Source organism: Molothrus aeneus, chromosome 2 (genome assembly GCF_037042795.1).
Source record: "Molothrus aeneus isolate 106 chromosome 2, BPBGC_Maene_1.0, whole genome shotgun sequence".
Classification (NCBI taxonomy): domain Eukaryota; kingdom Metazoa; phylum Chordata; class Aves; order Passeriformes; family Icteridae; genus Molothrus; species Molothrus aeneus.
The window spans coordinates 19,282,236-19,426,414 of record NC_089647.1 but is presented as its reverse complement, the minus strand read 5'-3'; the positions used below and the strand labels follow the sequence as shown (position 1 = coordinate 19,426,414).

The window sequence follows — 144,179 nt, the reverse complement described above, 5'->3', positions numbered from 1 at the left end:
ATATAGTAAGCATCCTTCAAATCAGTAATGGTAAACCTAAATCAAAAAAAAAAAAAGCAAAAATCTAGTATCTGTGTTCAGCTACCAAAAGCTCTATTCTGCACACATTATTTCATTTATTTCTTATTTTAATGAAATATGGATTATAAATTGTGTTAGCATTTGTCTACTTTAATTTGTGTATATATTAGGTTCTGATTTCTATCACAAGGATTCCCTTAGTCTCTTAGCTTACCATTAAATGCTTTTTAAAATGCTCAAGTGACCTGGCAGGGAAGCTGTTCAAGATAGTCTCTTGAGGAAGCAAGTAGGTACTCTCTAATCTTCGAGTTGAAAGTGGGGACAAGTCATCAAGACAAGCTAGATGCTGGAGTGTTTTCTGCCAGTTCCCTCTGTTTGACTGTCATCACAAGACACTTAATACCTGGGTATTTGCTAGTTATTGTTTAAAAGTACTGTTTAACTGCAAATATTACTGGGTATGGTGCAGAACTTTCTACTTCTCCTGAGCCATGAGGATTCCAGTAAAAGTGCTTTGAAATTGCCGGACAGTGTTCAGTGAATGAGGTAAAGAAGCAATGAATCCAGGGAAGGGTTCTCCTTTGAGAGACAAGCGTGGGGTGAGACATTTCTCTCTTCAGATACTGGTGCAAAGAAGCATAATTGAGTAGAATATTCCTGGCTGGTACCATATCTTTCCTTAGACATTACAGTACCATACTACTTCAGTCAGATAGTATATTCAACACAAATATAGGAAAATAAACATTCCTAGAAGTCAGGAACTAGTCTTCTGATCTTTTTCCATAATCAGAAATTAATGACAATAAAGAAGTGAACAATCTCAGTAACACAGGAAGGTTTTTTCTAGCCTATAACCACGTCTCAACACAAATGTTAGCTGGGAATTCTCTTACTTGTATCTATGCACTCAGAAAACATTTTCCAGACTTTGAGACAGCTATTCATTAAGCTCAACTTTGAACCATCTTCAAGTGAATTATACATATGTCTGGGGCTATTTGCTCTCTCACAAGGTGCGTGCTCTCAAGTCATGTGACCATTTTTTCAAGCTTTTCCTCTTTAAAGAAATTATGCTGGATCAGAGCAGGCGGATAACAGCAGATCAACAGTCTTTTCTCTCAACAAGGTTGATGAACTAGGAAAGAATTCAGGATGGAGGTGAGGGAGACCATGCTTACCACTGCAAGTTTGACAAAAGGACAAAACCCCTCTTAAAAATGAAATAATCAGTTCCTTAAAACATACTGTGTGTCATTCTTCATAGAGAAACATTTACTTTACTTAGATATGTTAATATTTAAAAAAACCCTTCCCTCCTGCTACCAAAAAAACCCAACACAAGAAGAAGAACAATAACAAAAACCCAAAACTTCATAATCCCATAAAGGATAAGATCATGTGCTCCAAACAGCTGTCTTTATATTGGAATTGCCATGCCATTGAATAATTCTAACATTTTGGAAAGTAAAGCAGCTTTTTTATGTCATGCTTCTGTTTATACATCAAATTTACATCAAATTCTCTTTCTTCCTTAATTCCTCACATACAGCTTTCCACCACCATCAGTAGAAAACCTGATCACCTTCATCTGCTCAAATCCTCTTCTTTCCCTTCTTCCCTCAAAGAAAACCCCTCAAAGTCTGTTCTTCTTGCTGGCAGCTTGCTTGCCAAAAGCAAAAGCATAAGAAATAGCCTAAGTTCTTTCTAGGAGTAAAACAAAGTGGTTGCTGGTCCCTCTTAACTCTTTCAGAATATAATAAATTCCTTGCTGTGGAAGAGGTTAAAAAGGTTTTATTAGTAAAATGGTTAAATATGTGCACATATTTAAATGTTTGAAGCCTTCTACTCTTTGCATTGAATTAGTGTTTCTTTCTCAATTATGATTTTACCTATTAGATAGCACTGATGGTCCATCAGTTCTAATATCTTGTCTCTCACAAGCATCTGATCTTAGTGCTTCAGAGAAAAGTGAAAAGTCTATGTTGGCTTTGAGAGCCTGAGATATACTCCAAGGGAACAGGCATTTGACTCTGGTGTCTACATTCCTCAGCCTTCCTCACTTCCTTGTGAAGTATAAATTGGGATTTCTCTTGCCTTAATAAAACTAAGATGCATTAAGGGTACTGCTGGTAATCCATCATCTTGTAAATTCATAAAAATTGGATGAAAGAAACAAAATATAAGATGACTTTCAAGGGATGAAATTGTAAAATACCTTCGTGTTTCAAATTTGAATTCAATAGAAGCTGGGGTTTGTGGAGTTTCAGAACTTACAGTTGATTTTTGTACTTTATATTATTTGTAAGTGCTCTGAAGTGCTGCAAATCTATAATCTGTTTTCCTTAGTTTACAAAGAACTTGAAACACAACCTTTGCTTTGTGAAGGATTTTCTAAGAACTACATTAAACCTGTACTGTATTCAGAAAATCACCACCACAGATGAGGGAATTACTGCTTGCACAGTTACAAGTATTAACTCTCTCTTTTGGAAAGCAAAAATTCATAGAGTATCCCATACAGAGAGAGTTTTGCAGGTATTTGAATATCAGAGTTTGATGTAGCACAATGTTCAGAAACATAGCATTATTATCTGGATTTTTTTCATAGTAGAATATTATAAATACCATATATTCTGAAATTATTTGGTAAAGTGCAGCCTGGCTACAGCCAAATCCATGGTTAGTACAAAAATTTGCTTATTTTAGGTCTTGTTGCCCAGTGAACCTTTTCATACATAAATGTCTAAATAAATTTGCTAAAAACTTGATCTTGTGGATTTCAGGTTAAGAAAGAAATGCTACCAGATTTATTTTTGTGTGGAGTTGAAACCAGAGGGTTTCAACTCCAGTAGTGCTTACCCAGTATGCTGTACAAAGAAAGTGAAAGTTATATGAATCTCTTTATTTTAGATGAACTCTCTTTCAATATGACACTCCTACATCAGATCAATGACAGGTCAGTGATAATGCTAACACTCTGCACTGCAAACCATCACCTGCTTTAGTATTGATTTTCATTGAATATGTAGCTGGGTGGTCACTTAGAAGTGCTTTTGGAGAACCCTCTAGTGCTGTAACCCTATCAACCACTACACAAACTCTCAGAGATATTTGACCTCAGATAAAACTTTACAGTGTATATTTGTAGCTACCACCAGAGTTAAATGGGTTTTAAAATGGATTCGTGTAGTCATGCTAAGCTGGTTCTGAGGTTATCAGTTTAGCAGCTGAGCTTGTTTGCTTGTTATTCTTGTGAGTAAGAGCTATGAGCTTCAGTTAAAGATAGAGCAAATCCACTCCTGGTCATAAACCAGCATGGATAGGCTCAGGTTTTCAGCAGACCTGCCCTCTCCTTCTGTGCATTAATAACGGTTAATTCAGGTTAAGCAGGCATGCTGTTTCTTAAGACATTTATCAGAAAACAAGGATCTGAAAATCAGAGCTTCTCAAAACAAGAAATTTCCTTCTTGTTGGAACAGACTGCCTTTTAAAAGTACAGCAAATTTGTTGCATGTGTGGTGTCATTTTTAAAGTACTGTTATATATTTTCTTCTTTGAGATGGCATCTACACTGAGAAAAAAAAATCTGTAAATGAAATTGCCTTTTTTGCCACCCTCAATTCAGACACAGAGTAAAAACCTGTTTTATCTCAGTGGCAAAAGCAAAGGTGTGTTTTGCTTTCCTACATTTCCTGCTGGTTAGCCTCAGTCAGGTGTAACAGACATGCTTCCTGATGCCTAATTCTTCTACATCAATTCATCTACATCATTTTCTACATCACCTAGACACTCAATCACTCTTCTTTCATGGTTGCAGAGGTCTCAGAAAGGTGCAGAGCATGTCCAGCATACAGACTGAATCTAAAACTATCACAAAGTCTCTATGGCATATGCAAGTATCTTGAATTGATCTTAATGCAAATGTTCTGCTAGGTTATTCCAGAGATGATGCTGTTTAGCCAAAGAAAGAAGGAATGCCATGCCAGTGTGCTTGACCTGCATTTACCTCTTAGTACACAGCAAATTCAAGTCCTAGATTTCTTTTACAATCCTTCTATTTAATTTCTTGACTGGTTTTACTTTCCAAAATTTATTTTATCAAAATCCACAATACCTTCAACATATCTGTTGGTTATTTATTTCCCTTTGAGTATGTATCACTGAAAACCTCCATTGTGGAGTTTGTGATGCAAGCACATTCACAAAGCCAAGAAAATTGGGGTTGAGAACATCCTGGGAAGAAGAATGTTGATAAGAGATGGCTGCAGTGAAATGCTGATGCATGAAACCTTAATATTACAAGCTCTGGCAAGTGCATTGTGCTTGGCAAATTGTGATCTGCTGACCCAAGGGTCATGCAGACAAAAACTGCTCATTTCAATCAAAGTAATGGGAATAGGCATGTTACAAATAAAAGGATGCCATCAAGCTGCCTTTGTAGCAAAATGTCAAAAAAAAACATGTCAATAAAACAGGTTTACATGAGAGTAACCTTCAGAACATTATTCCTTTCCATTGGTGTGTATATATATATCTTAAAAATAGTTCAACCATAGTATTAGGAATTACTTGGGCTGGCCACAAGATAATTAAATTTATATATGTGGAGATTTCCTTACCAGACTACTCTTTGTAATGCGATAGAGTAGTTAACTCTCAATAGTTTTTTTCCTTCAAAAAAGTGTGAAGTATCACCTAGAATCAGGAATTTCTGCATTAAGACTCACTCCTTGGAGATATGAGAGAAAGATTTATACTCTAGAATTACTCAAATACATGGTGGTGGGAAAACTGGTTCAAATAACTATTCTAACTGTTGGCTGTTTATTTAAGCCTCTCTCCTCTGCACCTCTGAATTTATCTGTGGTGTCTGAAATCATGATAACTTTTACTGGAGCTGATATGTCACTGCTAAAAGAGAAGAGGCTTATTTTTTCTATTTTCAGTATGAAAAAAGTTATGACCAAATCTGTGATATATACATATAAACCTGATCTTTAATGCAACGCTCTGCTTACACTGATTGTGTTCATTTACATTGTTAAAAAGTGACAGAACAACTTACATAAAAAATAGAATAAAATATGTTAAGTCAACCACAGTGCAAATTCATGGTCATCATATTACATGGTTACAGCCCAATATGTCTTGTTTTGTCTAGTGACTTTCAGTAAATGTGGAAAATGTTAGAAATTAAAGCTGCAAAATTCATTGGTTACAAAGCATCCCTGCTACATGTCGATATCAAAATATTTTGTGCCATGGATATGCTAGTGGTCTTCAAAATGCTATAAGGTATTCAATACAAAATTAAGAGTTTGTACAGAGGATGTTCAATATCTTTAAGGAAAATTCTTGGGTCTTTTAGTCAGCAATTGCAATTGCATTAAAATACGTTCTTTGCTAATGCCTTTGTATAATGAAATTAAGTAACTCATCCATTGAGAATCAGAAAGTTAAGGGCTTGATATATAACTACTAATTTAACTTTGTGTCACTGTGTATAGGACAGGACAGCTGTTGTGAAAGAGATTATGTTTATCAGGTAACACCTATTTGTGGAGTGGGGCAGAAGTATTTGCTTGCTTAAACCAGTGAATTGAAATACAATTTAGCTGTCACTCATCTAGAAATGGCACCTCCCCTTTAGCAGTCTCCTCTTCAAATCTTAGAATCATAGAATAATGTGGGTTGTAAAGGACATTTAAAGGCCATATAGTCCAACCCCTGTAATGAGAAAGGACACCTTCCACTAGACTAATTTCCTCAGAGCCCCATCCAACCTGGCCTTGAATGTTTCAGAGGATGGAGCATCTACCACCTTTCTGGGCAATGTGTTATATAACACAAACTTTGTAAATGGGACAATTCAATGCCTATGTACAATGTTGCCAGTCATGGCTTGCCTTTGATATATTCTTATTGAAGTTTCTATATATTGATTGTATGCATATCTAAGTGGAGCATAAAAAAATACTTTGTGCTGTGAAAGAAGGAGTCTGTGAAGGGATTTGGTAATGGGATTAATTTCAGAAAGCAATTGATGCCAAAATTATCAAACTAGATACATGTCTTATGTTCATTATAATATTGCTAGGGGAAGGAGTTTCTGTGAGAGCCAATGGGAAATTCTGCATTAAGGTTGTCCTCTTGCTTATGTACCTTACTATAAACACATGTAAATTGCAAATAATTATGCATGCATGGAAACAATATCATGAAAGAGTACCTAATGATTGGTGTCAACTTCTTCCTCCTCTTCAGTACTTCTTCTCATCTCCCAGCAGGCCCTAACTGACATTTCCAGTTTGGGAGCCACAGTTATTCAATGTCTTCCTGCTAAATTGTGTGAGACATTTCTATGCATAAAGACTTTTGGGGTGAAGACTGTTCTATATAGGTCTGATTGGGCTGATCAACTACTTCTGACCCAGACTGAGTGCCATAAAAGACTTCCAGCTACTATTAATTCAAACTCAGCAGCCCCCAGAATCAGCCACGATGTTTAATGTATGTTTTACAGAAGCACTTGTATAAAGCTATTAATTGAAACTATTTGTAGGATCTATTCAGAGTGAGACTTTGTACTGATGATGAATGGCTTCATTGTGCTAGGTCATTATGGTCCTAAGTAATTTTGTTGGTTAGTACTTTTCCTTTTATACCTAAAAATCAAATAATAATGATGAATTGCAGAGAAATGAAAAAAGGTATAATTGGCAAAATAGATTATTACACCCTGTGACTGGAGGTAATGAATTGCAGCAGGAATTAAAGACAAAGCTTTACCAGTTAAACTGAATTTAATCTAAGTAGTGAAATAGATATTTCTGTAAAGCCATAATCTTTTTGGGTTATCTAAATGTAATACAAAGTCCACAGACCATATATCTTTAAACTAGTAGTGTTCAAGGGGCTTAACACTGGAGGTTTGATTACTAACAAGTATTAGGTCATGACCAAAGTGGTTAAGTGCAAAATCAAACCAGAACCAAAATCAGGCCCTGCCCAAACACGCTAAACAGGCTTTTGTCAATTCTTGTTTGTGCACAGCCTACCTCCAAAGATTCATCTGGCAAAAAAAAAGGCCTATTCAGAATAGAGAAATGGCCAGATGATCAATGCACAGCATCCCTTAGTGGTATGATCAGAAATGCACAAGTTGGAGTTCGTAAACTGGCAGAGATTTGATGTGGTCATGGTTCAGACCAAACTGAATATGCAAGGAATGTGTATACTCTTCCTGCCCTTTAATATTCCTCCCCCCACCCCCACCCCTTTTTCAGTAAAAGCATTGAGATTTAAGCCTGTGCTCTGTAAAATCCAAATAGATATAGCTGGAGAAGAAGAAGGATCCATTTGATATCTTATATCTTTGTGAATTGTTGAATCATTCAATGATACAATTTATCTAAAATGGTTGGTTTGCATCTTTTTAATGTGTTGTTTATCACATTCTTGTCATCATGTGTTAATAAGGAAAATGGCTAAACAATTCTAGAAGTAGATTAGGTAATTAAATTATTTTGAAAATTAGTCACAAAGATAATTGATTTTTTATTTGTTGCCAAGGGAGGTAAACTGTGCTTCCTTCATTATAGTTGGGAGGACTTGCTACACAGGAGATTTCTTAAGTATGGATGCTTTGTTCATTTTGACTTTCCCCTTGCAAATATATTCATCTGCAGGCTAACAAAGATTTAAGAATGATCTTGTAGCTTGAAAATTTTAGTCTTTTAGCTCTCTAAGCAGGCTTTAGAAATAATTCCACGCATTTCTTAGCAAGGAGCCTGTTACCTAGCTTTCATTTAGATTGTGTGTTCTTTGCTTTTCAATTTCTTTTATCCACTAAAAAAAATAAAAATACCCCAACAATAGAGCTCTCTGAATAAAATAATTCTAGGAGGTGTAAAAGTTTGAATTCAGAGTACAAAAGGGAATGTTTCCCATGTAGGGATTGTGGAATGCTAATAAGCCTGGCACATCAACTTGCTGCAGCTCCTTACAAGTCCTATAATTCAAAAAGTTCACCTTGAAGTTTTGCATATAATTTTGCAATTCATTGTACATGTAACTTTCATTGTTAATACTGGCATTTTTTTCATACCAAGAATGAGACAATCAGTTTCAGTAGCAGCCTTGTCAACACATTAATTTCTTTTGGTAATTTTTTTGTCCCCATGTCTCTTTCCCTCCCTCCAACCTCAGTTACTGTGATATAACCTTATTTTATTTTCTTTCTCCTATAACTCCTGCTATTGTCAACACACATTGATTTTCCAGTTAAACACACTGATTTCTGAGCTTTTTGTATTTCAGTCCAATTGGACAAATCTTCTTTATTTTACAGCACTTAAAATACTATAAATTTATTGGTTTGGGTTTGGTGGGATTTTTTTTGTGGGGGGGATGTGGGGGTGCTGGTTAATTTGATTTGGTTTGGTTTGATTTGTTTGTCAGTTAGCCTTTTTTGTGGGCAGCTGGTAAAGGCAGGGGATTCCAGCCCTCTACACTGCTCTCATGAGACTCCAGCTGGAGAACCACATCCATCTGTGGTGTCCCCAGCACAGGAAGGACATCAGTCTGCTGGAGCAATTCCAGAGGAGGGCTGTGAAGATGATCAGAGGGAAGGAAGATTTCTCCTATAAGAAGAGTTTGAGAGAGTTAGGGTTGGAGAAGAGAAGGATCCAGGGACACCTAATAGCACCCTCCAGCAGCTAAAGGAAGCCTACAAGAAAGGTGGAGAAAGAGTTTTGACAAGGGCCAGTAGTGAAAGGACAAGGAGGAATGGCTTCAAATTGAAAGAGGGCAGGTTTAGATTAGGTATATGGAAGAAATTCTTTCCTGTGAGGGGTGGTAAGGCATTGGAATACACTACCCAGAGAAGCTGTGGATGCCCCATCCCTGGAAATATTCAAGGCCAGGTTGGATGTGACTTTGAGTAATCTGATCTCATGGAAGGTGTCCCTGGCCATGACCATGGGGTTACTAACTGGGTGGTCTTTAGGTTCCTCCCAACCCAAATCATTCTATGATTCACTATTTCTATCTACCCACTGTCTCCTCATCTCCTGTGCTGGAACCTGAATGTTTCAGATCAATTACTATGAAGCTGAAAGTTCATTAAATCTTTGGGATATTCTGCGTAGGCACTTGCCATTAAAAACAAGAATAGAAAGAAAATACACAGATAATGCAGCAAACGGTTATAATTAAGCATTAAAATATTTTTGTGCCTCTTTTATTTTGTTGTTCTAGTGGATGAGGAATACATATATTATTTAAGAAAATAAACCAGGAAATCTGGAAAAGTGTTTCCTTGTGAATTTAAATTGAATGTGTGTAATATTTCCAGGGATCCCCAAGGAATATCCATTACATTTCTTTTGTCTTTTCTTGAGCATTTTTACTGTGTGTATGAGGAGATATAGAATGCAAAATCATAGAATCATGTAATATCCTGAGTTGGAAGGGACTCACAAGGATCACTGAGTTCAACTCGTGGCCTTCACAGGACACCCAAGAATTACACCCTGTGCCTGAGAGCATTGTCCAAACACTTCTTGAGCTCTGTCAGGCTTGGTGCTGTGACCACTGCCCTGGGGAGCCTGTTCCAGTGCTCAACCACCCTCTGGGTGATATCAGGAATATCACCTGTTCCTAATATCCAATCCTGGCTCAGCTTCCTGCCAATTCCTCTAGTCCTGTCACTGGTCACAAGGCTAAAGAGATCAGTGTCTGCCCCTCTTCCCCTTGTGAGGATGTTGAAGACCACAATTAGGGTTCCGCTCATTCCCCTCAGTCTCCCCTTCTCTAGACATGCTGAGCAAATGATGAGCAAAAAAATAAATCAAATGTTTAGACAATGAAATATTTATTTAATTAGTATTTAAAGACATATTGTGAGGGAGGCTAAGATATCTTAATCTGACTTGGAAATGAGTATGCATCCAGGTAAGGTGTAATAGTATGCACAAAATAATGTTTCAAGTGTTTTAAAAGACTGGAAAGTAAATAACTGGGGTCTAGCTTCTCTGGAAAGGTAAATAAATTTTATACAATTTTCGTTTCTTTCCTTCTTCTCCCCCCTGCCCCTATCTGTTAGGCTATCTTGAATGTAAATGGTAAAATTTTCACATGACACCTTCAATAACAGTTTTAAATTTTGAAAAATCTGTATATCTCCCTGGAAATATAGTGTGAGATATAAGCATATAAAAATAATTTGAAGAAAAATTAATTCACCTGACTAAATTCAGTCTGAAAAGCATTTAATCTCTATTTGCTCCTCCCCAGAAGACAGCTGGATACATGGAGGGAAGATAAACACCCCTGTCTTTACTTCTCAGCAAACTATCTGAACCATGACCAAGAGGGATTGCCTAGAGGCATGAAAGAAATGGCACAAAACATCTATTCAATCTTTGTCTCTTCTACCATCACCACTTAGTGCAAATGTATAGTATGAAGCATTTCATGAAGATGACTTTTCAGGTGAGGACTGGGCTAAGGCTGATTTGCCTTTCTCAGCCCACTGGACAGGCACCTGTCAGAAGGTAACCATACCTGGAGTTGTTGCTGCAGTGTTGAACTGCACAATCTAACGCTTTGTAACTCTACATGCACTGTAATGAAATTTAAGAACCTTAATATGTAAAAGCCATATTGTATTATGAATTGCTCTCCTGCTTCATCAATGTGTTTTTTTCAACCAGCATCAACCTAGGGGCTAAGAAAAATCTCCTCAGCCCCCACAAGCTGCAGCAGTTCCTCAGCTTTGGATACTTTTGAGCACAGACCTCTTTCTCCCACCAGAGCTGGGCTTTATATTCTGGCTGCAGTTACTTCACACACAGGAGACAGTTACAGTCAGGCTGTGTCCACAGAAAGGATTCACATTTTAGGCAAAACACTTCCAAAAGACTGAGGAAGTTGTTAATGACTTCAAAAATTACCTTTACTTCAAATTGCTTCAAATACCTTTCTGCCAGGCCATGGAGAACACTACATTTGGGACACATTCCAAATGTAGTCCTGATCCTCTGCAATCATGGGAGGTGAACTGTAAAACAAAAGAGGCGCAGAGGTGATTTGGGAGGAGTCTCTCTCTTTAAAAGATGTTGAAAGTCCTCTATTTATATCACTTGAGGAAAGGGAATGAAAGGAGTGAGAACAAAACCAAAGGGCTAAGTGAAATGATTACATACAAGAAACAGATTTTTCAGTGGCTCCAAGTACATTTGGGCTGGAGAGAAGAACATGATGTAAGCTTCAGGTATACCTTTCCATGGCAATGGGGGATTAAAAAAAAAAGAAAATCTATGTAAAATGAAATAGCATATACTTATGAGCAAGATTGTATGTCTTGTTTATAATACCAGATTTAGTATGCCTGAAAATCTCATATTAATCCTATGCTTTTAAGCTACCATTAATATAGCCATCAAAAGTAAAAATTATATTTGGACAAATCTTCAAAAGTGTATTTAACTACTACTCTTGAAATCTCTGTGAATGTAAAAAGCTAGTTTGCTTGTCTGCCCAAAAATTGATACAGTAGAAAAGTGTGTTGGATTATAGAGTATTGCACCACTGTAGATGGGATAACATTGAGCAGCTCCCTCGTTAGAGTGGTGTGTCTGACACAGTCCAGGTACAAACACCTTGATTGCCATTGGAAAGAAAGCTTGCAGGAATGAAGATTTGTGTTCTTGTCTGCAGAAGATAAAGAAGAATAACATACACGTGTTTGATAAAATGGGAACAGTAAAACTGTCTAAAATATTCTCAGAAAGGCTACACTGCAGGAGCTTATTAAAAAGGAGGTAAAATACATAAATCTGTTTTTACAATACCTGCACATTGATGGAGCTAGAGTTCTTGGAAGGAAGCTAGTGGAAAAAAAATAAGAAAACATCAAAAAAGTGAGGTAATTCTGTGGTGCTGATAGCATGATTCCCTTGTGTTAAGGGTATGATAAAGAACCATGTTTAGGGTGGAAAATCCAGTGAAGGACAGCAATACAGAAACTAAGAAAAGGAGAGAGAAACTTGTGTTTTAACTGAAGCTTATCACAAATGCTGATTTTCTCTTTAATTAAATATACCATCTTCTCATTTATTCTTTTTAGATAGGAAGAAGCAACTCAGTTACCACATCAGATCATGAAATTAGGTTTTTTATTCCCTGACTAAATCTTCCATCTGGCAGCAGTGTAAGTACATCATGATAATAAATATATTCTTTCTAAAATGTCTCTGACATCTCTCTACAGGAACTCTCTGTCAGATAAAGTTCAAATTTTGATAATTTAGCTAAGTAAATTTTTCGGGTAGGACTAAGAAGCACAAGTTGTCATTCTTTCTTGCATAAATGCTACCTAACAATTTTTGCAGTTATTTTTAGACTTTGAACAGTTAAAAATATGTCTTGGCAGGACCACCAAGTTGTAACCCGGACCACAAAGCCCAGCTGAAGACTGCTCTCCACTGGAGTACTGCTGAGGGCAGCAATCCAGCAACCCCATTCTTTGGCACTGGAGAGGCTGCATCTGGAGCACTGTGCCCAGTTTGGGGCGCCTCAAAAGCTTGAGAGGCTGAAGTACTGGATGGAGCCCAGCAGGGGGACACAGGTTGGTCAGGTCAGGAGAACAGAATGGAGAAAGAAAGGCTGTGAGAGGTGGGATTGTTCAGCCTGGAGAAAGTGAAGCTGAGAGTAAGAGCCCTGACTGCTGCCTGATGGGAGTGTGTAGGGGAGACAGAGACAGATGGTTTTCCACCGTGTCAGGATAAAAGAATGGATGCAAGCTGCATCCATTCTTCACATCCAAATGTGAAGAAATTCACATTTGTAATTAAAGAAAATAAATGTTCATAAAGAATTAGGTCAGGTTCAAGTGTCACCACTGGAGATAATTGAAGCGTGACTAGGTAAGATCCAGAGCAAACTGATTTAATTCTGAAGTTGGGTCTAGGGTTAGGGTTAGGTTACCAGTTACATAGGCTGCCTAAGGTAACAAAGCTATTTAGTGACATAAGATTTCAGTTAATGTTTGCTTTAAACCTTTCTTATTTCCCATTTGAAATATGCCTTCATATAATTTCTTAGAATCTGTGTTTATCCCAACTTAGCGGGCCAACTCTTTTTTTCACAGACTACTGATCCATGTGGTATTAGCAACATTGAACATACAAGTGCTTATGTACTCTTCCAGGTTGTTTTTTTAATTGGCCCTTGCACATTTTCATTTGTTGCAATGTCAGGAGGGCATAACAGTTTCATTGCATGTGTGAATGAATATACAAAAGTTAACCATTACCTTTAAGTAGACAAAAGAAAGCCATTAGTATGCATTCATTCATTCCAGATGACATCTAATTTTTAAAAATTATTATTGTTCAAATAAATGTGAGGAGAAAACTAAGCTGATCTTATAGACACACAATATATGTATATATAGATACACATACCAGACTGATTTGTCAAAAAAAAAAAGCCACCAGCATATAGGAAATGAAAAATGTTGGCTTTAGGGAGCTCCTGAGGGAATTTTCATTCATCGCTCCTCAGCCAGGCTGCGTGCTGACACTGATTTCCTGACATATCAGTCAGCTCCTGAGAAACAGGTGCCACACACAGCCTGCTTTGTAGGTGCTATTTAGTGCCTTCTACTGCCTTACAAGTGTGTTAAGATCATCTATGCCAATTCAACAAAACGGTAGGTTAGGGCCTTCATGTTTATACTTAAAGGCTTTGTAAAGCCCCTGGTAAAGTAACAGCTTCTAGTAACATGACAGGCATGTTACCTGAATATAAAGTAATGATCTTGTTCCTGTGAGTCTTGAAGATTTTGCTTTGCTTCATGTAGCAGTGCTAAATATTTCCAAATTTAAAGATGTTGAATGTGTATTTGCAAGTCCTACACTCCCTCAAGTCTGTTAAACTGCAGGCCAGGGTCTCTCCATGAAAGTCAGTCAGAATTTGTCTCATCTCACTTCTATTTTTAATTGAAAAATTGTGGCTCAAAGCAGAGATGAAAGGGTCAAATTGCAGCCCATTTACTAGAAAGAAGTTCATCCTAGTTATGACGATAAATTTTTATTTAAAATACAAGAAAAACCTTTTGCTAATTGCTTTCACATAGCGCAGCTGTAAATTCTTTTTTATCTGTCTTGCTGCAGTTTGTGTGTCTGCATTTCTTGTCTTGTTGTGATTATTGAAGAATGTTTTTTCTTTACTTTTTGGAGCTCTACAGTGCTGGCGTTTATCAAGTGAAGACACACAGCACAGCCTTGCATAAATAATGGCACTGGGCCAAGTACAGCTGAGGTGGTTGCCAGCACAACTCCATTGAAGTCAAAGGAATTGCACCACGGGTGGGTTTGGCCCTAGGCTCAGGTCATGGAGGACTTTAACATGACAATTTTCAGTAATGCTTCAGCTGTTTGAGGTAGTTGAGTCTGGGTTTGCTTTTTGGTTGAGTACTGTATTTTGTTTCAAATAAAGGAGCTGAACTTCTGCTCAATGGGGTGAATGGGGCTTTTGTAAGTGGACCACTTCTGCAGTTTCTGTCCTCACTTAATCTGCTGTGAGTGCTAAATACCTCAATTTCATAAGATATCATGACAATAGTATTGGGGTCTAGTGAATTCCTGGGAAGATGCACTGTGCTGAATATTTTGTGGGGTTTGCTCTTATCTTTTGCTTAATATATTGTATTTTAAGTGACAAGATGCTGCCTGTTGCCTGAATGCCAGCTCTCTTTTACACTGGTTAGAAACCCTCAAACAGCACTGATTTTTAATGGTGCCTGGTTTGGTTTCTCTTGTTGGCCATTGTATACATACACTTGTAGTAATCAGCTTCACAAATAAAGAATGAATTAATAAATAACTTCTAGTGTGCAAGGATGGAATAAACTGTGTTAAGCATGTTGTAGTAAGGCAGGTCAGTAAGTTTATAACAGTATTATAAACACACTAAAAAGCCAGAGACTTATTAGAGGAAGCCAAAACAGATTTGGATGTTAAATTTGGGGGTGTATGAAAGAATGGCAAACCGATCCAGATGTCAGATTCACATTGCTAAGCACTTCTGAGTCAGTATCTCAGCATTAAACAGAGGTGCCTGTCACTTGAAATACATTAGAATTCAGGCCTGGATTTAATTGATCATTGTTAGATCATGATAGCATCACATCTTTTTTAATAGTAGGTGTTTTTCTAAGAGTCAGATGTCAGAGAAATGTAGTGAAGTGAGAAACTTTGGCATATGTTTAAATCAAGTAGCCCCAGAGATATGTCTTTGGACTTGAAGAAGTTAAGTGTCCACAAAAAGAAGGTAATGTGAAGTAAATGTGCAAATGTGAAGAATCTCAATGATATTTCAGGGGTTTTTGTTTTTAAATATCAGATTTTATGCCAATATTTTCAAGCTTTGTGGGGGAGTAGAGAAGACAGAACTAAGATCATGACAGTAAAAACAAATTGTAGAAAACATTGCATGAAGAGGAATTTAAAATGCAATCAAATAACAGTTCAAGCTTGTGCAGCTTTGTGTCATATTTTACATTTCATAAAATAATATTTCTTCCTCAGTTGGTGGAAAAAAAACAACCCCTTTGGAAATAAAGTGTCATTTAAAATAATAAATCTGTTTACAAGTTTATTACAGTACACCCAAAATTTGTATTTCAATTATTTTAAATTTTAAATAAAAAATTCTTGCTTGTCAGTAGACAAATGTTATATATTATTCTGAAGAAGAATATCTACATCTAAAGTGCAGATGTAACTAGTTCTTGTAGCCTAGTTAATAATTTGGAATCAATAGATAAGTCTAGAAATACATCTAATCATAACATTGGAGAAAGTGAGATAGAATTTTGTAGAAAAATCCTTGCCTCTTTTACAGAAGCAAAAAAAAATCCAAGAGAACTATGTTTTTTTAAAAGCATGCTGTTAAATAAGAAAGACTTGTTTTATTCATTATTACTCTAATTTTCTCAAACTTTTTCTATGAATATTCTCAATAGAGATTTTTAAGGTCAGGGGAATCCCAACAATAACAAAATACAAACCTGCATCTCCTTTTATGTAAGGAGAAGTAAAAACATTATTAAATCAATGTGTTATTCTATTAAGGGATAATAAAAACATTAAGGATTAGTCCTGGGGAAAACACATACCCACACCTGTTCATTTCCCTGACTCGAATTGCCTTCACTCTGTGTGCTTTCACTCTAAGAGACAGCCCGAGCAGCAAACCCAGGGCTGTTCTGCCGTACAGGCTGTGCACTGTGCAGGGCCTGAGGGTCTCACAGGCACATCTGGCTTCGTTCAGCTTTCCTGTCAGCTACAGCTTGGAACTACTGTTTGCTCCCACCTACGCTTTGTTCCACTGGCTGCTGTTAGCCAAACAGAGGAGATCATGGAGGAAAGGTGAACAGGGGCTCTGACTGTCTCTTCCTTAGAGGCAAAGTTCACTGCAAGCACTTGGGGTGTAAAGCCTTCTTTGCACCGGGCTCCCAGATCCTCAGCAGTGCTAGGGGTAGCAGGGACATCTTTTAAGCTCCATGGCCATGGCCTTGACTCTGTCAGGGTAAAAACCAATGCTAGACAGACGATTAAGCAGAAATGTAGCATGTTCTGCAGTGACAATTTGTAATGAGGTTTACCAATATGAATATTCTGACTAATATGAATATTCCATTGGAAAGTCAACCCTGCTGATATTAACGGACAGATTACAGGAAAAAAAAACAACTATGTGAACAGCATATAATCTGTCTGTGACAAACTGTAGTAGGTAAGACCTCCAAACAAGAGAAGCTAGGTGGTCCTTTCTTTGACTGAAACCACTGTTGCCAATCTACTAAGCTAAACACACATTTCACAGCTTGTTGCTTCTTGAATACATTCAACTGAGTTCACTTTGTGTGCCAAGTACTTGTTCAGAATACACTGAACATAACATCTAGTTTTTCTGCCAAAACTGCCTCTGTCAAACTTCCCTCCTGCATTTAGCCAGCTACAAAAGCTGTTCCTTGCTAGTGAATTCCAGTACCACAAGTGTTTTCCCTGAATAATTATCGTAAGTGCCCTTCTTTCATTGCTTTATAATGTGAATGTTCAGATCCTCAGTTTTCCAGAGGAGACAACAAGGCTATTCCTGCCTTGGCTAACAGAAGGCTTGGAAAGAAGGTACTGGCTAATACTTTGCTTGCCTTCTGTTACCTCTCTTCTTTAATTTACTCAGTTTTGTGTCAAACAATTCATTAAATTATGTCCTTAAAATCTTTCCAAGGAAGTGGGGAGATTCCTTCTGTTTGTGTTACATGTGCAGCCTTAAAGCAGCTTCCTTTTCAGGCAAGTCTGCACCTGCTTGTCTGTCATCTCCCTGGACAGTCTGGAATTATACTTGCAAATATAATCGTCAATTTTTTCAGGGATTTGAACACAGTGGCATGCATGCTAATTCTCCTGTTGCTTCTCAGCCTCAGGATAAATAGCAGTAATTTCTCTTGAATTGTTCAGAGGAACACTCAGTACAGGGCATAAAGTTGGGTTTGGTCACTTAGGGTTAAAAAAAAGTGATGCAGCTTGGTTAAGCCCTGTAAAAAAAGGCTTAGACTAGATAAGGACAACAATTATAGTAACTCTTTCATTGCAAATGTGAGGCAAGTGTATATTTTGGCAGCAAGGAGCAATCTGAAATCATGAGCTCATCCTTGCCAAAGCTGTATTTCTAAGGTCCCTTCGTATCTAGGTGCCTAGCTGCAAAACCATGCCAGCAATGCACTAGCCCTCAAGTCACAAGTAGTTCCCATTAGTAATTTTTTTTTTTTAATTTTGAGTCTTGGTTTGCATTCCAAATATATTCAGTTGCCTGACTTACAGAGAGACAGCAGAGGTTTGGCTCCACAAAACAGCATTGTTACCTTAAAGATGACATCAGCTCCCCTGGATCCAGGGCTATTGTGTGAGGGTGAGTGACACCTGTATTGGGTCTGGTGTGCCTGAGAGGGGTGTGAGGTGCCCTTGCACTGAGGGCCACTGAGTTCTGAAGAACTGTGCTGGTGCCAGTGGTGGGCTGGCCCTTGGAAAGGTAACTCAAGGAGTTAAACCAGCAGAAAATTAACCCTACCAAAAAGAAATTAAGTAGTCATCTGTTTAATAAGTGTTTGAGTCTGCAAGAAGAATGTTGTCACATCTCAAGGACAGCTTGCAGGCAAATCTCCTCAAAAAAGCATTGTTAAGTAATTTGTGATGAAATGATGGGAGTTGCAGTTAGCAAGTTCAAATTTACTAGGGTCCAAGTCTATAATTATCATAAAGAAAACATTAAGAATCACACAGTGGGCTCTGCTTTGGTTTCTAGTATTTACCTCATCTGAGTTTTTGAGTCTGGGTGAGGCAAAGACAGAATTTGTTTATCAGCAATGTATAGATGTCTGGCCATGCTTTAATTGGTTGTCATTCTTCTGCCTCTTTCCTCTGCTTTCTGAGAATGTTTAATTTCTCCAATTATTTATCTTAACCTTTGCTTCCCTGTTGGGGAGGCACACTTGAATAATGACTTCTGGAGCATCTTTTCAGTAATAAGTTTTGGTTAGAACAGGTCTGAAAACTCTCTGACACTTCTGAGAAAGATCACCACATCTTGTCACCTTTGTACTTCTGTTTTGGCTTAGACAGGGCTTAATGGTGAAGCTGTAGTAAGCTAGATACAAGTTCTGGAGGAATGGTACATTTCTAATTCGTTTCTGATGAATGAAAGCATTGTTATAGAAGAATATAAGGCTCCAAGTTTGTCTGGTTTCCCCAGCTGCATCAGTTGTATTAATAGGATTTTACCTTGCCAATGGGACTCCTACAGGTTTTGCAAGCAGTGGCTTCATAACCTAGCTGATGTACTAATAAACAGAGACCTTGGTTATGGTGAATCAGGCCTATTTACTGATGAGCAGTTTAGAAAACAGTTCTGCTTCAAAGAACTTCTTTTCTCTCCATGTTTCAAATCAAGACAAACCTTATTACAAATAAAAAAGTCAACATCTCATTTCACTGTAACTAGTTTAGCCTATTCTGTGAAAATATTATCAGAGGCATTAAATTAAATGGAAGAAGGAGAGGATATTGCATGCTTAGGCATCCAGGTTTGCGTATCCAGAAGGTGGGAGTCATCTCCTCGCTGGCTGAACTGTCTTGAAGGTTGCAGCCTTCTCTGAGCATCAGAGTTATTTATGACCCTGAAATAGAAGAGAGGTTAATCAGATTTTTTGAAATGCATTCCAAAAGGAGTTTTTATCTCACTCAGAAGAAGTTCAATAAATTCATTGGAGAATATCAGAAACAAAAATAGCGCAAGAAACTCTGCTGTTTGCCTACCACAATGAATTCAGTGAAGCAATTATCAAAGAGTTACAAAGATTTGAGGGCCTTTGCCACTCTGGGAATACTGTTGAATTGGCTCAGCCTACAACACAATGAGGCTGTTGCTGGCTCAGCTCCTCTGTCTGCCCCAACCACCATGTACAGAGATTTTGTCCGAGCTGTTTTACATGAGTCACATGTCAGACAGATGCATAGGCCTGGTATCACACAAGTGTTATGCACAGCATACTGATTTCCCCATTCTCTATCTCCTTTTTTCCCCTCTGGATTCCACTCCGCAGGCTGCAAGAAGCTTGTGCTTTTACTTTTGGAAGAGAGCTTTTGTCTACCTCAATTTTATGTTATTTGAGGTATTCATATGTTAATGCATGCATTTAATGCTTACACTCATAATTATATGTATGGACACATGTAAACAGAAGACACATGCAAAACTTGCATGTATAGAAGCTTAAACTCTTTTTTTTTTTATATTTTTTTCCCTTTTCAATATAAAGTTTTTTATGTTGGAAATCATATCACAGTAGTGTGCTTTCCCAGAACACCTGAGTTTTTGGTTGCCCCATATTATTTTCCTTTTTATATTGCATTTCCACCTCTCACATTAACTGTTCCAAGAGACACTGATTGCCACCATCTTTCTGCAGTGCAGCTCTGTTTGACAGCAGGTATTGAGTGTGTGTTCCTTCAAATTCAGGGCTCACTACTGGCTGTTTAGAATGCATGTACATTCACACCAATATGCTCATGCTACCATGTCTTGTTGCCTTCGGCCCCAGGTCGCCCTTTCCCTTCAGGAGTACAAAGGCGGGTGCGTCAAAGAAAAGGGAGCACATAATGACTCCTGCTCTGTCAATAGAGAAGCAAAGAAAGCCACTGTTCTTGCATTGTACACTTTTTCTTTGACAAGTTATCAGATTTTGTTGATGTCATTACTTGTTCCTTGCAGTGGAAATGTCTACTGGCTTCTTAATGATGTTTTGAATTATAGTCTCTGCATCCTAAACAAAGGGTGTAATTATTTACAGTATTTGAATAAATATTCAGCAGATTAGGAAGTAACCAGGGGTGGAGAGAGGTTTTTCTCTCTCACACACATACACAGTTAATCTCATCTTGTCCAGGACCTAGAAATATATTTATGCTTAAATCTTCATGTTTTTCACTCCAAAGCACTTATTTTACCCATCTTAAGAAGAGGTAAGAAAATCTGGTTTGCTGTAACATGACTGTGTAACTCAGCCAGTGGTGACCTTTGAACACAGGAAATGCCATGGTGAATTTTGCTTTGAAAGGTAGCCACGGATAATGGAAATGTGGAGATTTTGCTGTTTGCTACAGCAAGAGTAAGCCTGTGATAAAGTTAAACCTTTTGTTTCTTCATCTTCTCTCCATTTCTTTTGCTTCTTTCCCTCACCCCCCACCCCAGTGAATTTATACATGGCAAGAAACAGTAATCTGAACTGCAAATTTCACACCAGTTATTGAATATAGGCCAATATTGGTGTCATGATTTGTGTCTTCCTTGAGTCAAAGTTCTGATGCCTGAAAACACCTTTCCCCTAACCATATTACCTCTGTCATCTCCCAGCAGCAACAACAAATGGCAGCAAAAAAGAAACTTCAGAGTGTTTTTCACCCACAGATTCCCATTTCCAGGCAGTCAGGTATTGTGAACTTGACTGAAAGCAGTACATTTTTTCATGGTTTTTAGTCTTTTAGCCCCCAACTAATAAGCCTTCTTCATTGTCAAAGGGGAGGGAACTGCTAAGCTTGTTGTGCATTGACCAGTTCTCTTATTTCAAGCCCAAGAAGGTAGGTTTTTCAGCATGGCTATACCAGTGCTTTAGAATGGAACACTGAAGAGTCAATGAGGTCATTGTCATCTTGGGGCAAAGCTAGTGTTTGCAGAAAGCTTGGATAATTTGATTGCTGTTGTGCTGAAAAGGCATTATTTCCCAGGCCATCCAGAATTCAGATGCTATGTGGTCAGGTTAATAAGTGATTATTAATAACTAATAACTCTAATAACTAATAACTCTGCTGGGCTTTCAGACTATTTTAAGAATTATGCTTATTCAGTATTTAAATTGTGGGGTTTTATGATATTATATGGAGGATACAGATTTTGATTTCAAGAAAATTGAACTGGAGCTACACTGAAACTACATTATTCAACATTTTTGAGCATGGAATTTTTAAAGAGTAAATAAGTAAATTTTAAATAGAAAAAGTTGTATTAACTGTCTCCTGAAGCAGTGGCAGCTGCCCTAGAAAGCAGGTTCTAGAGCCAGAGGAGGGTGTAAGCTCACTTATACCCACAAGGCAAATGATTTACCAGTGACATAAATTATGGCAGGGGCAGGCTATCCCTCTAAGAAAAACCCTCTTTTTTTTTTTTTTTTTTTTTTTTCCCAGGAAACAGGGCCAAATGTGGAAAAGAAGGAAATGAACCCATTGTGTCTGAGTTAGCTTCCCAGGATCAAATGTCCCCCTGCATGAACCTTTGAATGTATTTATGAAATGGTATTTTTATTTGACAAGGCACAAATGAACTCAGCAGCTCAGTTATTACTATGCCAGAGCTTTATAACATGCTTTATGTGCTTCCCAATATGATTGTGTATTTCCTGTCTCTATACATACCTCTCTATGTGTAAGTGTCAAAACATTATTCTGCTGCTATTGTGGCCAATATCAGCTGGAATTTTGTCTTTTACTTTGAGGAAGAGGGATCAAATTCATATTTGTTATTGAGAAATGCTTCTTCACATAATGTGAGACCCTGTGTATCACTCAGTGTTCCTGTGAAAAAAGAAGCATCCCCAAAATCACACATAGTCAAAGGCAATAGAAAGACTCACTTTGTAAGGTTATGGTCTTTTCTACATCCCACAGTGGATCTTGATGTCTTTTCTGCTCTAAAATCTTGTTTCTAAAGGACACATATGAGACAGCAGGTCAAATTGGAAGAAATGCACCATTTAGATCTGAAAAGAGCCTTCAGCTACAATGGGGTCAATACCTCAGAATACAAGAAGAAACATTTTTGTCACAACATTCAATAGAATTTATCATTTCTTTGTAATTCAAACCAGAACAAGCCCAAAAGTAAAGGGTGGAAGGGAAGGTAGCATAATAAATGTGAGAGGAAAAGAGACAGCAGGAAAGCTACAGAGGACACAAGCTGAAATAGTGTTGCACAGAAAAAACCCAAATTGGCTTCTCTGCATCAAATACAGCAGGAAGCCTAAGAAAACAAAACAAAAAAAACCCCACAAAAGTTTAAATGAGCGTGGCTGCAGTACAGTGACTGTCCATGATAAAGTGTGATGGGGCAAGCAGAAAAGATACAAAGACTCAAAAGATTACTACATATTCTTAAACTTTCTTGTATTTTTCTTGTTGACATGGTATTGTCAGAATTTTGATCTGAAAAGGCTTATTTTTCCCATTATTTATCTGTTTCATCTTGAGAGAGTTTTGTTTCACCAACTGGAAGAGGTGTAAGTAGCCGTGATCGTTTAGTACCAGCCCAATTTTGGACAGTGGTAATGCCATTAAGAGCATCCCCAGCTTTTTGGGACATATGTGGCTCTTTCCAAGGAACAGAGCGGTGGAGGCTGAAGGAGGTTATATACTGAATCATGCAATACATGGATGTGAAGAAAATAGTCCCATGTATCTTATTCCCTTTCTGCACATCAGAGCCAAACAGGCCAGCTGGAGGGATTTTTTCACCTTTTGTATGCCTTATTTTATCCATCAGCTAAATACTCCCCTTAAAGCCAAAATTATTTTAAAATCCTCAGGTATTAAATGTAACATATTCACTTACATGGTCAAGGCCATTGTCCCTTTGTTCCCTTCAAACATAATTGGAGGCCATAGAAGGCACCACTGTAAAAGCCACAACACTTGATGACCCTTTTTTTTCCAAATGCATAGCCATTCCTACTGGATACACCCCAGCAAGGTGATCTTAGAGTGGTATTTTCCAGCAATCTGTCCAATTGGTTGGTAACTTCCTAGGATGCTGAGTGCTCCCTGCAGCCACTTAGTACTGATGTTAGGGGCAAGATGCTTAAAAATGCATGGCAGATGGCTCACAGCAACAAGGTGAGAGAATTTATCCTCCAGGAGACAACAGTTTATTCCTGTTCTTTTGCTGGTGACTTTTGTCATATTGAGCAAGACAGCAAAAGCTAGGGCAGAATGAAATATGATGTCTTTCCCACGAACATTTCAAAACCCACTTGAAAAGGTTTTTGTTTTGAAAATGAATTATTCAGTTTTGCAATGTAAGATGGAGGTATTTTATTCCTTTGGATTAATAATGAGAAGCATTAATTTTATTATTTTCCTTCCCAAGAGTGGTTTTTGAGTTACTTGAAAAAATTAACTGGGGAGTAGCTGTAGTCTTTCTAGAACCTACTGAATTAAAATGTGCATATATGTATATATGGTGTGTGTAAATATATATGCATAAATTTATACAAATATGTATAGTGTATGTAAATATACATATATAAAAATATAGGAGTATGAATGCACATAGCTATAAGAATTTGCTTGAAAATGGGAATTACCCCAAGTTCAGCTTCTCTCTTCCAAGAGATTCTGAAATGTTAGAGAGAGCCCAGATTTATCAGATGTGATAACCTTGCCTTTCCATATATAAAGTTTACATGCATATCAGTGTCTCCTGTGACCTTTGATTAAGAATGTTACAAGATTTCAAATGGGAAGAAAATATGTGAGAAGTCAAGTGGATAAATTGGAGAGGGCTCCTGTACAGCATGTCATATTACTAGTCTCTCACCCAAGTATCAAGACAGTAACTATTAAAGCAGAACTGTACAAACAGTCTTTCTGGTGGCATGACTCCAGTTCAGCTTAAATTTTTGGCTGAGAGTAATAAATTTTCCTTCTGCTCTCTCTAGTAACAAAGGACAATTGTCCTCTGTGGAGGCTGAACTTTCCACTCACCTTAAAACCTGTCAGTGTTTTAATAGATCATACTTCAAGTCCTTTCTTTCTGCAGACCTAGTGTAGACACCCTGAGTGCAAAGAACTTTGGTTGACTTATATTAAGATTAAGAAAACAGGCACTGTCTCTGCAGTATGGCTTTCCAGGCAAATGCCTGAGTGGTCCCTTCATGCCTTTTCCTGAAGCAGAAGTCCCATGCCATGTGTGCAGCCGCTCCTCTTTCAGAGACATGTAACTAAGGCACTCTGTGATAGAGGCACCAGATTCCACTTTTTCCAGACACCAAATCTGAGACGCTTAGAAAGTGAGTTCTCAGAGTGCCTTAATGTTGGTAAGGCTCAGAGACAATTCATGTCAGCATGACTTTGTCAGCTGGTCTTTGAAGTTCTCATCAGTTTTAAATACCAAACCTTAGGTATACAGACAAGGGATTATTTGAAATTTAATAAGTGTCAATGAAAAGTTGTGCTTTAGGCAAATAATGTGTTGTTATTAAAGTCATGTTAGCAGAGCCAGGGTATTGCAATATGACAGCTTAAGCCACGATGCTGGTCCTTCTGTTACTTTGGAGCACACCCAAGCCAATGTGTCATTCAGGGAAAACTTCTCCTGCTCCTGATGTAATGCTGTATGGAGCCATCTGAGACTGAGCCACCCGTTTGTTGACATCTGCATCTTCCTGTTTCAGTTACAGGCTGAACAAAGTTTAGCTATCTAGGCAATTCCACACAGGATTACAAAAGGCAAATGTCAGTTTAAAATTACTCCTTCAGCTGTGATATAGGATCTCACAGTGAAATAAAAAGTCTGAGTGTGGTTGAAACAAGAAGACAAATCCACTGAGTTTAGAACTGAAAGGTGTAAAACAAGTAAATTCATGTTGAATTAATACAGTTTTTTATATTAAAATACAAATGATCAAACAAATGGAAATTTTGTCACTAAAAAGAATTGGGAGACTGGTATTTGTGAGAAACAACAAAACCCCAAATGCCTAGTGTTTTAGCACAAATGGTGTATGAATAAAAACATCAAAACTAACTGTATCCTTTACCTTTCAACTATACAGTAAGCATTATGAAAGTAAATTTGTAAAGGGTTGCAACTGGATTAGGGAAATGTGAAAAAGGCATGTATTTCTCTTCTCTTTTTGTTTTTTTTTTTACTCGTGGTCTCAAGTTGCTTCACTTCCCTTTGATATAGTCTCAGTGAAATTCAGCCATTCTAAGGTCAAGAACAGGACTCTCCAAATTTAAGGGAACACCTTGTGTTTTCTGGTGTCTTTAGCATGACTTCAGCAGTAAAGGCGCTCCCTAGGCAGGACATTTGTTACTGGGTGATTACACTGGGAATAGATTGCATACTTACGGCAAACAACTAATTAAAACCCCAAAGATAATGTGCAGGGGTCTCTGACAGCTAGCTGGCAATACAGGGGAGCATTTAGATCTTTGCCAAGAGCCAAGGGGAGCTGTGTACAGCCAAAGCATCTGCAGTAGTGGGAAAGATGGGTGTCTGCAGGTGTATGGCACCCTCCTGTGCCAGAGGCTGATGTACCACCACCAGGGTCTGTCAACAGAGCTTGGCAGGTCAGTGTCAAAGGCCTGGTGGCAGAGAAGGAGATGGACTTGGCACCTGGGTGGCTGAGGAATGCTCTGGGTTTTTCTCAGTTCAGTTTTGGTGATGGAATGGTAAAAAATAGCATGAGGTAGGAACAGTAACACTTTAAAAAAGCAGACCTGTGGAGAGGAGCCAGTGAAGATCTCATGGTTTGGCCCATCAGCATCCCCCATCATTTGGGACAAAGGATTTGGCACAAGCCTTTTGTGGCTAACTATGTATAAATGTGGAAAAATGTGGTTTTGTAAAAAAAAATGGAAGAGTTAGAGTTTTTTTAAAAATACATTGTTAATGTTTAAATTATTTTCTATTTTGGGCTAGCAGGTTATTAAACTTCCATTTTCTAATTCTGTCAAAGTCAAAGTCCATTACTCACTATGAAAGTGTACCCCAGAACCAGACTGCAAAGCTCAGTCTCCACATATAAGGTGTCGCTGTCGAGGCGGTCACGACATAAAGCAGAGACTACAAGCAGTCAGTTGGTAACACTTTATTTTTGAACATGGCTGACTTTTATACACTTTCTAATTGTTTATGCTTTTTCTATCTTTACTATTGGCCACAATAAATCAACATAATACTATTGGTGAGAAGTTATAGTGACTTCAACTAACTTTCTAAAAATGCTTCGTCCAGCTGCAAAGTTCTTTTATCTTTCTTCTCTCGGTCTCTAGTTACAGCCTTAGAGAGAGCTCCTTATCAGCTTCTTACTTCTCAGCTTCTTCTCGCTCCTTTAGCTAACAGGCCTGCTGTTAGCCCCTAATTTAAGATGCCAGATTTACATTCCCTTAGCATTTGGGAGCATCAGAACCAGCAGTAGTTTAAAGTGTTATCAATGGATAAAATTAATCTGTACTCAGTTCTGATACTGCCCAAATCTGGAAGCCTGTATGTACAATGTGTGTGAAATCTCTCCATCAGAGCCTAGTGTGAGGAGTTTTGAATGCCACACCTGAAGGACCCCAAAGATTCAGAGGAAGCTGAAGTGTTTGTAGGTTCCCAGTTTGGGAGAAACAGGAAAAAAGAGAAGAGGTTGGTAGTTTTTAATCAATGGTGACTACATATACAGCTTAATAATTCTCAGCCTCCCATAAAATGCCTTATCACCTCTACATAAATTAGAAGTTAACAATTCCTAAAATTAAGTCTCTTTTTATTTCTTTTTCATTTACTTTTGATTTCTACTTCACTAGTAAGGACAGCTACAAAACTTTCCTTGTCTACTTCTTCCCCAGCAAAGCAGGAACTGCTTTTGGGGATCTGAAAGAAAGCATTCTGGTTTTGGCTAGCAAAGCCTTTGTCTCCCTTCACTGCCATGTTTCCATGGGACACCAGTCTGTCTTAAGTCTTTCAGGAAATGAAGCAATTAAGGGACATTATAATAAAGAGATAAAGAAAAGCAAAAACTGAACTGTATTTTAATTCTATGCCCCATTAAACTTCTTCCAATTGCATGTTCATTGTCCCTTTGTTCCCATTTTTCTTCCCATGCACAGCCACATGTGGCTGTAGGCTGCGAAGTGCTGTACTCCACAGCCAGTATCATTTTCACACAATGTTACAGTCTGTGGTTCTTCTGACTGCCCAGAGATGCTTTTGAAAGTTAAAAATACTCTGTTGCAGTGAAAAATAATGATATTCTAAAAAAGGAAGTCTGACCTGTTTGAGTTGAAATTAAATATTAGGAAGGCCAGGATGAAAGGAGTGAAAAGATGAGCTCTAATGATGAACCTATTACTGTGCCCTGGGGCCTATTGACCCACTAGAGCTGTGGGTGAAGGCAGGATGGCTCACTTTTGGCTAGTTAGAAATCATGTTAAAAACATATTTAAAAGCAATACCTTCTGTAAGCCTGGAGACTGTGGGCTATACTGAGCACAAGGGAGTCCAGAGACTGAGAAGGATTTTGGACATCTAATTTAGAGGAAGAGAGAGATATTTTAAATTAAGCATTGAGCAGACCTGAAATACAGTAGTTAGTTTTAATGGTTATTTATGAAAGAAAAAAGCAAGGGGATGAATGGATGAGAGAAATAACTGGCCATATTGGCTAGCAGAGGAAGGAGGAGCAGAGCATGAAGGGCAGCCAGTAGGGGGTAAGCGAAAGAGTGGAAGCAAGGGATAGGGAGTGAGTGGAATGGGCAGGGAGCAGCTTACCTGCAGGGCTAGCAGCACCTGGACCTGCATTAGCAAATCCTGCCGCTTAGCAAATCCTGCCAGCTCTGTCAGAGGGCAGAGCATTACTGTGCCATTCAGTCACTGGGGGAGTCAATGGGCAACCTCCTCCTGCCTCAACACTTGCTTCCCCAGAAAAACAAGTGTCTTCGAAAATTTTGATGATTATGTATTGCAGCTTGATTATATGCCTTGCTTGAGTATTTCTGCTTTTTGTAAAATCCCAGTTCTTGATAGATGTCTCCGTGCAATAAAAATGAGCTGGTGAGGCAGCAGAGAGGTCAGTCTAATTTTCATCTGGGTTTGGGTGAGGCTGTGGCAGGTGTTTTATGGTGAACTCTTTCCTACCAAACCCAGTCCTTGAAACTGCAGTTAATTCTTGACAGAATATCTTCACTCATGTCTTAAAAAGAGTTGGAAAGTTTAAGTTTATGTTGCAAGAGTGACAGGAGTGCTGGACCCTGTGGCTTTGCATTATCACACTTGCACTAAGGAATTTAACAGGTTACAGTTGAAATATCTCACTGAGCCTTCACCAAAAGCTTCTGCAGCCTTCCTGCTGTGACTCTTGCTGAGTGAGTAAGGATCTAAGCTAGTGTCCTTTCTTAGTTTGAACTGTTTTTAGACTTCTGAATATCGGATTTGTCCTACTGGGTAAACTGAGGCATAAGTCTGGGAAAGCCTTTTACACAAAAGGTCATTTTCTCCCTGTTAGAAAAGATTACTGGAGAGTATGTCATGTTCTCCCAGCAGGTTCTATCAAAGGCTGATGTCTGCCTCTTCACAGGAGGCACAAAACAGTGTTAGATCACAGCTGCCTGAAAGCTTATGCTAAGGAAAGGGGAAAAAATCATCAACTACCTTTTTAAATGCTGCATCAACACTTGCTGGAAAGCAAAAACAACCCTGTCCTGCAGAGCTGACATTTGAGGAAATGTTGTGCTATTGGTTTTCAGTGGATTTTATGGTAGGAAAAATGTCTTCCCCTGCCCTGTGTTTTCTACCTACCTGTCAATTGCCAGGTTACCTGCACCCTGCCTGCCTTCTTTTAAGCCTTCTTCTGCTAAGACTTCACATTTTCAAAAACATTTAGGTACCTGGCTTGAAGGATCTTTTAAAGTGGCCTGCAATTTATGATGCTCCTGGAAAGGCAGACCTTTTCAATTTGACAAGACCCATTTGACTATGGGATGCCAGTACCACCTGGAATTAATTTTCTCCTCCCACCTCTACCACCTTGTTTTAAACTTTGCAAGGCAAAGGTCTCTCACCCTTTTCCCTTGAGTCTCCATACTTCAATATGCAGTAGTGCTGTGTAAGCAGTGTATTGGCCTGGTAAAAATTTCAGCCCTGTATTGGGAAGTATAACAGCTTCTCTTGGGAGGGCCCACTTATTTACCTGTTGCCCAAAACAGAGCAATGAATCTGAAGAACTCTGCACCTCAAATGATGCTTCACTTCAAAAGTTAGAGCAACCTGAGCACAAAAGTGACAATGGAAAGAAGGGAGCAGGGAGGTAGTACCCAGCAGTCCATGCTGGTGTTGCCTCCCCTTCCCTTGGGTACTTTCTGCACATCATTAATGCAATATCTGCCTGCTCTGCAAATACAACTGTGATTTCATCAAACACAGAGAATGTTTGGGGCTAAGACCTAGTTTTCCTGCTGGCTCCACAACATGTGAAGGCACTGAGTTCACATCCATTTGTTTGCTTGCACTGAGTGGGTTTGGACATGGGATCACCTTCCTGTACACATCTCCACCGTCCTTGAAATGACAGAGAGAGGGGCTGCACAACAAAGAGCAGGGTGACTTTAATAAGCTAATGCATCACTACTGCAATGCCAATGCCTATACATGTAGAGTTGGTATTCTGATTTCAGAAGTTAAAATTTACATTTTTGCTTTTTAAATTTATGTTTTAATGTTTCATTTATGTTTACATTCTTTGTTTATTTTATTTTGCACTGGGAAATACTAATAAAAATTAGGTGAAAAATATTCATTTCTTCTATGACTTTATTTTCTTTTTATTAGTAATGCTAGGTGAAGTGCAGTCATTAAGATACATATATATGGATTGAATATGAATCAGGTATGGGAGAAAACTTTGGAAAGGACTTGACATTTGTTCAGTTTAATATCAATGGTTAAGCTTTTGACTTTTGTTGGAGCTGAGTTTGGCTGCTGTTAGGTGCTTTTTTTTTTTAATCCTTTAAAAGAAAATGGAACCAATGTCATGCTGACTGTTCTCAAATGCATCAAAATAGGTACTATTTAAGGCCTTTTCACTCGACCTTCTTGCTGAGAACCAATGTCCACCTGTCTATTTGGAACTACTTTGAATTCACCAATGTATCAAGGGAGACTTGAGAAAAATCTTCATTATTTTAGAGAGCCTTACACTTAGTAAGTGTCTGGCTGCCCAGAAAAACAAGTCTCTTATTTCTGAAGAGCTCACAGCCTAAACAGACATGGCTGCAAGTGGAGCTGACAAAGTTAAATGCCAAAGCCAAGTGACAAAGGAGAGAAGTGGTATGGCAGTGATTTACTAAGACAATTGATGAAAATGTGTGCCTGTCAAATTAGTCTTTATATTTTATGGAAAAACCCCTATAGCTGCACACATGATTGATGTCCTGATGGACTGATTTTCTGGTGATTAATAAAGAAAAAGTCACTGCAGCAAGGGACAGCTGAGGAGAGAGGCATGAAGAAGGGTAAATGCATGAGTGTTTGCAGGACAGGTAAGTTAAGCAGCATTAGCAGAGGTGAAGAAAACCAGGAGACAGTGCATGGAAGTGAGAAAAGGATCAGTCATAGAGATCCAGGGTGAAGAGACTGGCAGTGTAAAACCTGGACCACTGGAAATGGCCAGCCTGGTTGGGACCAAATTATCTGCTTTATATACCTTCACTATACGTATTTCTACTGGGGCAGTACTTGTCATCTGTTTTTATGATTCTCCAAAGTGATTGTTAAAGTCACCAAACAAATAATACAGAAAATGTTCCTGGGAAAGCTCTGCATGTGAGTAGGGTATTTACTACTGAAAAATATTCCTAAAATTCCTTTTCTAGTATCTAAGTATTGATGTGGCCCGGTGTGTGACTGCTCTCACAATTGTGTCACGATTATCACTTTTACTAAGGATCACAATAGGCCATGGCTGAGGAGCCTACACTGTCTGGGTAAGCTCCTGTCAACCAGGAAATTCTTTTCCCTTGTCTCAGAAAAACACAAATTAGAAAATGTGGTGCATGGCTCATGGCTTCCACCCCTTGCCTGAATATTAAGCTTGCCATTTATAGATCTGTGATTAATTCCAGATTTGCTTTTTCTTTGTTTTTCTGGCACAATGTTTTCTGCTGGAGTTACATGAACGCTTCATCCTTTAACTTGTATGGTCCCAGGACACATGCACTAAGCAAAAAAAATTCTTGGTCCCATTACACAAATGGGAAATGAACATACAGAAAACCCTCAGCAGTTTGCCCAGATTCACAGAGGAAATCTATGACCAAATATTGCACTGATCAGTGTAAGTGCAGTGACCAGATGTGGAAGGCTGTTTAATGTGAGGAGGTCTATGTCAAGTATGCTCTTGCAAGCTGCTCTGTTAATTGCTACTGGACTCAGCACAGGTGCTTGTAAAGCAGAATTTTGGAATTGGGTAGGCCAGAACACATTCAGATTAGCTTAGACATGGATTAGTTTAGGCTGTTCTTGGGTTTTCACTACATAAGACTATACCGATAGATACGAGAAAATAGATTTTTCTTGTATTTTTATGCATTACACAGAAGAGTCCTTTATATATTTATTTGCCTAAAAAATGTTGAGTTTGCATCACAATTTGTCATGAAAGTCTCCAGTGTCCTATTGAAATCTGACAGATAAATGAAAAATTATTTACATGTCTTACATTTTCTGGTCAAGCACATAGAAATTTTTAATTGGAACAAAAGTATGTTAAACTGAATTTTCAAGGAGATAAAAATTCACAGTTTTTGACTAACATTGTTTCAACTACTTTTTTTTTTAGTTTCTGCTCAGTTGTTCTTTCAGGGATTTTGTCTTTTTTCAGATTCCTGTTTGCCATAAAAGTCTCTCAAGAGCTTTATTTTGTGAACAGAAATTCTATTAAATGTATAATTGGATTCAATGAGATATACTTTCACTTTGAGAAGAGTTTTTCTGTCTTCCCTGTAGTTCTAAACTGTCTCTATTGCAATGATCACTAATAATTGTGGCTGGTGGGGTAGTTCCGGTCAATGTGTAACCAGGAGTTATCTCTTGCCCGTGGCTGAGGCAGGTGAAAAGTCCCCAGGTTGATCACTGAAGTTGAATGATCTTTAGCCTTATGGTGCTTTACTTCAGAACCGGGGCTAATCTGCTTTGCTGAAGAAACGGGTGGATATAGGCACACAGAGTGGCTATTTGACCAGAGGGAAAGACAGACTTCAGATCTTTGACATTATTCCTAAACAGACTCTGTGAATGATGTATTCTGAAGAGAGAAAGGGATGTGACTAGATCAACAAAAAGTTATATTACAATAATCTTTAATACTTTCAGTTATTTTTCCACAATTTACAGATCCTTTTCACTTTTACATTGTTACTGACTTTATCAGTTTTTACTTTAGGAGTGTAAAATCTGGTATATATACCTTCCGTGAAAAAATATGCATGGGCATATGGTCCCTTGGCTATGAAACTTTGCTTTGAAGAAACCTATTTCTGACAAACTTCTTGACCAACTCTACATCCCACTCCTTCCTACATGCATTCAGCTAGCCCAGGATGCTTCTCTGAGACAAGCTATTTTCCTTGCTGCTTCTATTAATATAATGTTGATGTCTTTGGCAAAAGAAACTCCAGCAGAGAGGCAGAAATTGTAGAATGAGATTGGAAATTTCTTGAGTTGGTCGGATGTGAAAGCAGTGTCTCTCTCTGACTCAGAAAAATTTTGTGGAAGTGAATGTGCTCGCTTGTTATGAATTTAACAAAGCCCCTAGCCATGAATGCGCACTGCAAAAACAGTCCAAACACTACCAGAATAACCATCTTGAATGCAAAAGAGGCTGAGCCAGACAGCAATGTACAGCTGCCTGTATCCAGATTTAGAAGGTACCAGAAGTACCTTTTCTACACCCATCACATCTACATTAACCATGGAAAGAGCCATTCCCTTACTAAAACATATCAGCACTGCATAAAATCACTCTGAAAAAAAATGTCCTTCTCAAAATAAAGCCTGCTATTAGAGATTAAATTTTAATGGGACTCTCATTTTTTCAAGCAAACCAGATCAAGCATTTGCCCTTTTATTAAAGCAGTAGCTCCAATTATGAGAGCTATAATTAAAGGCATGTCAGTGGCCCAAAGACTGCTCATCTGGTAGATTATCTAGACCTTTTACTAACAGACTGAGAGTAAAATAACTTCCTAAGGTGTTTCTCCTCTCCCTCCCAACATGAGCCATCTTTCCGCTCAGCCGAGGCGGTGCTTGTGGTGTTTATCGAAGGTTTATTATCATGCTGGAACGGGAAGGTCAATATCCATCTTCAGCTGAGGAGGAGGGTCAGCACAAGACTGTGTGGGTCTTGCCTTTCAAACGCCTTGTGCATTTTCACTTTGACTGAACTATGGCTGCTTCAAAGGTTTCATGCAGTTAAATGTTGCTTGCAAAAGTACCTCTTCTTGGATAAAGGGAGAACCCTGGAACAACATTTAGAGATGAGGCTGGATAGTCCTGATGTGCCTAAAACTCCGTGCAGAGGGTAGGAGCATTAAATTATTCCATTGCTGTGAAAGGAATTCTGCATGAATTGGAATGTGGTGGCCTAATTGTGGCTTATCACTGGTTATTTTTTTTAAATAAATACCTTCACTTATTCTTTTGGCTTCTCCCATTCAGTTACTGATTCAAAATAGCTTTGATTCAAAATTTGGTTCTAACAGACAAACTGGTTTTCTACTATATTATCTTTCCTCAAATGCAGTCTTAAATACTACCATATAGCTATTTAGACCATCTTTTCATGAAAACTAAATTGTGTGATGTCATCTTAGGCTTTCTTACCCAATTCTGTCCCAAAATCATGCCTATTTCCCATGTTCTCTTCTTGGCTTGTAGCAAACTGTCATATTTTGAAAGGAAATCACCAGGAAAATGTCTCAGCAAACAAGATAGACAACTCAGCAGCTGATGTGCTTGAAACAAATATTTCTGCCAAAACTGGCAGGAATTGCATGAGTGCTAAAGCAGCAGGCAAAGAATTTCACAGGAAGTTGAGGAATTCTGCTTCACTCTATAAAGATTTGCTTCTGCCATGATTAATGGTTTTTTTTTTTTTTTCCATGCAGTAATAGTTGAAGTGAGATCTTTGCTGCAAAAAGGTCCCTCATATGCCAGGTCTCAGAGTGTGCAACACTAAAGTGGAAGAATGAAAATTCCTTGAATAAAGATGTCTCCCAAATACCTGTGTCATATCTGTGTGGTAGCTTGTCAGGATCTTTTCAAATATTAATCTTTCCCTAATTCAGAGCAATGCTTAAAAAATTAAGAAGCATCTTCCAGCTACTTAATAGGTTGACTATGATATAGCTGATGGAAAAAATATTTGGCATTTTAAGAACCTTCAAAGACTCAAGAGAGACATAAGTTTAATTCTTCCCAAGCCATATTGATTCTTACCTCACGCTCAGTTTGGATTGACCTGTTTAGAATGAAGGTTTGGCACTAAAGACAATTTTAAACTGTCAAAGACCCAGGGTAAAAAAAGAGTGAGAAAATGCACATAGAGAAAACTGTCATCAGTATTGAAGAACATTTCCTTTCTTTTTTGTGACTAGGCTTTATTTGGTATTTTTAAAAATTGGTTATCCACATTTGTTTGGAAAAATGTCTCATGAGCAGCAGAGGGGAAAGATTCCCAGTTACCACCAAGAAGTGAGGATTTTCTGGCAGCTGCTGAAAGATCACTTTAATGCAGACAAGGAAAAGGGACTTAGTCCCTTTATTAGAGAAATAAACCCTCAATATGTTCAGCTCATGACCTACAGCAATCTGGCAGGGCTGGAATGATGCACTCCACTAGAGAGGGCTACAGTAGTTTCTTATAAAGGTTGTCTCTTTGGCAACATTTGTTTTACACTGCCAAGTTACTGGGATTTGCAGGCTGCAGTGACTGCCTTGGTATTTCTCTATGGCCCTTTAGGACAAAGGGATAAGTTTTAGTCCTATGCAGTGTTTTCTTCTTCTCTTCCTTCTTTCCCAGCAACACAGATTCAAAATATGTGTTGTTTTCTTACACGCTTCCATAAATAGAGCTGATTGCTATTAACCTCCTGACATTTCTGAAATGGTCAGTAATTCTTTCTGTGTATCTGCTTGCAAGATTGTCTAAGTGTGACTGGCCTTTCTCCTGAGGAGACCTCTCTTCAGACTGCTTTGAATTAACAGTGGGATACATATGACATAAGATTAGGAGGGAAGTTCCTTCATGCAAGAGTGCCTGAATACCAGTGCCAGTGAAACAGGTAACAAAAGCAAACAGCCTCTGAAGAATGCAGAGCAAGGGGAGATCAAGAGTAATTTCACCAGGGGGGATTGGAATTGATTGTAATTGCAGAATGGCCTAGAAGGACATTTGCAGTTTTCCTACAAAACTATTTATAAAGGAAAAAACAGGGAGAGTACGAAGAGGTGAAGAGAAGAGGGTAGGAGGAAACCAGAAGCAGAGACTGGAATATGCAACAGTTGTTTCAGGTGCAGACAGGGAAAGCAAAGGATCTATCCAGAGCATCTGGAGCCTGATGGAGAAAATGGAGAGAGTTAATGTGCAAATATGCATTCTGAAAGAATTGATGTGCATCTCACCCTTCAAAGAGCTGTATTTGACCACAGAAAATGACCATCACCATAAAGCTGAGGTGACTTGTGTGGTAACTATGCAAAGTTCATAGCTGAAAAGATATTGACCTGAATACACTAGCTCTTTGGGTTTTAAACAAATCAACAACATATTTGCACCTATCTCTGAAAAAAAACACCTGAAAACCCATCACTGGTTTGTTTTGGAAAGATGGGTACAAGGAACCGCAGAAAATGGCTGTTCCATAGCACAATCTCCTCTTTCGTGACTTTAGCCTGAACTTGCAACTGTTGTTTCCAGAAGAGCTGCTGCTGCTCAACAGAAACTGGCAAAGGTATTGAATCATTTGGCTATGCAATTGTTTACACCAGAAATGCTGAGCAACACAGGATTAGGAAAACACACTCTTGAAAAACAGGGGAGAATCAAATCTTCATTTTACAGTCTGTCAAGATTCCCTTGTTTCTCTTTTTTTCCTCAGATCATATGGTAATGAGATTATTTTATTATCCCAGTGCAAATGTTGAAAATAGAAAGGGTTGGAAAAACTTCCTTTGTGTTTCTGGAAAGCAAAATGGGATTTATTCATTAACAAGTTCATCTTTTTATTAGCATTGTATTTTTCCCATCAGAACAATCAGGCTTGGTTCTAAACCCAAATTTCTTTGAAGGTAAACCCTCCCAAGGAAATTGAAATGGTGATTTTTATGTCTATTCATTAGGATTATTTATTATTTTCATTTTGCTTTCAGCAGTTGAGGACACTTGAAAATCCAAGACGGGCTCCTTGAGCAGGTGGCGGTGCTGGTGCCGGGAGGCAGCAGAGTGTGTGCTCCCTCTAGTAAACCCTGATCCTGAGCATCTGGGATCAGCCTGCCTGCAGCCTCCGGGCAGCTTCCAGGGCTTCAACCACAAAGTGTTTTCTTCCTCAGGTAACATTCATACCAATTCTGCTGTCCTGTCTGTGGAAACTGCTTATGCAGGCTGAGTCACTGCTGGAGCGGGAATGTGGAGGAATCTAGGTTGGCCACAGGTTTGCTGAGAAGGTCATTGTGCTCTGAAAGTTCTACACCTGTGTACAGTGTTTTGGAAAACCCTTTTCATCATACTTAGACAGCTCTTTGAACCTTCTTTCAATGAACAGCAAGTTTAAATTAAGGAGGAAGAGAGCACTGACTGACTTTATCCCTGTGCAACACTTTGAGATGCTCAGGTAGGAAATCTTAGTGGAAGATAGTTTCTGAAAGAAAACAGTCAGTGGTGGAGCACACTGACAATGCAGTGCAACTCCAACCTGATGGTAAATTGCTCACATGTAACCTGCAGCTCTGCCATTTGGTCTTACTGATTCTATAGTAACACTTGCTTTGTATATAAATATAGAAGGGGGAAGGGAAAGTGTGCAAAATCTAGTTTTTACTGGGTATTTCTGTATTTGAGTGGTGTAGAGATAAGCATACCCTCTTAAGGAGAGCCTGGGATATAAATGTAATATATCAAATAAGAATTCACATGAGAAGTAATAAAACCTACATGTTATATTTCAGACATGATTCTCTTTCATTTCATGCTCAGTAGGAAGGATAGAAATGAGAAAAAAGGGAAATACATATTGGTTTTGTCCTTGTTTATCCTCCAGCCTTTAAAACATGAAACATAAAAAACAGAGGATCAAATTATTTAATAGCTGTGTGTAATTATTCACAAAATTATAGATGTCAGGGTCTGGGTTTGTGAAGAAAGATAAGGATTCTACTGAAATGGTTTCTTTTCTTGGACAGAAAGGTACCCTCTGACTGTTGTCATAGCACACATTAGTCTTGAATAAGATGGCATGAGAAATATAGGTGTAAGAGGAAAAGGAGTGAAATATTTGTTTGGAATGTCATATGAAAGCCCCTGCAAAATCTGGGTTTGTATAATCAAGTTATGAGTTAAGTCAGGGAAGTAGAACATGACTTTTATTTAAAACATTTCTGTGACAAAGCTGTTCCATACTGCACACAAATCATTAAACTCCCAATGCATTTTGAGTTTTGACCTGGAGGGTAACCAAGAGATTTCACTGCCTTCCCTTTTGGCTTCTGAAAAGGGCAAAAATTGTGTAGCCCGCAGAGGAAACATCAGTCTTGGCAGCTCTGCATCACCTATTTCTAGTCAAAGTCTAATGAATGGAAAAGATGTTGACTTCTAAGCACAAATTGTCCACTCATCATGATGCAATAGAAATATCTGAAGTTAGGTTAATAGTCACTAGATTGTGATTTCTCCACATATATATATATATATATATATATATATATGTGTGTGTGTGTTTAAATCCTTATTTAAAGTCTATAAAACACTTTGGTTATGGGCATATTTTCAAAACTTTGCACTGGAGACCAGGCAGAACCCTTAACTGTTTATGGATATTGAAGATTATGAAACTGTTGTGACCACTGGACTGGACTTTTTTAAGAGTAAAATACATGTCAAGTTCTTTTACTTTTCTTACACCAGTTGTTTATTTACAAAATTCTTCTGCCATGTAGACCTTTGTACAAAAATCAAGCATTTAATAAACTCTCAAGTTTTCTCCACTATCCTTAGCCAAAAATAATTCACAGAGAAGGAAAGTGTAAAAAGAAAGCCAAAAATCTTACTAGGGAAAACTTTCCCAAATTTCAGTAGACATTTCATTCATGTACAAGAAAACTGGTTCCCCCACCCATCCCCCCATTTTTACTGGCAGGAAGTTTCAGAAAACAAGGTTGAAGATCATTAAGTTTTCCCCTCTCAGAAATCTTTACTAAAAGGCACAAGGTATGTATGAATGGCATTAGAGTATAAAGGCTTCATGATTCCAACTGCTGACAGTACTTCCATAGAAGAAACTAGGCTTATCCATGGAAACCAAGTATTCTCCAGAAGAACTCCCTCCTTCCCCACCCCCTTTTAGCCATACAAGGACTAATTGTGGTGTCAGCTGCCACAGGAATGCAAGGCATGTATCTGGTGAATCCAAAGAATAGCAACTGCTGTCAGCAGCATTCCTGCTCTTCATCCACTATTGATGGCACAGGGAGCAGTTTAAACAATCTTTGTCCTGCTTACAAGTAGGGGAGGGGTGTAACTTTTTTATGTGTCTTTTATAAAGCTTTCTTTCAAATACATATATGTACACATACCTGTGTACGTATGTACACAGTATGGCAACTACACTTATTTTTTGGAAGCAATATTGTATTTGTGTTTGTCTACTGCTGATGACATTCTCTAAGCATGTTAGAAACTTAAGATATTTGGGTATACAATGGTGCCATTTCCTTTTTATTCCTTAGCTGAAGTGCTACTCTTTGAAGTGTAATAAGCTAGGCAGAAGTCCAACATTTTATCTCAATTCTAATATCAAACTTTGCTTTAACTTGTGAGAGAGTTGCATGTCTGGAAGGCCACCAAAATTGGGCCCTAAAGCTTCAAGCCATCTGCAAACCAAGACAGGGGTATAAATTGACTTTTGTAGTTCAGGTACTCTAAACAGAGCCATCTCATATATAGAAAAGAAAGGCTGTGAATAAGTCCAGTCCTGTTGTCTCGACCTCTGTTTCATGAAAGTACGTATATATTGAAATGAGACAAAGTTAGTAAATAATATTAGGCATGAAGAAACATGTCCCTGCTATTCTACATGGCTCATTTTGATGCTGTGGTTAAAAAAAAAAAAAAAACCAAACTAACAAAAAAACAAAAAAAAACAAAACCCAAACCAGCAAACAAACAAAAGCTGTAGTTTTTTCTTATTCAGAATGGTCACAGAGCTGAATTTTAGTGTCTTGTTCAGGTAGATAACCATGAAAGAGCATCCTTGTTGCCTTTTCAGCAGGCTAGAACTGGTTCAAGAAGATGGGAGAAGCAACAACAACAAAACATGTTTTAAGTTGTGATATTAATTTTTATGAGTTTTTTTTTAACTGCCAATTTGTACTCAACTATATGGTATAAGTGAATGCACTCAGAGCTGTAGGCAAGACAAATGAATGCAAATATATCCTCACAGAACAGCTTGTAAGAACATACCTTTTTATTTCTCTTTTCCTGATTTAGGTGACTAAAGATATCTGTTCCTAGAAGCAATTTAAAAGGCCCAACTGTCCTTCAGACAATTGCTGAGACTTTGAAGTTAAGAAAGCTATAATTTTGTTTACCTATATGCAATATGATGGCTTTTATTCTGAAGAGGTGATTCTATGGTAGACAAGACTCCAAGACTCTTCCTACATTGCTTGTGTGTAGGCTGCCTCCATTTCCTCTGTTTGGGGGAGAAAAACCTGTACATGGTGATGGGCTAGTAATCTTTACACACACGTATTTTGACAACTAATACTTGGAAAATATTGAGTTTGTGGACAAAAGTTGCTCTGACAATTTTAAAATGGCAGCCCTGAGATTCAGCATCCTAAATTTCAAACGGTGACCAATGAGTCACACAGGAATGGAATGAATGTCCCTCTAAACAAGTAGCTGTTTTTTTTAAATCCATGTACTTCTGCAGTAGTCATTCTAGGTTCATAGTGACACAAATCAGAACAGCACTTTCCTTCTTTTTTCAGCTGGGACCTGCTTTTACACAAGTTACTACTTGAGCTGAAGATACACATCCATGTGCGATATAAAGCCCTACTGTGCCATATGAGGTCTTACTGTAAAAAAAAACCACAACAAAACATAAGAAAAATCAACAAACACACACCACCACCATTACTCCTCATATCAAAGCCCTGTTCCATTGTGAAGTCTATAAGATTTTTGCTCAGATGACAGGTGCAGGTTACATTCATAACAGTCAAGAAACAAAACAGATAAATAAACACAATCTGGCACCTAAGCTTTGCATAACAGTTAGTACCATGCTGGGGCTACTTAAAAAATTTAGACTAGAAACAGTTGACTCATTTTATCACTTTAATGAAGAAAAAAAAAGCATCAGAAATTGGAGAGCCTAGTAAAAATTTTGAAAAGTAATGGTTAAGTTTAGAGATAAAATTAAGTAAACTTTAAAGATTGCTAAAGGGTACATTCCACAACCTCTATGGTTTTTAGCATAGATTTCAGTTTCTGGAAAACAGATAAAATCTTTATAGCCTACAGATAATATTGAATAGGATGTTTAGAAAATATTATTGAGACTAAAAAACATATTATATCTTTGTTGATTATACTATTTAAGGTATGTTATATGAATTATTTAATCCTGACATAACAATGTGTAGAGAAACATATTTTCATTTGTCTTCAATTCAGATCATATTGCCACAGAACATAGCATGAGGGAAAATATTATCAAGTCATAATTTTACCAGATTTGTGCCAAAATACTGAGGTATGAGCTGTAAGAATGACCTTGATAAGTTTTAAGTTTGGTGTTGTACATAATAAAAGTGATAATTAAATGCATACATCTAAATTAGTATTTAGAATTTACTTCTCTAGGGCAACAGTGAAATAATGTCTGAAGCACTGTGTGCAGTGCTAGTCATCCAGGCCCAAAAAAGCTGAACTCTAATTACAGCAGGAGAGAACAGACTATTGAAAAAGTTATGTGGAAATGCATTTTCTTTTCAAATGAAAAATTAAACAGGTTGACTTTTTTATCTAGCAAAATCATGACTGCAACAAGACATTTCCTAGAATACTTGGTGCAATGTGGGAAAAGAGACATTTTTTTTTTAAAAGGGCAGTGTTGTTATGAGGATAAATCAGTTATGAATTAATTTGAGATGAATATTACAAATTTCCAGCAAGCTGCAGAGCAGTGGGGTCACAAATATTTGACCTTACTTAATGAATGAAACAGGGAATTATGAGACTGCATGAAATGAAAAGAGTTGGCAACAACTTTATCCTTGTCTTGCTGTAAACAGAATGAAAACTACCTGCAGATTTATTCTGAATTCAAGGATTGTTAATTCCATTCACTTTCCCTACTTTCTCTTGGGTTACAGCTGTTTGTCTTCTGAAAGACACTTTTCAAGCGGGAGTTCTAGTGTGGTGAAGCCAAGCCACACCACACTCAATGGTTTCAATGTCTGTTGTTCCTGGTTGCCTTGTGTCAGCAGAGCCAATGGTGTCTGCAGGAACAGCTTGGGAGCTCTCCTCTCGTCCAGACTGTTGCCCTAATAATTCAGTTATGCTGCCATCCTGTAACTACAATTGTCTCCCTTTTTGCTGAGAAAACCTTAAGCTAAATCTCAAACTGAATTGCCTTGAATGTTAAGTTGCAGATTTGTTACGGTTTGAATGCATGATGTCTTTTATTCTGTTTCTGGCAGGGCTTCTGAGTTCTTTAACAAAGGTGGGTGAAGGGTTTCTTCTGTTGGCACACGTTTCTCTATGAGCAGTCACAAGTGTGAGCTCTTGGTGAGGATGGCAAAATCGGTTCAAGTACTTTCTGCCCTCTTCTTTTTAATACTCAGAAAAGCTTTTACAAATTCATAGTTCTTATATTCTGTCTGACCTCCAGACACGTTCTTCCTTCCTGCAGAGGAAGAGACTTGCAATGAAGGAAGTTTTTCTGTTTTGTTTTTTACTTTGGTAACTTCAGCAGTCTCACCAAGAGCGCAGCACCTAGGAGAGTCACACAGATATAGTGAAGAAATGCTGAAGCAAAAGCTGGACCAAGCAGCAGAGGAACTTCTTGATCCAGCTTTGATGCCAGAAGCGTGTTTGTGTAGCTATACCATTAAACATATGTATATATGTATATACCATTGTGTATATATATACCATTAAACACATGTGTAGCTATACCATTAACATGGTGTTTAACCTCATGTTGATAGCTGACAGTTAATAAAGCGAGTGCTTAAAAAACTTGGAACTGAGTATGTTTCCCAAATCCAGAGATAGAGCTATTCTGGGAGCTTGCTAGAACCTCCCTCTCATGGATATATCCATCTATTAAAAAGCAGCTGTGTACACTTACATGAGTTTGGTTTGTTCTTGTAGCTCAGGTGGAGGATTCCTAGGTATGCTTTATGATATCCAAGATTGATGGATTAGGTGTGGCTGTAACTCCATTAATTTTCACTGGCACTAACAGCCCTCTGAGAATGACCTGGGAGCAGGAGGCTGCTGGCAGGAAAGGCATCTGTCCCGTTCCTGGTGTTTGTCATATGCTGGTGACAGGCTGGATGGGATCACTAAGATTTGGCTCTGAAAATTAGGGAGAACCTTTCAACATGTTTGCACTTGATGTTATTGGAAGATCCCAGTGGAAGACAGACCTGAGCCTGGTTTAGGATTACTTTCTCCACAGATGAAGTTGCAACTGATCAGGTTTATTTTCACAGCTGTTCAGCTGTGATTAGGCAGCAATTTTGGCTGTTGGATCCAGCAGGCCTTGGGCACAGTGTGGGTAGATGTTTCCTTTTGTAGTAGAGCTCCGTGGGTGGTGGTTTCATGGCAGTCCACAATGATCCGTGCTAGTGCTGGTGTGGGTCTGCCCTGGGAGGATGTATACACTCTCAGAAAGGCAGAGCATGATTCTGCCTTTGATGACCAGGATGGCCATATGGTCTTCTCATACATCTCCAGTTCTTTCCTCTTCAGCTACACAAACTAGGTAAAGTAAGGACAGTTTCTAGGAATCTGGCTTAGACCACAAAGAAATAACTGAGTGGGACTGTGAAGCCCTGTCATTACACTTGGAGGCAGGTGGACCTTGGACACCCAATGAGATGCCACAAGCCCACGATGCTGCATGGGAGAAGAGAAGGACTGACACTGAGCTTCACCAATATGCCACTTTGGCACAAGAGGAGAGATTTCCTTAGAGGAAAATATCTGGATAGTCCCCAGTAAGAACAGTGTATATAACACCATAAAGGAAGGTAAAGAGAGACAGCTAAAATGGACTCCTCCAGTCTTGCCATGGGAGCAGAAAATGTCCTATTTTCAATGAAGGAAATATTACGTAAAAAATAATTGAATGGTTTTGAAAAATACAATTTTGTGAGAAGTTAGTGAAGGAAGATACTCTTCTGAATTCACTATTTAACATATTCAGCAGTCAATGTTCAATTCCTGCTCCTAACATTTGCAAGTGTATTGGAGATGTGCTCTGCCAAACTGTAGAAGCAGTTCTTCAGAGAGATCAAGAATACTAAACAACAGAGTTCGTTTAAATGAAATGAATTTTAATATGAGAAGAAATCAAATAATGTGTCTAGAAACATAGACCAACATTAAAAAATAGGGGGAAAGAAAAGTAGTGACTCTGAAAAAGAGATTAGAGGGGGCATTGGATCAGTGTGACAGTCCCTACAATGACAGGAAAGGTGGCATGTGCTTTGGAGCAGGAAAAGAATATATGGAAGCAGTAACATAATTTTATGTGTGAGTACAAGTAAGAACCTGGAAATGTTTTTATTTCATACTTTTTAAAAGGATATTAAAAATTGCAGAGTGAAGAAAGCAATTACTAAAGAGGAAGAGAAAAAGCTGTATAATGAGATACTTGCAGATCAAGTTGTTCTTTATACTAGAACAGATGGAGAAATTACTTGATTTGTATATAAATGTTTCATGGGAAGAACAAATGAATACAAAAGTGCTTCTAAATTAGCAGAGAAATACACAACAAGAACTAATAGCTGGAAACTCAATGAGACAAGCTCAAAATTAAGTATTAGGCAGGGAATTTTTATGATTATATTTATTTAGCTGTTATTAACCAGTGGCAAAATGAACACAAATCAACAAAAGCATGGGTGGGATATCTTCAAATTAAGAGCCAGCTTTAAGTTATTCTCCTAAATACAGCTTAAATACAAATGCAGGCTACAGACAGAGATTGTTTTCATTCAAAACTTTGTTTTAAGAATTGTGTTGTATTTAAAATAATGTAAGCATTGAGGAAATATTCTTTCACTCCTTTGGTAATGTCCTGGAACACATTACCTGCACCGTTTTTCAATTGTTGTCCCTGTGTTTAGCAAGGCAACATCTAGTTACAAATTATTTTAATTGGAATGTGGTTTTTTTATTATTATTATTGATGTTAATTGAACTGTTATCAGGCATTCTTCTTACCTCATGTGGTACACTGACTTTCCTTGAGCCAGGTTTCCTAATTCACAGTCCACCTGGTTTTGTGACTATTTTTTACAAGGCAGTGGAAGTAATTGTGAAAGACACCAGAAAAAATAGAAGGGTGTTAAGGTTTTTGTAAAAAATGAGAAAAGAAATTCAGAAGTATTTGTTCCTCAGGATCTGAGAGAGATGCAGAATTGCTAAGAACTCTAGAGCTGCCCAAATGCTGTGCCATCTCTCCATTTCTAAAAAGTAGCATAAGCATCAGTTCTGCTATGTAAAAGACTCAGAGGACTGCAGTTTGTGTAGATTTTGGCTGGGATACAGTTCATTTTCTTCCTGGTAGCTCCTGTGGTTCGGTGCTTTGGATCTGTGCTGATAACAGTGAGAAGTTTTCATGATTTCTGAGAAGCACTTGCACAGCGTCAAGGCCTTTTCTGTTTCTCTCACCTCCCCATCAGCAGCTGGGCTGAGGAGCACAAGGATCTGTGAGGGGACAGAGCCAGGATAGCTGACCTCGGGATGTCACACACCATATGGCATCATGCTCTGCATATAAAGCTGGGGGAAGAAAGAGGAAGGTGGGACGCTGCTGCTTGTTTTCCTAAGTTATCTGATCCATCTTCCTGATGGAGCTCAGCTTTCCTGGAGATGCCTGAACAACTGCCTGCCTATGGAAAGTGGTGAGCAAATTCCTTGGCTTGCTTTCATTGTGTGTAGGGCTTTTGCTTTATCTCCTAAACTCTTTCTCTCAATCCTTTACTTTTTTAACTTTTATTTTTCCCATTCCCTGGACATCCTACTGAGGGAAGTGAGCAAGCAGCTGTGTGAGGCCTAGTTGTTGGCTGGGGTTAAACCACAATCCAGACTTAGTTGTTGAAATGAAACTGTCCAATATTTGTACCATAGGCAAAATTATGTGGTAGTGGATAAGCAGAGTTACATTTGGTCTTAGAGATGGGCAAAATTTAAAGCATGGGCATAATATAATGACAAAAATCTCAGTTACTCAGCCTTCTTCCTCTCCTTTAAGTGCTGTAGTCTGCAATGCATTAATTATTTTTCTGTCTTTACATCAACAGGCCAACTTCTCCATCATGCTCATAATTTGGATTTGAAGAGTCTCTGTGCTTGAAGTATTTCTGTTTTCCTCTGGTTCTAGCTACAGTTTGAGCATCTGTCTGGACAGCTTTGGTTCTGCAGTAGTTAAACATCTTGTGACTTGTCTTCAGTTGTCACATTCCTGGTCCTTCCAAAAGGCACATATGGGCCACTTAAAACTTTCATTTAGCTCATTAGTAATGTAAGTGTAACTTGATGGTATGCCAGATGCTCTCCAGTTCAGAGAAATATGTCTGTCTGAGTGTGACTCTCTCCTATGAAATCTGCTTTCTGCAGCAGATTTCCTCAGACAGATCAAATTTCTTTCATGGCTCTGAAGAACTGATTCAACATCCCCTTTTGTACAGTTTGCAGAGATTAAATGTGGCTTTGTGCTCTGCTCTGCTCAACCCAGGACATGCTGGAGAGTGAGTACTGGGGCACATTGTTGTGGCCACTGAGAACAGGTTGCTACAGAGATCTCTGCAGGGTCCCAGGGAAGATGGATGAAACACAGCTGCAAAGCACCCTCTTGCAAGGGAGAATCTTTTAGGTTTAAAGTGTATGGACAGTATCAGCTGTCTTAGATAGATTTCACTGAACATTCTTTGTCCTTAGCAACATCACCATTGTAATACACCAAGTATGCTATTTGTGAATGGCATATTCAGTGCTATTTTTCCTTCTGCCTTACCCAATAAAGAAGCTTTCTCCATATGCTTTCCCAACCAGAAAAGAAAATCTTTTGTTTATAGATTGATCTACTTAAGGAAATGTTGTACTGCTTCTTGTTTCTTAAGATCCAGAGCTCTTCTAGATGGTTTTTTCTGTGTAAATTTCTAGGGGAATGAGTAAGAAAGGAGGACAGAAGGAATATTTTAGGCAGCTGTTTGGCAATCTGTGAAATAATCTGGGGTCTTAGCCCCACAGGTGTCTGTGTGACACTCCCCACCATTATTTATAACCTTTTTGCTTTTACAAGCAAAGAGGGCAGGAATGTGCAGGGAGATTAGGCCAGCTACTTTCCCATGCCTAGATGTAGTACTCCGGTTAACAGGAAAAGATACTGGGAAAGAATGTTGTGATGGCTATGCATGGGGAGCTGGTGCTCTCATGCCTCCATATGGCATCTAGTTTTTGGAAGAAAGGTGGGGAAAGGGCTTTCAGCTTCCAGATTGGTTTCTACAGAGCCTTTCATGAAAACTATAATCCTGGAGATTCTTCTTTCCAAACACCTTCAGATAGAATTTTTTTTTCATTGTATAGAAAAACAAAATGAATGTACAGAGTTCATATATGGGGTTTCACATTGGCTTTTAAAGCTAAAGCAGTGTCAAGCTTGGTGTGAAAGTAATTTCATTAATTTTATTAAGTAGATGATCAGTTACAGCTTTTATATCTGCATCAAGATTGGTGAACTGTAAACTTATGTGGTAAGTTGGTGAGGTAGTACCTTTTAAACTATGAAAAAACAACATTAGCTGTAATGCTCAGTATGTCTGCTTATTGTAGGCATAGAACTGAATATAATAGAACTGCTACTTTCAAACATAGCTGCCATTTTCAACCAGGTGGCTACGCTGAACAGATGATTGCATTTTGTTCCCATGGAAATTTGCCCATGTGTTTAGCTATTTATAGTATCTATTGCTGATGGAAACCATCATAACCTGGGGTGAGCAAAATTGGGAAGTATAACAGTGATAGTTGGGAAGCATATATTTTTGATAGCTATTTTCTGTTTACTGTACCTTTTTTTTTCTCTCTACATTTTTCACTACATGGATCGTCATTCAAAAACCCAGAGTTCACTGCCCACCCTGAAAATTTGTAATTCCTTGACTTCTTTGGCCTCTATCTCAAAAGGATATAACTAAAACCAGGGTAGACACTTCAGTTAATCCAGACTCAGAGTCTTTAAAAGGAGGTTCATCAGAGTGAAAATTCAGGGAATGCTGTTCCAGGATGAACTTTGTAAGAAGTCTGTGTAAGACTTGTGTGTCTGTGGCATCTGGGTAAGACTTGTGTGTCTGTGGCATCCTATGAGCATGAGAAAAACTCAGAGAGAAAGGTGTGCATAAGAAGGCACTTGTTGCCAATAAAATGGCTTTTAAGCCCTCCTCTCACCTCCTCCTCAGATGAAGGTATGCACAGCAAGGAAAAATGATAATGGATTTTAAATTATTCTGCATTAAATTTTACTTCTCTGTGATTTGTTGCTACCTCCTCATTACTTAAATGCTTTAGAGAAAGTGCTCTGCAGACACCAGCTATACTAACTCAGGTGGTTTTTAATTTAACTTAGATAAATATCATACTTGCTTCAGATTAGCCCAGGTTAAAAAATGTTCCTCTTCTAGGAAAGAAAGTCACCTTGCTCAATAGAAGCCAAATCGTTTTGTATTTTTTTTCTCAGGAAGTATCCGAGTCTTGCTCAGAGAAGACTGAGTGTTCCTAGTGATGGACAGTGCCAGAGCAATCTGCTGTGACAGTGACACAGGCTCCAACACTACAGAGCATCGTGATGCTCTAATGTTCTAATGAGTGTTTTGCTGGGCTAGCTGGGGTCTGGGGGGCCCAAGAAGAGAAAGGATCTTAGTGAGAGGAGGAATCTCTGTTCACTTCTGTAGAAGTTGTTAGAAGCTGGTTAATTTTTTTTCTTGTACCCTTCAAGTATAGGACTTCCTTGCAGATGGCAGCTCCCTTCAAGAGCTTGGCTGGCTCTCCCAGTCACCAGCTGTGCTATGCCTACACAAATCCAGCATGGGCATTTGATAGAAAAGCAGAAAAAAAGGTGAGAATTTGGTGCATCCCCCGCTCCACTTTCTTGGAAGAGAAAGTCTGTGCAGTGCTAATGCCCATGTGCCAGGAGACTGGAAGCAAAGATAAAGCATGCAGGACAGACACTACTGTCACCATCATTGCAGAAATCACGGTCATGATGGACATGGATGACTAAATGCACCATTATCCTTGTTCTGCTACATTGTATGTTGTGTCCCTGTACAGCAACACACTCAACATCCACATTTAGTTTGAATCAGGTGTTCCTGATTACCTCTTTGAGGTGAATGACTTTATCATCCCTCCCTACCAAGCTTTGCTTCCCCTTGCCAAGTGCTGTGACAGCACATGAACTGAACTCCTGTCAGCTGAAACCTAGCTGAGAGATGCTCTCTAGCAGTTAGTGTGTGCTTTCTCCACAGAAGCAAACTAAAGGAAACTAAAATCTCACAAGATATGCAGTATGTGAATTTTGGGTCCTTAACAATAGATATTTTCCCTTTTCTTCTCTCCTATTAGGATGATTTATGTGCAGGTGTTAGGAACATATTTAAGAAATTAACTGTGTTTATCCAGTTTTCCTCAGAGAACTGACTTATGATTTACTGACTAGCTTTCTGTTGTTTCCAACTTGCCTTTTTCCTTCTCATTGTCTTCCACTTACTACTATGACTGACAGAGTCCAGTCAGGATAGGAATTAAAAAATTTTGGGTCATTGTGTGACTATATGCAAGTGAAAGTTGAATCTTATTAGATGGTCAGTCAGTAAAAATAATCAATTTCTTCTTCACAGATAATGTGATTTTCTCTGGCCTTGCAAAATTTGTGCTTACTACTTGACTTGATGCACCTTGTGTTTCATGCCTCAGTATGCAATGATCGTTTGCTTCTAACAATTAAGCTGGGGATAATCTCTATCAATTTCATAATAATTTTCTATTCTATATTAACAAATGAGATCAAAAATTATACACCCTTACTCTTGTATTAGTTCTGTGCAGATGTCTTTTTAAAGTTCTAAATTGCACAATGCAGCCTAATAACTACTAACTGCCTACAAGTGCATGCCAAGGAATAAGTATGTAAAAGCAGAAGCACTTGTTTCAGCTTACAAGCTTTTTAAATAGGAGGGGAAAAAGCCCTTCTGTTAAAGTGTGGAAAACCAGCTTGTTGAAGTGTTATAATCTATCCACGGAAGGATTGGGAAGGATAATTTACTTGAATCCACTATAGAGGCATATTGTAATCCTTACCAACTGTTATCAAATTAACCATTGCAGTGAGAAATGGTTACAGCCCAGGCAGCACAGATAAGGCATGAACACAAAGAGATAGGCTTCCTCTGAAGAGATGATAATGCTATAGCCACAATTACATTGTTCTCTAATTCCTGTCAAGCTGCTTCAAGAGTGGGGGAGTCAATAAAACATGCCTATCATAGACTAGAGGCTCATTTGTATTACCCAACAAAAATCAATCAAAACAAAAATTTCATTTTCTAGTGGCCTTGATGTAGGTTCCTCAATCATTTTCTCATTAAATATTTCTTGGATAACTTGTGATATTCACTGGGGAACGACTAAGACATTTTGCACATGATGGTAAAAGACTTTCTCCTGGTACTATCAGGGAACATTAGAATTTTCTAGGCTCTGAAGCGTGGAAGCTATTAAAGTGTCAGGAATCTGAAGATCCTATCTTTGGCAGTGTAGTAAATATACTGATATCAAAATTCTGTGCCTAATGCTAAAGTCATTAAAAAGCAAGAATGATTTCTTCAGTGAAAGCACACATTCCTAGGTAATAAATTGCCTTTGGAAAAGCAATGCCTGTCAAACTCATAAAAATTTTCCATTACTCTGTGATCTTCCTGAAAGTGATTGATAAATATTTTTAACTTCATTTCCCATTGCACTATTTAATGGACTTGCTTGTGCTTGGTTGCTCCCCATTAAGTTTGGTAGGTGTGCATCACCTGATTAGGTTCTTGTTTTACTTAGATGGTGTCAAAGATGTAGCCAAATTACAAGTTTATGGATGGTTAAATTTAGCCACTTGCCAGTTTTATTTTCTCACTCATAGATCATTTAAAGAAGCCAGTGTATTTTTCCCACATCATGCAAGTATATAAAATAGCTACCTCTTCACACTGCACAAGAGACATGATTCTAATAGGACCTGTAAAATTGACTCAGAAAACCTTAGAGACACTTGAGAATCTGGGAGTTATACTTAGGTCAAAGTTGAAGTAGAAAATTTGTTCTTTTTAGCCCATTACGTCTCTCTGAAGGCTCCATGAAGATGATACTCAGGAAGATTATTTTAGAGGTGAGAAAAAGAACATACCAGGAAGGATTGGGTTTAAGAGCTGTCAGGAGGACCTTTGGTATCAAACCTGGATTTTTGTGCTGGCAGTAGTGTCAGCCCTTAGCTGTTCCATGGGCTTCCAGAGCAAATTGTGGGTGAGGGTGATGCTTCTGCTTTTGGTAGTGGCAGAAAATGGGAAATTATAGCAAAAGGATACCATCTAGGTAGAGGGTCTCTGGGAAATCGGTCTTCACTGAGCACCTTGGTAATGGGAACTGAGACAGTTCTTGAGGCTGCCTTGGCTCTGGGCCAAGAGCAGTGTAAGGGAAGACCTAAAATCCCAGATGAACTATTCGCCTGGATAAACTCCATACTACACGTAGTACTGCCCCTGTCTTTGTGCCCCAAGCCTCAAAAGGCAGCAACAGGAAAATGCTGCAGCTCACGAGCTGCTCATACAAATGTCAGAGGATAGAGCTTGAGCAGCCGATGGGACAACAGAAATCATGACAGTGAGCTCTGATCTGATGCAACTGAAAAGCAGGCACATCTTCAGAAGGATGGGGTAAGGAACAGTCTTGACTATGCTGCAGTTGACTCAGATAGACTTTTGGGGAAGACTCAAGTGTTTATTTGTGACCAGAATAGGATCATTATAGTACCAAGGCTTTAAAAACATTTCTTACCAATTTTCCCCTTTCATCCAGTGAAAGGATTCTGTACTCATCTGCATCCAACTCCTTGTAAAAGGCTGTCTCTGTTTAATGACTATGTTCCACTTCATCCAAAGATTAATAGCAGCACAATTATTAATTGTGAATCTATAACCTTTTGCCAAGGTAGGGAGAGTGTAACTGCTCATAAACATTAGCTCCAGATGAAATGCCACATTCAAGGTCTCAGCTGTGAAGCTGTGCTTTTAATTAATTTTCAGATTTTTCATTTGTTCTCAGAGATATCACAAGAATCTGCAAACACTCATTTAATCTCGATGGGTGGAACCGTTCTTCCATCCTCCTGGTGATGCATAGATGTTTGTTTGCATAGATGACTGCATTCTTGAACCCACTGGCACAACAGCCAGTTTCAAGGGCCTTTGAAAACTCTAGGAGCCTTCTCTACAAAATCAGAGGTCAGAGGTACTTGCCACCTAGCAGCAGGATTTGACTACAAAGACTGCCAGGCTTAGGAGATGCAGTAAGGAACAGAAAAAAATGGCTCAGAAAAAAACCAAACCAACATCTAGACACCTTCATGATGAGAGCATCCTTTAGCCCATGTTGTTAGCTGTTCTATTGTTTTTTTATTCCTGCTAGAAATGGTTACAGAATAAAAATCTGCAGACTGTCAGATAATTTTTGCAGACTGATCAACATTTCTGTGTTGATCTTCAACAAATTGAGATGAATTTTTGACACTGAGTGTTGCAGGGTTTTCCAGCCCCAAAATTTTCTTTTTCTTGGCTGTACTCCCATCTACTGGAATTGTTCCAGTTTTGTATGATTGATTATAATATAAATAATTTATAAATGTTAATGAATTGGAGAACCCTTCAGCTAAGCAATTTTAGGCATTGTGGGGTGCAAGTAAGTTGCCTAGACTTGTTGATTACTTATGCCCATGTTTAATCATGGCAGATCTGGCCTTTTAAACTATTTTACAATGTTTTGTATTACATAAAATAGATGAATTCTCATTTTATAAGTCTCTTTATAGAATGTAAATATCTAGTGAGCATTTTAAATTTTCTCTGGTGTCATTCATCATATCTCTCTATCTTGAAATGTATTTAATCCTTAGTCAGGCGCTTCTTATTAAAAATTCCATTTTATTGTTCTTAATTATTTTGCCTGTTGAGATTTCACTGAGTTTTTAAATTACCATACATTGCTCACATGACTTATCTGCTTCTCCAATTTTTCCTTTCTTTAAATATTCATTTCCTCTATATTCTTGCAACTAGATCTCCTTATCAGTAGGATTTTAATTTATTTTACTGGTAATTTTTTTGGGTCTTTTTTCTTTATATACTAAGTGGTGGGACATGGAGATTTCTAGTAGCCTATCAGTAATTCCAAGTTTATAGCTCTTGAAGTTTTTTAATGGTTCTGGTAACAACTATTCTAAGCAAGGAAATGGCTTTCAAAGTTTTTCCCAGGGTATATATATAGTATGATTGACTGTATATTCTGGATGCACAGTGTAGATATATGTTGATTATGATTTTCTTCCATGGATGAAGACCAATTTTGGTTAATGCTTATTTCCTTTTTGCCCCTTAAGGAGGAATTCAGATTTGAGTCAATTTACATTGAACAAAACAGGTCCCTTTAGTATGAAATTTGTCTGTTCCTTTTTTCTTTTCCTTTTTTTCAAACTCAAATACTGAATTCCAGCTTTCTGAGATGTGTGATACAATCTTTCAGCTTAAAATCAGCTATGACTTGTTCATTCTGCACATCGTAATTGCAAGTTTAAGGAATAGTTTGTTTTGTGGGATTTTTCTCATCTGGGAGAAAGCTCATCCATCTCTTAATTTTCCTTTAATCAGTTACAAATTTAAACCTCAAGTGTTTTAAATTTATTAATCTGATTCAAATTAAACAGATAAGTGCTAAGTCTGGTGGGCCCCAGCTTGCAATGTTGCATTGGAAAATAGAGATACCATGTGCCAACTTAGTAATATGAATTGTTGGTTTATTTTAAAGTGTGTGGTCTTTGTGGAAACCAGTATCTTAATGATAGTGGTTTCCTTGACATATTTATAAATTGTAATCAGGCTATGAAAAATGCAACAATGAAAGTCATGGTGCCAGGGGCAAGGAAAAACAGGCAAATTCCAGCTCAGTTCCCTCTCCATTTTATTGTGAGAAATCAGTGTGTCAAATTTTTGTATAATCCTCAGACATGCCTGAGAACTACTTGTGTTTACATATTCACAGGCTCATCACAATTGGTATTATATTCCCTTAAAATTAAATAGTAAGGGGAATGTGCTTTAAAATTATTTTATATGTGTTGATATTATGGTCATACTCAGATGATGCTGGAGAAAAAGTCCCTTTAGCCTGACTCCAGTCTGATATGGAGGTCTGTATCTCACAGCTGTCTCTGTGGTGCCAGTCTCAGCTGCCTTCAGCATGCCACAGCTCTCTAAGCCTTGGTAGCAGACAGGAGTTAAGGATAGCCTAGTAATTTGTGCTTTCCTGCTTTTTTTTTAGTGTGTAACTGTTTCAGCATAACCCCTTTGTTTTGCTGAGATTAACTTGGTTTGCATTTTTAAGCATCTCAAAATGAAGCCTAATAGGCACTAGGGCCCCCTATTTTCTTCAAAACAATAGATTTAAACAAATTGGAGCTCCAAACAAACCCATCAGGGTGTCAACAGATGAATCTGGGCATCCCAGAAGCTGGAATGTATTTCCTTGACATGTTTCAAGAGCCAGGGGAAGGCTCGTAGCATGACAAATCAAAGGTCTGTGGGGGTGAGGTTGCAGAGCTCATTCGCTGGCACACAACAGAGCAGGGCAACTGCAAAAACAACCTCCTTGTTGTGGCAAGCAGTTAGAAGTAATCAGGATGCTCTTGTTGTGGCAAGCAGTCAGAAGTAATCAGGATGCTCTAACAGGTAGAACACTAAGACTCTTCTTTCTCATTGCATAATATGGACGAGCCATTCATTTTGATCTTCCCATCACTCCAGCAAATTTTTCTTAAATCTGATCATTTTTTCCCCTCAGATTCATATATGAGAATGAACACTGCTAGCCCCTTTTGTTTACTGTCTGGTCTCAAGCCTATGTGTACACTTTTGTGTATATGTGTACGTATATATATATATATATATACACACACAAATACACACAGGCAAGCATACATATGCACACATGCACACACATATTAGAAAAACATGTTCCTTTGTGCTTAAAGTTACTGCATACGTAATGTTGTGAGTCTGACATGTTTTGTGTGGCTGAACCAATGCTGCTACAACTACATCTTTTCCTTTTATTTTAATAAAATTAAACAATTGCTTCTGGGTCTAGGCAGCCATATATCCCTTACAGCCCCCCTAAAAGCTGTGCCACCTTACCACCTCCCTAGATTTGTGTCAATTTTTCTCACAGGCTAGATGAATACTTATACACTATGGCAAAAGTAGGCACAAATATTTCTTTCCTTCTCATTGTAATCAGATCCAAAAAGCCTTCTGAGAGATCAAGGTACATGTGAGGTCATTTTTTTCATTTAATGCCAAGGAACTGAAGCCATTTTCATTAATGCTTTAGGCAAGGGTGACAGTGTCTATCCAAGATTTTTCCACATTTTGCAAGGTCAGAGACAAGGCTGAAATAAAAGCACAGTATGGATATTCCTTTGTTGCTCTCCCAGTCCTAGAAAAGTCACTGGGGAGGGAAAATAGGTTTAAAAGAGATGTCTGTTTCTGAAACCAGATAATGATCTACTGGTTTACTCTTCTGCTTCTGGAAAAAAGAAGCAAACTTTGAGGGTTTAGCAATTATACAGATGATAGCCAAGATCCTGCCCTTGTACCCTCAGTGGCAGACAAGGTCTTGATGTTTGTTTTAGTGCTCATATTGCACCTTGCTCTGGAAGCACAGGGTTCTTTTATTGAAGATGAGAGGTACTAACAAAGGGTTTTCTGAAAGGGCTGACAGCACCTGCTGATGTTAAACTGAATCTCTTCCCTTTTGGACAGAGAGGTTGGGGGTGTGTTAGTGGTGTCAGTTTGACATTGAAACACAGTTGTATGCCTGTGCAATCCCTTTAATGTCCAAGCATGGTATGGCACAGGATCCTGCTTTCTCTCTCTGTGCTGGGGAGGCAGTGAATACCAGCATGGCAGAAAGCAGAACTCTGGGCATTTAAATCTACTCAGCCAGCATATTTGCCTTGCCCTGCATAGAGAAGCTGCTGGTGTACGGTTGGTGAACCACTTTCCAGAGCAGTTCCTCTTCTCTCATCTACACATGCCCTACATGGGCACCCATTAAGCCAGGAGATGAAGGAGGTGTTTGATTTCCTTGTGAGAAGTTAAAGAATACATTCAGCTGAATCTGATCACTCCCCACTGAGGAAGTATTTTTTTCACAGAGCTGTCAGCAGAAAGCAAGAGTGTTATATTCAGTTTATGAGCAGTGAGCCCTGTTGTGTCAATTATCCAATGTTTTTGGTGGTGGTGTTCCAAGATTATGCACCTTTGTTTGCATGGGCTTGACCAGCTTTCCTGTCTGTGTCGCCCTGAGCTTTGGACTCATTTTGCTTAAAAATTTGAGCTTGCTTTAGGCTACGATGACCAAGAAAGATGGCAGCTGCATCAGTGTCTGTCATTAAAATCTGAGAAGTTGAGTAGTGTGTTGATGGCAGCAGGGTTATTTTCTATTTTTCAACAATGTGAAAGAAAAATCAGATCAATTGTACATCTCACTCCTACACTACTAATGGATGGACAGACAAGGAGCTTTTTCAGCTGACACCTAGTGTGCTAAGTAAAGAGATTATTCCCCTCAGTTTGATTCCTTCATGTAATGAATGATAAGTAGATTAATCAGTGGGGTAAAATGTGTGATAGATAAAAAATATATTACACACTGTAATTTTGCATGGATGCCCTGACACACAGAAGTAGGCATGTGCTGGTGTGCAGACTTGTAGTCACTTCTGATTGTGCCTTGATGTTGAAATAGGTTGTGCTTCCAATTGATTTCTCAGATGCTCTTAAAATTTTAGGATCTTTTCAGGGCACAGGAAACCCTTGATAAATCTTCTCAATGAGCCTTAGAACTGAATTTGGTGGGTTGTCATTTTGGGTTTTTTTCCAAGGAATAACATTCTATTACAAACTGTGATATCTGTAGTTTTCTCCTAAACTCCCAAGCACTGCTTTGGCTTGTAGGGAACTGCTCTCAGGTGACACAGAGGACAGGCAGATGTCATGCAAACCATCCTTTTAATCACTGGCTATAACACCAAGGCAACAGTAGAGGCAAGGCTTTCATTGCAAATCAATATTGCACTCATATTAATAAATCACCTGGCTTTTTATTTATATCATGAGTGATGAGGAGGAAAGGTAATAATTTTAATTCTTCTTTTTTCATGGAGTCCATGAGCCAATGGAGTATCAAAACTCTATTTAGTTCTTTGTTTGTAAATGGCCCCTTCTCAAAGCATTGATAGATTGATTCTTACCAGTACAATATCTTTTCTTCCATTTTCTTATTCTCTTAAATTGTTCTCTGATAGGATGGTCAACAACTCTGCTAATTACTCCCTCCACTGACTCTCTTTAGGGGTAGAAAAAGTAACATAATTTTTAAATAATCACTTTATATGTAGTATCTATTTATTTTTCTTACTAATCCAAGAAAGAATAGGTTATAGTCATGGGATATAATACTTTAAGTCTATGGATTTCAAATATTTCTTGAAAAATGTTAATAATGTTTACAAGTAACTGCTCTCTTTAAAAATAAATATTTGTCTGATATCAAAACATGGTGCTAAATACTTTCAAGTTTCCCATTTTGACTGTGCTGGCCAGGTAATCTAAAAGCTGGCTTCCTAAATTCATAAATTTTAATTTATCACATACATAGCTTCTGGTGTTCACTTTCTGTGAATAACTCCTGAAGGATAAAAAAAAAATGGCACAGCAAAAAGAATACTTGCAGCAAAGGATGGACTTAAAACATCTAACAAATTTAAAACAGGAATCATCTTCCACTAGTAACTAATGTTTTGATTTCTGGAAATATTATCAAGGTTGGCTCAAGCTTTATTTTATCATAACCATGTCATAATATATTTTGAGATGTGTGTTATTTTTCATGTAGTAAATTGTAGCATGAATGAAAGGATGAAATGTATGAAAGGATACTGTCCATCAAAGCAAATTTTATGGGATTGTTATGTATTATTCTTTTATTTTCATTTGTGTTATTTTTGCAAATGTTCACTTGTTTTGAAAGATCAAAAATATAACAGAAGTTCATCATGATTGTAGTGAAAGCCATTAGTCCTATTAATGAAGTTATAGGGAATAATTTTTTATTACTGATTAACTGAAACAATTAGTAAGAGGAAAAATAAGTATCAGTGTTCTTAAAAAATAAATGCAAAGATCTCATGAACTCTGAGTTCCACAGGAACTTTTGATATTGGAAAGGATTTTTAGGTCAGATGAGTGTTTGCATTTTGTCCACATTCTAGCAGATAATGTAATTTTCTGAATTGTCTCACTTGCTTTCAGAAGTTTTTTTGATCCTGTTAGCTCAGCAAAGAGGGGAATGTGTACCATAACATCCGGGTCCTACTGGAAGACTCAATCCTTTACACCATGGCTGTGTTTGGAATTGAAAACTGCAGTGGTACTCTCAGTTAGAGAGTACATGCTCCTGTCTTGGGCACTTTGTCCTCTGGTAGCATTTGTTTAGAATGTTTTTTGGCTTTTTTTCTGTGTCCAAGCAAGGAGGAGTCTGACAGAGCCCTTCCCTACATTCAGCTTTCCTAGGTTAGATTGAATTTTCTTAACATTGAGTGCCTTTTAGGTTGTTCCCAGGCTTCCAAGACAACCAAAAAATGTTGTGTGATGTGACACAGAACCTAGAGATGACCCTTAGTTTCCTGAATCAGTGGGTGGAACAGCCATAGGGTTTAGACATAGGCCATTAGTGTTTTCCATATTGATTATATATGATTCCACCACCACATGATGATTCACTTTGCTGTTTACTTGAACAGGGTCTCATCATGTCTCATATTTTACTTAACTTAGTGTGCTTTTTCTACTGTATTCTCTTAACCTGCCAACTTCAGAAATATTTATAAAGGAGATGCGGCTGTGGTTTTTTTAGCAACAATTTCCTAAAGACAGCAGGTAGAACCAGGTGTGCTCATGTGCACATGCATCTTTTATTTAAAGATTTCTTTTCAGGCACAACTGCCTTCCTCAGGTATGAATCAAAGTTAGCAGACTTCAAAGCTAAGCACAAATTGAAAACAATTGCTCAGGTACCTACCAAGGAAAACACCTCTGAAAGAAAATGTCGCTAGTATGTGCAGAGTAGAGACAAGTTGATAAGGCAGTTACCTTGCTAAGGGAAAGAAACAAAATATAATTTCTACTCTGTGGAACATGGAAAGGTTAGTGGAAGAGAAAGGAAATTATACTATGCCATGAAATCAATATCTCTGTTTAATCCCTGTTTCCTGGTGACTAGAAGTTCAAGCTGTTAGTTCCAGGCCCTCCTTTGGAAGGCATTTTGGAGATCTTTAAAGATCAGGACTATGAGATCAAAGGTGGTATGGCTGTGAAAAGTGCTCTTTATATGAAATGGGGATATTAAATCTGTGTCAAGAGTCTTCACACAGCTGAATTTCAGAAATATTTCATTCAGCACTTTAGTCCTTTGAGTGTGTCATGCTGAGTCACAGAGGATGAACTTCTGAGATTGGAAAGGATCTTTTAGGTCAGATGTATGTTTGTTTTTGTCTGCACTCTAGCAGATAGTGTAATGTATCTTATTAAATGGGATTTACACTGGCTAAGTCTATTGACATCTCCCTTTCATCTGCAAGATAGCTGTGCCTAAGTGCTACTGCTGTTGTGCTCAAATCCTCAAGTCTATACTAAGTTTTTATTGACTCATTTCTGAAATTCCATATTGTTCTTAAAACTGAAGTCAATCTCCTTCACCATGACAGTACATCATAAGTGGGCAGGGGAGTCTTAGAGCACACAATGCTGCCCCAGACATGAGATCTGCCCTGGTGTGCTGTCCCCATTCTGGAAATAATATTTTGATTAGAATAAGGACTTTTCAACCCCATGGTCTGATCTTGCAGTTGAAGCCATGCAACTTGGCATTTTCTCATTCTGTGAGGTTCCCCACTCACTCTGCATCTCTTTCACTAACCTTGATTCCTTTGGCCTGGAGAAATGCCATGGTCAGAGACATGCTCTGATTGTTCAGAGTTGCTCAGGTTGCTCACTAGTTTAGGTTGCTCAGAGCCCCATCCAACCTGGCCTTGAACACTTCCAGGGATGGGGTGTCCACATCTGCTCTGGGTCAAGAGCCTCACCACCTGTGCCAGAGTCTCAATCATCCTATGCCAGAGCCTCACCGTCCTCACAGTAAAGAATCTCTTCCCCGCTTGTCCTGTCACAACCTGTCTTAGCAAAATTTCACTCTCCAGCTTTCTTGCAGGCCCCCTTAGGTACTGGAAGATGCTATAAGGTTTCTCTGGACCCTTCCCTTCTCCAGGCTGAAAAACCCTGTCTCTCTCAGTCAGTCCTTGTAAGAGAGGTGCTGCACCTTCTGATCATCTTCACAACCCTCCTCTGAAGTCACTCCAACAGGTACACTTCTTTCTTTTGCTGGGAATCCTGGACCTGGATGCAGCAGTCCAGATGGGTTCTCACAAGAGCAGAGGGTAAGAATCCTTTCCCTTGCCCTGCTGGCCACACTGCTTTGGATGCATGCCAGGATACACTGGCTGGCTCATGCTGAACTTCTTGTCAACCAGCACCTCCAGATTCTTCTCATCAGGGCTGCTCTCAACCAATTCTCCTCCAAGCCTATATCCGAGCTTGATGGGACCTTCTTGTTCCTCAGCTGAGTCTTGGGCTCTTCTCCCTTCCAGAAGCCCCATTGCTCCAGTGGCAGGTCTGTTGTCACCACACCTTTCCTGGCTCCATATATACAATGAATACTGAGAGAAACAGCCATAACATCTGTGTCACCAGATAAATTATTTTAGTTTGTAACTACAATTGGGCGACAGTTAGTGGAAGACCTGGATATCTTTTGTTCACCAACACTCATTCAGGAGTTAGCTGTCAGGAAGGTGGGATGACAATTCATTTATTTCTTATTTCCACCTCCTTAAGAATCTTCCTGGTCTGTGCTATTATTCAAGAAGGTGTGCTCACCTTTAACACCTTCTCTTTGACAGCAGCCACTGTGGGGTATTTCTGAGGGATGCATGGAACTCCAAGGCTTGATATCTCAGTGCAGTTCTGTCTCTGCCATGTGGGACAGGTGTTTTGCTGAGACAAGAGTCAAGGGGCTGTGGCAGGCTGTTTCTCCAAGCAGTGGTGAAATGAGACTACTGAAGTAATTAAGAAGTTGTTTTACCACTCTGATGATCCCTAGAGAATCTATTGCCATTTTCACATTAAATAAAGCACAGATAGATCTGACATATTGTCTTTCTTCAGAGTTCCTACCTGAGATGATGACAGGGAACAAATTAATTCCTGTTTGATCCAGTCTAATTAAACCATCTCAAAGGTGTTGCATTATCTTGGATGTTTGATCTTGTTATTATTTTTATTTATTGCAACAATATACCATTCTTAGTCTGCCTTTTGCTAGAAATACAGTGATTTTGTTAAACTTTATATTCCTAAGTAAGAGTCTGGGATACACTAATTGAATACTATTATTGAGCATAGATGATATAACAAAGGTTGGTAGAGATACTTCCAATATAGGTTGGCAAACATTTTCAATCAGGCTCTTACTGTTCTCTTCCTTGGGAAACTATGATTGTGATAAATGTCACACCTGGAGCATTTCTTGTTCCTTTTTTCCAGATTTTTTGAGCATACCTTATTATTCTTTCATTACTGCATAACTACTGTTATTAACTATTCTTTAATAAGTTAGATTGAAATACAAAATTATTTTATTGAACTATTTTATTAGAGTTTTGCAAAATGGAAACCTTAATAATGAACTAATCACTTTGGCACACTCATGCAGGTTAATAATTCAACAGTGCATTAACTATGCCCATGTTAAAATAATTCCTTTCATTTAGCAGAAAAGGCCTACTCTGGCCAACTTGGTAGCTTTGTATTTATTCATATGGTTTTTATAGAGCCTGTTGTTATTATAGTACCTGAAGATGTTACTATAGTGCCTTTGAGTGCCTTGAAATCAATAATGCATATTCACTTTGATAAAACTCAATTGGTTTTATTTCCATTCTATAGACAGAAAAGTGAAAAATGTCAAACCTGTAATTCTGAGGTGGCCCAGCCTCTGTCCACGGGTTTTTACCAATCTTGATCTGTGACTTTGGACCACTCTTGACGCTAAAGGATAGAGAAATTGAAACAGCTTTTTGTTTTGTTTAGTCCTACTTATGTGTTGGACAAGAATCCTTCCTCCCTGTGTATCAGGTAAGTTACTCATTTGCCGTTGGAGCCAGGGGTGGAACTCAGTCCTCTCTGAACGTCCTGGTTCCTTTAGCATGCTAATGGAGGTGCAGGGAGCAAAGCTGAACACCAAGGGTTATCCCTATACCTCAGTTCTGGACAGGTGGAGAAGCAGTTTCCTTAATCCTGCTTGTAGAGTTTCCCAGGGGCTGCTGGAACTCTGTAGTCTGCCTTTGCTCCCTCAGAGCAACGCAAGAGCTATGACTCTGAAGCTGATTCCAATTAGATTTGTTATTTTAAATCACTGTATTTCACAACTAAATTTGGGTTGCAAGCACAAAAACCAAAAGGTAAGGCTGAACTGATAAATCAACTCCAAATATATTGTTTTACTAGAAACCAAGTATTCTGCTCTGTAGTAAAATTCTATGGTTAATTTTATTTATCCTAATTTTTAATAATATTTGACCTCAGGAACTAAACTGAAAAATCTGATTTCTAAACACAAAATTGCCAATCATAATATTTTATTCAAAATAATAATTTTTAAATAAACATTTTTATTTAAGGTGGGGTTTTTTGCCCCCAAGTTATCTTGTTTCAAAAATATTCCTTGGAATTTAGTTAATCTCATGCAATGTTTTGGTTTGCTCACAAGTGCATATTTCAGAAGACTTTATTTACCAGAAAAACTTTATTCAGCACAAATTATTTGAGTTGAGATATCTTTTTCTTTGGCCCAATCTGAATCCAGTACGTGAATTATTTTGCCTCTTTTGGTAGCAATGATGTAAAAAGTGACAGAAACAATGGATATCTCTGTGGTAAGAGGGCAATGGCTGATTTCTACAGCCAGTGTACCACCTTCTGCTGAAGCTGTCATCTGCAGGCAAGTGATTTCTAGATCCATCTGTGCTATTTGTTTCAAGCTGTTCAGTAGCTTCTTCACAGTCCTGTGCTGGTTTTTTTATGGTACTGTAACAGTAACCTAACAAATCCTTTCCGCCTGCACAAAATCAGAGGATGCTTAAGTTTTAGATGTTGCTATTGACTTACATATTTTCTTACAGCTTTCAACTTTTTTGCTTTTCTGAATTTGACAGGTTTTCAGCTCCAGTAGGACATGAGTACTCACTGAGGGCATTATAGCTCTATCTTGATTTTTTTGCACTTTCCTACTTATCCTCTGTTCTGATTTCTAATTCAAAAATCAAGTCACTTATGCAATTTCTTTGTAATGTATTCTGTGCAACCCTTGTTCTCCAGCATTTTTGGGAATTCATGTTGCCTTCTTAATTGACCTGTCATTTATGGACTGTATCTGTAATTCTTGGGTGATACTTGGTAACCATTCTGAATTCTGATGAACAAAGCAGAAAATTTCAAATCTGCAATACTTTGGAGACAATGAGCTGTTTGCAGGAAGGATTATTCAGACTGGTTACTAAACTATCCTTGCTCACCAAACATGCACAAATAACTATGTATTTTGAGGGTGAGTTTGATTTGGTCAGCTCAATCTATTACATCAATGCTAGAGTTAAATTAATCTTTTGACATAGACAACTGCAATTTGAGATAAAGTACAACAGTGTTAGTCAAAGGCAAAATACTAGTATAAAATCCTGGCTTCCTCATTGCTTAATTAGTTTTATAAATATGTGTTTTTACAATATCAAGACAATGGTTTTGAACATCTTAGTTCTTTTTCACTCTATGAAGTTGTGATCCAAGATTATCTCTCTTTCCCTTCCTTTTTGTCATGCAGAAATTTTATAACCAGATCATTCTAAGTAACTAGACTTTATAACCAGATACGTAGGTGGGAGTAATTGCTTCTCAGAAGCTGAGATGATTTTCTAAAACACGTGGTTTTTAGCTTGCTTTTTTACTGTGCGCGTTCTTGACATGAGCCATTTCTGATTGGTACACAGCGGCTTTTCGGGGCCGGCTAGCTGCCGGGAGCCCCGAATCTGGGCGGGTGCCCGCGGGCCCCCTCCTCGGCGCGTGTGGCCACGGGGGGATCCAGCCGTGGTCATGCGCACGCGCAGTCCCGGATGTTTAAGACGGCACAGCCGGACAGAGGCCTCGGTGACTCCAGTATAATTCCAACAGGCTTTTTAATATCGGGAAGTCCGAGGGTGCAGGCAGGGAGGGAAAGAGGGGTACAGCTCTTGTCGAAGGGTAGCGGAGCCAGGGTGCCGAGCCCCGAAGCCGGGCGAGAATAGGGTTTATAAAGGGGGAAGGACTAGGCGGGCTCGGAGGTGCCCTTTGACCACTAGGAAGGGGTTACAGAGGTGGGCTTTTTGTGGGGTGACTGGAGTACACCAATAGAAAACCGGGAAGGGGGTGGTCTTTAGGGAGAGATCCAATGGAAAGGTGGGGAACAGGGAATTTTCTGGAACAAAAGGTGTATTTTACTTATGATTTATTGTTTTGTCCCAGGGTGTCCCACTTCATAATCTTTGTCCCCTCCCCCCACAGTACACAACTGTGATAAGTATTCTGCCAAACTTTGTATCTTAATGTTGCCTATAGCATGCATAGTTATAGTATTCCTTGCCTGACTGAAGTTTTCAAGAGTAAGCAGGACTGAAAGAGTTAACATGTTAGGTTACAGGCCCAGTTATATTACTAAAAGCAAACTGGATGAAGAATCAACATGTCCCTGACATTCCTTCTCCCTCGTCACTGCACATGATCTGTTAATAATAACCTTTGCTAGATCGATCTCTACCAGAATTCTCATTATTTGTCCTTCTTTCTGCCCTCAAAAAGAATATGGTAATATCTGTGCAAAGAACAGCATATAGAAGGTTATGGCAGGCACAGCTAGGTCTCCCTTGGAGGCTCTCAAGAAAGGGTTTTCTTGCTAGTGTTCAGATATTCCCATTTAAAGGATCATCACAATACTATAAGGAGTCTCTTGCTGTTAAACACAACCCCAGAAACTGTCCTTAAACCAGATCAAGTCCAGATGGATGAGTTTTTTTACAATGTTCAGAAATTTCAAATACTGACAAAAGATGCATATGTAGTAAAAAAGGAAACAGTTCTGTTAATCTGTTAACCAAAAAGAAAACATCCTCTTCTCTATTAGCCAACCTGTTCACATTGGGAGATCTTTGGTTCAAATTCTCAAGAAGGCATTATTTTCCTATGTGCTCATGAGTATCACTAGATGGAGGACCTTCCAAGTCAATTTCATTAGACTTTGAACTGATTTCCTTGGAGTCTCTACATACAGTCAAATGTTGGTTTCCATGTCTATTCAGATCTGCCTCTCCTTTCCTTCCCCATTAAATCTACACTAATGCAATAAAGAAAGAATCCAGCCCTTTTTTCAGGACATGATTACTGAACATTTATCCCCTTTAGAAAGACTAAAGCAACTTCTGACAGATCAGGTGCTATCTTCTGAACATAACTGCCTCTATTAAACTTATTAAGGGCAACATATCTTCCCCTGGCTCCCCAGCTCGCACAGCCTCACAGCAAGCACATTTCACTGTGAAATGCCTCCATCATTTTATCAAATACTAAATGGAGAGATATACTCCAGGCACATAATACCCATTAAATGAGCACATGCCTTCCATTACTGGTTGTTGATTTAGAACAGATACTCTGTAAATCAGCTACTTTAGAATGATACTCAGCATGTTTCTATTGTAGCAGCGGTCCCCGCCAGGGAATAACGAGCATTGACTCAATGATTGCAGAAGGCTGACCAATTGCTTTATTGTTACTACACTATACTATACTATTAAGAAAAACCCATTGCCCTTGCCAGACAGTCAAAACACACGTGTGGATCCAATTGGTCAATGAATCCAAAACACCATCACCGGTGTCCAATTAAGAAATCACTCTTTGGTAAACAAATCTTCATAACACATTCCACATGTGCACAACAACAGGTGCAGCAAGTGAAGATAAGAATTGTTTCTCATTCTTTTCGCTGAGCTTTTTCACAGCTTCTCAGGAAAATCCTGGGAGAGAGCTATGTCTCTCTCTGTTTAGAGGATATGTGATTACCACAGGTTTCAGACGGACAGTCTTACAGCTGAGGGAAGCCATAGCTGAGGTTTTGGGGCAGGAAGAGTTATAGTGCCAAAAGACAGCTATTGAGAGAACTTTGGTGCACTTGAATTGCTCTGTCTTCCCTTAATTTGGAGATTGGTCAACATACAAAATTGGAGCATAGCAGCAAACAATTCATATTTTGCAGTTGCAGAGGCTCTAAGTGTAACACCCCATTTGATGGTTGAGGCAAAAATGCCGGTGATTTTAGATCCCCATTCACTCCACAAAAGTGAAATCATATTCATTCACAGAAACAAAAACAAAAGGATCATTCCAGCGAGTCATACTCTTGAAAAGGTCAACAAAATGAAATAAGTCTCATCTTCATGCTAAACTCTGAAAGATTTCCAGGTTCTCCTGTCTGTGCATTGAAGTCTTGCTTCTGTCTGTGACTCTTCATTTGTAGATAAATGCTCCTAAGAGATGTGTTCACTGTGATTCCTAAATCAAAACAAACTGGGAAATCCACTTCTGTTTGTGTCAATATCTAACACTACACAGCATGTGTTAGTGCATAACATTACTTTGCATGCTGGCATGCGCAATGGATCAGACTACAGAACAATTACCTTTACTCTAAAATTGTGCCTTCTATTATAGTGTCTTCAGTTTTAATGAAGATCAACTGTGACAAAGCTACATGGCATAAGGGAAGTACCAGAGTGAAATTGCATTTTGGAAACAAAAAGCTATTTAAAAAGTCACAAAATGACTAGGGGAGCCATGAGTGAATTTTCTACCCTAACATTTTAGCATTACTTTGTGGAATCTTGTGCTATCAGCGAGGAATGAAAAATTGCAGTTGACATCTGCACCTGGCATTTGTCTCCATTAACAATTAATGCAGGGACTCTGTTCTCTTGGCTTAGTCTCCACCTGTCAGGTACTCTTTAGGAAAAAAGAGATCAGGGAGAAACCAAATAGATTTAGGCTTCCTTATTTTGAACCAGATTTTCCAGTGAAATCTATAGGCAAGTGTTATAAGCGCATTCTTAGGGAAACAATTTCATTGTGGCCCTGCCTGTCTCCTCTCCTTCAAAGCTGCTGTTTTATTCACTTGTCTACTATGGGAATTTTCTGCCTGTCTTTTCATATCAGGAGTTATAAATCAATTGTTGTACTTGGCCCATCATTCAAAGATGATGGAAAGCCTGTGGCATAGCTTTGTTTTGATAGAAAGAGCCCACTTCTGTGTCTCTGACACGGGAGGTAAAATGCTGCTGGAAGACAGAGCCTGAAGAGTCCTTCTATCTGCTGTGGGAACAGCAGCCCCTTGATGGAGATTCAGTGAAGCAGGAAAGCTGGAAGGAGGTTCCTCTGCATGTCTCAAAGGAACATCCCACAGACTGCCAGCAGTGATCCTGGTATGGCTGTAAATGGTTCCATATTCCCCATCTCCTCCTAACTCAGAGGATAATATCTGAGGACTTTGTGCTGAAAGCTGGTTGTTTTTTTCTTGCATTGAGCAGGAATGGCTGCAACTTAAGAAGACAAAGCAGAATTATCACACCCCTAGCTTTTAAACACATTGATTTTAGAGATTATCCATATCTTTCTGGCATGTTAAGTGCATGAACTCAATGTCTACTTGTTGTAGCTCCCAGGAGCGCTCCTCAACTCCTAGAATTGGAGGCACACTACAGCAGTAACCCAGCTCTGTAGTATTTTTGGGCAATTATCTCCACAACGTAAACCTGGGCCAATTTTTTCCAAGGGTGATGGGGTATGCTATGTGTCGCCCTGATTTTTTAAGATTTTCCAAGCCTTCTGATTGTTGACATTCTTGTAGTGAACTTTCTCACACACTTTCTGTAAATAACTCATTGTGTTGCATTCCTTTATGGAAGAGGAGAAAGTTGATGGACTGTTGGTTTGTTCAGTATCATTGGAGAGATGGCACTCTCACCCTCCAATCCACTGTCACTTTTGGAAAACTATAAATGTTGGAGTCAGAAAATAAACTTCCCTTTTTTTCTTCACCTTGAGAAGAGCGGTGTGCGCTTGTGTTATTTGGTGTCCTATAGCGACAGCTATGGTTCTCTTTCATGGCTGAGCTATAATTGTCTAATGAAAGGTGATTTTGCTGTTTTAGTTTGCTGTTTTACCATGGTCATTGGAAATATCTTTGAAAGACAGCATAGAATGCAATAAAGGAAATAACAGGACTTAAGTCAGGGCCAAGGCTGTTGCTGAATAGAAAACCGAGAGTTGTTATAGCAACAGATGAACAAATTCATGTACCTGGACTTTAGAACCCTAACGTAGATGTAACTGAGAAAGTCTAAATGTTACCTCTTAGTCTCGTGTGTGTTTGCTGTACTTGCACCAAAGCTAACCAAAGCTGAGCTCCTTGCTGCCATCATAAGCCCTAGCTTTCAAGACTCATTGAGGATTCAAGCCTTGGATATATCAGCCCAGCCCATCATCTGCTGTAATCGGGACATGGTTTTTGGAACACAGCTATTTGTACCGGAGCCCATGTGGACCAGGCTTCCATCTGTCCATGAAGTACTGTGCAGGCACAGCCTAGCTGAGTTTGCCTTGTTTTGCTGTCAGCAGCGTTCTGAAGATCTCAGAGATTTAAAGCCGACTGCTTTAAATGAGAGATGGCAGCTGCTGTGCCATCTCTCATCTGGTGTGGGGCATGTCTAATCCACTCACTAATAACCAAATGTCACCTGCATGAGCATGGATTTGAACAGCATTCCTGCCCCTTGTAATGCTAAAATAGTAGCTACCACAAGAGTAGGAGTTTTCCTCACACATAAAAGTAGGAGAAGGGATTAGAAACATCCACAAGCAAGGCGTAGATGAATACATGTTCCAATAGAAGCCAACCAGATATTTGACCTCAGGTTCATATTTCTGTAAACACATATCTTGGCAACGTATCATTCAGTTTCTCAATATGATGCAATAAAAGCCATTTCTCATTCATCTCGGCTGTCTTGCTGTGTTATGTTACTGTTAATTCTGTGTTTAATTGTGCTTAGCATAATTTATTTGCTATCCATTGATTTTAACTGTTGGACATAGAAAAATATGGTTGTTTTCTGCTTCCTTCTGCTTCTCATTTGTGGATGCTGAAAGCAGCTGGACCTGTTCCATGTGAATGGAAGTAATTATTGGCATGTACGACAAAATTCATTAATCTCAAGAAGGTAAGTCATGTGCAGCTATGCTTGGAGTACTCTTCATGAATTGTCTTCATCTTTCCTGTCCTTACAAAATTCCTTTATTTTAGTTTTCCATAACAAACCTATTCTCTGAGAACCTACCTCCTTTCACTTTCTGATGGGGCTTGCAAGCAAAATGCATTTCAGCTAAAATCGGCAATGATGACATGGTGTTTCCTTAACCAAAATGCCTGTCCCAGAGATTCTGGAGGAAAGGGAAGTCCTGAATCTTTCAAATGCAATTGGAGCAGTAGGACTATTTTGTACAATGTGAGCCCAAAGGAGCAATTTTGCTTGGTGTCATTGTCCCTTATTTTTAAGTATATTTCTCCTGGGTTCCAAATGCAGAGCACTCAGGACACAAATACTTTATTTTATAAACTTTAATAGTCTGAAAATAATCCATGTATTTCTGCTAGACTCACTTTTATTTTCGTCTTGGTTTTGCCTTTTTAATCCTTGTGTGCCATTTGTCAGTCCTTTATTGGACTAGGAGTAAACCTTGTTCCATTGGTGCCTAGAGGTTCTGCTTGCCCTTGAAGCCACTGCTGGATGATTCTGTTCAAATCTTACCCTCCAAGGCTCCCAAAGTGCATGAGTAGGAATCCACATGAAAAACCAAGCGCAAACCAGGGCGCTGAAGTCAGGCAGCAACTAGGAAGTGCACCATGATGGCTTTCAAAGAGGGTAAGAACCATGCATCCAGAACTGTTCAGATATGTTCAAGTCTCAGTACATACACATTAATGTAAGTATTTCCATGCCCTTTCAAGTATAAGAACAGGGACTTGTGTGCGTAACCCTGTGGTACAGCTAATGAACTTCCTGAGGTACGCAGATGGAAGTTGATCCGCCATCTCAAAATCAAATCTGATAATGCCCTCATCACTGCCTTTTAAATATAGTGGGTTTGATCATATCAGGGAATGTTTCCAGCTTATCCATATTCAATTTATGTTACATTTGTTTCTTATTTATCAAAAATACACTCTGTGTGAAAAAAAATGAGATTTTTCATTTTCCTTAATAGAAGGAGCTTTTGAAGATGTCTCAGCTCTTGTTCACTGTCATCTGCCAAAAAAAAAGGACAAAATACAAGGCAGTGCATACATTGCAACTATTGTGATTAGTCTTCTAATGCAGAGGATGTAAGGAAGAACACTGTCAGCAGGTAAAATGGACCCCATGGTAAATGGGGTCCATTTTACCTACTGACAATGTTCTTCCTTACAGTGTTTAAAGAGTGCAAGGCTACTCTGAAATACGAAAAACCATACAAAATAAGCAATTTATTCACTGTAGATTCTCGTCTTATGTATATATAGTACTTAATTACCTTGAGGAGGAACTACAGTGAGACTGCATGGAGATGGATTGTTGGGAGAAGCAACATAAATTTGGTATGGTAGGTTACGATTAAATCCTTACCCCAATTAGATTTTGAAAAGGTGCACTTCAGGCAGCAATTTGAATTATGGAAGGTGAATGGCAGTAGAAACTTAAGAATCTATTTCTCTTATAATGCACTGTAGACCTCTCTGCACAATTGTCGTGGCTCAAATCCAGCTGGAAATGAAGCACTACACAACTGCTTAACCAGGCAAAAAAATGCAGCCACAATAAAAGTGACCTCAGTTAAGAACTGAGTTGTATCTTCTACCCAGTGTTGAAGCGGGAGGTCTAGTATTTTATCTGATTTCTGAGTTCTTTCCCATTTAACTGTGAAGGGTTTGATGATGGGACAAAGAGCTTTCTGTTTGCTGTTGTGGAATGGGCCTCCAATCTATGTACTGAACCTTATTAGATGGATAGTGCTTTCACAGGCATGCCTGGGAACTTCTGGATTTTTTGATCCAGATGGTCCATCTGAGGTCTATAAAAGCAAAATACCCCAAACCATAATCTACTATTTGCATATGCAGATGAATCTTCCCATCTTCTGTTTCCCAGATAATATTTCTTGTATTTTCAGTTTGTCACAATTAGGACAGGTCAGAAACATCTCAATTTTTAAATTGTTATAAATTGCTGATTTGAGTTGTTTTTAAAACCTCCCTTTTTGTGTGTGTGTGTGAAATACTCCAGCAGTAGTGCTATTGATAATTATCAGCCCATAATGGAATTTTCACTTGAAAGAGAGACAGACAAAATATCAGATGTAGCCTGGAAAATCAGCAGAATTGAAGTGTGGTGGAGAGGGGCCTTACACTGTATGCTATGTATTGCTAGTGATTGGCCCAGGTACCTGCATGCAGACTATTTTGTGCTGTGTGTACATGATAATCCTTATTCCTCCTAGTTCCCCTATCCAACTGAAAAGCTGTGCAGCCTTAGGCTCATATGAATTAAAAACTCTCCCCAGCTTACAAACATTTGAGGATGTAAAAATTCTTGTTTGTTAGCAAACTTTAGCTGCCCTTTCCTGATCTCTAACCATACCACAGCTTACATATCAATCCAACGTTATTTTGATTTGAAAAACCTGTTTAGGAATTGAGGAGTTTTTCTGGTGTCACAGTTCCAAAACTGGGATATTAAAGGACTGTGTCAAAAATACATGGATACAATTCATATACATGGATAAAATTTCATAGTTTTGCTCTCAACATTTTGAACTATTCTGGTGTCTTCTGTGAGGGGAGCTCCCTAGAAGGTCATAAATAAATTTCATAGAAACATTTGAGTTCTTCATTTAGTATTCATTTTTTTCTCAGCTTAATTCAAAGAACAGATTTGATTCACAGAGAAGAGAATTGTTTTGGCATTAATTTCTAAATAAAACCTGATGATGGCAAACTCTGTGTGCATAGATTCACAGTAGGAACTGGGGCATCAGACTATCCTGTAAATGGTCCCTGGTTAAGTATCATCTTCTTTAAAATGTCCCTTTTTCTCTGTAACTGGTATCTTTGGATAGATAATATTTTGCAAGCAAGGAAAAAAATCAGCTGTTTCAGTAGGGACACACATTAATTTAATTGCTATTATTGCATATTTCCATATCAGCAAAGTACAATCTGCATTATTTTTCTAGTGTCATAATATTCTTTCCAGTTCAATAGCATTCTTCAAAGTGAAAATCTCAGCTGTTTTCTGTTAGTCTCCCACCTAGGAAGAAGATTTAAAATCAGTTGTATCAGCAGTTTGTTCTTGCTGGCATTGAGATTATATTTTCTTCCCCCTCCCTAAGTATCCTAATGCCTTTTCTGTTCCCTGCCATGGCTCCACTCATGAAACAGCCATGAAAATTAAAGATTCAAGGCTTTCTTGCAACAGGAGTGTCCTAGAAAAAGAAGAATGGGTATCTAAACAGCTATGTGTTAGCAACAAAAAATATTCCACTCTGATTATGGAGATCTTTGCACAAATTTGGTTATGGCAGGATTTTGCACTAACTGACATGGAGTGAAAAAGTTATGTGGGGACAAAAAAGAGTAAGTAATTGTTGATGTGAATGTAGCAGACTTTGTTCAGTTTCTTCACTGACTTTAGGACTTAAGAGCATAGAACTTCATACTGTCCTAATTAGGATGCCAGGGGAAAGAAATTATTTAGTTCTCTGTTTAGTATTCTGTAGAAGTGGTAAGTCCTACAAGAGTGCCAGTTAGATCCATGGACCTCTCCAGGGAAGGAGGAGAGCTAGGGAAGCATGATGATTATTTAATGCATACAAATGCTGGATAAGAATAGTTATATTTAATGAAAATGCTGCGGGGCTGATAGCCACTGTTTTCATTTGTCTACAACTGCAGATGATATGTCCTGTATTTTTCCTCTTTGTGCATGTCTTCTTTGGAGCTGTAAATGTACAATTAATGCAGCATAGAAATGTGCACTAGCCATATTATTGAAAGTTATCATCGCATTAACTTTCAAAAATTAGTAGCAACTTAAAGTTGAAGCTGTATAAAAGACTTTCCTGTGAGGAATTCCATCATAAAAAGCATTGAAATTTATTTCAATATTATTTTATTAGAGCTTTTTAATTACTACGGACAGATAAGCAGGTCTGTCCATTATCTTGGCAGAACATTTGTATTAATAATGTCACTCAATTTCCAGTGATTGTCACAGAATATTCTGTCCCTTTTAGGAGCTTAGTTTAAGCTGATATGCAAAAGCCAATCTTCTACGGGGGCCATTCTCTTCCACTGGGCTCCCAAGTCACAGCTGTTTTGCTCAGCTGGCTAACAGCCCTCCCTTAAGTAATACAGCCAAAGAAAATAGAAGACATTCCTCCTGGAGCACATCCATAATACCAAGTTCTGAATGCATGCATGGTAGACAGAATAATAGTCACCTTTTTTGTTTTAAGATAATTCTGCTGTTTATAAAATGTGACACAAGGTCATTTTGTAATGCAAAACTGTACCTTCAATTATTTACAGGTACTTCTGTGGGTTTTCTTTTTTTTTTTTTAAGATTCATAACCTGAAGCCCAGCAATTTATTTCAAAGCATAACTTTGCCTCTAAGTGGGATATTTGTAGCCATGATAAGGGATGAAAGAAGAAGATATATTCTAGTTTACCCTCCTCCTCAAAAAAATTAAGTACCAAGCTCTAACACTGAATTTGAAGTAGCGGCAGCTTTCTTGTAATGCTGCAGAACTCACTAAAGCTTTACGTGTAATGTTCCTGGTTTGGAGTTATATCCAGATTTATGTATTTCAAGCAGGAGTGATATTTTTAGTGGATAAGCTAAGGAAATAATTATTTATGGATATCATTTATGCTACACTGTTCTGAGTTTTATCTCTGGGAGAGCCCGTCTGTATTCAGAACACACATCATGAAACAATGAAGAAATTCAAGGTTTGCCGTAGCACCACAAGAAATACCCATTTCCATTCATAATGAGATTTTTAAAGTACTGCTGAGAGGAATTCAAATATCTATATTGGCTGCAAACAAATTTTTGTCCTTGAGTTATCTTGACTTCATTTAATTCAGGACAGTTCAGTGTTTGTATTATACCTCCACAGCTCTCAGAATCTTACATAGAAAAGGGCCATTAAGATCCATTGCACTCCCTCTTCTTTGCAGGTCAAGGCAGTATTGTTCCTTAAATTGCATTTTTATGCCATTTGCCTGGCCTTGGTAAAGCTTTGTTAGGCTGATTTTAAAAAAGGATAGCCACAGGAAATGAGCCACACAGAATGAAGATGAGAAGGCTTCCAAATTTGGAAGCTGATAAAATTGGGTTGTGGTATTCATGCCAAAATGTGGCAGGAGTGTCCTGAAAAGTGCATTGGGGATGACTCCTGCTGATAAGTGTAAAATTGAAAGTAATGATGGCCACTTGTGGCTTCAGGGCATGAAAACACAAGTACTTTGTGAAAATCAAGTTTATGACCTTAATGTTCTGCAGTTGTGCACTGTGAGGAATGAAAACCTTTTATGATGCTGATACAAAATTGAGAGAATACTAGGTTGAATTCTTAGATGCATCTGTTCAGGTTTTTTCTCTTGAACTCTGAGTCTTAGATACTATTCACACAGTTGAAAAAAAATGCAAGATATTGTTCTCCTAATTTTAAAATTAAAACAGATTTTGGGTTTTATATGGAAACTTGTAAGATTTCATTTTTGTCTGCTGACTAAAGGGAAGTGCTTTATCTGAAGCAAAAGTTAGAAATTGCATAGCCAGCAGTGGAATAGTGGAAAATTGGATTTATGCAACTGAAGATACCTTTACTTTCTAATTCTAGTGCAATTATTCATAAAATATTAAAAATTAAGATAATTTAGAATTTACCAGAAATAGTTAATATGATAAGTGTTCTGCTCAAATATCTGTTTTTAAAAGCTTTTCTACAGCTTTTTCCGGCTGCAGTCTGTGGTCTTATTTGTAAGTTGCAGTTCAATGTGGAAATGGCACAGCTGTTAAAAATAAAGAGGTAACAAATATAAGCATTTATGTAAGTGACATTAGATGGCGTACCATGATATACGACTCAAACAGATTGGACAGTTGCTGGTTAGACTGCCTTTACTTGAAAAGTCTCTTCTTTCAATATGTTTTTTTATTATTATCATCATCATAATTTTCATTTTATGAGCTAGTTTTTAAATATTAGCAATACTCTCCATGCTGCCCTCCAACTCTTAAAGCCACAGCTCCTTCACTGAAATGTTAAGTATTGGCATCTTTCATATGACCCTTTTATTTTACAGTCTCATCTTGTCTTTAAAAACTTTTTCTCCTAGATTTATACATCCTTTGGCTTCCTCTTCTCTGTAAATCAAGTGACCCTGTAGGTCTTCATGGTCACCTTTTTGTTCTTTGATAAGCACTAGAAACAAGAAAAACACCGAAAATGCTATTTAAAGTCATCACTTATGGCATCTGAGGTGCTCATGGCTGCTCATGGTTGCGAGGTTCCAGTCTCTCTGCAAAACCCCAAGGAACACTCTCCACAGCTGAAATCCCTCTTCAACTGAAGCAGTTACAGACAGTGGGTTCCTCTCCTCATGGTGAGGTAACTGTCCTTGTGATTGCACACAGCATATGTGAAGTAGTGTCACTTATTTTGAGTTTTTGTCATCCAGAGAATCCTTGATGCACGTTTGCCGAGTTCCTTTGTTTTGCCTTTTCTCTTGACAGAGGGATTGGCTTCTGAGAACAGGATTCACGCCAGTCTGTTAGCACAGCACAACATTCTATATGGCCACACATTCTTCCTCACTGTTTACAAAGGGTGCCACAAATGAGTTGATGTGCTCATCCACCTCCTCTGAAATACTGGGAAGAAGAGAAGCCCTCACTAAGGCAGGATGGGCAGGTGATACAGCTCCATGATGTGCAGCTTCTGGAAAAGGGGTTGGAGTAGGGGCTAAGGGTGAAATGAGAACTTGAAATAGAGATATTGTCACAAATTCAAATGTCAGCACTGTATGCACTGCTATGAAGGAAATCAACTCCATCCCAGTTAGACAGAGTACACACACCAGAAATGTTCAGTTCACAAAGGAAAGAAATGCCTCATTCCCCAGACCTTAAGGCTATGTGCAGACAGCTCTACAAACATCACTGTGAGATCCCAAACCAACTTGTCAGTTTTCTGCAGCATGTAGGGTTGGACATTTTCTACAGGACAAATTCTGCCCTAATTGGTGACACCTGTGCAAACACACTTGACAGTGGGGTTTGGGTGGGACTGATTTCCTCCTGATGTTTACTTAGGTCATGAATGAGCAAACAGCAATGACATTTTTCCCTCTGTAGTGTGGTCCCAGTTAATTGGCAAGCTAGGAAAAAATAGGGAGAAATTTCTAGTCATGGCAGTCTGCTACTATGATGGTTAACAGTATATAGATCTGTACAATAAAATGAAATATCTTAAAGCAGCCCTTCAGAGAGGCAATCTACTTGGAATACTTTTTTCTCTGTCTACACAGGATGATATATGTAAAGAAGCACAGAAATACTAAACACATGTAAGCTCGTGAATAGGAATTTGCTGGCTGCAGTTAGACATATGTCAGACTTGAAAATAAACCATTTTAAAAATTAATCCTGTGCAGAAGACAAAAAATAAGGAGAGTGACCACTGTGAGAGCCAATAATTTGCCTATTGTTCATATACCTGAACATCTGCTATATCCTGTGAGTTTCCTGGGTTTCCATCAGGCCTGCCTTCTATGGGGGGTTTCTCTCCAATAGACTTCAATGTAAGGGACCAGAAACAAGGGCTAGTTAAGATGAGTGCTGCTGGCTGTGTGTAGAAGGATGCTCTGTATTTTTTCTTCCCCATTATTTGAGAGAGAGCAAGCACTAGCTAGTATCCTGGAGCTCTTCCTTTAATTAATTACTAGTCATTTTAATAAAAGAATGTCTTTGAGCAGAAATGAGAACAGGGTTGTGAAAACCATGTTTGTTCCAGTGACTTACAATGAGCTTTTTTTTCCTCCTTTTTTTGATTTTTAAAGTTATCAATACAGCGCCAGTAACTTCATTATACCTCAGTTTCAAGCTTCTCTCAATTCCACTGCTTTCTCTAACTCTTGAAGTGGTGTTTGCACAGATGAAGAATGTTACTCATTGTTAATTCTCTTTGTATATGCTTCAAGTGTGTCCACTGCAGAGGAATCAGGCAAGGCTGGAGGGACTGCAAACCAAAGCCAAGTGCTGATTGATCTCTGTTGCCTCTTTTCTGCTTTTGTCTCATGCTCTACAGGTATTCAGCTGTGTCTCAGCATCTCCTTAACTTCTCCAAAGCTTAAGAATAGTATTGCATCAAGAACTGCATCAAGAACAGTATTGCTTTACTTTCTTCACCTGAAACTGTATTATAAAGGTCTGTCTAAACACATATTGTCGAAGTCATATCCCTGGTATGTTATGGTTCAGGGAAATGCCCCCTCCAAACTGTGGTGAACTTGTGTCTCTTGCTGCAAAAATCCTCTGAGCTGGGAAAAGAATGTAAGGGCTGGATGGGAGTTCAAAAGTGAAGTGACTTTTCAGAAGAAACAGAATACAATGATTACAGTCTGGAAAGTTAATAGTTTTAGGTTAGTTCTCTGTATATTTTTCTGATGGCCCTTGAAACCATCTTTGTGTGAGGAGGTGTGAAGAACAATTGCTGTTTCTCTGGGATGGAAATGTGGTTTATTGAGGGAATTATGTGTCAGAAGTTTCCGTTGTAACAGCACCAATAAGGGGTGGGATGAAGAGGTCCTTTGAAATTGGTGGGGTTTTGTTTTCCTTTGATCTCTTCAAAACAGTACGGGCTGATTTATTTGTCCAAACTAATATCAGTGATATTCTATTTAGCTACAGAAAAAGTGCAGCTGAAGCTGGCACAGGTATAAAAAAAGTATTGCTATTTTAAGCACCTGTTCATTAAGTGTCTTACCATAAATTAATTTCCAATAGAGAGATCACTAAGTGACACCTTTTCATCATTATCAAATTAGATTTGGACAAAAGATGTTGACATAAGACTCACTGACTTTGCCATCACTTGTGAAGCACAGACCTTTCCTATCTCTGCACATAATTTAAGACCACAGTTATGGTCAGAAACAGAAAATATTTTGCTTTTATAAAAAAACAATCTGAAGGTTGGAATGTCAGCTGCTCTTTTGTCTATGAGAAATCTGCTTATCACCTGGAGGAAATAGTTAAAATGGCTCTTGCAGAATGCTGATACTGATCTATGGTGTCTTTTATAAGTGCTTTAAAAAAGGCTAGTAAGCCTGACTAGTCTATTGATGAACAAATAGCACTGTGCAGGATTCTTTCTTCACCTCAGACAGGTTTTTTGACAAAATTATGATTGGACTGTACATAATAAACTTGAACTACAGAAGAAATTATAATTTCTTAAATAGGATATGGGGATTACAAGTGACAGTCCAGAATAATGAGCAGGGATTAGCTAATTAAATTTTACCTGTGCATGCTACATTCTGTCTCTTGTTCCTGTTTTAGTTAGAAGACACAGACACGGGTGAGTTGCTTTAGATTAAAATAAAAACTATAGTGCTCTCATCTTCAAATTCAATTAAAAGTAATTACCATTTTTTGAAAACTTTTTCAAGGCAGGGAATTGCAGGATTACACTTTTGCATGTTCTCACAAGTTCCTTTCTCTTGGCATGCAAGCAAGTTGCCAGTCATCGTAGAAAATGTTTTGGCAGTACCTTCCTGACACTTCTGTGTGGGAGGTGTAAGAAGAAATAGGGAGTTCGCTCTTTGCTGCAACCATTCTTTCAAGAAGTGAGATTTTTGAGGTGGAGTTGCTTCCTGAGAGCTAAGAAATGGGGGTTGTCAAAGATTTCCAAAGGGGAGAATAGCAAGAGTTATAAAATGGCCTTTAAACATAATATTTGTTTAAAACTTTTACTAATGAGCAATAGCCTGTTGTAAACAGACTTATGTGCTGTGTATGATCCCTCTTCCACCCAACTCCAGCCAACTTCTTCAACTCTAGAATCCAAATTCTGTGCTTCAGATGCTTTCAGGGAGTTTTCCTGACTTGTGTTTGGAGCCCTTTGGGTTGACTGACTTGTGCTGGGAGCCCTAGGGGACAGCAGGGAAGCCAGGAGAAAAAAGGAGTGATGCCCCAGTCACAGCTGTCTCCTCCTTAATGGCACCTACAAGCCTTGGTAAGACAGGTTTCTTTGGACTCTGCACAAATTCTGCAAGGTCAAATGAAGAATGGATGGTCCCCACTTCCTCTGACTTTGTGGGGACTCCCAGCTGTGTCTGAACTGCCTCTCCACAGCACCGTCTGGCTCCATCCTCTCCTGTCCAGGCCAGTGGTGACATACACCAGGTGACAAACACCCTGCTCCTTGTTTAAAAAACACAACCCCCAATTTGACCCTACCCCAGTCTTCTCTGTCCAAACTGTTGTGTTGCCTTTTTCTGCTTCATGTTAGGCCTGCAAATAAGCAAAACCTCACACCCTTTCCCCATGTACATGATGGTTCCACCATCGAGTACAGCTTGGGATGATGCCACTTCCCATTTTTGGAGTTATTTTGTGCAGGGCCAGAAGCTGGACTTGATTATCCTTGTGGATGCCTTCCAGCTCAGGATATCCTGTGATTCTATGATTTCTTCCTCCTGCCAGGAAGGGAGATCTTTACAGTAACAGCCATGGCCATGTGTGTAATCCCAGAGCATGACCTGAGCCCTTTTTGCATAAAAGCTGGAGTCTCCTGTGTGGTGTCTTTTCAGCAGGCTTGCCTCCTTACAGTGACTCTACCTAAAAAAGGAAGCAGCAGAGTGACACACTGTTATCATGGCTTGCGTAATGATAAATACTCTGCTGGGTGACTAAATCACTTGGTCTTCCCCATGATAGCCTTAAGCAAAAAAAAAACAAGTCTCAAGAGGAAGAAGAAAAGATGTCTTTTAGAGGAACAACATACAAAACTTATAAGTTATTTCCTGGGAAAGAATGCTCTGTGTACAAGATCTTTAAAGTGTGAAGGTTTTAAAGGCACGGGGATGAAAAAGGTAGTAGTCCAAAATCCAGACATTTTATTTTTTGAAAGAGAAATATTTTTCAATCCTTTTAGTTCATTAATTTTTCCTACTTTCTGTATCTTGAGGCCACATGAGTTTCCAATTCCCAGACAACAGGATCAGAATCACAGTGTTTTATGTGACCCCCATTCCCCTCCACCTGCACATGGCACATTTCATCTTTTCTCCTTGCTGCCCTCCTGCTCACTGCACCTTTTTGCATGAGCTGCCTGGATACTTGGCTGTTATCTCACAATCACTTGCCCCACAAACCAATGCATGAAAGAGTTCATCTGCAGCATCCAAAAACGGAAACATTGGCACAAATATTCGTAAGAGTCCTTGCAAGGAAATGCAAGGAAATTTGAAATTAAAATTCTATTCAAATTCTATTGAAACTAAATCTAAAAGATCACTTTGTGCTTCCACTTCACTATTTTCAGCTGCCTCATGCAGACACTTCCCCTCCTCACCTGTTCTGTACTTCTTTGTGCCCCAGCTCCAGGCTGCATCTGCCAGACATGAACTCTTCCCAGCCAAACTCACTCACTCCCATGGATGCTCTGCTCCTGGAAGGAAGCAAACTTATTTTTCAATTCAGTTTTTACTCTCCCAAGCAAAATTTCTTTCCAATGTATTCAGGATGATGTGTTTCCACTAAACAAAGACTTGATCTCCCTTTTGGAGGAGAAGCTCACGGAGTATTTCTGTTGCAAAATATGACCCATATATGGGGTTTAACTATGTTATTTAACTGTTTCTACACTTACCAAGGAGTTACACCTTCATTTTTCTCTGTTCTTTTCCCAGACATATCAACATTAACCTCTGAATGTGAAATGTGTTTATCTGCCAAAGTTTCTAGCGGATACCAGCTCAAAAATTGACTAAAACACTTGTCCAAACCACTAAATCAGAAAAATACATGCAGTTCATTACTAACTCTTGTCACTAGGCATGATGGTAATCAATTGATTTAGGCTGATTATTGGCTGATTTGAGAGGTGTTTTGGGCTTTACAGAAGGTGTTAATATCGAGACATAGGCTTTATTCAGTGATGTGTTGAATGACTTCCAGGATTGATGCCATCTCGCAAGAAGAAATTCTTGAGTCATCCCATGTAGTTCTAAAAATCTGAGGCTCTTTCTGGAAGAATCTCTTTCTCTCACCATTATGATAGTACTATGGAGAGGAAGAAAAAGTCAGTGAATTTAATTCAAACAATCTGGAGCTTTTTGGGACAAAATGAAACTCTGTCCAGAAGCTGTAGCCTATAGAATCACTGGTAGTAGCTGTAGTTTCAATAAGTCTGTTTCAATAAGCCATTTTGCAGATTTAAATTAATTTCATGTCCTTTTGACTGACCTGATCTCCCTTGAATGTGCTTGAAGAAAGTATTTTCTCTGTAAGTGTGCTAAGGCCACAAGGTTGAGGGTTAGTGCTAAAAGGCATCTCTACTAGAACATGGAAGGTAATTCAGGTAATTCAGATGGTTATCTATGCATAAGTAAGTAAAAATACAAGTACCTCTCTTCATTCAACTTTCAGCTGGAGTTCAAGTGACATGTATATCCATGCATGTATATTTGTGGGCTGAAAATTTTAATTGTTCTTCTGCTGGTCAATAAGGTGAGTGCCCAGTAGGACCTGTGCTCATTCCTCCTAAAAGCAAAGACAACACAACAGGATTTGCTGTAAAAATTGCAGCTTGGCATTCAAGATTAAATATGATTTTGTAGTTTCTAAGAAATGTTATATTAAAAAAAATGTATAAAAGCTGTAAAATTCAAATAAATACATAAACCCAACTGAAAAAAATCACAACTCTTATTTTCTTCAAATTACTCAAGCCTTCTTCAGTGACATTGAGCCCAGGTAAGAGATGAAAATGAAAAACTGAGTTTCACTCTCACTGCTAGCATATTATTATATCTGTCTGTTGTAGGGATTGTTCTATTCTACCTGTGCAATCTTTGCATGGATTCATCACTCTCCAATGTTTCTGTTGATTAAGTACCTGTACAAATGCTATCATTAATTATTTCTGGAGGCACTGTCTTACCAAATTAGCAGGACAACCATACATGCTGGAAAAGCCTCAGGCCTCATTATCACCTTGTAATTCGATGACACTTTCCAACCTTTTTTGGAAATTCATGTTCTCACTGTGAATTGTGATGCCATCTTAACAGCCAACTTTTCTGGGTTTGAAAAAAAATCTGTGGTATATATTTACTTGCATTAATGCAAGCTTGGAGATCTCTAAAGCCCACAGTTTAGCAATCTCTTATTGGTCCATTCAATTTAACTTACAACCTAGGCAGTGGGAAAATATGAACATGAATAAGGCATATATATATATATATATATGTATATATATATATATATATACACACATGTATATAGCCTGTCCTTGAGGAGACTTTCTACAAAACTGTTGTTTAGTCACAAGTTAATAACAATCCTGTCACAAGATAATGAGACAGAAACACAATCCATTATTTGCATTGGACATAATGATTGGTAGGGCTGTTGCACATCAAGTGATCTTGTATTAGAAAGGTAATGAATTCACTTCTGTCCTCTTCAGTGCTGTGAGCCTGAAACACACACGTTTCAGGATGTCCAATTTTAGGGGCTGGTAAAATCAACTCTCAATTGATTGAGTCCTGATGCTGCAAAACTTGTACCAGAAGACATATCACTTGTACCAGGGTCAAATGCAAAGGACAGATCCAATCTTTGCTAGCCAATTTATTGACACAGATGAGCTACTTTCAATCCCTGTTCAGAACCAGAACTGACAATTTCAAAATATTTCTCTGAGAGTTCCCATTCTGGACATCTGGATATTAACAGCAGTCTCAAGCTAGCAGATTTCAGGGCACATTAGTTCAATTTGAAAAAGATTTAGAGAAAACTTGGCTTGCCTAGGCTGTCTTGAGACAGATACAGTTATCTGCTCCTGATTCTCCTGACTCATTTCTTCTAATCAATTGGCTACAATGTAGGTGATGCAGTCTTCTTCTGCGTTAATCTCATTAACTCATTAATACTTCTTTCAGAAGCTGATTTTAGGAGGGTGTGAGTAAATTTTCAGCACGCATTGGTAACTGCCCCTCCATTTCCAGCATGCAATTTTACATGTTAGTTAAGAACTGAAAAGGAAGACTGTCAAACAGGATCCTGTCTTCAGTTGTCACTGCTCCCATTAATAACATAACTTCAAAGTTTCTCTGTGGGAAAGACGGATCCATCTGATGAGCAATTCTCTCAAAATCCTTCAGCTTCCTTTTCTGGTTTCAGACTAACATGCCTGAATTACAAAAACTATAATTTCAAGAGAAGGGACTTTTTTGTAATTCGCTTATTTGTAATTGCTGCTGCATATGCTGTTCTTGATACAGTTGACTTGACAGATCAAGGTAGCCTGGACATTTTAGTGAGCCACAGAGTAATCTTTGGTTGCTATAAACAGTACCTGTAATTGTACTTGGGCTAGATGTAATCCTCTGGCAATTATTAAGAGAATGAAAATAGATTTTAGCTTGGGGCAGAGAGGATGAGAAAGGATGAGTCCGTGTAATCCTGAATAATGAAAAGGGAGGTTATTTTCTTATTTGTAGAAAAATTATTTCTGTTATCCACAAAGTATAATATTGAATTGTTTGTACACTTAGCAAAAGGTAGTTGTTTCAAATTATTTATGAGTAAAAGCATGGGGGTTTTTAAATTTTTGTTCCTCTTAAGTTCACCATTTAAATGTTTTAAATAGGCTCTTCCTCATTATTGCAAGTTCTCTAAATTAAAAACCAAAAGTCAGCACATGTAGCTTTGCTATAATGTAGTTGCTTTATGAGGTACCATTGGAAAATTTGGACTGCATCCTGCCCACAGTTTAAGGTGGGGCTGTAGAGGTCCCAGGCCATCAGGAAGGTTGTGGTAGATCTTTTGGCAGTGAGCCTCCTGCCTGAACTCCACAGCAAGGGTAGTACCATAAATATTTCAACAGAGACACCAAGAGGAAGCAGCACTTTATAGTTCTCAGCACTGTGTTCAACTAAAGCCAGTTTGAAGTTACAAATAATATCTTTTTATAATATTTCTTCTAAATAACTACCAAATCAGTTGTTTTTCAGTGCTAAGCAGCCACCACCATCATCTATGGTTTTCTTTTTAGTCACTTTATTTCTGTGGTTGTTTTCTTGCCCTTAGATAGTCCTACCTTCATTTTGAAGATACACAAGATACATAAGTCACAATAACTGCTTTCTCATTGCACCTTGCACAGTCCAGCCTTGGATTTATGATAATAGGATTGACAGCAGTTTTAATGATGTTTTATAAGCCTTCCTTGAGTGAGCTCCCTGCTGCACAGCAGCTTTCAATCACAAGCAGGACATAGTTGAATTATTCAGATAGGATTTCACATACTTATTCAGTTCTGCCACAGAGTCAGTGACTGGCATGAAATCACCTTAGCAGTGGCTGCTATGACCAGGAATAAGGAGGTGAATAGGAAGTGTCTCTCCAAACTGACTATCCTGTAATGCTTCATAGAGAAAGAAGCTTTTAGTAGTTGACCCTAGAGGGCTGAAATTCATCTGTCTGTCTCTTCTTCCCTCCCTATCCCTGTCTGGATTGACATTGGCATAGGGAAAGCTTGCCCCCCTCGGGAGGTGGTTGTTAAATTTGCATTACGAGTCTCAATGAGTACCTGTTCTATCTCTAAGGCAGTCAGCTGCCGCTCTCAGCCTGCCTAGTGCTGCAGTGGGATGTGGCTTGGGCTCAGGCTCAAAGGGAACAGCTGTTTGCTGTGTTGCCTTACATTGATCACCTTTACAGATATTCAGCTTGATACCACTCATCTCTCATAGAAGGAATTGCTCCTCTTTTTAGCAGCTGGTGGAAAGTAGGCTATGCAGGTTTGATGTAATATTGTTTGAAATTCATAGCTCTTCAACAGTCTTTGAGGCAGAATAGTAATTATTGATGTTTGTTTACTTAACATAATAGTCACATACAAAGACTGCTTATTTCCTGGCTGAACTTTTTGGGGTTTGGATAACTTTCTATGTTTATATTTTTACTACTGAGCTCATGTTCTCCTATGGATGGTACAAAACACTAACAATTTATTTCACACTCTACATGAAGAGGTTGTGGCAATGCTCCTGCCTCAGGTGGGTGGTTTATGTACTTAATCAGCCAACATAAATTGCCTTGAACACAGCTCACTCTTGCTGGCAGCCAGCAGTAGGTGTAAATTAGATGAGTATTTTGTCTCAGCTGTTCTGGTTTAAATTAAGACAACAGAAGATCAAATGTAAAGCAAGGCACAGTATTAGTGTGATGCAAGCTGAAAAGGTTTATGCATTAAAATTATCTGGGACCAGGTTCAATCACATGAACTACAGCAGTGATGAAGTAGTGGACAGAATTTTCACTGAATACCAGTTGTCACTGTTCTGTTTGAAGAAACCATTTCAGGTCATAAAATAAGTGTTTTTTTCTCATTACCTCTATATACTCACCTGCTGAGTTTATAGACAACTGTATCTTAGTACTTATCTCACACTCAACATTTGTAATGTAGGTTATATATAGGTTACTTGGATTCTACAGCTTTTTCTATTCACTGTGTTCAGAATGACTTGCTTTTCTCATTAAAAGAAAGCTATGGAGTATTAATCTTTTTCTTCAATTATTATAGAAATGACAGGTTTTCTTTCTTCTCCTGTCATGTCTGACTACAGTGAATTCTTCCTCTGTTTCCCTAACAAAGCAAGGCTCCTACAACCATGCTGTCTCCATAACTACATGTTTATCCCTTATGTCTAGCCACAGTAATTTTTTAACTTGTGGGCTGTTTTCAATTCAACTTGACAGAGTAGAAAATATTCAAAGGCAGTTTGATTCTTCTAAGATTAGGAAAGATAGGGATACAAGAAGCTGGGGAAATAGGCAGGTGCTCTGAGGAAGGATTTGCAGCATGACTGACTTGCCACTCCCATGGGAGGGATATCCTGTAAGGGCCTTGCCTGGCAAAAAGACGCTGCTGGAGATAGATATCAACCATGAGATAACTGGAAATCCTGATTTCTGTCGTTCTGTTATTTTAGTCACCGTGTTCACATGAGTCAGAAAGAGTTGGAAAATCAGGCTGCCTGGTAGATGTTCTGCATCCATCCAGTTAACATCTATACAGAGACAAACCGGATTCTAGCTTCCTGTGACTCCTCTTCCTCTCTGCCTGTTCCCTCTCTCTCAGAGGAACTCTGTTCTCTCTAGCCTCAGGGAGCTCTGGTATTTGTGTGGCTTAGGGTTTTTTCCCTCAAAAAACTTGCAGTATTCAAAAAATAGTAATATATACTGCTCTCCATTTCACCAGAAGCAAAATGCCCTGAGACCTGTGATTCCACTCCCATGATCAGCACAGATGTACTTGAAGTTCTCTTTAGTTTAACACTGTTCTTTGGTTTTGTCATTGCTAAGGTATTGCACGTGTAGAAAAAGCTGTGCTGTAGAAAAAGCAAGGAGATAAAATTTGTATGTGGAAACATAAAGATGCATTGGAAAAGTCAGCAGAAAAGGGTTCAGCTTTACCTGTGTTAAAGCACTGAAATAATATGTGAAGATAAACAGGGATAGCAAATTCACAGGGTAAATATTTTCCCCAGTTGTTAATAAATGCAGATGAAGGTGTTTAATATTCAAATGCTGTGAAAGCCATTTGCTCATTGTCATGAGCGGCATGTATTTGATAACACAAAATAAGCACCTCATCCTCCACCGCTACTCATGCATGCACAATTCTTCCCATTTAATTCAGCAAGACTAATTATGTGAATTACTGACATTAGCTTGAAGCTATGGATTTGCAGATTGAGTATTGAGTCTCTGGCTTTCAGAACAACTCCTTTAAAGGAATTAGTCATGTCTAAGTACAACAGATCTGTCAAATTGCATCCCCTGGCATTGTCTGATGTTTTGGTTGCAAAGCCAGCCTTGTGCAAGACTGTCCTCGTGGCAATAGACAGTGGTTATCCTAATTTTATGGCTCTGACAACCCTAAAATGGCTCATGAGGGTTGGGCAGTTACTTCACTAGCTGATAGCAGATAGTAGCTGATAGCACTTCACTTTGCCTTCCACCTCACTAATGGACTTTGTCATCCCCACTCCAGGGATGTCTACTGTCCATCTGCAAACCAGGTCCTGAACTACCTCCATTTTGGTTTAACTTGACATGCAGGCATGAAAACTGCAGTTAATGCACAGAGAGATCACAGCCTTTGCCTTGACAGAAACTACATCAATTAGAGAGATGGGCAGAAAAGAGCAATACTTCAGGAACAGGTTCACAAGTGGCATGAGCATCAATGCCTGCAGAGTTGCAACTTTTCTGGGACCAGCAAGATGCTCAGCTGGAGCAGGTGGATCCTTGGAGTTTTAATGCATATCCACTTAAAATAAAAGGCAATGCTTATCCTTACGGTCCTGCACTTTGCTATAAATTGAAGAGTTTCAGTAACTCTATCATGTCTGTGCTGCTACTGAGGAAAACACTGGAATTTTTAGGGTCTGGACCCCTAGCTTATCCAAGATTGACCAGTGCAGAGAAGGCAGGCAGCAGGGACAGGCCATGACTGTGTTTAACCAGTGAGGTCTTCAGTCTATATATCACTTGTCAGCCCTTATCTTTGAATGAACCTTTCATAATTAAGTAGTGTGACTAAAGATGTGAAATTCTACATGGCAAATACTGAACTTGCACCTCATTTATCTCTTTCAAGTGTTTAATGAATTTTCAGCTTCAGCTAACGAATAACGGCAATTTCAGGGTCATGGTCCTACGCAGGGAAATTAATAATGACCTAAGGATAGTTTCATACCTAGAAGCATGGTAGAGATTGCCAAAAATCCAGAATGTGGATTTCTTTCTAGAAGATCCAACATTATCTTCAAATTTGTTCCAGTTAGTGTACAGTCCATATTCACAAAGAATCCTGAAAGCACAACATGAAGAAACTCCTCTTTGGGGATAAAAAGCAAGGAAAAATTTCCTTCCTTCACCTACCCTGCCATTAGGTTACCATACATTTTGTTTTCCTCAACAGGTCATCTTTATTCATGCAGAAATTTTGACTAAGTTGGAAAAAGCTTTTAATTGTTAGCATTATATTAATAACATATAATAGAAACATGGAAGCCTCATCCTCTCTTCAAAGATGTTCTGAAATAAGGTACATTAATTAATAGGAACCAGGAAACTTCCAAGCTCAAGAACAAAAGAACATTTGTCACCACCATTTTCTTTATAGAAAAGGAGCCATGAATGTTTCTACCATTTCCCATTTCTGTGGAGTAAGAAAAAACAACTCACAGTAATAGCTGTGAGTTCAGTTCATTTTGGCATTCAAGACCAAGTACAGAAGATTAAATGAGGAAAGAGAAGCATTGACAGGAATGAATGTGTACTACAACACCTACTACTAGTACTTGAAAAAATGGAAATGCACTTGAACTACAGAGGTATACCTGAAGCAAATGTGCTCTACTTCTCTTTTCCATCCAAAGTAACCAATTTTAATTTCTTATTTGCCTCTCAAAAACATTTAATGTTTAAGGAAAATACTGAGAAATAAAAACGTCATTTTAAGTCACAGAAGCAGGAATGTGTGTCTTCAAACAATTGTCTAGTCAAAAGAATGTTTTACCTGAACACTAGACATTTTTAAATCCAACCTGCTAAAAGTTCATGGTTGTTTTCTTCAACGTATTCAATTTACCATGACCTACATCTCAGTTCTACTTATGAATATAAAATATGCAGTATTTATACAGAGAATTAGTGTGTTAATTTTGGGTTTAGACCCAAGTGGGAGGAGATAAAGTCATCTTATCAAATACATAATGGCAAATACATAACATGCCATATCCTAACATGGCCAGATACAGGATGTGTAGGATGTAATAGCTTGTTGCTGGAGGTGAGTCCCAGACTGCTGTAGATGCTCCATGTAGGATCTGATTTTGTTGCTAGAAAAGATGGAATAAATTACTTTTAGAAAAAAAAATCACAGAATTAATTAAAGATCCTATCAACAGCTGTAGTATTCAGATTTGCTAGCTTTTGCAAATGTTTTCTTCTGGAAGTACAGCCCCTGAACCAGATTCCTGCATAGGTTTTATAGGCTTTCCATTTCAGAACTATCACTAATCAAGAAAAATAAGGTTGGAAAGAATTCTTCTACTTTTCCATAATGGTCTTTGTAACTTCTAGCTTGATGCTTCTTTGCTACTATATGGCTTCTCAAAAACTCTAGATGTCAATTCCTGTCACATTAGCACTGGAAAGTTTATTTCAGTCTGTGAGTTAACTAGCCTTGCTTTGAAAGCATAACCATATTTCAGTGGGAGTGCCTGCAAATGTGTTTATGTAAGTGGCTTTAATCCTGTCATACAACAATCATTAGGATTATCTTTCTGGAGGCATAACTCATCCTGGAGTCTGCCTGGCAGCTGCTGCAATCACAGCCATCAGGCAACCGGATGCACAACCAGTAATTAGACAAAGGGCTTTTCTCTGTCAGGAATTTTTCTGATGGGAAAGACAGTGGGTTTTTTTCAGAAAACTGAATAAAGTGTCTTCAGGTAAATTTGTCATAAGGCAGAAGTGACTGCTGCTATCCACCCATATCAGTATTAGAAATTGTGAATGAATAACCTGGTGCTTCCTTCCAGTTGCCCAAGGGCTCCAGCTGAAGCCTCAGCAGGAGGGAAAGTAAACTATAGCTTTTATCTATTCTCTCCTACTTTGTTTCTGCTCAGAGTAAGTGAAACTGGTGTCACCTTTCAGGTGGAACGGTCCTGGAAAGCTTACTCTGAGAGTCTCCAAGTCAAATTCCTATCTTATAAAAAAAAAAGGTCTTTTCAAAAGCAGCATTTCAAAATGAAACATGTTTTCAAAAAGAAAGGTACTGTTAAGTCAGTAAGATTCAAAGCATATTCAATTCAAAGTATATTAGAAGTTTACCCATTTTCCTATTCGTGGTTTCAGTCAGACTGACAGACTGCTGTCTTAGTAATTATTTTAAGTACTGAAACTGTAGAATTTTACTTCTACCTGCTCCTTTAGTTCTACCATTTTTAAGGACTGCAGTATCTTCTCAGGAAAAGTGCTCCACAGGAATAATGTGGGTATTGTGCTTGTCCAACTGAATCATTAGTACTTGTTCCCTAAATTTGAAAAAAATTTTGTTCCAAAAATGTGTCCGATCCTTAACAATTTTTCTGAGACAGTTTGCAACACTTCGTTTCACGTACTCCTGTTCCAATCTATAAATATTGCTTTTACCAACTGCTATGTCTCATTCTCTGTTTTGTTCTGCTGAGATTTTATTCCACACTGAATATAGTTTTGTTACTGAAATAGATGGCATTTTTTATCTTTTATTTTTCTCCTCAGGAATTGCTTTCTGTCTGCTTTTTAAATCAACTCTATAGGAAGCAGTTTAGTTTCTGTGGACTTTTAAAAGGATATATATTCTTTAAGCCCTTAATGAGCTTTTCCAAAACATACTTAAAAAAGACTCTGCCACAATAAAATGACTGCATTTAAATAACCATTAAACTTGGACAGCAGAAACAAATCTTCTTTAATTTTTCAAGATACAATTGGGTTTTTCACTGTGTCAGGTTATGACACTATAAATCAATTGTCAGCAGTTTTTTAGGGGCCAGTTTTACTTACTTAGGTACACACAGGCTCCAAGTCTATGAAATGTGCTGTTGAGAAACCCCATCGAACTCAGCTGTCGAAGGATCGAAGGCATAAGGGTCCAAGTCCATGTAGTATTGGGCTGTTTCCCTCAGAGCTGCCCATGATTCACTAATCTGAAGTAGATCAGTACAGAAAGGAATATTCTGAGCTTTAATACTAAATAAATATTCTCTGTGACTACTGAGCAGCCTTGCCCATGTTGATAAATCAGAAAAATTTCCTCCCATGACCCAAAGGATGTATGTTACACATTAATTCCAGACCCATGCTTTCTTTTTCTCAGTAGGAGCTGCATGAGGAAGGAAGATACCTGTTCAGCCACAGTGTATGCCCACATGCTCTGGCTGCTGCCTGAGTCCCAGTAGCTTGGAGAATATGGTACGTGTCGTTTGAGCCGCATGAATTGATTCGCTGATTCTTCTGTCAGAAAGGGTGCTCCAAGGACACTCGAAACAGAAGCTGACAAATATTTTTAATATCATAAAAATATGTTAGAATGTGCACTTCAATAATATGCTTATATCCATAGAACATGGTTTGGAATCTGTAGTTTATTTAATAAAAATCGGAGGTGGTCCTACCTTAGATTCCCAGAAAGAAGATTTCTTTTTAGGCCTGAAGTTAATAAAACAAATGTTCTAAATCATTATTTTGCTGTTAAATCTGAAGTAAATAAAGTTACAACTTAATTAAGGAACTAATTTATTTTTAATGCAAAATTTTGTTACAAAAATCCTCTTAGACTATAATTGCATTAGTCTCAGGTGTGCTGAGAGCTTAAAGTTTTTTAAAATAACACAAACCCTACCTATGAATGTATCTATGGTTTCTGAACCTCCTGGTTTATATGTGATATTTACTCTCATTAGTATCAACATAGAAACTGCATGCTTGGAAATTACTTTCCGAACAGAAGATATTGCACTTCTAATCTTGTTATTGCATTGCTTCAGATAGCTTCTGAGGTCACCATAGATGCAGAAGGAGTCCTTACAGATCTTGAAAAAAATGTTCTTCACAAGACAAAGGTCAGAATTCCTCTTTAGCTTCACATGAAAGGTCCTGGTACAGAAAAAAAACCTTTTCTTTTTAGTCTCGAGTATTTGAGACATAAATTAATTTTGAGACATAAATTAATTTGGGGCTAAGAGTCCAAAATAGCATGTCAGTCCAAATCACACAATTTTTAATGAACCACTGATTAAGATGGAGCTCAGATCCATCAACTGAGCTGAGGCCAGTGTCTGTAAACAGCTGTACTCCAATTTAGTCAAGTGAGTTTAAATGGACACTTGTGAGTGACCTGCACATACTTGGAACACATGGGCCAAGAACTTCAACCGTTTTCTAATATGTCTTAGAGTAGGAGCTCAGCAGGGCAATCTATAACCTCACTCACAGCTCTCCTATGCCCTGATTCCTGAATTTCTAGGGGGAAAATCTAACTGGGAGTATCAAATGTTTGCTTTCATATGCAATTTCAGTTGAATTCAGCTCACTTGTAATTATTGCTGGCTTTCCTGATCATCCACAATATTGTTGCTTTTTAGATTTTTAAATAGAAGAAAATGTTTGCTGAATTCATATAGGTAGAAGATATGTGAGCTAGAGTGTTTGCTGCTCCCTTTCACTTTGTTTCTTTTCAGTGCCAAAAATGTTTAAAAAAAAGATGAGAAAGAGTTTGGTTATACAGTAATGAACAAAAAAAAAAGTGAGGATAGTTGTAATCTTTGCTCTTAATATAGACATCAATTAGTACTTTAGAAAAGTTACTTAGCAAGCAATCACAGTCCCAGTAGTTCCTTGCTACTTCAGTTTCTTCATATTCCAAGTTACTATAATCATAAAGTGGAGGTAGAAGTTTTAGGGTAGGGAGTTTTCAAGGAATACCATCTTCAAAAATGTTACCAACTCCATGAAAAAAAGTAAATTCAGACATTTGGTGGAAGGCTGGGAAAGAAGATATTTCACACCTATGTCTATTAAGCTGCTATTCTTGTATTCTAGAGCTGCACAAGAGAAAACTAAGCTTGTACCAAATTTCAACATTCCTCTGGCAATTTACTATTTTCCAATAGAAAAATCTCTGAGCTGTTAATTTCTCTTCAGGGAATTTGGGGTGGTTTTTTTTGTATTAAATATTTTGTAAGCTCATGATTACATTTCTGGACTGAAATAACTGAACTGGGATCAGAAATTGACTCGTTAAAAGGCTTCCATTTTCTTTAAATGTACATATAGTTAGTAAGGGCCATTAAACATTACATTTTATCACCAATATGTGCTCTGGCCCTCCAAATTTGAAATAAGCTGAAAAAAAAAAGGACATTAAGCAGCTCTGCTTCTTGTAGGTTTTTTTCTTGCTGCCAGCATCTTCAAAAATGATCTTGACATTCCACTGGTGGGACAGTGAGGCATTATCTTAGCTACTGTGGTGCAGAGAGCTGCATCTTCAGGGTATTATATGTCAATTTTTAATAGATAGCCTCCTCTGGCTGCTTCTGTATCCAACGAGAAATGTCACCCCTAACTAGGCTAAGTATTCACTTAGATTGAAGTGCACTTGCCTGCTCTGAGGAGAGGTAGGTATGCCAGCACTGCTCTTGGCTTCTCTTGTCAATGCTGACACCCAGTTCTTATTCTTTTCTAGCTGCTATTTCATTTCCTGGGAGCTGTCTCTGCAGAACTTGTCCCCAGCTGCTGGGGCACTCCAAAAAGGCAGAAGTACCAAGAGAAAATCAGGTAAGAGCCTTTATATATGACCTAATCCTTTAGGCTTATCTCATTCTCTCTTTGTCTTGCTGTAAAGATCACAGCAAGTCTCTGAACATGGCAAACTTCATTTACCTCTGGAAAAACTCCAGTGAGATAATTTCTAGCATAACCGGAAACAGCCCTGTTGGTCTTTCAGTGTGGCTGCACATTTGCTTGTGCTCTGGCAGAGCTCAGAGAAAGCAAGGTCTTCACTTAGCTCTAATGTAGACCTGGGTTCATCACACCAGCTGTCTCCATCTGAGTAGCCCCTCTGAATACAATGTAGAGTTTTCATCAAATGAACTCAATTTGCTTGGGTTAATTTTCCTCCTCCTTTTGAATAGCTTAATAAAATCTTGTGGAAGGATTTGCTTTATAAACACAGTATTCCTGAAGGACTGCATCTTGTTGAAGATTAGCATACAAACCAAGAGATTGGAATTTCAGAGCATCTGATGTGAGACTAGAGGGAGTTAGGAGCAAGTGGTTGAATGGCTCATAGTGCATAAAGTTGAGCTGCAAAAAATAAAGAACTTTGAGTTGTACTGAAACAGTTAACTCACCGTGAAGAGCAGCCAGACATGTATTTTTTTATTTGTGTTTTCTTATTATTATTCAATACTGTTTTCCTCTCTAAGATAAATACATGATTTGAAAAGTACTTTTAGATATAAATGTCCCAGTGGGAAAATAGGAGGAACATGTGTAGTGGGTGAACTATTGCTGAGGTTAGGTCAGCTGTTACCAGTTAGAGTGTTTCCTTTCATCATCTCCTGAAGATTCACTCAGTGTTCTCACATGAAAAGCAAATTATACAAAAAAACTGGCTGTTTTTAACAAGCAGATGCTTAGCTCATGTAATTATTGCATTCAGCAGATAGTTTTGTATATCCTGTGCACCTAAAGACACTGTCCAGAGGGAAAACTGTTAGTAGTCATTATTGCTACTATGCCTTCTGAGCATCTAATTTTGGATTACTATGATCTGAGACTAAAATTGAGGAGAGATGGTGACACAACCTTGCCATCTTTGTCAAAAAACCAAATGTGCACTTAATCCAGCATTGAGTATATAAAAAAGAAAAACCAAACCAATGACAAAAGCCTGATTATGAAAAGGCATATCAAGTATCTTGGAATGTCAAAGTAATAATAAAAAATATCACAGCAAACCGCACTCAAAATAGAAAATCAACCTGAATACATTTTAAATTACTGTGCTTTAAAATCTCTGCAACCTAGACTTGAATGGAAGCATATTTCTCTTTACAAGGATAGATTTCTAGACAGCAACATACTCAGCTGGGTGCAGCCACAAAATCTTCCCAGGAAGACATCTTTTTCTGTCAGCTGAATGTGCAGTGATCCACTTCATCACACAATCAAAAAGGTGAGTATGGGATTAAGTTTTGACAGATTTGTCTGCTAAGGGACCTTTTTAATTGATATAAATTTTCTTTTGTAGAAGTTAAGTAGCAAGAGCCATTGTATACTTAGTAGTCTGGGAAGAACAGGCAGGCCACAATTTGCACATCTAATGGCAGAGTTTAATGATAAGACAAATCTTCAAGCTTGCCTTAGTACAGGATACACTTCTTCTTCCACTCTCTACCCCAAAGCCTGTTTGTTTTCTCCAGATCATCACTATTTTATAGGTGGTAAGGAGCAATCTCTAGGCTTTGGACCAAAATTTACCCCGGTGTGCATCTACCACAGGGAAAAGTGCTTTATCTCTGATTTGTTGTGATATTTATAAAAAACCTGACAATTATTTAGCAGCACTTCAAACACTCTCTGTGCACACTACTGTTTCTTCCTAGTTTCTGAAGACTTGCAAGTTTCTGACAACTCGAAAACATATTGCTTAAGTTAATATCAATGTAATTTAAATGTCAAAATTTGGCAATTGCTCTGGCTCCTTTCCTTTAGGTCTAATAACTCTTCTTATTATTGGCTGTGGTGACTGGTCAAAATCTCAGGTCATGGAGGTAAGGCTGCCAGTCTTATCAGCTCTTTAGGACAGAGCTTGGACAGAGGCTAAACTTGGACAGAGCTAAACTTCAACCTTGCTGAGGTGGCAGGTGCTGACGTGTTAGGGACTTTGAAAAGTAAATCAAGTCTGCAGCTCACCTGTGTTTCCTAAGACTAGAATGAGCTAGAACAGACCACCTTCTCACCATGTTTCAGCTATCTGACTTTCTAAATCTAAGTTCACAAAGTCAGACCACAGAACTCCATCTGAGGACTCAGAATACCACAGTGCAACAGATGAAAAGAATGATGCAGCAGCTGCTTCTCTCCTCACTCAAATATTTGTCTAGATTATGGGGCATTCCATGGAAATCTAGACATCTGTCAGTACACTGCATAAAGTGGCTGGATTTCAGCAAAGACAGACTTGTGGATTCTGCAGGCCAACTCTGGCCCAGATATCACCTTTTTTTCAGTTGAAAATTATAATTGTATTAATGTCTTACACCTGCACATTGCTTTTCAAATTGTTTTTTAAAATGTTTGTGTGTACATCTCAGGACTCACCCCCATATGGGCCATCAATTGTTGGCCTCAGTGCTTGGAACCAATCTGACTGTCACTATCAGTTTATCATCTTACTACAAAACTTTCAGACCTTCTCTCTTTGAGTTCCCATGGGAAGCTCCTCACAACACTGACTCCTTTACTCTCCCTTCTTGCACAGCCAGTTGACTCCTTTACTCTCCCTTCTTGCACAGCCAGTTGACTCCTTTACTCTCCCTTCTTGCACAGCCAGTTGACTCCTTCCTGTCCCTTACACAACTGCCTTTCCCTTACTACTCTGCACAGCAGAGCCAACAAAATCCTAACCCGCTTTTTTATAACACCCATCCTTACTGGACATAGCTGTGACCTATTAAGGGCAGGCCTGTTTCTACTCTTTAGTAATTAGTACAGCTGCAACTCCTCAGGGATGAGATTGCCTTCAGCACTATCTATCTCTATTCTCCTACAATCCATCCTCCCACATGTACATAGGCTTTGTATCCTGGAGTGTTTGGATGGTAACAAGCCTTAGAATATAATTAAATTAGTCAGATTTGCTAATATCTGTTGACAGCAAGAGTTAAAGTCACTGATTAAGTGCTTCAACTCTTTCTATATCATCCAGTCTTTGAAATTTTGGCCTTATCTGTTTCTTTTTCAAGCTTCAAGTAAAATAGATTTTATTCTTTGACAATTCCTAATTTCAAGAACACAAAGAGCTCTCTGGTTCAAGAGATGTCATTAACAATCCTTAGAGCTATAGCATCAGCCTCATTCCCTCATCAGCAAAGGCAGAGAGAAGTTACAGACACCTAATGCAGATTTAGCTATTGAACATATTCAGTATGTGTGATGATGCCAGGGGTCAGGAAAGTTTCCAGCATGGGTAAATAGCAAGGCAATTTGGCAAAAATCCTAGATAATCCTAGGGAAGGAGCTACTTCCACTGCAGCAAAGTATTAGAAAAAGCAGCAGTTCATTGGTCCACTCAGTGGGTCCTGTTGAGATTTCCTTTCTACATCCATTTGTGGCAAAAAACCCCCATCAGACAACTGAGAGACTTCAGCAGTTATCTCAGTGCCAAGACATCACACTCCTACCTCATCCCTTGCAGCTACTCTCCAGAAGCTAAATCAAAAGGTCCAGAGAGCCTATTCCAAGTGCTGTGACGATGGTTTACTATGAGGAGTGATTTATAGCAGCTGAATTGAGGGCATGAAGAAAAATAAGATTCTCACAACAGTCTTACAGTCTCTATTTTACTTCACTACCACCTTCACTGTTGCTGAAAGGACCTACAATTAATGAAAAACTGAACTGACTGTGATCAATTAAATTTTAACAGCTCATTAAAAATAGTAATAAGTAGTTCTGCATGTATTTTGAAGAATAGAAACCTGAAAAAGAGGGTAAACAAGACAAGAGACATAAAAGAGATGAAAGTAAAGTCTTCCAAAAGGAGGGGCTGCAAGCTGCTGCACTCCCAGCTTGGCCTTGGTGACACTGTTTGTGCTATAAATGGCCTTCAATGGAAAGGAGGTGAAGTTCAAGAAGATAGGCAAGTACTCAGGAATTGTACCAGTTCAACTGCAGATCAGGAAGGACAAATAAGGGGAAAAGGTTTATAGGTGAGCTCAAACTTGCCGAAGAGACAAAGTCCCTTTCCATCTCCTTATTTCCCTACAGAGCCTCACTGCAGCCAAAACTCAGGTTCATATGGCATGGAAGTGAATTAAAACCATGAGAGAGATTATACCTTACTGTGGTCCCAATTTACAAAACATTTTTCAGTAATCCACAATTAATCATTGTCTCCCTCATTCTGCCTTAGCTACTCACATCATGTGTTTACTGCATGTGTATTGGAGCACTCAAATCTAAGAAATGCTTTTAATGCATGCATGTGGATAGACCATCTTGTCAAGATGCAGGCAATCACTTGGGAAGTCAGCTGTCACTTACTGCCTGCCTGGTTTGTTCTAATTTTGTGAGAAACAAATTAATCCTGCAGCACGTGCATCACTGATTGTTGACTGTACCAGCGTGTGCTGCTTTGGGAAGAGCATGTGGTAGCCCTGCCCCATCCATTTTCCCTCCGATCCAAGTGTTACAGGTTGAATCTTGATTGTAGATGCTCTGGTTACACAGTGCTGTGAAGGATCAGCATCCAGATAGCCCAAGTGCTTTAAAACAATCAGTCTCCTTAAGAAATTCAAGCCAGGTATTCCAGAAATCTCTTGTGAAATAGATTATTTTGGGTCCTTATAAACACATGTGAGATTGTTTCCTACAAACAATAAATGTTGAGATAAGAATAATATTTAAAGAAGATTTTGTAGGAACAGCATCAAGCTCTTTTTACAATTTTAACAGTTCAGGAAATCATCCTGTAAGAATGCCTTTCAGTCAGAAATGCATCCTTCTTACTTATACATGAGCAGTAAAAAGCTCAAAAGTAGTCACGAGGAGCAGAATCAAACTATATTTCACAGAATGTTCCATGCAATCTTGCAGTACTCTCTCTTGCAGGACCCACTCTCCTGTATGTCCCTGCTGCAGTGATTTCCAGTTAATTCTCTTCCATTGGTGCTGTTCTGGTGGTAACACAGGATTTTTTGCCAGCTGACTATTTAACAAGCATGAAGAGAATGACATGAGATAGGATGCCAAGCACTTACCAGTAAACAGCAGAGCAGACACCAAAATTTGAAACATTTTCCGAGCCATGGCAAATTATTCAGAAAGGGTTTGGTTTGCAAAGTGAAGAGAGTGATGCAGTTTTATAGTTTGCTGTCTTTAGGTTTATAAATCATTTACCAGATACGTGTAAGGGGTTGGTTCAGGCAGAGGGCAGGGTACAATGCTTAGTTCAGATTTGTCCTATATATGCCTGTTTGTACACTTTGGACTTTGCAAGCTGAGCCTCTAATGAGCCATAATGGCTCATTATTGCATGAATGGATTTACTTCTTCGTAAGTTTTATGATGCAAAATAGCACAACAGGCTTGTTCTATGAGCATTAAACAGGTAAACTTCAGTCAATCAGTCTTTTGCATGACTATTTTCCCCCTCATCCTGGTGATAGGCACAAGCAGTTTATAGTTTGGTGTGAATACAGATGGTGTTTGAGTCCACCTGCTCTGAGAGCAGTGCCAGAGTATGCCATATATTTCAGCTGCATACTGCTTGGGTTAAAGAAATAAAGCTATAATAAAATTGACTAAAAAAAGCACAGAGCAGGGAAGGAGGGAAGAAATTTGGTTTCTGACCTGAGCCAGGCACAAGTCCCAGGGTGTCTTGTTGCTTCCTGCTGGTGTAAGGACTCTGTAATGTGGGACACTATGAGTTCATGCTGCCTTACCTTTCCCACCCATCTAGTTAGTTGTTGCCTTTTATACACAGCTCACCTGTTGGCAGCAGCAGTTGTACTGCAGAGCAGTTTATCTTTGTAAGCTCACCTACACCAACGATATGAGAGCAGAGCAAAGCTGAGCTCTGTCATGTGTTGGCACGCTTAGATCTGCAGTCCATCAGCTGGTGTGTACTCTGAGGTCTTCACGTCAGGTAATCAGACCCTGCTGACGTTACAGGTCAGGGACCAGGCTCCCTGCTGATGGGCAGTAGTGCTTCATCCTCATATCCACTATCCAGTCTAGAGAGTGCATGGAGTAAAGGTTTGCTGGAAGCAAAAGAACATCGAGTTATGTAGTTACAAAGCCTAATAGTTTTTTATTGCACACAGGTGGGTAGGAGGGCACACTATTGTGAGAGACAACTGCTCACTTTGAAAATTTAAAAACTGTGAGGAACGAAATCCTGGAGATGACAGCTCTTTTTCAGAGTAGTAATTTTGGTAGTTGACGTTAGTGAAGTTGATAAAGTCTTAATTTGAAGTGTTGGTCTGTTGTTAAACATTGAATGTTAAGAGTTCTAGGACTTGCTTTTAGTTGCCGTTGTTAAATGTTACCATTTTACCCTGTATTTGTATCTCTCCCCGTCATACTCTGCATTTGTACTCCTTTCCATCTCACCCCGGATTTGTATCCATTCCCATCAGGAACCACTTCCCCTGCCCCCCTGCTCCCAGGAGGCCTTGCACCTGGACTGAATTCAAATGAGAGGCTGTGACAATTGTATGAACCCTCTCAAAACAACAAACCAGCATATAAACTTTGACTTTAACCCACCAAAACCAGACTAAGTCACCCAATCTTGACCAGAGCCGGATTCCGTCCTCTCACCATAACTACGATACCATAGGACCCAGCTTGAAGGATACCCCTGGGCTATGAGCCAATAATGCTTTCTTAAGGACTCTTTTAAGGAGGGAAGTCCCAGCTCTGCTGAGAGACAAAGCTGCAGTCCTCGTGGCAGTGTGTGTGACCCTTCAGGTTCCCCACCCAGAGCTGTCTTTAATAAAGGCCTTTTAAAGGAGCTGGTCTCCTGACCCTATTTATCACAAAAAGGTTTATTAAACCTTAACAAAAATACAAGGAAAAAGTTGTAGTGCTGGGAACTACCCTCATGTACACCACATAACCAGTTCATCTTCAAGATGGATGCTCAGTCGTTTATACCCCTGGGGGTTGCATCAGCCAGCCCTGGCCCCTCCCAAAGTCTTTCAGTCAGCTCTTCTTTGCCCTGCAGTGGAGACTGCTTTCTTGTAACCTGATTGGAGGTCAGGTGTCGCCATGCCCCACCCCCTAAGCAACAAGCTTATCCATTCCTAACTGCCCCATACGAGGGGCACATGTGCATGCCTTCTTTGTACCTGCCCTAGACAACCCTGGCTGTCTGATGGTCACAATACAGGGGGGAAAGGGAACTGTGGGAACAGCAGAGGACATCTAAACTACAATAACATAACTATACATCACTAAAGCTTTTATTAATATTCACACAATAGTTATCTTTTAATTGGGATAGCCAATCATCTCATTATCCACCTATAACAATATTGAACAGCAGGTCTAACTTTGCTGTAGGTCATGTCACAACTTTTGTATTATTTTAGTATTGTTCAAAAAAAATTAATCCATCCACCCCTAGTAGCAAATTAAATATGGAGGCAGGTGTTCTGCATTCTGGTGCCATATTAACAACAAATATTAATTATCAAAACTTATCATCAGTTTCCCCACCTCTGAGCTACTATATTAAATGTTAGATAATAGCCTTTGTGTGGACTAGAAAAAAAGATGTAATGACTGGGATATTTACTAATACGTGACACAGAACTCTAGAGATCCGTAGATCCCCCAGAAATAAGTTCCAGGAAAGCATACAAGTTATCCTTTCACCTTACAAACTTTGTGGGTCATTGCCTCTACCCTTCCACACTTTTCACTTAAATGGCCCTGCATTTCTATTGCAGCTTTCCTCCTACAGATTTTTCCTCACAGTTCCTGATACAATGATTGGAAGAACATGTTGGTGTGTCATTTTATATTTATTGCAGTTATATCTTTAGCGTGCAACGTGCTCACAGAGGTGGTCTCTGCTGGTGATATTGCACAGGTGAAGAGAAAAGAGCAGCCAGCAACAGATCACAGGGAGGCATGCTGGACTGGCAACAAAGACCAAGTCACCTACTCCTCCTATTTCATCTTAAGAAGTAAGAGGAAAAGATGAGAAAGTTTTTTCAGCAGTAGGAGTTGAAAAAGTGGTAAAACAGTTAGAGGCCATAAATCCCAACTGATTCTGAGTAACCTAAGTCTGGGTTCCTGGCTCCCAGAACCGAAAAGCAGCCTTGCTCCCATGATTTCCAAATAAAACCTGGAGAATATGACTTGTCTATATCCTTTACTGATGAAGCCTTGAGTCTGCTATAGGCAAAGTCCTCCCCAAGAGGAACAGAATATCTTCTGGTAGGGTCACAAAATATGATGGGGACATTGCAATGCCTGGATTTGGCTCTGAGTTCAGAGCATAAGGCTTTCCCTGCTGTAGAATGGAACAGTGGTCAACCAGATTAGGCTTTGATAGAAGATCTGGGAAGCAGCTAAATTACAGGTAGCATGTCCCCTAGGACATAGAGATCCATGACACCTGAACACTCCTAGTTTTCCTTTGTTTCATCTTCTATCCTGCCATGTTTGCTTGTTGACTGGTTCAGGCCTTGCTCTTAGCCCACACTGTCTTGTGTAGGCTGCCCAGCTCTGCGTTCTTCCCCTGAGACACATCTTCCTTCTTGTTGTGTGTTTTGCAACTTCACATAAAAAAGACAGTATGCTTGTAAAACCCAACATCTTTAGATTGAAGAATTTATAGATCTCTTATGAGAGTGGCTTTCCAGCACGATTTTCCTTTCTTCCTTCCTTTGGTGTCCTGTTTCCCATATCCACAAGGGGTGTTCAGCTCTGACGTTCACTCCCTCCCAACCTCCTACCCCCAGTCATGCTGTAGCCAAGTCTCACTTCTGCTCACAATAGCCAGTGTTTTTCCTGAAGCCCTGTAATGTATACGTAGTTTGGGGCTTGCATGTGCCCTACTGGCTCACATACAAAAATTTTTAGAAGGCAGATGAGTTCTTAGCAGTTCTTTGAGGGCATTATATAGGCAATCTGAATATCACTAAAAACCCATGAAAAGCATGGTTTTTTTCATTGAATGTAAAATTTCAGCTCTTAATCACTAACAGATATGCAGGCTGTAATTTTTTGGAAGATTTGTAACTTGGCCCCAAGGCTCAAATTTTCATATGGAGGAATCAATCATTGTATCATTCTCATCTATAACAGTTTGTAAACCTCTATGTAACTGCTGAAAAATGTAATCTTCTGATGTATTTAATATGAAATTCCTCATTTGTTTTAGCTTGTGTAACATTTACCAGTTCTCTTTGTTCATCTCTAAGACATCTTTGATTTAAGTAAATATGTCAACCCTGGTGTTTAACTTCAGGTTTTGTGCATCTGAAAATGCTGTTACGTTGCTGTAATATCTTTTCAGAGTACAGAGGAAAAAGGTGCTAGGTAATATTTAAAGGAACATGAAACATAGAAAAACCTCTCTCAAGAAAAAGGACTAGGGAGAGGGAAAAGAAAATAATGACCATTGTTGTTGTGACCAGTACCCCATGACCTGTACAACCACCATATTGAAGCTCAGGACTTGAAATTAGAGGCAGTAGCTTAGTGTTTAGTGTTTCTTGACTGATTCTCAACACTTTAGTTTTGTAACCACTTCTAATATCCATAGATGAACAAGTTGCACCACTGAATCCGGCCTCTGATCATTATTTGGGCAACATTTCTTCTGTTACTTTTGTCTTGTGGGAAAGCCTGGCATAATTCAACATCCTATTTCTTGCTTGGTGGAAAGGCAGGAAGGCTACAGTTTGACCTGTTTTCAGTGTGGGTGCTGCTGCAGTTCGGTAGAAAAAATGATCCTTGCCAGGAGTTTTGAAAATGTACCCCATGAGTTTCAGTATTTTGGGTCAGTCACTGATTCCAGTGAATATTTTCTATATTCTGTCCCAGAGCATCTGAGAAGTGCAAGTCTGGAAAGACACCTGCAATCAGCCTGGCTCTGAAGGCATGTATCTGCACAGGAACTTGGGGCAGCACACTGGTTCCAGCCATGGCAAGTAGTGCAGGAGAGGATGCCTCTCTGGAGTCATCACTGCTAACTGACTTACCTTTAGAAAATATTCCCCCCTTGAAGAAATTCATTATTTCCTGTTTTTCCAAGGGGATGCTGTAAAGGCAGTTTGTATAAATTTGTGTGCAGTGGAATTGAACTAAGACCCAAAGAGAGGTCTAATTGTGAGCAAGTTAATTGATCTTTTATTAACCACTACTTCAAATATCTGTCATATTTTGAAGTAAGCCTACTGGCACAAGGTGAGGTATTTAGCACAGCAGGACTGCACTTTACACCTTCTGACTTGGATGTGGGCTTTAGTTCAGTTTTTTCTTCCAAACAGCTACAGCTCCACCAGTCCTGCTGCTCTTGTGCTTGAGCACTTTTGTTCCTCTTATATTTATGACTCCCAAGGCTCAAGTAACTCTCTTTTCATGGTGGGAGAAGGCATGAATGCTTTATCTTGACTTGTCTTCCCAGAACTGCACTCTGTAATACTCTTACCTTCCAATGGCATGTACTCCTCAGTTTTCCGGGAGCAGATTGTGCCCTGGTATTTGCACAGCACAGCCGTGTCTCAGGCAGAATTCCCGCACTGGTCTGCACTCCCTCTGGCTTTCTGGGTGTAGATAATAGTTTGGAGCCTTGTTCTTTCCATGACCACAGGCACTTCAAGCCCCCTACAAGTATCACCCACTGGCTCAAATCTTGTAGTCCTTTTCTTAGCATGTATTGAGTCACCAGGACGCATAACCACTTGATTGTGGTTTCCTTCCTCTAATTGGCGCAAAGCCTAAGAAAGGATGCCAACATCCAGATAAGTGGACTAGAAAGCTAATCACTGCTTTAAATGGTCATCTGCTTTCAAAGTCATGACCTTCATACCTGACTGTAATGCCTAAGAGGCATTGTTGCTGAAATTGTGATGACTGAACTTCTAACATTCTTTGCAGAACATTTCCTATGGTACAAACAGTGTTTTACTAGAATTTCAGCAACTTCATTATGCTTTACAATATGACTGATTTGGTATGTGTCGAGTGCCTTTTTTTCATGGGATAATGGGTGTCTTCAATGCAGAGTGAAATTAGAGGAGCAAAAAGTATATGGATTGCCTAGATTTTTTTTTTAACCATTGAACTCAAGTACAGGTCCCAAGGTGTAACCGAGTGAGCTGCTTGGTCACCCTCCCTGATAACTGAGACACTGGCCTTGTTCACCTGAATGCAGCTACTTCCAAGGCAACAAGAAAATACAGTGGCATCAGAGTGCCCAAGAAAGTAGAGCAGTGTGCAAAATCTCCAAGCTGTCAGTACTTTATTAGCTGAATGCTTTCTTCCTATTCTGCAGAAGATTATGCAGTCTGGGTGCCTTTTCCTATTTAAACTTTAGGTTTCTACTTTAAAACCTCTCATGGAAGCATGACCTGTGGTTCTCATGGCAGCAGCCAGAAATTGTCACAGCATTCCAGAGAGGTTGCTACTGTCTGATCATGCTGCAGTGTAGATATTAGCTGACAGCTCTTGGAGCCATTATAATCCATCACTCCTGATCCACAATGGAAAAATTCAGGCTTGCAAAACCAAAACACACACCCCATGATCCTCTTGATGTAGCTTAAAGCTACATCCAGAATCTTCTGTATGTTTTTCTTGTCTTTCTGCCAGCAGTGATGTAGGAACTGTGGTAGCTGCAACTTGAAACAATTTAAATGCAGAATTTTACAAGCCCCTCCCCTCTTCTGGAAATTAATATATATTGCTTCCCCTGAACAGATTTGGGATGGTGTTTATGAAGTCAATATGATCTAGGCAGGGCAGGACCTGATGAATCTGCTTCCTCTAACATGATCCCTTGGAGGCAGAGCATGTGAATACCATTTCTCAGCTAAAACAATAAAGCTGTTGGGAGTGTCTTGTGCTGCCACCCCCTTTTTACTTACGTAGTGCCACAATTTCTAACAGCTATAAGCAAACAAATGTTTTAGTTTGTCATAGAGTCAATTTTTATTACCTCTTAAAAGCTGAATAACATGCAGCCAGAAGAATTGACTTTGATGTACAGGACTGAGCATCAAGCCATAGCCTGCATTCTCACAGTCCTGTCAAACAACTGGGAAAATTAGTGTCCCAATGAGAAGTAAGAAAAATTCTATAGCTAGAGCAATATAAGGAGCATTTTAACTCTGTCACAAACTACAGTAGGAATTAACTGCCATTGCTTTGACTTATGCCATGGGTGTATTTAACACAGTCAAGCTAAATCCTTGTTCTGTGAAGTCCATCTGTTAATCTGGCTTCGATCCCTCTGTCACCTACTGTTGCTGAAGGTGGATGAACTGACCCTTATGTGCACTTGGAAGATAAGACTTGGCTTTAAATCTCACTATGCTGGTAAAACATGGATAGATGCCCTAAGAATGGAGCTACACAGGTATGAAATGTGGTTAGATCTCACTAATTACAGTAACACGAGTCTGCATAGCTCCAGCTCTTCATAGATCATTCTGTCACACTATCACAAAAGGAAGGGGGTGCTGTACTAGATAAAAATATATGTATTAGCCTTACAACTCAGTAGAGAACAGCCCTGGTAATTGCAGCACCATTTTGAAGGGTTTAATGGATGTACAGAGTGCAATATAAAAAAACAACAGGTTAAAATGTAGTTTGAGATAGAGGATTAGATGCCTTGGTCTGTATTTTGCTGCTTAGAAATTCCTAACAGAACCCTTTGAATTATGTGTTGAAATCACCACAAAAACCAGCTCTTACCTGACTCAGTATATCTAAAGCTGAGGATATTGCTCTTGTCTGTTAACATGGCACAATTATTTAGTACTGCTAATTAATTCTAATTCTTAAAAACATTCAAATTTATTCATTTTAGCTCTACTCATTACTTCCATAGTGACTGCAGATATGTTCAATGATTAGCCATTATTATGTTTTTAAGGATATTTTTTTCATATTTGTGGGATCTGAAGTGACCACTGTAGTGAGGAAAATATCAACTGTCAGCAGGTTGGTAAAAGCTTTTTCAAAATCAACCATGCCTTACAAAAGTGGCACAGGAATTAATAATGATGCCAATGAAGTAATACAATTCAAATGTTTTGGATTTCAGGTTTGGGGGTTTTTTTCATTGTTTTTTAATGAGAAAAATTTTATTGGGTCACATCCTCCATGATTGTGTTTCCTTTGCTATTTCAGCAATGACTGATGTCTGTGGCTACTCAATCTCAAGAAAATACCAAAGATATTCTCTGCATTTTATAGGAAAAGTAACTGTTGCAACTTTATTATGATTTGTTTGAATGATCAAAACTACAGTAATTATTAGATCTAAATCTGGGAAGGTATAATCTTTGGCATGGCACTTTGGCATGGTGGAGATGCAGTCTCTGAGCCTCATATCTTAATTTCCTACAGGAACACAGAAATCAAGGTTTATCTATAATGTCTTGCAATTGTTTCAGTAAGAAGTGGCCACCAGTCATTTCAACTCACATGCAGTAGACACCATATTTAGTTGCTGATTCATGTTGACTTGCCCTTTTAGCACAGTTCCTCAAAGGAGCAGCTCTGTCCAACATGTTTCTTGTCTCCAATGACCAAACAGCATATACCTCTAATACTCCTTTATCGTGTGTGCCAATTTATTGTTTCCCATTCTGTTATTATGATAGATGAATTCTTTAACATAACTACCAAGAATACATGAGAAATTCCACAATGTGCAAGTTACCTGCTGAAGTTACTTCATGGCATGGGAGCACAATAGCTTGCTAGCAGTACAGGGCGAAATAGTAATTTTTAAATAATTTTTAATGTAAGTTTAAAAACAACAAAAATAATTCCCAGATTAATTATGTCCATTTTCTTTTTAATAAAAAACAAAACTTCTTCAAGAAATAAACCACTATTTTTTAAGTCATAAGATCTAGAAATTTACTCTTTCTATTTCAAGCACTTTCAAAGTGCCTGGATGAAAGACTGAAATATCATGTCAAGATAAAAGAAAGTAGTGAGTATTATTTAACTTTCACAGTAGAGGATCTGTATTTAAACAAGAGGTGGGAGAGAAATTTCTTATAACTGAATATTTCCAGAAAGTCATTAAGTAAATGTGCCATGAAAACATGGTAAACAGAAATAGTGTTTTGACAAGGTGTTAATTCATCAGTGTGCTCGATGAGCTCAAAGACTGAAAAAATTGTCCAAGCTTCTTAATGCCTTCCTGGTATTCTGGAGGCAGGGGAGGAAAACAAAGTTCATTTGAGACGTACTTGTGAAATAAAGGATAATATAAATTAATTTATACCTAAATATCTCTCTGCTTTGGAAAAAGCTAGTGTTCTTCAAGTTGCCTGTTGTCAGGCTGTGTCTTGAAGATCATAAGTGAGACTATCGAATGAAGCAACTGGAGAGTGTTTCCTGCTGTGCCTTGCCTCTTGTCACTGACAAGTCTACAGAAAACACCTGGGCTTACCTCTGTCTTGTCCCATTCCTAAGAAATAAATGTAATGCCTTGTAAAATTCTTCTACTGTCCACTTTTTCCCCCAGACTACACGCTCTTGATGGTGGTGAGACTACATGCTCTTGATGGTGGTGAGATATAAGGGAGAAGATCTGTTAAAATATGTCATTAGAGGATGGGATAGGAAAAAGGAACTGTGATGAATCCATCTTTGTGAAATCTCTTCTCTTTGGATCTGACCAGACTCTCACAGCTGGAAATGTGAAACTCCACCCACATCAGCAGCATTCAGGTGTTAATAAAAAATATCAATAAAATGACAAAGTATCAGCCCTCAAAAGCACCCTCAAATGTCACATCATTCCTGTGATGCTGTACACGCATCTCTGCAAATTTCCTTGGCAAGTGTTGGATGTCTCTGATGCACATTTAGTGAAGCACTCACCGTGGCATGAATATCAGATTGAAATACCAGGATCCTGAAAGCTGCATAGCAACATCTGGAAGGCCTAAGGGCTATTTTATTTTAAGTGTCCCTAAGATGTTTAAGCTCTCTGACCTTCCCATTGCATTAGTGGTGTTCTCTCCTTCATTTCTCGTGAAATATTCAGTAGCTTGCCTTCTAAAGCTTTCCACCTCTTAATTCTCTCATTGTCTCTCTTGATATCAACCTTAGCTGCTGATGTGACAGCTTTTTCTACTGTATATATGTGAACTAAATGGTTTGGATAAAAGCCAAGAAACATCTTGCCTCTTGGAGAATTGTAGTAAACAGATATTGAATTAAGACCTTGCTACTCAGAGTTAAAAAAAAAAAAATCCTAGCAAACTACTGCCTGAACAACAACTTACTTCTACAAATCATGTGAAGGACACACAATACTCACAGCTCTTGGTCAGTCCCACTTGCTTCCTGAGCATCAGCATCCCTGAGCTTCCCACAGATGGGTGGTAATGGCTTTAAAGTTTAAATTACATTTATTCCTTGGAGTGGCTTTATTCCATTCCTGCAGATGACTTGTTAAAACAAAAGCTAAAGCTTTTTTGCCTTTTTGTTCTGCATTTTTTATGCTTTTTTCTTTTGACAAGGATTTTTATTTGGGAATCCCTCCCTGCCTGGAAGAGCCAGCCACAGATTTTCTGGCACTGCTGGCCTTGGTCAGTGGTCACCAGGTGCTGACAGTGCCATGATGCAGGGTAGTTTGATGTGTTAGATATCCATGTGCATCCCAGCTGCTCTCTCCTGCTAAAGCTGGGCCAGCTTGTATAAGCAATGCCATCCATTACTGAGGACAAGCCCAGGATGGTGCACTTGGAAGGAAGCCCAACCTGTCTTCACTGCTGCTTCCCTCCTCCTCAAAGGGAAGAGACCCAATCATCAGTACCAGGATTGAAAGAAGGAAATAGTTCTCTTTCCCCCACTGTTTGCATCTCAGGAGGAGGGAGTGAAAGGGGAAAGGGTTTGTTCTGATTACTCCTGTGTGGGAGAGGGCTTCAGCTCCAACTCCCCTTGCTAACACTGTTAGGGTTGACATCTATGCGACTCCTCAGAGGTGATATTTTTCATAAGTCGTAGAGGGATTTTGAAACAAAAACAATTTTAAATAGTTCTGTGGATTGCTGAGAATTTTAAGACCTTTGAAGCCATGTACCAGCACAGGCTAACAGCTCCCCCAGGCAGCCTGGTGTGATCCTCAGGCACTCTGGGGGCTGTGGTGAGGAAGGGGCAATTCCTGACATCCTGCTGGCTGGGGCACCTCAGTGTTGAGTTAATGCCTGCAGATTCCTCAGGGGAAGCCTCTAAGGCATGGTGCCTGTATGTTTGCAGGAAACCTTCTTCCCCTGCATTGACAATCCAGCTGTGCAACAAGAAAGGAGGGGATAAATTAGGCAGCCCAAAAGTCTCCCTGAGACAGGCTTTTGGTTAAATGTGTTCTGGTTCTCTTCTCTGGGGATGTCACAGGGGAATTCAGAGAACTTTCTTTGAAAGGAATACTCAACTAAAATTTTTTTTTTGAGAATGTGTAAGTTAGAAGGATTCATTTTTCAATCTAAAGGTCCTGTCAGTGACTTTGTAGTGTTTATTTTCAGAGTGACCAGATTTGACATATTCACTGGTAAGCACAGTGAGCCCCTTCACAGGGGAAGTGACACTAATTGCCCCTGGGAAACATATGGAGAATGTACTGGTCTGTGACCAGATCTTCTATTTAACACTCCTGCAGGCACTCTGTCTCAGGAGTTGAAAGCTCAGCTTCAGAAATGTCAGGTGATGACATTTTCATTTCCCTTTGAAAACTATCCCACAGTCATATGGATCTTGCCTGTTAGGAACTTTTTTTTCCTTTTTTTTTCCTCTAAGCTGTTTTGTGCTTCAAATAGAAGGCAAGCAAAACTGTATGTTTTGCATTTGTGTGTGCAAAGCCTATTTCTTGTTAGTATGGACATCAATGAGCCTGGGAAAGTATTATTTCTAGGTGAACTGTTTTCCACTGACCTTTCTAATCTTTGTCATTGGTAGAAAGGTATATCAGCTCCACAGAGCTGAGCATTCTCAAACATGTTCTGCCAGTTACTTTGCTAGAAACTGGAGTTGAGCTGATCTGATTGATCACAGCACCTGTTTCTGACAATAAAGATCCAACCATAATTTTTATTTTTTTTATTATTATTATTACTATTACTGTTACTATTGCTATTACTATTACTACTATTGCTATTGTTATTATTATTTCCACACGAGACTTATAAAACAAGTTTTTTTAATAGTTTTGTGATGTCTCAGAAGCTAGCCTTCATTTGTGCTCCTCCCTTCTTCCACCATGTGTGTCATTTCCTTCACATGCTGTCAGGAGTATCAGATGTGGTCTTGAATGAAGGCCAGCATTTGCGTAGCTCTCAGCAGGTTTGAAAGGGATGCCATGAAAAGTTTCCTTTCTGCACAGCTTGCAACAAAATGAAATACACCCATATGTAAAACACAACATTAGTAAACAGCAAAAATAGACCCAGAATAGCACATCAGAACATTTTATCAGCTGTCTTCTGTGGGTGAAAGGGAAAACTTTCAACCACAAGATTGTTATTTTCCTGAATGGTTTGGTTTTTTTCCCAATGTGTAGAAGTGAGCTAAAAGCAATAGTTATCATGTGACCTCAAGTAAAGTAGTTACATGAGTCCTGAGCTGCATAGGTAAATTTCTCCCTGCTGCAGAGGTAAATTTCTTTAAATTTTTGGAATACCATACACATAGACTAATTTATTATAAAAGGAAAAATATTTCTAGATCAATGAATATGTGTACATTATTTTTATTAGAAGAAAAAAAAATCAATATGAGACTGGGGGGACTGCTTTTTGTTGTTTCTAAGATGACTGTGCATTTTTTTAAAGGAATGTCTGATTGATCTTTAGAGAAGCCTCTCTGACTTGCTTTAAACAGTAGCACCACCACATGTCAGGAAGTGGTCAGAGGTGCAAAATACCATATTAACTTTTAAACCTCTGATTAGGAAATAAAAAGCCATAAAAGTATGCTATAAGGAAAATATTCAGTAGATTTTGTTAATTTGATAAAAACAGGATATTAGTCCTATTTGCAAGTCAGAATAATTTTCTAGCTAAACATCTTTCCTATGATTCTTCTTCCTTTGTTGTTCAGTTTTAAGTAATTTCTTATACAGCAGCTAAATTGTATAACGGGGCAGAGAGTCCCCCCGACTGCTGCATTGCCCTCTCTCCAGAACCCGTATTTCATTACTTGGTTGCTGCAGCCCTTGCAGTGTTGTCCTTTGGTTTATCTCTGCATGTTGCAGTCCTCTGGAAGAAGAGGTAAAGTGAAAATGTAGCCAAAACCCCTAGGTGCGTAAGAACTAAGTTTGGGACTCTCATGCTCTCTTAGAGATGTAGCCATAGTGAAAAATCAAAAGAGCACTTGAGAGCACTCTTTGCTCTGAATTCGCCAGCTCTCTCATGCTGTACAGCTATTGCCATGGAAAGCTGACCTGCAGCAGTGCAACTGGAGCATTAAAAAAACTGTGGTATAAATGAATGTATATGACCTTTTGCTTTGAAGTTAGTGAGGGAAGAAGCTTGCAAGGGATTCTCATTTACTGTCTCAAAAATATGTAGAACTTTAATTGAAACATGATTTGAGCATTAATTCATGTGCTTAATTGTTACTGAGTTGTGACTGGCACCTGAATTCCAGTCGTTGTATTTTGCTTAAACCAGGTAAAGTGGAACCATTGAAGATCAGTTATCTGGACAAGGTTATGTATTATCTAAATCCAATACTGTAAAGGAAACTGCCATCAACACCATCTCTCTGCAAGAAAAGAGTCCAGACAAATTTGCATGACTGCATATTATAATTTTCTACATAGTCCCACACAGTTTCCTAAAGTTCTTTATAACAAATGGCTGTAATGGTGGCAACTTTCATTGGTTTAAAGGCTCTGTTGTAAAATTTTGTGTCTAATTTTGCCATTGTGTTTTGCAATCTCACATGTGAACGCCATTAAAGTGTTCTGGTATGACAGTGCTCTCATTCACAGGTTGCTCCTCTCTGGGGAAAAAGGTACATGCTGTTGTAGTAGGGAGTTCTTAGCTGTCTCAAAAGTGTTTTTTGGATTTCTCTTGCTGTGTCTTTATTTGTATGTCTCTTTTTAAGACATTTGCCCTTTTTCTAGTAGCCAAATAGTGTTGTAATAAAAAAGTTCCTTTGTTATTTGATATCTCTACCACTGTCAAGTAAATAAGGCAAAATCTATCACCTGGTATCTTTAAATTTGACACAGGCTGAAAATAAGTTGTTCCTAACATGGTGTTGCCAGGTATTTTTGCAAGCCAGAGCTTTGTACTTAAGCCTTTAAAAAACATCAAGTATGTGGATTTTCCTAAGAAACAGAGCTCTTTTCTAGCTTCTGTAGGTACCAGTACCTCCCAGAGCTCCTGAATCTGCATGTTCATGTTCCCCTTACCACAGGACAGCAAATCAGGCTGGTCTCTGTGAGGCCACTCAGCTCTCTGATCTCAAGTATAAGACACTTGCTGTTAACAGTGTTCTCCTTATGCTAGAAATGGGAATGCTGCCCTTACCTCTTCTGAAGATGGAAAATCAATATACTCATGCTCCTGAAGTATCCAGAGCATTGTGTCAAATCTAATGCAAATATTGGCTAATTTGTAATTAAATACTACATATTATGCATTATATATTATATTATATTATATTATATTATATTATATTATATTATATTATATTATATTATATTATATTATATTATATTATATTATATTATATTATATTATATTATATTATATTATATTATATTATGTTATGTTATGTTATATTATTACTAGAATAGAACAGAATATTTATGGGTTTATATAATTAGAGGGTGGATCCAGCCATTGGAATTTGGCCTCTTGTCTCTGAAATTCTTCTCTGGCTTCTGTTGGTGACTTGGGACAGGTGGAAGGGTGCACATGTTGGCTGCACTGTTGAGCAGAAGGAAAATGTGTTAGATACCCACCAAGCTCAACAGATAATAATATAGCAGAACCTGAGTTCTGGTAACTGCTCAGAACTTGAGTTCTGATAACTGCTTTGTTTTGAAGCATCATGAGCATGAAGAAAATTACATTTTTGAAATTCTGTATTGCAAATAAAATTTGAGGTATTATCTGATGAATGCCTTATAGGCACAACTCAGTAAATAAAAGGCTGTTTGCATTTCAGACAAAGCAAATTATTTCATTTATGCTGGAAAGCTTTCTAAATGGACTTTATACTCCAAGATTATTAGCTACAATTGTCTCAGATCTTAAAACATTGTTCATTTAGTGACAAATTCCAAAAATCAGGCAGAACTAAGTATATGACTGTGAGTAGTCAAAAACTAATGAGTTAGCTAACTCAGTGCTTAGATTACAGTTGTGGCTAATAATGCAGATGAGTACTGTGGAGTACTTATTTTCTGGTTATCTCTAAGGAATCTCTCAGAAATGTATTTTTTCTAATCATCCTGCTTCCCATTGTCTTATAGGTGTTCAGAATAATGATGTCAACTGTTATTCATATTCTTGCTTTGTGTGGATGGAGTTTCTAACTGATCTAGGTAAGAAAAACAGACAACTTCCTTCACAAAATCTGCAGGACAGCCTGGAATTGAAATGGTTGTTCCCTTCTCCAGAAACATATAAGGAGCACAACAGCACTAGTACTGCAAATTTAATCTTGACCCATCAAAGTGCATCAGATGTATTTCCACATTTTTTAAAATAGAGTAGCATCTTGATAACAGGCTTTTGAGAGTAAACAGTTCTTTCTTAATTTTATTGCATGTGAATATTATTCTCTGAAAGAGAAGACACAATGATACAAATACTACCCTTAACTGTTTTCTCAGAAAGCAGATCTTAACGAGGCAAATTGCTTTTCCTTATTTGCCACATAAGCAGTTTGGGTAAAGCTTTCAGTTAACTGTCTCTTCAGTCTGATCAAACTCAAGGGTAATTTAAATGAGTGATGTTTCTAAATCAACATCAACATTTATATTGTTTTGAAAAGAGCTCTCACTAATGACCCTTCTTGCTCAAAGGCTGGCTCACTGTCTGCTGCTTGAGGACGGAAAATCAAATGGATATAATGGGCTGTGTCTGACCTTTGTGCACCAGAAAAGAGAAAGAAAGGTAGTAGTGATAGAGTAGTATAAAGTCTTATACTTTCACAAGAATTTAAGTTTCTGGCAAAGACAAGAGAGAGTGGGTCTGTGTTCCTGTGAAAACTCCTGGGGAGCAGACGTCTGAAAAATAATTCAATCTCTCCATAGATGAGACTCACCATCCTTGCAGTTCATATGCTGGTATGTTTAAATGCCTGTGAGTAAGTAGTGGCCACCAACAACAGCTGTTGGATATTTTCTCATACAGTCAAAGCTCAAGTAAGAAACCCAAGAAATTTTCAGCAAGTACTCTCCATCTGTAAAGGCAGATTTGCATCTGCTGAGGAGAGATGTGATACCAGCACAACAATAAAAAAGAAGGGCAAACATCTTTATGCTATAAAAAAAATAAAACCCTCAAAAACATTTCAGGTGTGTTAGGGGAAAAAATTATAAGACAGAAACCCGAAAATAAACATCATATTTCTGTAAAAGAGTTACCAAGGGTAAGAAACTGTGAATGAAGAAGAACAATTTCTTATTAGCTGTTCTTTTTCTGTCCTGCTTCATGTCACATGTTGCAATACACAATGCATGGATCTAAATTTCAGATGTGCTTTATGTGTTTTGTGTTGCCTTTGGTAACTTTCCCACTCCAAATATATAACTCCATAACAAGGGTCTTGATAAACTCTTTCGAGAAAGGACTGTGGATAGCAGCAAGTACGATCTGGGGTGTTCCATAAAATTTTTCTTATAATAACAGTTCATGATGACAGCACTAAGAGTCAAAAAAGATAAGGAATATTGTATGAGTTCCATTTGGGGCTAATCTATTCCTGGAAGTGTGCTGTAATCATCTTCGTTGGTTTTGGTTTGTTTTTGTTTCCGTTGTTTCAACTTTGGTTTGGCTTGGGATTTTTTTTTTTTGTAAGAGAAAAAGGTTTCTTTTGTTGAAAAAGTAAATTGTCTCACTCAGCTGTTTAGTCATTTCTCCTTGAGGTAATGAAGTAGTGCAGCAGCTTCAAGCATGCCAGATATCTTTATCTTAGTTAATGTTTTACAGATTTTGAGAATTTGGCAGTGAAGGCCAAATAGCAGTTAGAGTGTATGAAAAATTTTAGAAGAACCTTCCAAGACAGCACGCCAGTGAGGACAGTGCTTTGAAGTGATCTCTAGTCCTGCACTTCATTTCTTATTTGCAGTCATTCAATGAGTGTGTGCTAGAGAACAGATCTGAACCTAGTTCTTTAGGCTGCAAGGTTACAACAACAAAGTAGTTCAGGCATTCTGCTGTAGTTTTGTAGCTGATATCCATTGGTTGGTATCTGGGTTATCAGCTAATTTTGCTGCCTTTTTCAGGGGTAGTCTTTGAAAAGATCTCCACAGAAACAGTAGTCAGCAGCATATATTTCAGAACTATTAATCATGTCTTGAAATGAAAACTATTAGCAGATTTCTCTGTGTTTTTATTTTCCTGAGCAAAAACTCATTACAAATGCCACTCTTCTCATCCTTTCTTTTGTGAGGCTAGACATCTTGAGAACAATCCTTTCAGTAGTGATTTCTCAAAGAAATTAAATATTCAAGAGTAAGAATGTTTATTTTCTATTCGTGGAAAACTAGTGCATGGGGTATACTTGTAATTATTTTAGACAGTTGTCCTAATACTTTTAGAGTGACTAAGTGCCAAAGAACCAATCACAGATTATGTTTCTTCATGTTGTGGAGATGCCACTCACTTTTAAATAACTTTGAAAATACTGAGGCTGAATTGATGGAATGATTTGGTGCCTTCTGTGGTGCAAAAAGTACGCAAGCTCTCTCATTTTAATGGTGATAGCTTTATCATGATCTAAAAATATAATTTATGTGCAGACCTTTTAATGTGCAGTAACAATGAGGTATCATTTATGATTCCATGTAGTCACCACTTTTTATCATGTTCAGTTCCTTAATTTTCTCTGGCCAGGTTTACCATTATTAAAATACATCCAGCAAAAGCCATGCTAAGTCAGGCTAATACAACAGAAGTCAGCCAGATCTACTACATTTTGAGAACAATTCATGTAGATGCTATGTAGACATTGAGGGGTTTTTTTTGCCCTTCATTTGCCTTTGCTACTGTGTTTTTTTAATATCTTTACATAGGATGCAAGAACGTTTGTTTTATCTTGTGCCTTACACAAGTGACAGAAACTCTTGGGGTTTTTCCCCTCACCTTTACAGTTCTGATTTTACAAACACTTTGAAGTTCTCCATGATTTTTCTCAATTTCTTCTCTCATTGCCTTTGCCTGAATCAGCACAGGGTGTTATCCTAGTTATGGTGTTCCGGGCATCTGAAAGAGGCAAGATTTGGGAAGAGAGATTGGTGTGCTTCCTCCTCCCCAACTTTACTTCTGCAGCAGTAAACATGTATTTACATCACTAGTGACTTTCCTAGCTGGACTGTGACCTGAAACTATGAGCTTTTCTTCCATGGCTTTGTCTGAACTGAAGCAGACTTTAGAAAATAATAGCCTTCTTTGTGTGCGTTTGAAAAATGAATATTTTTCTTTAAGACCTTTACTTTTTTCAATGCCTTAAACTTTGGGGCAATGGAGAGCCCAGCTATATACAGAAAAAATTTGATTGCTGAGCTGCTGGGCAGTTGTCATGGCTTCATTGGGCTACTGGGATCATTTCTTCAGCAGACTCGGCAGGAGCATGGTCTGTTATTACAGCAAGCTAATAACACCTCTGGAGGTGAAAAACAACATGGAAATGGTGCTACTTTTTTAATAAAAAGGAATATGGAGGCCTGTTTGTGAAAATAAAATTAAGTATGGAGACAGTAACAAGGTTTTGTTGTGGAAAATAAATGGGACAGCATTAGGGCAATAGTCAGGCATTATTCAGCAAGGTTGGATGAACAGTAGAGAAAACATTAAAAATAAATCAATAAATCTACTGCCTATGTTAGCCAGGATTTTTGGACAAGAACTACCTAGAGGATAAAAAAAGGTTCAACTCTTAAAAAGGAGGAAGCCACAGTGGAAATAGGGAATGCTTTAATTAGTGATCAATCTTTGTATTTATTTTGGTGGTACTTCTGTGTCTTCCAGCCCATAAGGGTAGTTTCAAATAGTTTTTTAAAGCACCATCCTCCAGTGATGCTTTAGAGGAAAGTTCCAAAATGCTAGGATTTTTTTTTCTTTAGAGAGCATGTCAGACATGTCAATAAATCCTGACTCTCAATTCTTAGAAAGAATTTCTTAGAAATCTTGAGCTGAGAGGGAGAAGAAATAGACTAAATAGAAAGGCCGTACCTGGTGACCAAAAGAAGCTGTGAAAAAATAAAAAGAATTGAGGCTGTGAAAGACAAATCTGTGGAAAATCTGTGACAGCTGCTGGCGCTCCCTGTGCACAGTCTCCATGCTAATCTCCCATGCTTTGTTGCAGGTTTCAACAGGGAGCAGCAGTGAGCACAAAGACAGGAAGAAAAGGGGGCTGAATCTGTTATTGGTCCTGGAGCAGAGCACCCTGAAAATGGTGAAGAGCTCCCTGAAGCCACACTGAGTGGGGAGGAAGCACAACCTTGTCCTTCGTAGCTGTCCAAGAACCGCAACCAGGTAATGGCTAACAAAGCAACATAAGCAGGGCAGAGGAACAAGTCTGACTCTGTCTCTCCCAGCAACCCATGCTTGTTTCCAACTTGTTTTTCACTACAACTCTTTTCACACTGACAGCAGTTCCTGCTGATTTAGTAACTCTGCTGGACAGCCATGCCTTGGACCTATCTATCATCAAATCCCTCCAAATGGTAAATTTTCAAGCAACATAGCCCCAGTAGTCCATTATACGTCTTGTTTCTAATCAAGCACAGTGACTGTTTATTTCTGTTAGATTCAACTCTAGAGAAAATGCTCAATTGAAGCTTCCTTGCAAAGATCTGAGAAACTTACTGCAAGGAAAATTTACAAAATCCTCTAAATTTACACAAAACTTGTGGATGTCACCTAGGACATTCAGTCTAGTAACTCTGTGATGATTGTGTCTTCTTCACTTATTATGTGCTTCATATTCACCATAAAATGGAGTTTTCACTTTGAGATTTGCAAATAAACTTATTTACATGTTAAACATTTCATCCTTTCAGGATGGCAATCACTGGAAGACTAGGTAGTTATTATTGTGTTTTGACCCGCAGATGAGAACATTTCTTCAAGCTGAGAAGGCAGTTGCAAATCACTTGCCTTCTTTTTTTTCTCTAGACTCAGGTGAGCAGATTTGCATTATTGTTGCACTCTTGGATATTTTAATTTTCAAACCAATACACTTGAAAGTTTAAATAACCTTTTTTGTCATGGTGGGAATTGACTTAGATTGTGGGGTTACTTATAATTTAAGTAAAGTTCAAATCACACTGGCAGGCAAGTCTGTTTAAGCATAACCATCTGTAACAAAAAAAAACCTTGTCAGTCACTGCCAGCTAAGGCAGAAAACATGGTCCGAAATATCACCTTAATATGGTCCTCTTTTTTTTTCCCTTGTCTCCAAAGCGTATTAAAGTTGCCACATAAGAATATAGGTCACTTGTGCAGGTCTTTTAAAAGGGATCCTTAATCTTTTAACACATCATTTACACAGAACTGCTCCTGAAGTAAATTTTTCTATACCTAATTGGTGGACAGATTCCCACTTCTGCTGGGACCTGATCCAGCTCTCTCAGATGTCAGCACAGAGATTCTGACTAAGTGTACAAGCTGAAGCAATCCATTATTTAGTAGCTAAGTTGTTAATACAGGCCCTTAATGGAAAGACCGATCATTGGCCCTATCAGTCTTTACCACAGGTACATATGTAAAATGTTGGAGTCTTGTCGTGGAGGTCTGAGTAAAAGCTAAAGCTTCTGATTTGTGTGAAATGCAGCTCAGCCAAAAGAAGATATTGGAATTTCAAACCCCAGACAAATGGCACAGTGTGGTCCTGGGTTTTCTGGGTGTTCAGCCTATGTCAGATATATTCAGGTCTAACACATATAAATGCTGGTGGCACAGCTTCTGTAAGAGCTTTAAGTCTTTAGGAAGACTTGCTTCCAGTCCTCTTTGTTTGTGATAAATTACAAGTGTTGGCATGCTGCTCCCTGTGTGATGTATGAACAGACCCGATTTTTATCTTGATCTGGTTGTCGGGTTTTTATCAGGATTAAGTTTACTGCCGTTTAGATGCACATTTTCTTGCATCCTTTGTAGCTGCGGAGTCCAGGAGTAAATTTTTCAATGTTTAACCTTGACCTTATTTCTGTCTTTTTAAGTTAATGGTGTTTGGCCAGTGCTCTTTCCCTGCCCGCTGCTTGTAATCTGCCTGCTGGCTGCAGGGTGAGGTGCAGATTGTACCTGTCATATACACAGCTGGATTTCATAAATGATTCACACCTATTTTCAAACAAGTGCAATTTTCATAAAATTCCTTGTAGTAGGTGTTTTATAAACTCAGCAACCCTAGTGAGTCCAATAATATAAATCAGAAAAGACCAAGGCTCTGAGGGTTTTTTATTATGACCTTGCCTGTCCTTAAACCTAGATTTCAATCACAAAACCTGCCTTTCTAGCTCAAACTTCTGAAACTGGATCACAAACTTGTGGCTTTCCTCTTTCTTGTCTCATGTTTTCCCAGTGGATTTACTGTCACAAGTAATTCTTGCTCTGTGCCTTTATTTTTGTAACACACTGAGCTTGACTAAGGGCTCTTTTAAGGAATTTCTTGCTTGAGGTATATAAATTTAAATATTTGGGTTCTATCTAGCAGTGTTAGCATTTCTCCTACTTCTTTTTCCAATCATGATAAGTGCTCATTTATAATAACTGCTTAAGAATAATAAAGTAATTGTTTCTGCTAGGCAGTTTTCCAATCAGAGTTGTAAAAAACTGAATGTACCGGTTTTTTGAGTAAACGCAGAACTTATCCAGGTATTTGTGTGAATTTTGTAAACATTTAAGCTGAAAATAGATATCTAAAGTCAACTGCTGAGCCCAGTAGAAAGCAGCACACATAAAACTTGAAAGGTACGCTTGGTCTGGGGAGTGATATCAAAGCGTAGGTGACATTTTGGAAAATGCTGAGCAAAAACTTATGGGGATAAAGAGGTATAACAAAGACTGCTAGCTTGAAGAAAGCGTATGTTCAAGAGTTGTGGTATTAACATAGTGAAATCTTTAGCTCCTGCCCTGAGGAGTTGCTTTTCATTACTTAAAGTGTCAAGGTGGCTGCCTGCTAAGTAGTGTCAAAAAATGAGTCACTGCAGGTTTCCTGCTTTGAATTGGAAAGCACTCTGGATCAGAAAGGATTGCAGGAATCTAAGCCTTTCAGTTTCTTCAGCATAAAGCAAGTTAGCTGATGTCTTCTAGATGACCTCTGAAAGTCACTTGTAATTCTTCAGCAGGCTGGAGCCCCTGCTGCAATGCCACTGCAGCTCATGCCACATTGTGATCTGACTCTCCTGGAACAATAACCGTCCAGAGCCACCCTTGCTGCAGATGCTAGGTAAATATTAAAACACTTTTTTTGGGACCAAAAAATCCTTCCTGCTGAAAATAAACTACAAAAACTACAATTCTTCTGTTCTAAATATGTGGAATAGTGACAATATTCACTTTTCCCATCATTTTTGGAGTTGTATCAGTTTTTAGCGTAGTAATAATTTCATTTGCATATTCCTTCTTTGTTCAATCACTTTTTAAATATTAAGCCCATTATCTTGGTTCTCAGTCATATTTAATTGACTTTTCTGGGATTTGTTCTATTTTAAGTACCTATTGCCAGTTCTCTTTTTTTATGTATCATATTTAATTTTCCCCTTTTTTGCTTCATTTTACTATGAAATCAAAATCTCTTCAGATCTTATAATGTGCTGCTACATTCTTACATTTGTTACAGATTGAGAAAGGGATATTAGAATGAAATTAGGTCTAATCAACTCTATGTATTACTTCCTTCACCGAAGAGTTTAGAGCTTTGTTCAGTTGGTCTTTACCTGCTCTTTTTTTTCCTGTAGCAATGTGTGCTATTTCAAAATCCTTTTATTTAGTGGGGAGAGGCAAGAAATATCAATCCAACTGACTCTTTGCCTTTAAATCGTAAATTGTTTTTGTAGCTTGCTTAGTAGTGGAAATGTCACAAAGAGTCACATTAGTTGTTCACGTCAGCTAAATTCTATCTGCTTTCCACGTTCTTCAGCTCCTCCACAAAACATGTCAACTCAGAAGAGACTGTGCTGAATGCTGTCATTACTGTTCAACAACTCAAACACTCAGGTTTGAGTTCTTGGCTTTTATATCTCTTTTTCTTCATTCACTGATTCCATAAGAATCAAAGATGAAAAAGAGGTGGTGCATGCTTTAAATATCCAATTTTCAAGTCTTGTTTCTTTGCATCCATAGAAATTGCCATCTTCATCCATTCTTGGCTGTTTCAAGATTGGCATCCTTTGAGCTATGTTCTTCCCACACCTGATGTTCCTGCTGGTTTGGGATCCAAGTCTGTACTTCAGACTGTGTTTGTTAAGAAAATTCCTTCACGCAGACAAGTGGCAAGCAAAACACTCTATATGCAGGACCAAGATACTCACAATTGTGTCTACCTTTCAAGGAGTCTGACTCCACATTCCCTACTCACTGATGTAAATGTTTTCTTTTTAGCATAACTTAAGTTGTTTAATTACAGCATGAAAATATTAGGCATATGTTCAATTTCCAGTTATTATCAGTGTCACTTCTTGTTTGGTTTATGTGCCACAAAGGCTTTTTTTTTAAAAAATATCATTTTGTTTTGACATTCCAGGTTCTGCATATTTTGAGCTGTGCTGTTGCCAGTGCTCTGTGGGTGTTTGGTCTCTGGGAACCCTCTGGACTAAAAAAATGCCTCATCATTCACATTTTATATCTGACATATTCTTGAACGCTTCATTGCTTCAGGTCCAATATTTTGTTCTGCCTACTTTCAGACTCAGAGATAGTCATTCTGACTAACTATCTTTCAGGTAGCATGAAAAATTTGTGCTATTCATACTCCTGCTTTGCTGTGCTGCCACATTCCTTTGTGCTTTTCTTAGTAAGTGCTAAACACTAGTTATTGATTAAGAACTTTTGCTGCAACATTTTTCACTTATTTCTCCCCTGTCAACGTGGTCTCAAGGTATAGGAAATACTTATCTGAACTTATCTGAACAATAACCAGAATTTCTGGCTCTGAGCTACTCTGTGGTCCCATAAGGCACAGATAGATATTTAGATAGATAATAGATATCTAAAACCAGCATTCATTGAAATTGCCTATTTGACTCATGCTTACTGTTCTTAGATTAAAGATACTAATCTTTTGCTAAAAGCACAGCTACATGATTATATTTTTTTCAAAGTTTTTTTTAATCTCCCTGCTATTCCTCCAGCTCAAAATGAACTTCACATTGGCCAATCTTTTCTTTAGTTTTTGTCATCCACAAAAGAAATACACCAAAAGGGTGAGCAAATGCTTGTTCACTTCTTGGTCCTTGAATAAACAGAGTATCTGTTGCTTCATCAAAAACACTAGAGTAGCAGCATCCTTCTGAAGTGACAAATCTTGACTTTTGTGCTAGTCAGTCACTATAAGAAAAGGCAGAAATTAACTCTTTAAAATTCCTGGGAGTTTCAAAAACAAGCTGCTGCTTCAAACAGGGCAAGTTGATTGGCTTCCATGACTTTAGTATGCATCTGGTACTACCTATCTTGAGCAGGAGTACAAGCACAGATCAGGACACCTGTGGCAAATCTGTTCTACAGAGGTCTACAGAAGCCCTCAGTTGCTCCAGTTCATTGCACTGACTAATTATACCCCTTCCAATCATTTCTTATTGCTTCAGTAGGTGGAGCTGTAGCACGTTCAGATTTTCCCTTGGCCAACATGTGCCATTGCTGGTGCACGGAGCATAGCATATACCTCCCAACACTGCACATATTTATCCCTTTAATTCAGATTGGCATTTTGCATCATATTTAAATTGCACATAAAAAGGAAATTCAAGTTCTGCACTCATTCTGCTAGTTGGGAAAAGCAATCAGTCTCTGTTTCTAATATGCAGTCATCAGCTCTTTGATGGCTGTTTTCTACTGTTCAAAAGAACACAAAACACATCTAGGCTCAATTTTGATATTTTGGGTTTTGGGGAAAAATAATCTCCACCACAGTACATTTTTGTTATTTTTCCAGTTGCTGGTTTGAAACAGACTCTTTGGAGCAGTTGAGAATTCATGAAATTCTCTCATTAATTTTTTTTCAATTTTAGAATCATGTCAAATCCACTGACAATTGTTAGTTTTCATGTTCTCAAGCAGTTTACTCTTTATATTGCCAAGGAAAGCTCTTTAATAGGGCACCATTGTATAAATGGACATTTCTGATAATTTTTGCAAAATTGCTCTTAAAAATTCGGTGCTAGTGAAAAAAAGAAGAGCCTGGTAATGAGACTAATTCACTCTTCAAATGTTACAGCATCATTTGAACATTGTCACATCATCTCAAATAATTCTTAATTGTAAAAACCCTTTTCCATTTCAATTTTCTCTGGAAAGCTTTCTGCAAAAGCAATAAGAGTATCCAAATTAATTTTAAAGATCACAAAATTGCTATTTCCTTTTAGAAGAAGAGCTGTCTTCTACAGATCTCCTGTATGCAAAATTATCTTAATGGTATCTTCTTTCATCTTAGTACTCTCCCTTGAGCACTTTGAGTGCTTTCTAGTTCTCTTTGGTTGCAGCTCAATATTTCAAGCAGGCATCAGAAACATTACAGATTTTGGCTTCTCTCCTTTGAGTTCTAAGAGTGTCTCTGATGGGGGCTGGCTGTTCACATCTTTTCTCAGTGCACCACCATATAACCCAGCAGTTCCTACCATTTTTCTCTTAATTTTCTTTTTCTAGGGTTTTCTAAGGTCCATGAGTTTTTCTGCCACTTCACTGCCTTGCCCATGGACTCCCCCATCCCTCGATGTACAGAGGGGCTGCTGCAGTGAACGTCTTCAGCCTTGGCCCTTCATCCTTGTCCTGTCTCTTGGGCACACTGCACTTCCCAGGGGCAGGAGGAATTTAAGGGGGTCAGAGGGATGGAGAAAGGAGGATCCATTTGCAGATTTAGTGTCTCTCTTGGCTAGCCTGTGTTGCCAACTCCAGGGTTTATATGCCCAGCAGAGCTCAGCAGTTTGTACATTGACATATCTTTTGATTAAGGTGTGCATGCCCTACAAACCTCTAGTATAAACAAGGACTAGAAAAGAACCAATCTTTCATAAAATACCTGCTTTTTCTTGTTAGCTTTTGTACAAGATTTTTCATTATCTCTAACAGCAATTATACATTCATTTTGAACTTGAAATATAGCTGTCCCATTTAGAAACTGTAATTATTGACACTGGTGTTATCCAAGACACTTCATTTGTCTGATCAGCTGAGTTGTCAGGTTGAGTTAGCAAATCCATTTGTATGAATCACAGAGAAGCTTGCAGCCCTGGTGTATTAGTTTACAATATTTATTGGTACACGTGCTGGATAGTCTGGATGCAGAAATTATGATTCCTTTGCCTATTCATCATACGCAAATACTTTTGAAAATCCTTGTGAAAATAGTACCACAGAAATGAGAAAAAACTTGTGGATTTTACATTGGAGTTGGGTGGCAGACCACATTTTGAGGAACTTGCTTAACATTATAGCTAGAAGGTGCTGTGCATTGCAGAGCCATTATGTGTTATTGCTTTGTCCGAAGGTAAATTGGTCAAAACTGTGATAAACCATTACACAGGCCTTAATGTATTAAGAAACATCATATGTGCTTGCAAGTATCTTGAGAGGCCTGCAAAATCCACCCTTTGAAGAAAAAAGATTTAAAGATTTGCTGTACTCCTTCATAACATGTATCCCTTCACCTCAATCATCAATAATAAGACTACAGTAAATTAAGTTAAAATGCAGAAATGTAGCTGAAGATTAATATGCAGTATCAACCTGCTGGCACTGTTTTGTTGCATTGTGTGTACTCTCACATTGCTTATTTAGTATGTGCTTGTGGTTTACAAAGGTGAGCTAAACTTAACTAACATTAAAACTCAATAACATTTTCTTGAGAATCTTCACACTTCATTCATAGATGTCTATACTTCCACACTGTTTAAAAACAGCATCAACAGTGATAAGTGATCACTGTTTAGGGATACCTTCTTTTAGAGAAGAATCTTGCTTCTCAAGTGAGACTGTAGTGATTGTTCTTGGAACTGGTAAGTGCAAAAGGACGGAAGAAAGGTTCAGTGTAAAGCACAAACAGGAAAATGAAGATTTACAAAATATATCAGTTTGTTAATGCATAGAGTTCTTCTGTATGTTTTCTGCTAAAAAATAAAAGCAAACTTTTCACTTTCATCAACTGATTTCTCCATGGCAATGGACCTGAATTTTAATAGCTCCAATGAACAACTGCTTTTTCTATGGGAGCACATTTATTTTCTTTCCTCTTTCCCCATCACTTTTTTCATCCTTAAAAAAAAAACCAAATACATAAACAAAAAACCCCAACAAACCAAAAATATAACAAAACCCAAAAGTACCTTTCTTTGAAATGTATATATCTATCTATCTATAGATATATACATATGCACATGTCTGTAAATTACAAATAAAAAACATGTTATTACTGCATAATTATAGAAAATAACTGAATTCCAAGTTTCTTAGAAGAAAGAATTGGAAACCAATAATTCTCAAGGAACCAAAACAAAGTAATGAAATCCCTTCTCTGGGAGGCAGCCATCTTTTCATCTGTACATACCCAAGTCCACCATCCCATTCCCCTGCACTTCCCCTCTTGCTTTTGTAAAAAACTTTCATCAGTCAGCATGCTCCTAAGGAATACTTTGGGTTTACTGAAAAAGTGTTTTCTGATTGTTGTAGGTTGCATTATTTGCTACTCCTCCTGCTCTAGGTCTGCAAGCGAACTGCACTTTCTCATTCCGACTGAGGCTGTTGTGACATATCCTGAAATGTGAGTGGGGAAACACACTGCTCAGAAACATCTGGCTAATTGTTGTTGGATTTGTCCATATGGCTGGGGCTGGCAGGGGTGGCGGTGCCACTCTGCCATCTGCAGTGGCTGTAGCCACACAGCACCAGGCAGCTCACAAGGAATAGGTGCCTCCAGGCAGTTCAGCCACGCTCCTGGTGGCTGTGCATGCCTGGAGGTGAACAAGCACAAGCACTCAGCATCTCACAGATGCAGAACTGATGACTTTTAAATCTAATATGGCCAAGTTTTCATGCCAATTATCAAATGAATGTTCCTATCTCCTGTAAAGATGTGCTTTATAATACTCGCAGCTACACTTTAACTGACTATGTGGTGCCGGTTGTCTGGGCAAACAGGCTGTAAAAGAAGCAAAGTGCCAATTAAAGCTTTGGGAAGCAGCTCTTTTGCACAAACCCAGTGGGGCACTGTGGCGTACAAAATATTGCTTATACACATCCTGAATTTCTGCCTTTCATTTCTAATACACTGCAGCAACACCTGGCATATAGGACCTAGGATATTCCTGTGGAAAATCAACAATGGCAGGCTTTGGGAAAAATGCTATGTTTATTTTTAATTTAATTGTTCCAAACCATATCAAGAACAAGCTGAAGGAAAGGTTCTTGACATTATCCCTCTGGAAAACTTAAATGATAGAGAAGATCAACAGAGCAGTTTTCTGTTAATTACATATTTACCATTACCAAGCTGCAAGTATTTAGTAGCTTTAGGATCAAATTCTGTCAATCCTCCAAAGCAAGATCTTAAGCAATTCCCTAAGTTTACATGTACTGAATTTCTTATACTTCTTTATGTTTAAATCAATTGTATTGTGGGAGAAAACAAATGTTTTTTTTCTATTTACTTCTTTCTACAGTCTCCTGTCTCTACATGTACACTCTGTAGTTTCTCTAGAGATGATAACAGCAAGGCTTTTTTCCTCTGCAAACATATATAACTTTGGTGAATTAATAGAAACATACAAAAGGAGGACCAGCAGTAGATGCAGGATGGAAATAACTTACTAACGATGGAAATAACTTACTTTCTAAATTATTTTTTCACAGCATTCACACTTTTCAATATTTGGAAGGATTCTGCCATTTCTACCTGTGTTTTACAGTTTATTTTATATTTACTTGCCAAAGCCATTGGTTTTATTTTTTTCAATTTTTTTCTCATTTTCTCATCTCAAAGGATGGTTTTTGCTTTTTCTTTTTTTCTTTGTAGAGAGAAAATTCCTTCAAGAGGCCAACGTATCCTGCTGTATCCTGCTGTTACTTTCAGCTCCACCTCGATGAAAAGGTGGGAGCAAAGGCTTGGCAGCCTTTTAAACTTATTTTGATTCAGTTTCCAGTGTACAAACATTAAGAAGAAGAACCAAGTCAGCTTCCTGAATAAGGGGTAGCTTTGTAACCAACATGAGATCCAGATTGTATTCTCTTTTACAGGTGAATGTAACTTGCTCTGTTTTACTTGATGCAAAATTAGATTTATTTTCCTCCTTCTTCCCCTGAAAAAATAGCCTGCTCACCTAGTATCTGTACAGGAAAACATAGAAAGAATGTGTCAGGAACTTGAAGAGAAACAAGGACAGAATGCAAAATATGGAAAGATTGGTTCTTCCATCTAAGGGACAGAGAAAAAATGTTCTGGGATAACTGTAATGCATAAAGAAGGTGAAGTCTCACATTCTGGTTCAATTTGTTAGACGCGTGGGGGAAAAATTTCTTCTGTGTCTGGGAGATTAATTTAAAACTATGTCGAAGTGGGTTCTGGAGCCCCGAAGTGCAGCTAAGCCACTCAGGACAGCAGTATGTAACAGGCAAGGCCTGCTGGTAGTTTATAAAGCTGGGGGTTTTGAGAGGAATATTCTGCTGTCTGATTCCAGTACTGGTATATTCCTGTACTGGTTTCTGGGTGGAGCCTGTACTTGCTTCTCCACAACATCCTGTTAAAAAAATGATTTTTATGATTATGAGCTTGGCTCATAATTCCTAATGTTAGGAATATTTTTGTTCATTTAGTGTAATCTTTTGGAAAGCATGAAGGAAATAGAGAGCCTGGATTGTCTTTCTTGGCCAGGTCGTCTTCGGAGTAGATCTCAGATATCCTTGGGAATACCACATGAGGACACCAGTATTCTGTAGGTACGGTGAGCCCTTTTATCTCCTCCTCCGTAGAGTTGTGACTTTGTGTTCTCTGCAGGAACAACTGAAATCCAAAGCTATCTCATTTATCTGTTAAAAACTCTATTTATCTTCCCTTTCAGCCAAGTGCTTTGATTTTTCATCAAGACTGCAGTCGGAATTCTATGGTGATTCATATTCTCTGTATCAATTACCAGTATTCAGAAGCCTCTGATTTTTCTTGCTATCAGAAAGGGTAGATTAGTAATTTTTTTTTTCTTGCTTTTGCTATTATTTTCTCTCACACATTGACAGCTATTCAATGTCAATGAACAAATTCTTTCCAAACACAGCTTGGCAATTGCCATTAAACAGGAAATATGTAAAGCATTTAAAAAAAAATAGAAGTAACAGACTGTTCATTTTTCACAATCTAGAAAATTATGTAAGTCAAATAAGTGCTATCAAATATATGGAATAAATGTAGAAAACAGTTTGGGCAGATATTTGAATTGTAACAACATCAGTGGGATCAGAATGCATGAAAAATTACAACCCAAAAATAAACCACAATCTTGGCAAGGTTCATATTTGAAAGTTTTTTAATCATTAGACCTTGCTTAAAAACTTACATGTGCTTTCCCAGGAAACAGCAATTTTTATATGGTGACAAGACATTTACCAACATTTGTAATATCTGAAATTTGGGATATCTAAAATTATGCCAGGATAAAATCATTTGTAGGAGAGCTAAAAAAGAACTAACTGGTTCTTGCTGTCTTCCAAGTCATCCTGCCTACAAAGTTGTTACTCCTGATAATGCTGTTTCAAGTTGGGGTTTTTGCTGGGTAAAACCACAGGAAACATCTTTGTTACTTCCTCAGCCTCCAAAAGCTCTTCCTTTCTCTGATCTGCTATACATTTTCATGTTTTTGTTTCATTCACTGCTCCGAGTGCTCTGAGTTCCCACTGGTTTTCCTTGTGTTTGGATCTCCTGTAATAAATATGGTGGGTGTGCTTTTGGATGTACTGCGAGCAACTCCTGATACACAGACTTTTACTGGGAATGAAGCCCCTCGGAGTCACCCTCGCAATGGATGCAGATGGAACACTGGGAGGGCACAGCCACAAACAAGTCTGACCACTCGGCCCAGATGAGCAGAGTTTCTTAGGTTCTTGTTTCTCATGCTGTTTGGTTTTTTCTCTCTGGATGTCATTGCTAATCCATCAAATATACTTGGTAAAGTAGAAGGGAAACACAGGGAGAGGGAGTAAGTCAAAAATGGTACCCATGGCAATTTCTGGATAATTTTTGCATTCTGAGCATAAATAGTAAACAGATAACTGATCTACTTGCTGTGCAGCTGTCACCTTGTCTGGGAATATATGTAGGAGCAAAGACCAGTAAATGCCCTAACACCTCATAAGAGGCATATTTGGTGTAGAAGGATATTAGCAATTCAAAAGCTAAACTGGAATCTAAGAAGGGTCATTGTCTGGTCAGCCAGTTTATTTTTGACCTAAGCTGTCTTTAATTTAAGAAACAGAAGGACTGGGATAAGCAAGTACAAACCTAAATGGGCAGCTGGCTGCCGGGTGATGTTGAATCTGAGTCACCCTAAAGGGCAGCCCACTAGTACCCTCAATCAAGACAGGAGAAGGTGAAGACAAGAATGAGAGAAAGCACATCCTCCCTGCCCATATGATGCTAACCAATTATCCAAAAAGCTCTCCACACTCCCCAAAACCTCTGTAAAAAGCTTTTCGCCCAATTCCTTTCTGAAATATCCTTGATGTGGTTGTTTCACAGATTTGTGTAGATAAAAGCTCTCAATTGCTATTATTACACAAGTAGTCTCTAAAAATATATTGATAGGCTTAAGTCTCCCTATTTCTGATTCCACTCACTAAACACAGCCCGAGTCTGTTTCTCTGGCTGACTACCTTTTTCCTCTTCTCCATTTTCATCTGTTTGACTCTGGAGAAAAAAAACAAAACAAGACCAAAAAAAGTCATTGCCATGGCCTCAACAGCAGCTGGGAAAAAACAGGGTGAAGGAATGAATTATTTCCAGTACTCCAGTGTATAAATCATAAAAGCTCAAGTGGGATACCTGCTTACTTCATCCTAGCGCATCAGAACCCACTTCGGGTGACTTCCCCACAGCTCTGACCTGTGTCTTGAGAGCCCAGACATCAGCTGAGCACATGCTGGGATCTCAGGGACAGTAATGTGCCGAAGAGAAGTTGCTACTCATCTTTTGAGACTGCCAATACCTCTGGGTGCAGCATTATGGTTTGTTTGCTTGCTGCTTATGAGATTTAGAATACTGGTGATAGTTGCTGAGTTGTATGAATCACCTGAAATGCAATTTGGCTTTGGTAAAGCATAAAATCAAGCAGAAGTCCCTGCTTCAAAAGATGCACAGGGGCCCATAGCTAACCTGCTTAGATGTGCAGCACCCAAGGATATTTTAAGAGGAGAGGGGCTGAACTGGGGCAATGAACTACCAGTTCTGCGGTCACAAGGAACAAGGGTGGTAATTGCAGGGGAAACAGTCATACAGGGTGTGCTGTCATTAACTTTTCCTGTCTTTGCCCATCATGCTGTGCAGCAAAGCTGTGGACTTTTGTGCAGAATACAAACTGGTAGAACTGTCTGGACACCCAGATAACTTGGTAGTCAAGTCTATTCACCTGGGACCAGGGCAGAATTTTCAGCAGTTCTCAATGAACTTCAAACCTAGAGTAAGAAAACAAATTATACTTGTGTATGCCATGTACACTACTTATCAACACTTCCTGTACTGTGTGCTCCACATGCTTCACCAAAACAAAATTGTCTCATTCTTCTGAGACACATTTTGTCGGAGACAATGAAAGGATGAGAAATACTTTCTGGAAGTTTTCTCGGCTCTGTATTTTTTACAGTAAATCTTCCATTGTTTCCTGTGATCTTGAGATTCTAAACAATTTATTTTCCAAACCCAAATGCCCATGGGTAGGTTTATAAATATTTTGGAGTTAAAATATGTAGGCTTTAAGCCCTAAAATTAAATAATTTTTTACATAATTTAGGACTCCAGTATTATTAATTGCTTTGATACTGACGTGCCCATTAAATTGATGAGAACTCCTGAAAATTTTGAGTGCCTCAGTAAAGTTTTCCCAGAATTTAAATGCATCTGCATTCAGAAACCTTGCCTGGTCTGCCTCTGTTTTTCATCATAGGAGACTGGAATATATTTAGCTTTAAGAAAATTATTTAGTTAAAATGTAGTTTGAAAGCTCCCATGGCACTGAAGATTTTTTAGGAAATGTGTTTTACAAATAGATGCAAAAGTATCTTCTTTTGCTTACATTTGTGTCTTGGGGTTTAGACAGGTGGGAATGTCTTTCATTCTGAAAAGAAATAACAACACATCTCTGGAGAGTGCTCTACTATCTATACATCTCCACTCCTATTTTGCACTAGGAACTTAAAGCATGTCTTCAAATTATAGATATGCAGGAGAACAACTTACCTAGTGGAGTTTGATGATGAAGTGATGCTTTCTGTGCATTTAAGGATTTCAGAGGACTTAGCAGAAATGAGATAATCTTGCTGCAACCCTTATGTCAGGTAGGTAGTTAATTGAAAAAAAAGACAACCCTGATGCTTCTTTGGCCTCTGGAAAAAAGCCCTTGAAGGGCAGCACAATGTCACACAGGCCAGTGTCCTGGCAGCTATTTGCTTCAGTTAGCTCTTGTCCAGGTGTGCTTCTTGATATGGATAAAATTTGGATAAAATATGTACATTCTACAACCATAACTCTGGAAACTACTCAGACATGTTGCTCATGCAGAGGATAACTGGCTGGTTTTGGGGTTTGGTTTTTTTGGGTTTTTTTTGAATGCAAAGAGGGTAGCTTCATTCTGGAACATATTTAGTTTGTAAGTGACAGATGGTCTGTGAAAGCCTCAGGGGCAACTCAATATTAATGAGGCCAGGCAGCGGAAGTCCCCATTGTTGCTCATAGTGGTGAGCCAGTGTAATTGGAACTATAAAAAGTGAAACAGAGTTAAAATTTCTCAAGGTAGAACCCCTAAAAAGTCATAAAAATAGAACACCTTGCTTCTTCTCTTTCCAGCACCTCAAGAATATACTGCCATTCTCTCATTGGATTCTTTCCACATAGTTTTACTTCTTAATGCCCTTTTCCTTCATTTTTTCATCTCTGCCTAAAGACTGTGCTAATATTTTGTAAAGGCCGATTTGCTGATTTCATTTTTGTCAGTTTTTGTTTGGTCACTTCTGAAGACACACAAAAGACTGCAGCAGTTCAGAGCATCACTGTATACCAGGACTCATTACTTCAAGAAAACAAGAATGGAGGCAAAATTTTTAATCTAAATGTAGCATTAATCCTCATTCTAAACTCTTCTTACGAGTATCATCTTACAGAAGCGTGCTCCCTTTAAAGTTGTCTCACTCTTCCTTGTGTACCAGAGGCATGCAAAGCAGGATTCTTCGTATCAGCAACACACTGTGAGCAGAGGCCTTGCCAGCTTAGTTCAGGTTTAATTTTCAACCTTTTTTCTCACAGCTTCCAGCCATCCCATAGAACTGTTTATTTTATGGATGGTCAGCTTGACCTACTAACTTTCTAATAGGAAACTATTCCTACGTCTCAGTTTATCATGACACGGTTAAACAAGTGCAGCACAAGTCATTCTGAAAAAGTAAGGAGACAAATGTTTCAAGTCAAAAGTTTAGTAAGAGGTGTCTTCAAGGAAAACCTTCTGTAGCAGGGTGGGTATTCTTTCCCCTCAATGTTTCTGAAATACAGTATTTCCTTCGTTTGTCTGTTTTCATGAAGAAGACTACTGTAATAACAGTAAGAGTGAAGAACATGACATTTAAATGGCCTTTACAGTTAAAAAGGAAAAAGACAAAGATGATGTATGAAATTTTAAATGTCTCAGTATTATATATGTTCCTCTGTTCAGTGTAGAGTCAAAAATATAAAATTATTTTTTTGTCCATGAGATACATATATTTTCATACACCAAAAATTGAAAAATTGTTGCAGAAAACTGAATATTTAACTTGTACTTGCACTTAATGCTCAGCCTATGTCAGTGGCAGAAAAGTCTCTGCTGTAACACAGAAAAACTATTGATAAACATTAGAAGAACAGGACTCACCAAAATTTGCCTTAGATCAGAATCTCACACTGCTCAATCTCAAAGTAGCATGCAAAGTACTCATTTTCAGATTCAGAAAAACACAATGACATGATTAGTAAATTCCAAGTCCAAATGTTTAATATCTGTCTGATTTTCCAGGGCACTTGAATTCAAATGCAATCGATCACCTTCTGAAGCAAAACCAGTGGAACAGGAAGTTAGTTGGAGCTGAAGCCATCGAGCTGCTGCTTCCACAACAGTAGCACAATTCTTTGTGCATTTCTGTGACTTCTGTGACACTGAGAGCATTGGAATGCAGTGAAGTGGAAATGAAAGCCAGCAGTGTGAATTGCAGTATGACAGCAGACTTACTGGTAAGGAATTTCTCAAATAGCTTTAAGATGTTGGACTGATAATTAGAAAAATATTCATTTCTCTCACATAGGAAGCAACATTTAGAAAATAGTCTCCTTTCTTTATTACTGTTTAAGTCACACAAAAACACTCTATACAACAACAGATTTATTCAGTTTTGACCAAGTAGGAACAAAAAGAGTGTAAGCATTTAAACTACTGCTAGATATCAATGAACTTTAAAAAATTCTACCAGGAAAAATAAATCATATGCTTGAGCAGTTTTGTCTTTAAATTTGGACGGGTGATGGAAGGCAATTATTATTAGTTTGAATAACACATATGAATTCTGCAAAATCCTGGCACAGAATGGCCTCTGTAAGCAAAATCATACCTACATATCATTATCCTCAAATTTTTATTAAGGGTAAAATAAGAAGCATATTATGTGTAATGCCAAAAATTTAAATTAAATCCAAATGGAAAAATTAACTATCTAAGTAAATAGTGTTTACTATCCCACTGAAGTCATCATGGTAAAGAATAAACTTTAAAAGAATATACTTTAAAAGAAAAAGTATAATACTACAGAGCTGCTATATTCATGCTTCCTAGTATCTGCTACTTCTGATATTATGCACAGCCTTCCTGTGCCCCTTGGGTATTGAAGCTTTCAGAAATAAAGAGGGGATCATGCAGCTCAAATCCTTAGCCATTAAGAATATGATCTTTTTTGATTTCTCCTGTCTTATCTTGGGAGCCTTTTGAGTAATATTTCTCTGTTTTCTAATGTATCATGCACCTTGCTTGCTCTTTACTGAGTAGTTCATGGTGCAGCTGAATTTCCTATCCATGGTCTATTTCACCCAAGCTGCATGTTTGTTCTCCATTCTCTTTGTACCTCTGCAGGACGTGTTGCTCAGCTCTCAGTCTGCATTTCTCCAGCTGATCATTGGTGACTTGTGGATAGTGCTGGTGCTCCTGCGTGAAACTGACCCATCCCTTACCGTCCCATGCCTGCGCTTCTTTAGACCATCTCCTGTGCTCCACTTTCCAAGGTGCTCTCATGCCATGTCTTTTACAGACAGTACCTGGATAAAACTATTATACCATAGAAAGATAAGCAAAAATAAAGCAAATTAAGCATAACCACATGGTCGTTTGAAAAATTTCTATTCTAGTTAAGCTGGGAAATTGCAGGCAGCTCAAAAAAAGCTTAGACAAAGTAAACTTGAAAAGCTGCTGTCCATAAGACCTTGCAAGCATGGCAATACCCTATGTACTGGGCACCAGGGCTACCCTGCACTAGCTACGAAATGATGTATGTCTGCGGGTTCTCGCGGCTCTGGCTGCTGCCGGGAGCCCCGAATCTGGTGGGTGCGGGCGGACGCCCTCCTCGGCGCCGGATCGCTCCTGCCGCGATCACACACAGTCCCGGATGACAAAATATCGGCACGACCAGGTAAAAGGGAGGGCGCGGAAATTCCAGTGTTGTTCCAAGAGACTTATAATGTCGGGTAGTCTGAGGGCCCAGGCGGGGAGGGAGAGTGGGGTATAGCGGCACCGCAAGACACCGGAGCCGGGGTGCCGAGCCCCGAACGCACCGGGAACGGGGTTTATATGGGGTAAGGGGTAGGCGGGACCGGGGGTGCATTTCGACCACTAGGAAGGGGGTACAGAGGTGGTCTTATAGCAGGGTGACTGGGGTACACCAATAAGGAAACGGGGAGAGGGTGTTCTTTAGGGAGAGATCCAATGGAAAGGTGGGGAACAGGGAACTTTCTGGAACAGAGGATGTGAGTTACATATGATTGACTGCTTCGTCCCAGGGTGTCCCAATCTCATAATCTTTGTTTCCTCCCCCCACATATGTAGTCTTCATTAGTATTGTGATTCCTATTTGGGATATTGCTCTTGGAAACATTTTGGAACTACTTCAGTTCGTTTTTTATGTGTCATGTCATTTCTATGGTGCCATATTTTCTCTCTTTGAAGGGTTTATGGTCCCAGTTCCTGACTTTTTAATGAGAAGCTGACAGCAGGTTTCAGTCATTCCTTCTCCAGGATGGGCCATCATCTCTCACCCTTCAAGTCACGGCACTTCATCTACCCTGAGTGTTACCCATTCTGTGATGCGGCAGTAGGTCAGGGAATATGAAAAGCAGGGTCCTCTGTGATGGGCTACACTGAAGGTTTGTTTTTGTTTTTAACAAGAGCTGTTTGCTTACATTCATCTTGATACATTAAATTAATACAAGGTCCAATAAATTATTAGTCATGAAGGATGCAGTTAAGCATATTATCCAGAAGAAAAAATGGGGCACACGGTTAGACATTAAATTAATTTGTATTACAATAATTTACAACTGCTTTACAACATTACAATAATTTGTAACTGCTTTGATTTTCTCTCTCTGGTTGTCCCTGATTTGTGTCTTACAGAGAGAGTTCAAACATACTCCTCTAGTGTAGAAGGTAGAGGTTCTAAGGACTTGTGCAAAAAATCCCCATGGTTTTGGAGGAAACTAATCTTTCAATTCATCACTTGAGTCCTTTTGATGTTGTTGTTCCTCCACTAGCTACCTTCCATATTGCCACAGTAATAAAATACATTCAGTAAAGTATGTGTAGAAACTAAATGTTGAATGGCCTTTTGTGTTTATGATTTGCTCTGTTATTGCATATACATGTCTAAATGTAGCTACTGGGAATAAAATATATAACATCTTTTCACTAGGAATAGCTGATAGCAAATTCCGTCAGATAAGTTCATTCTCATGACCTAATAATTGGGAGTGGTTCTGTTCCATCTCTGCAAATATATATCAAATATTTATGGCTCCTGTTGGACCCAGCTAACAGTGAACTTAAACATTTGAGTCACCCAGCTTTTTCTCTCGTGTTCATAGTTTCAGTTCCCAGAGCCTCATCGTGGTGAGGGTAAATGGATATGTGACTGAAAACTAGGCAGCTGCATGGGACCTTATCAAAAAGCTGTTCTGTGTGGGAAGTGGAGGAGACACACATCCCATGGAGAGAGTTGGAGACCCTTTTCTTTGAGCAGAGGGTACAAAGTCATGCTGGAGACCTGAATCCATGGTGTAGTTCTAGTCTGAAAATTAACTTTACAAACAAAATTTCAAAAGAAACCTTGCTTCTGGTAGCTCTACTAAAAGAAACTAAGCGACAAGGGAAAGCTGTTGTCCCTGTGATGCTCAGCCAGTCTTTTCACATCAGTGCTCTATTCTGGTTGTATAAGTTTAGCACTATCTTTACAAAAAAAGTGGCTTTTATCTGCCTTCATTGCAATTAACAACTAGCCTTTCTTGCAGATACAGTAAGCAGTGGTACTGTGCATACCTCTGAGAAGTGTATGCTTCCTAGAGCTGACAGCTAAAATTAAAAATGCCTATTTTATCATTTGATGTTAACAGGAATGATACAGAGTGCATTCAGAGAAGGATCTATTGTATAAAACAAAGCCTTTCTTCCAGTCACTCTGGAGAACACTGTGTGAGAACAGTGCTGTGCTTTAAATCATTAAAGATAACTTCTTGCTAGGTGTTGCAAGATAATGATAGCACATGATATTCTTTCTCATGTATTGATTGGCTCTATCCTGTAGGTGTGACAGACCAGGGTGCTTACCCTTTTTTCCTCTGAGCACTTTGAAGAAACTACTACATTTGACAAATGACCAGAAAAAGAAAAAAAAAAGCATCTTAAAAGAGCCAATTGAGAGACATTAAAAGCAACTGGAAAATCTGCAGTCACAGGTGAGCTGTTACTTGAAGATTATCCAGCTTTTGTCTTTGAAAAGTTCTGCTGAACTCAGTCTGGATTTGAGAACTGAGCAGTGGATATTTTTTGTTTGTTTTCTGGGCTCCCTTCCCTCCCTATCTCTTGGGAAGAAAAGATTAAAAAACAGAGTGATTAAAGAGATTGTGGGCCACAACTACTTGTCCTATGGCAGCTATGTGGTACCATCATCTAGTTAAAGATTATTTGTTTGAACACAGATTTTGTAAAACAAAATTACAAAAAATCTCTAAATCCATCTGTTTTCCACAAAAAATGTTCTCACTGTACAAACATTAAAACAATGATACTACATTTAATATATTAATGTTTTTTAAGTTTGCCTTAACTCAGGGGTTTTCACGTGGGCATTAGGAATCTGCAGAATCAGCTGCTGTAACCTCTTATCCAACTACAGTGCAGATGCTTGTAATATCTGAAATAATTATACATTATTGCCAAACACCAAGTTTGCTGGGAATGAAACAGACGTTGACACATTTGAAGGATGTAGATCTTCTTTTTCCTAAACCTGAAATACAGAAATCAGTGTTTGCTTTTACGTAGTACTACATTTAAGGAACTTAGGTTGTTTAAGGAAGAGGATATATTAGTAGTTTACAGCCAAGTTATTTCCTGAATGCTGTTAAGGTATTGTTTTCCTTAGTCCCTGGAAGGAGTGGTCAAAAGTAGTTGAAATGCAAGTATGTCATTCAGGATATTGAACCTAAGCCCAGCATATGGTTTCCAAGGAGAAATCTTGCATTAAGAACTGTTGCATTAGATCAAGGGGCAAATTTTTGCTGTTCACAGGAATTTGTACCACAAAACCGTATAGTTTAGTGCTTCTTCAGATGACAAAGTTCTTGTTCTCAGAAACAAACTTCTAATAGTGTGAGCTAGGACATCTGCTTATTTCTGCCATATTTAGGGAACAGAAAATTACTGCTTGGTCAAATTATCATTTTGTGATGCATAACACCATTCTTTTAATCCTGATTTCTGAATCTGTCTTTTCTTGAGAGAAAAAGAGATCATAAGACTTTCCTTAAATATATTTGATGTCTAATTGCTGTCTTAACAGTTGAAATTTTCCTTATGGACTAGATATGCAGTGGTTGAATAGTTCTAAAAATTATGTGGCATGTTTATTTTTAGACTACTTCATTCCATCTTTCTGTCACATTATGCTCTTTTTTAAACTATTCCATTATTTTCCAAGAAGAGGACTGACAGAGTTGTTGCTAATAATCAGAGATGAAGGCACAGCACCTCAGGTAATTTCTGCCCTATGCTAGGTAGCAATAAAAGGACAGAAAATTGGTTCACGTTTTATTTGTCTTTATAGCCCCATAAGTGTATATTAAGCTGATTTTGTTAATTGATATGAAATCAGTTCTCCTCTGTCCATTGTGCTGTGTGCTCACAGGCTGGGCAGTGCCACACAAACCCTTCTGCCCTGTGCAGCAGCTGGAGCTGCAGCTTGTGCCATGGCACCAGCTGCTCTTCAGCTGCACAGGGAGCAAGCACCTCCAGAGCCTGGGTCTCAACACCACAGCCTGCTCTGTGACAGAGAGACATTGGAGGAGGGACTTCTCCACCCTGGGGTTTCCAGAATGGTTAACGCTCTCTTTCCAGGAGCCCTATTCCATTGCAGGGACTCCTTTGTGCTTTGTCTCTTTGAACATGTGTGGTAACTGAAGGTGGATTTTGTGTATCGTTTCTCAGATGTTTGCTTTCTTTTTGGCTCTTAGGTAAAGTAGGAATTACTGAGTGCAGCATTCTGCCATTCCTCAATGCTTGCAGGTGTTCTGCAGGGTATGGTTTGGTGTCTTCTCACACTCATTTTCTTTCTCATCTCCATTCACTCTATTATGTATCACTTCAGAAGATCAGGCTTTCCTTCTACAGCATGGAGCCTTCTCTCTTCCCCACTGTTAACTGCATCTTTGGCTATCCTGATTTTCCAAATTTTCCCTTTTTGCCTGTCCTCAGTCCCATAGCCCATGTGCTTTTTATCTCCATTGTGACATCTATCTACCTGTTGCTTCATCAGATTTTCCATTAAAGTCACTTTGTTCAGGGAAGTTAGTTCTGTTTAGGATTTCATCACTGCACTCTGGGCAATATCTGTTTGGTTGATTAAGGATTTCTGACCACAGTTTATGTAAGAATCAGATGCTTGGTCACATCTCAAGTCTTGCAAAAGTTGCCAGTCAGAAACATGCTCACATAAGGATGGTCAGTAGTTGTGTGGATTATCTTTGAATCTGTTTTTAATAGAAAAGCTGAAATCACTCCAGCTACAGGAAAGCACTTTGACTCCACCTCTCATGTTGCTCTTTGCAAGGATGGTCATACTTTTCTCTTTTATCCCTTCAGCTCATCTGTATATTTCATCATTTTTCTGCTCTACTTAAGGAATTTACAAACAAGTTCCTCATTATCAAACATCACAGTTCCTATTTATATTTCTTTCTTCTCTAGAACAAATTACATCTTCCTGTATAGTTGATACAGAGATCAGAAATTACCAATAAATTAAGTTAAAAGTAAAATTATTTCTATTTCAGAATTTCTCCTTTAGTGCCAATTTCTTTTAGGAATGTTGCTTCGCACCAAGTTAACCAATTGGATTACTCTTGTCTTCATCTAGTTTTATTTTTTTTTCTGAAGCTTCTCTATTCTAGCATTGATTATCTTTGCTTTTGTTGTGCATATCTTCTATATCTTGGTATTTAATTGCCTGGTAGCATAATCTCTATGTTCTATTTAGCCCAATGTTTTCAGTTCTTACTTAATCCTTCTTCATTTATGCCAAGTTGTTCGCTCTCCCAGAAGAATTATGAGACAAGGTAAAGTTAAGAGTTTAGAGCATGTAGAATATAGGGATGCACTGATGGTCCATAAATGAGGCAAATAAAGGTTTCATGAGTCACCATGCACCAGCTACCACAGAAATGCTGAAACTTTACTTTAAAATTTAATTTGATTCACTTGTGTTACTGCCATACTGACTTTTTTTCCCTTAGAACATCTCACATTTATCTAAACTATATAAACTATTGGCTTTTCAGTCTGAGGGCAGTCTCCAGCTCCCAGAACTCCCTCTCCAGAGGGTAGAAAGGGTACAGGCATTGGAGCCACCTCTGCTGAACTGAAAGCTTCCTGCTATGAAGGTTTTCTTTTTTTCCTTTGTACAGCTTTTTTATTCCATATTCTATTGTACCTTCTTTGATTGAAATCCCTTGCCAATTGCTCTTGAAAAATCTAAATATAACTCCATCCTCTGAATTTGCCTTTATCTTAGTGGTAATACCTTGTAGTTAAGATAAACGTTTTTTTCACTGTACAAACGAATAAGGAATAGCACTTCAGTTGTGCATGGATCCAAAGGAATTTTGACAAATGTGTGCATTTTATCAAGGTGGCTTTATACTACCTCTTTATAACATAGTCTTTTCAAGTAAAACACCATTGCTTTCACTAGAATTCCTTTTTCCAAATTCTCTCTCAAACTACAAAATCTTTTGAGGATTTCCAAGTGAAGAGGGGTTAAGATCTTTATTGCATGCTTCTTGAAATTAGGTCACTTACCAAAGAATAGTAAATTAATTCCAAAAATGTAGTGATAGCACAATGCAGAAAAGTAATGCATAATATATACTTTTCAAAATGCAATGCTAACCTTTATTCTTAGGAAAGAAAAAAGAAAAGAGAAAATAGGCATTGTTACAGGTGGTTTAAGTGGTACTAATTTTTTTCCCAGAAAGGAAATATAAATGCATTCATATATTTGAGAATTTGTGGGGCTTTTATGTATAAACATAGTTTAGCTATTTTCTAAAAAAGGAACAGAAATTTCACGTAAAAAATTTCAGCTGAAAGTAGCTGAAAGCTGTTGGAGCAGTATTACATATGGCTTGCCTTGTTCCTCTTCTCCCTTTAGAATTTTTTTATAGCATTTCTGGGAGCAGACTAGATGGTGAGAAGCGCCCTTGGGCTGAACCAGATCACAAATTTACCCGCAGGATTTTGGCCTCACACTTATGAAATTCATATATGCATTTATTCCATCAAGAAACTCCAAATATAATTTTATGCTGAGTGGCCACTCTTACAAAGCCAGTATTCTTTCTGCAAAGAATATTATGGAAAAAATTTCTGCACATAACATGTTTTTTATGTGTTGAAAATGTATGCAAAATAGCTCTTAGGAATCCCAAAGTGAGATACAATTTAGTGTTGAACTAGTGTGATCTATGAAAATTTACCATGCAAACTGCTTATATTAAAACATATTTCTATTCCCGTTTTTCATAAGTAGTTTCATTTGATAAATTTTCATTCTGTTCATCCTCCAGTCTTCTGGAGAATCTACTTAATACCTCACCTCAAAACCTTTAAAAAGAAAAAATGAAGGGACATTTCATATTTTCATTTTCTAAGTTTCCTAAAAACAGAAAATACACAGTTCAGGTGGTAACACCCAGGAAATTGCATGCCTGCAGTCTGTGTGTTTACCCTGCATGGAGCAGGGAGAGGTGATTTGATATTACCAGAGCAGGCTGAATGATCTCTGAGAAAGGAGGTGTTCACAGCTGAAGTGACCTTTTTTTCCACCTGCTTGTAAGGGTAGTTATGCATTTGGAAAGGGGGCTTTGCAGCTTATTTCTGTAGTTGATTCTTTGTGCTGCTACATCAGGGGGCCTGCTGAATCTGAGCATTAACTTAAAATGTCAGTAGCTAACCTTTTGAACAGTCATTCAGTAAGTCTTTACCATTTAATGACAGGCATATATAATGAAGTGCCAAAATTTCACACACCTTTTTCCTAGAGGGCTTTTCATTGGGACCACAAACAGCTAGCTCTTCGTTCTGGAGGCAGCAGAGCTACAGGAGCAAATGTATTTCTTTGTTTGGTTTCATGGTTTCTAACAGGTACTTATGAAACAGTGCTAGAATAAAAATTAAAATACTCCATGAACACAGTCAGCTTTTGGCTTAACATAGTGCAAAATAGAAACTTGTCCCCAGAAAAGTCATGCTGTGTCTCACAGGGATAGTGTACCTCATTGGAAACCCATT

General features: G+C 38.5%; 1 protein-coding gene and 1 long non-coding RNA gene across 2 annotated transcripts; one reads left to right on the top strand and one right to left on the bottom strand.

The window, feature by feature from the left end:
- Positions 1 to 64,397: 64,397 nt before the first annotated feature.
- On the bottom strand, positions 64,398 to 99,565 carry C2H3orf85 (chromosome 2 C3orf85 homolog). The gene is made up of 5 exons (XM_066568700.1): positions 99,517 to 99,565; positions 91,875 to 92,023; positions 91,592 to 91,677; positions 89,738 to 89,820; positions 64,398 to 64,633 (listed from the first exon to the last, which is right to left on the bottom strand). Exons 1-5 carry the CDS (start codon positions 99,563 to 99,565, stop codon positions 64,398 to 64,400), a joined length of 603 nt encoding a protein of 200 aa, XP_066424797.1.
- Positions 99,566 to 129,733: 30,168 nt separating this feature from the next.
- LOC136570436 (uncharacterized) lies at positions 129,734 to 136,313 on the top strand. The gene is made up of 3 exons (XR_010785536.1): positions 129,734 to 129,792; positions 135,099 to 135,313; positions 136,203 to 136,313. It is a non-coding gene; the product is annotated as an uncharacterized lncRNA (long non-coding RNA).
- The last annotated feature ends 7,866 nt before the right edge of the window (positions 136,314 to 144,179 follow it).

Excerpts from the sequence above, each read along its gene's own strand:
- C2H3orf85 (XM_066568700.1), bottom strand. The coding sequence starts at position 99,565 with ATGGCTCGGAAAATGTTTCAAATTTTGGTGTCTGCTCTGCTGTTTACT. Across the intron at positions 92,024-99,516 it reads GTCTGCTCTGCTGTTTACTG|CTTCTGTTTCGAGTGTCCTT; the intron begins GTAAGTGCTTGG and ends AATATTTGTCAG. Across the intron at positions 91,678-91,874 it reads CATACACTGTGGCTGAACAG|ATTAGTGAATCATGGGCAGC; the intron begins GTATCTTCCTTC and ends GATCTACTTCAG.